The following is a 144,179-nucleotide window of genomic DNA, read 5'->3' as shown; positions in this document are numbered from 1 at the left end:
GATTGCTTCAAAGGCCTAGCAAATAGATTGAAGGTTGTCCTGTGCAAAATTACTATGGAGTGTTGTTGCCGACTAGCCCTAGCTCCACCTCTCTCTCTCACGCTGCACCTCTCCCTCTCTCTCTGAACTAGATCAACAGAAGAAGAAGGAGGAAGGAGAAGGAAGAATAAGGACATGGAAAGTTTCCAGGCGCACGAACACCTTTTCTCCTGAGCAGGAACTCAGCCCGGCCACCTCAACAAGTAGTAGTATTGGCAATAAGCCATATGTGTGTGCATGGCGCGTAGATGCACGTGTGTGTGCCACGTATGTGTGTCTAGGCTCAAGCCAGAGGCCCGTGTGTGACCACGTCCAGCTAAGCGGGAGTAGCGGGGAGCCAGTCAATCTGTTTGAGCTGGTCGTGTAGTGCTTGTAGTGTGGCGCGCGGCCGGATGAGCCAATCATGCAGATCGTGCATGCATGTAGGAGTCAGCAGGTAGTTAGCTAGTTAGTGGCCGGTGGGCGTGCGTGTGTGGTGGCCGGGGTTAGTGCTGTGCGTGCGTCTGTACTAGACCGGATATAAATCCCATGCCGCTGTACTGATCTGTAGCCGAGTGTAGCCATGTAGCCACCGTAAAAAAAAAAGCATTGGGGCGTTCGTGCGCCTGTGGCGGCGTTCGTGCGCCGGCCTGAAATTTGTTGTGTCTTGCGTCTTCTTCTATCTCTAGCCAAGAGTGAGAGAGGGTTACGGTTCCAACAATTGGTATCATGAGCTTGGTGTCTTGGGTGTGCTTGCCGTGCCGGAGGCGTGGCAGCGATGGCGGCGCTCGCCGGCGGCTGCACGACGGAGCTCCGGGCCGTGTGTCGGCCCAAGGAGGTGGGCGGCGCTGTGGCTGTCATGGCGCGTGGTGGAGGCGGCGGGCGGTGACGTCGTACGTGCGGCGACCGCGGAGGCCGCCGAGGCGCTGCGTGGTGGCGCGGCGGAGCAGCACGGCGTGGCGCCGTGGAGGCACTGCATGGCGAAATGGAGGTCGCGGCAGTGCAGGGCAATAAGGCATGACGGCGAACCGGGCGCGACCAGTTCGTGTTATGGGTGCGCACTGGACGAGTCGGGCACGTCGGGACCGCGGGCGCACGTATGAGCGTGCGGTCGACGTTGGGAGGAGGCGTATGTCGCCATTGTGCTCGAGTCCATGCTTGAGTTCGGCTACATCCTTCCGGCGTTTGTCGCTGGCCGCTGCCATGGCGGACGTGGAGGCGGTGCGCGGTGAGTGGCTGGTGCGGTCGGGCTCGTCGGGCGCGTCAGATGCGCGCCGGACGGGCGGGACGCACTGGTGTGGTCGGGCTCGTTGGGCGCGTCAAGTGCGCGCGGGATGTGCGGGACACACTGTGGCGGTCGGGCGGGCCGGGTGCGCGCGGGACATGCAGGGCGCCGAGGAACGTCAGGCGTGTGTCGCCGGCAGAGAAGGAGCTCGGCGTGTGTCGCTGGAGTGGTGATGGAGCACGGCGCGACCGGCGTCGTTGCGCCAGGTCAGGTCCGTGAGCTGGGTCACGCTCGTGACGACGACAACGATGGGAGCTACAACAACTCCGATGATGGTGAGATCATGGCTTAGGAGGTGAGTGTTAGCAATAAGCCATATGTGTGTGCATGGCCGTGTAGATGCACGTGTGTGTGCCACGTATGTGTGTCTAGGCTCAAGCCAGAGGCCGGTGTGTTACCATGTCCAGCTAAGCGGGAGTAGCGGGGAGCCAGTCAATCTGTTTGAGCTAGTCGTGTAGTGCTTGTAGTGTGGCGCGCGGCCAGACGAGCCAATCATGCAGATCGTGCATGCATGTAGAGTCAGCAGGTAGTTAGCTGGTTAGTGGCCGGTGGGCGTGCGTGTGTGGTGGCCGGGGTTAGTGCTTTGCGTGCCTCTGTACTAGACCGGATATAAATCCTCTGCCGCTGTACTGATCTGGAGCGGAGTGTAGCCATATAGCCACTGTAAAAAGAAAAGCATTGAGGTGTTCGTGCGCCTGCGGCGTCGTTCGTGCGCCGGCCCGAAATTTCTTGTGTCTTGTGTCTTTTTCTATCTCTAGCCGAGAGTGAGAGAGGGTTGCGGTTCCAACAATTGGTATCATGAGCTTGGTGTCTTGGGCGTGCTTGCCGTGCCGGAGGCGTGGCAGCGATGGCGGCGCTTGCCGGCGGCTGCACGACGGAGCTCCGGGCCGTCTGTCGGCCCAAGGGGGTGGGCGGCGCTGTGGCTGGCATGGCGCGTGGTGGAGGCGGCGGGCGGTGACGTCGTACGTGCGGCGACCGCGGAGGCCGCCAACGCGCTGCATGGTGGCGCGGCGGAGTAGCACGACATGGCGGCGTGGAGGCACTGCATGGCGGAATGGTGGTCGCGGCGGTGCAGTGCAATAAGCCGCAACGGCGAGCCGGGCGCGACCGGTGCGTGTTATGGGTGCGCACTGGACGCGTCGGGCGCGTCGGGACCGCGGGCGCACGTACGAGCGTGCGGTTGATGTTGGGAGGAGCCGTATGTCGCCGTTGTGCTCAAGTCCGTGCTCGAGTTCGGCTACATCCTTCCGGCATTTGTCGCTGGCGGCTGCCATGGCGGACGCGGAGGCGGCGCGTGGTGAGTGGCTGGTGCGGTCGGGCTCATCGGGCGCGTCAGATACGCGCGGGACGGGCGGGACGCACTGGTGTGGTCAGGCTCGTTGGGCGCGTCAGGTGCGCGCGGGACGTGCGGGACGCACTGGGGCGGTCGGGCGGGCCGGGTGCGCGCGGGACGTGCAGGGCGCCGAGGGACGTCAGGCGTGTGTCGCCGGCAGAGAAGGAGCTCGGCGTGTGTCGCCCGAGTGGTGATGGAGCACGGTGCGACCGGCGTCGTTGCGCCAGGTCAGGTCCGCGAGTTGGGTCACGCTCGTGACGACGACAACGATGGGAGCTGCAACAACTCCGATGATGGTGAGATCATGGCTTAGGAGGTGAGTGTTAGCAATAAGCCATATGTGTGTGCATGGTGCGTAGATGCACGTGTGTGTGCCACGGATGTGTGTCTAGGCTCAAGCCAGAGGCCGGTGTGTGACCACGTCTAGCTAAGCGGGAGTAGCGGGAAGCCAGTCAATCTGTTTGAGCTGGTCGTGTAGTGCTTGTAGTGTGGCGCGCAGCCGGACAAGCCAATCATGCAGATCGTGCATGCATGTAGGAGTCAGCAGGTAGTTAGCTGGTTAGTGGCCGGTGGGCGTGCGTGTGTGGTGGCCGGGGTTAGTGCTATGCGTGCGTCTGTACTAGACTGGATATAAATCTCCTGCCGCTGTACTGATCTGGAGCCGAGTGCAGCCATGTAGCCACTGTAAAAAGAAAAAGCATTGAGGTGTTCGTGCGCCTGTGACGTCGTTCGTGCGCCGGCCCGAAATTTCTTGTGTCTTGTGTCTTCTTCTATCTCTAGCCGAGAGTGAGAGAGGGTTGCGGTTCCAACAATTGGTATCATGAGCTTGGTGTCTTGGGTGTGCTTGCCGTGCCGGAGGCGTGGCAGCGATGGCGGCGCTCGCTGGCAGCTACACGACGGAGCTCCGGGCCGTGTGTCGGCCCAAGGAGGTGGGCGGCGCTATGGCTGTCATGGCGCGTGGTGGAGGCGGCGGGCGGTGACGTCGTACGTGCGGCGACCGCGGAGGCCGCCGAGGCGCTGCGTGGTGGCGCGGCGGAGCAGCACGCCGTGGCGGCGTGGAGGCACTGCATGGAGGCATGGAGGTCGCGGCGGTGCAGGGCAATAAGCCGCGACGGCGAGCCGGGCGCGACCGGTGCGTGTTATGGGTGCACACTGGACGCGTCGGGCGCGTCGGGACCGTGGGCGCACGTACAAGCGTGCAGTTGACGTTGGGAGGAGGCGTATGGCGCCGTTGTGCTCGTTTCCGTGCTCGAGTTCGGCTACATCCTTCCGGCGTTTGTCGCTGGCGGCTGCCATGACGGACACGGAGGCGGCGCGCGGTGAGTGGCTGGTGCGGTCGGACTCGTCGGGCGCGTCAGATGCGCGCGGGACGGGTGGGACGCACTGGTGTGGTCGGACTCGTTGGGCGCGTCAGGTGCGCGTGGGACGTGCGGGACGCACTAGGGCGGTCGGGCGGGCCGGGTGTGCGCGGGACGTGCAGGGCGTCGAGGGACGTAAGGCGTGTGTTGCCGGCAGAGAAGGAGCTCGGCGTGTGTCGCCGGAGTCGTGATGTAGCACGGTGCGACCGGCGTCGTTGCGGCAGGTCAGGTCCGCGGGCTGGGTCACGCTCGTGACGACGACAACGACAGGAGCTGCAACAACTCCGATGATGGTGAGATCATGGCTTAGGAGGTGACGGTTAGCAATAAGCCATATGTATGTGCATGGCGCGTAGATGCACGTGTGTGTGCGCCACGTATGTGTGTCTAGGCTCAAGCCAGAGGCCGGTGTGTGACCACGTCCAGCTAAGCGGGAGTAGCGGGGAGCCAGTCAATCTGTTTGAGTTGGTCGTGTAGTGCTTGTACTGTGGCGCGCGGCCGGACGAGCCAATCATGCAGATCGTGCATGCATGTAGGAGTCAGCAGGTAGTTAGCTGGTTAGTGGCCGGTGGGCGTGCGTGTGCGGTGGCCGGGGTTAGTGCTGTGCGTCTGTATTAGACTGGATATAAATCCCCTGCCGCTGTACTGATCTGAGGCCGAGTGTAGCCATATAGCCACTGTAAAAAAGAAAAGCATTGGGCCGTTCGTGCGCCTGCGACGGCGTTCGTGTGCCGGCCCGAAATTTTTTATGTCTTGTGTCTTCCTCTATCTCTAGCCGAGAGTGAAAAAGGGTTGCGATTCCAACATAGTACATGGGATTTATACCTGGGCTAAACCACATGCGCACCTACACACGCCTGCCCAGCTCGCGATCCGCTCCGCCCGGTCCGCATGCACGACACGCTCATGCGCACGATGCGGCAGGCGTCCAACGGCCACCCCAACAAGCTCCCGCTACTCTCGGCAACGACCTAACCTGCCTGGTGGACTCGAACATGAGCATGTCTCATGCGCCATCGCGACACACACATACCTACATGCACCCACGCCACCGAGCCGACCGCGTCCGACTCACCCGATGCGCACCCGTGCACGCCCCTGGTGCACTCGACGTGAACGCTGCCATCACGGGCATGGCTTGCTGCTAACATTCACGCCCCAAGCCATGCCCCTTGCACATGTCAGGCTCGTCGTCGACGTCGCGCCATGGCCGCTGCTACAGCCTCCACCGCGCAGCATAGCATGTCCCGCGCTCCCAAGCTCGTATACACGACGCGCACGCATGCAGTCGCAACGGCCTGAGTCCAGCGCCCCGACGCGGTCAGTCCTCCGCTGCCTTCGCCACGCCGTCGTCGTCGTAGCCGCACTCCCCTGGTCCCCGTGCTCCCGGCCCGCGCTCCCGCCGCGCACGTACGCGATCTGCGCAACCAGGTCCAGCGCCTCGACGCGGTCCACTCCGCGGTCCCGATTTGCCCGGCGCGTCCGGTGCGCACCCATAACACGCACCGGTCGCGCCCGACTCGCCGTTGCGCTTATTGCCCTGCACCGTCAACCGCAGCGCAGCGCCTCCACGGTCGTCGCGCCGAGCCGCCGCGGCCTCTGCGCCACCACGCAGGTCCTCCGCGACCTCCTCATCTCCACGACTGCCTTGCTAGCCTCGAGCACGACATCACACCGCACGACCGCGAACTCGCCGTGCGTCAAGGTCGCCACGCGCTCCCCGCGTGCCATGGCCTCCATGTCCGCCGCAGTCGCCGCGCGCGCCGCGGACGCCGCCGCGCGCCACGACTGCCGCTCGAACCTTGTGGCTCTGATACCAATTGTTGTTGCCAACTAGCCCTAGCTCCACCTCTCTCTCACGCTGCACCTCTCTCTCTCTCTCTCTGAACTAGATCAACAGAAGAAGAAGGAGGAAGGAGAAGGAAGAACAAGGACACGGCAAGTTTCCAGGCGCACGAACACCTTTTCTCCTGAGCATGAACTCAGCCCGGCCGCCTCAACAAGCAGTAGTACACGGGATTTATACCTGGGCTAGACCACATGCGCACGTACGCACGCCTGCCCAGCTCGTGATCCGCTCCGCCCGATCTACATGCACGACACGCTCATGCGCACGATGTGGCCGGTGTCCAACGGCCACCCCAACGAGCTCCCGCTACTCTCGGCAACGACCTAACCTGCACGGTGGACTCGAACATGAGCCTGGCTCACGCGCCATCCCGACACACACACACACACACACACCTACATGCACCCACGCCACCGAGCCGGCCGCGTCCGACTCGCCCGATGCGCACCCGTGCACGCCCCTGGTGCACCCGACACGAACGCTACCATCACGGGCATGGCTTGCTGCTAACATGGAGGAGCAAAGTATGTTTGTTCATGGAATAGTAAAATCCAATGTTCACAATTAAACTATACATGATGAAGGTCTATAAGAGGGTGGTTTCTCAGATAGGTTAATCTTGATGATTATGACGTGTGGCACCCCAGCCAGGTTATTATCAAATTGAATGGTGGGTGCTCTGTCATTTTTACACTATCAAGAGGGCTCTGGCAAGGAGACCCACAATCCCCCTATTTGTTTATTTTATGTGCTGCGGGTTTTTCGGTGCTGCTCATGAATGCTCAAAGATAAAGAGATCAATGGTGTATATTTTGGGAGCACTGCCCCCCATGTAGCACATCTTATTTTTGCAAATGATAGTGTAGTATTTCTTCATGCGTCAAATGGAAACTTTGTGACCTTAAATAGATCCTCTTTGACTACGAGTGGGCCTCATGACAAATGGTAAATCTTCAAAAATCATCGGCTTTCTTTGGAAAGGGAAGCAAATAGGAGGACAAAGTTGCTATAAATATTTTTGCACTGATCCGAATGCATTGAGCGAGCATTATTTAGGGCTCCCAACCGTGGTGGGCGGGTCAAACAAAGCAAATTTTAAACATGTTAGAGAAAGCTCAAGTGGCAAAGTGGTTTGATAGGAAGGGGTTGTTATCTCGAAGGCGGGAATTGAGGTGCTAGTAAAATCAGTGCTTCAAACAACACCTACTTACGCCATGAGTTGCTTTCAACTCCCAGAGAAAATGTGTCGAAACTTAATTATGTGATGACATGTAAAACCATTAGTACCCGTAGAAGGGTGGTGAACGCCTCTGGATGTACCAAAAGGGAGTTCGCACAAGGGTTTTACCCAGGTTCGGGCCCCCGGTGAGAGGTAATACCCTACGTCTTGTATCTTATTTTAATTCGTGGTGGAGCACCTTACGTACGGGGTTTACAGTGCAGATCAAGTATAAGGCTACCAAGCGTACTGTCTATGTGAGTATATGCGAATGACAACCCCTAGCCCTTCCTTATATAGGTGACGAGGTCTAGGGTTTACAAAGAATCCATCAGATCCCACATGGCTGCCATCTTAGCTTGCATGCCCAAACGCTCTCCCGGTCCTTATCCGGGCTCCTGAGCTGCCCTCCTGCATCGATCCTCCACTTGGCCTCTTGGGGCCTGAGGCAGGTCTGCTGCCGGGCTTCCCACTTAGAGGACACCCCTAGTGTATTTCACCTTCAGTAGCCCCTGAGCATGTCTGGAGTTGGAGTTATGCTTAGCTTCAGGAATGAGAACCCAGGAGGCCTCCTCTGTCTTGTTGGCTATTCAGACAAGGCACTTGTGACCTTGCGAGGCAGCCTTCTAATTCAACACAGGCTCACAGGTGGGCGTAACCTAGTAAGACCGGGCAGATGCATGACGATGATCCATTGGTTCAGGCCTATATACGTAGTGTTTTTTCACCCATTTGTTGCAGTTAATGAGTATGTGTTGTATATCTACAATTTTTTGTATAGACATGCTCGCATGTTGCAACGTTTTCATGAGGTTTCTCAAAAGAAAATGGAATTATTTTTAACGGACAGGTTTCAGGAGGAAATGAGTCAGTTCGCTCTCATGCCAGATGCCCCTCGTTTGTCTTCCTCTCACTTCACCATACCCATTCGCGTTATTTCCACCACATGCTGACCCACCTTTTGTTCCACTTTCTCTATGACAATGTGTTGGGCTAGCACCGCCACCCAACGATGCTGCGACTCTCCGACCATCACTGCTACAAGCCAGCGCTATATGTTAAAAGAGGAGCACTATGCTACATCGTCCAAAGCACATGACATTTCAAGGTAGTGAGGGTGTTCATCGGTGCTGCAGCCTGATAGCTGATGTTGCAAGACAGTGCTTGCTCATGGTGCTGCAAACTACAACCGTCTTCTCATCTGTACTACAAGTGCGGCCGGTGTTGCTGGGCAATGGTCGCACCATCGCCAGTTTTGTAGGGGCCGTCCCAACAATTCCTAAGTTGCATAGATCGCTGTAGTGAAACCACAGGTTCTCACGGCGTGTATTTTATCCGACGACCAGTGCCACAAGCCATGGCCCATGCAACAAAGGGGTGAGGATTGTGGTCGCATCAACTACCTTGGCTGTAAGACAATGTTGCAAGGACGACGCCTCGTTGGCGCACTGTGATAATGCTTGCAGGATACGCAGGGAACATCAGGAATGCTCCAGGGCACGGATGTCATGTGTCGTGATGGGCTGACGTAATAGTCTCTTGCGACGATGGTGGAGGGGTGGAGGATACACTGGTTTTGTGGAGGCTATGGAGGAAGACGGGTTCCTCTCTCTCTCTCTCTCTGTGTTACCGTGTAGTGTGAGTCAATGCTCCACGTGTCAGCTCCGATGGCTTGTGAGACGGCTAATTTCATTGACACATAAAACGTGGCAGAAAAATGTACGGAGATGTTTCTAGCCATTGCATATTTCTTATTACATTTCATACGTCTCCCATGCTGCAACAGAGTTCTGGAGCTCGCGTTTGTATATGCAGCTAGTGACAAAACAAATTAGGTGGAATTTGATTAAAATCAGGCGGGTAAGGTGGCCAGGATGCCCCGACTGACGCGTAGATTAAAATCAGGCGGGTAAGGTGGCCAGGATGCCCCGACTGACGCGTAGCACCGCCCGACCAACGTTAATGGAAAGAAAATATGTGCAGCTTCAGTCCAATATATCACTATACTAATGATGAAAAAAAAACTAGCATGGACAGAGATAACAAGCTTCAATCCAATATCAGTATACAGATCATACCAAAAATCCAGCATGGACAGAGCTAATGAGCTTCAGTCCAATATCATAATACTAATGTTGACAAAAAATCAGCCGTGATACTGACAGAAAACCAGGATGGAGTACTTACCAACCAAGCTTGAAGCCGCAATGCTCCCCCACATGGGCAGCACCCCCTGGACCGGCTTCATCTCGTTCCTGTCTATCTGCCAGATGAGACCGCTATGATTAAAATGTCCAAGGACATATACCAAGCACGTAATTCTTGCACATACACATCAAGTAATTCATTAAGCACTAGTACTAATTCACATGACTAGATTAAAGATTGTCAGTAACTTGAAATCATTAGGCACCGGTTAACTTCAAATCACTAGTAGCAGAGGGGGGAGTTTGTGCAGCTTACCATCTTGTCATCGGAGAAAGCATGAGCAAGCGGGGCCGCTGGCGCCCGGAGCGCAAGCACCTTCAAGGGGCCTTCCCGGGACACCCGGGATTCCAGCTCCTCTCTGGTGGCCGCTGGGGGTGGGCTTTTCTGCTTCTGCCGGCGTCTCCTGGACTTGCGCTTGCAAACCACCGGCGCAGGCAATTGTTGCGCAAGCACCTTCCCTTTCCCCTGGGCGACCGCGGCCGCAGGTGTGGGGGCGGATGCGGCTCTGCTCTGCTCCTCGTGGTTGGCTGCAGTATGGCGTTTACGCCTGAGCTAGACATTGTGGTGGATCGGTCGAGCAGACACGCAGTGTGGGTTAAGGCGAGCAGGATGAGAAGAATTTGAGTGAGCAGCACGCGAGGAGCAGAAGCATGTGTTGCCTTTGACGAACTGAAACGGAAGGGGCAAGGTGGGGGCTGCGTGTGGAACTACAAATTTATTTATTTAATACTACTTAGTATTTAATACTAGAATATCTTTGGTATATTTCTATTAAATATTCTCATATTTTTTGTATATCTTTGGCAGAATATTAAATATATATTTGGTATACTAGTATCTGATAGTAATATTCTTATATTTAGGAACAAAGATATACTACTATTAAATACTACTATCTCTGTTACTAAATATAAGAATAGAGGAGATAGTATTTAATAGCAATATTCTTATATTTTGGAACAGAGGAAATAGTATTTAATTGTTGGTGGTATACTATGAAATACTATATCTTTGGGATACTAGTATTTATTAGTAATATTCTTATATTTAATTAGGAACAAAGATATATCACTACTAAATAATATTATCTCTATTGCTAAATATTAGAACAGAGGTCACATTATTTTATAGTAATATTCTTATATTTTGGAACAGAGGTAATCGTATTTAATTGTAGAATATCTTCGGTATACTACTATTAAATATTCTTATATTTTATGTGTATCTTTGTTATACTATTAAACATATCTTTGGTTTACTAGTAGTTAATAGTAATATTCTTATATTTAGAAACAAAGATATACCTACTATTTGGTAGTGCATCTATTTGTCTGGGAGGGAGTACTATTACTAGTCATGATTTAGTTCCTTAGTCAATTTATGTAATACATGCAATTTTTTGATGAAAAATATATCATCTTATTATAGCCATGCATTAAGATATAGGTATGGAATAAAATAAGTACGTTGGTAATCAGCTTGCTCCTATTTTAAACTGATTTTCTTTAAACTCGATTTACTGATAAGGAAAGATACCTGTAAATAATCATTTTTTAGATAGAATGGTTGCCATTGTATTCAGAGTTCTTGGCAGTGCCAGAGTTCAAAACGGTCCTAGTACATGTTTTTCACAATTCATGCCGACAACCTTCATCAGCTAAGATATAGGCAATACAATTCATCTCTCTATGAACCCAAGTGATCTTGGACTCAATAGAAGTTTGGAGCATTCCCTTCACTTCTTCAACCACCGGACAATGACAATGGGGTGATCGGTACTTCCCTTCAGAGTCAAGCTTGCTCACCACCATCTTGCAGTCCGTCTCCAAGACGATTCTCTAGTGCAAGGACACAGCAACATGCTTGTAACTCTGCCACTCTATGTTTTGCTAGAGAGGGTAAAAGCGCATGAGCCTACAACAAACTCCCTTCGATGGCCTCTCAGGACCGCCTCTCCACCTCTGTCTTGATTATTAGCCCATACGCCACCAGCATTGCCTTAGATCTGCCCATGCTCTGGCAGATGCCATCGTTCCTGCCACTGAGCCTGGACTTGTATGTCCTACTGTTGGTGTGCCTGTTGCCACTGCTCCACATGAAAGATAGTTTTTTCGGCCACCGATCTGCTTATTTTAATAGTGTAACTCACATTGTTCTTCACAAGTCAGATATGATAGAAGCCTTGCACAATCCACTAGTACAGATAAGAATATCACTGACCCTGCATTGCTGACCTACCACTGCCCACGCATCAGTGAAAAGCATGATCACTGATGCGTCTTCCAAGGTGCATCAGTGATGAGGTATTTTGAGCTGTACTGCATGCTTATTAGAGACGGGTTTGAAATTGATCGGTCAGTGATAGTGTGTTCCGATGTCCAAAGTTAACGGATATTTGCCACTACGGCTGCCATATTTGACCCACCAAAGTTATTGTAGCAAAATAGTCGCTTTCATTTTCTCATCGGTAAGAGTTGTGTTGTACACGTTTTAGATCTTCTCCATGCCAATTCCCTCACTCTCACCAACGTTGGCGAGCCCCTCTCCTGTGAGATTGCACTATGCCCGGTCATGGATCATTTACAATGGCGCACTATCTGAAGTCCCCGCAGCCACCTAGTCCATCCATGACCGCTCACACGCCTTCCTGAGTGGCGCTCTCTTGTCAGGCATAGCACCGAATGTCATGGAGGCATAGCCTCCGTCTGGCATCTCTGGTTCTGTCAAATCCACCATGCCGTTGGACACCAGGTCTCCCACGCCGTCATGTGAGGTGGTATACCCGATACTCCTGCCTTGCTCTTAATTTAGTCGTGATGGTGATCATGGTTGTGAGCTTCGCTTCTTCTTACATTATAGAACATTTAGGCTTTTCTGTGTGACTAACCTTCGTGTGGATGTAATTTTGTAGGGTTAGTTCATGTATTTGGTTATAGAAATCTACAGGGGTTGATGTATTTCAACCAATTTTTTGTAGGGCTTGATGCATTTCAACTTATAGATTTTTTTGTAGTGTTAACAGATTTCTTTGTAGAAATCTGTTAAGAATTTAGAGTTCAGTGCAACTATTCTTATGGTGTAGCAATATACACTTCTTAGTAGGCAGATGATGAAACTTGTTACCTTTACACACAACTAAGGCACGCCGTGCTTTGACTACTATGTGTTGAAGAAATAACTTCCGTTGATTAACTTATTCTAATCAAAGGAGTAATGTCTTTGATGTGGAGAATAAGATTACTTACGTTATCTGAGGTTTATATGTTCTTGAACAAAGCAATTATGCCTTTTATGGATCACTATGTAAGTTGAAAACTATATAACAACTATTGTGTTCAAACAGATATCCATTTAGTTGCACTGCACACAGAAAATATTTGCCATTTTTGCCAGTAGTTGGAAGGGCGATACTCCGAGTGTTTTGTCCTTTGTAAACACACCACTGCTTAAGTCAAGTACAAGGTTAACTAATTTCTTATTTCTTAAAGTTTGCTTGAATTTGATCTGAAATACTAGATCGATGAATATCTTATGTGATTGTCATGCCAGTATTTGTTCTATGCAGAGTTTTATTTTGGTTGCACTATGCAAATGAAGATGGTGAGTGGTGCTACAAATTTACCTGTTGGTGCAAGCACCGACCGATTTCATCGGTACTTGCTACACTGGCCATTGGATTTGACATAGATTGGTGAGATAAATATTCTCATCATCTCCTTCCTATGGAGAGCTCGTTAGTTTGCTAAGAGGCACGACAGATAGACTACTCGAGATTATGAGTAGTTTAGGCATATTTAATTTTATATGCATGTCCTTTGTCAAGTTTGTTAAGTGGCTCAATGGGTAGTCTAATCTTTGTAATGTGGTGGAGGTATCTATGTTCCATATATATGTTGGTTTGTTAAGTGGCTCGATTGATAGACTACTCTTTCTAATGTGGTTGAAGTATCTAAGTCCTTTCTCTTTTCCTGAAGCCGCCAAACGACGCTGGCCCCGGCCGTACCCCGCGGTCCACCCATCATGGACTTCCCAGCTGGGTTGCGCGGCAGCACCCCGTCCAGGAAGATTGGATGGCGCGTAGAGCCTCCGAGAGGCCCTTGCGGCACCCCAGCCGGAAATGGAATGCACGGAGAGCTCTCTCGCTCGTGAAGTCCCCAGGGAGGCGGTACTCCAACATCCTTTGTCGAGGCAATATGTATGTTCCTTTCCTAGTTTGTTAAGTTGCTAGATGGATAGACAACTCTTTGTAATGTGGTAGAAGTATCTATGTTCCAGATATATGTTGGTTGTGAAGTGTGAAAATGTACATTTTATGTTCTATGGAAAGCAACTTCCCCAAATGAATGATGTATGCATGCGTATTCTGTTCATGTGTTTCCAAAATTTTCATTTGCGTGTGTTGTGTTAGGATAAACCATGCCACGGCGGGTGTGTTGGTGTGTTGCGTGCATCGCGAGTGTGTGTACGCTCGTGGCCGTCGCAGTTAGTTGCATGCGTAGGTAGTGGAGGAGCAGGTAGCTTGGAGGCCGGTTCGTGTGGATCGTGCGTACGTGCGCATGAGACCCGGCTGGAGTTTGTTGCTCTCGGCAGTGCGTTGGTTGGGTCTTTATAAGCACCATGTATCCAGTTTGTTCGGTTTGAGCCGAGTGGAATACAAGGAGAAACAACGGCGTTCGTCGCCGGCGGGGCATCCGTCGCCGCGGGCGTTTGTCGCTTGGCAAAATTGATCTCCTCGTGTTCTTGTCTAATCGTTCGTCGATTCTCGGTTCCAACATGTTGTTGGTACCAACATGAATATAGCCAAGCAATAAAATTAACGGAGCAAATTCAACCTGCGATGAACTATTATCACTAACGGACTAGTTGTCTGTAATGAAGAGTTATCACTGACAAGCCAGGATGGCCGTCTTTGGTGTCAAAGTCACAACTTACCCAGAGGCACTGATAGGCCACTAGCAGGTCAGTGATGATTCAATTTTGTTGGTTAGTACTATTTGGATATGTATTAGTGATCAACCTTTTTTTTCCGTTTTCCTATGCCTGACCCAACCAATCCCTCAACCATCCAGCCAAGTCACTGTGGGTGTCGATGCTCGACCGTGGCACCATAATACTAGCACCCATATCTGATTGTAGGCATCTCCAGAATACCTTGGAATAATGACACCTCCAGAAATGGTGCAATAGAGAGTCACCGTATCCACAAGCCACACACAGCACCCCTTCTTTGATAGTCCTATGGTGCAGCTGTTCCCCCACTGCCAATCCATTCTTAAGCATTATCCAGACATAAACCTTCATTTTAATAGGCACCTCGGCATCCCTAAAGAGCAAGCCATCTGATGTGGCTATGCACGGACGAAGAGGACCCTGCCCGACACACCTTCCACCAAGTTTGTGCCATGCAAAGATGATACACAGAGCAAACAGTAAACTGTCTATTCCTAGTGAAATTCGACGCTATATAATCTCTGGTCCACCAATGGCAATCTGCTAAATGGCATGAACATTTTTGGGAGTAAAAACAACAACCAATTTACGCTCGTCCCCCAGCTGGTCCCATGCGAATTTAGTAAGTCGTTGACATGGCTGATTTGTTGCGTGTGCCTAACAACTTGTGCTTTCAGGTACTCAACTGTTGTGATCCAATCATTGTGTGCAATATTAATACAAAAACCATTTCTAGTTCTCCAGATTAACCCCATACGTACAAGATCCTTTTCTGAAGAGGATGCTCCTCCAAGTGGAAAAAAAGCCATCCGAGCATCTCGACACCCAGAAATCTCCTTGACGGAAATATCTGGCCTTAAGCACTCTAGCTCATAGCGGCTGAGGCACCATAAGAATTCCCCATCCTTGTTTTTCTAGTAGCTAGGGCTTGATTGAATGCCCCAAAATCTCTGAAACCCATACCTCCCTCTCTTTTGCTCAGCACATTTTGTCCCAAGCCACCCAATGCACGTTCCCTTCCACCATTTGTACCTCCCCACCATGACTTCAAAGAAATAGAAGTCGGGTTCCGACACATATTCTTTGGTTACTGGAAGCAGCTCATAGTGTAGGTCGGTGCATCGCGCAAGACAATTGTAGCCAACACCTCCTTCACAGCTTTAGAAAGACTTTGAACTTTCCACCCGGTGTTATTTGCACTTTAGCTTTCTTGCACATGTCTGATTGTCCCCTCGTTCGATCTACCAACCATGGTGACGGCCCATCGTACATGCTACTGCACCTGTACAGTAAACACTTAACTGCAGACGAGCCAAACCCCATAACCGATTGAGGTACAAACACAAATAGTAGGCAGTTATTATTAAACCGTATGCTAAAATCGGGAGAATATTTGGTTAATAAATTTCTAGATTTTCTGTAACATATTTAATGTCAAGCGACAAATACCGCTGGCGTTTCTTTCCATCCATTCCCAGGCAGTGCAAGCAGGGCGGCCAGGAGCCTTTAGCTACTCCCTCCTTCCATCTATATAGGGCCTAATGCGTTTTGTGAGGCTAAATTTGACCAAATGTTAGATCAATAATATATGACATGCAACTTACACAAAGCATACCGTCAAATTCGTATGTGAAAGAAGCTTCCAGTGATATAATTTTCACTTTATACATCTCGTGTACTATTAATCTTGTCAATAGTCAAAGGCGGTCTTGAAAAACGCATTAGGCCCTATGCGTGGTGAAGTGTTTCGCTCGAGGTTCAAGTTGGTGAAGCAACTCCAGCGTGACCGTGCATGGCCGGGCATCGTCGTCCGAAGTCATGGCATGTGGACGTAGCAGGTAGTGGGCAGCGTCATTGGCGCACTCTGTACATCTATGTTGGAGAGCTTGATGTGGACACAACGATCCTACGATGATGGCGCTGAGGTTTGCTGCATCTTTACGATTCCCGGGGTCTTGTGTGACAGCTCCATCCATCATCATCGTGTTGTGCTTGCATCGTCAGATGAGTAGTCCGCCGGGTACATGTGCACCTCTGACGAGCCCGGCGGCCTACTCTTTAGCCTATACGTTTATGTGTTGCTCGCTCCTGGCCGCCCCCTTGGAGCACTCGCCCGTGCTATTTTGTCTCCAGGTGCTCACGTCAGATGCAATCGTCTCTGGTTGTTCTTACCTTGGTGTGTTTTGTGCCCTTTTTCTTAACCTCCCCTTGCTGCGTACTTGAATTGTGTGTTTTTTTGTGTATGCTTGTGTGCAGGTCGGGCTCCCATAAAGTGTTAAAAAAGAATCTTCGTAGACGAATACGTGTTGGGTTGTGTACATGCCTTATATCTGAAGTAACGTTATGTAGATCTATTTTTAAATCTCAACCATCTAGCTTTAGCATTAAGACAAAATCAACGGATATAAAGGGATGACCTATGGAGAACTATGAAATCTTCCGTCCTTTAATATTAGGTATAGAAGAGAATGACCAAAAGGTTTGGGAGCAATCATGAAAGGATATGTGGCACTTCCTTCACAAAGTGCCCCTCTGGACAGAAATGAAGAATAATTAGTGAGGAATTATTCTTGGGCTAGGATATGAAAGTTTGGGCATATTTGAGCAATATATGACCCAAAGAAATTATGAGAATTATTTGGGAATTTATGGATGGACAGAAATATGGGTTGCTTCACAACCTAGGGCAGACAGGATTATTCCTTTAATAGGAAAATGAATATTCCTGAGAAAAAGAAATTAGGGTTTGGTCAAGCAGTGGAGTGACATGATCTTGGAAAAGTTTTTAGGATGATGAGGCACTTGGGAGGGGGAATTAAGATGATTTCCCAGGTGACAAGGCCACAGAACCACTCCAGAAAGAAAAACAGAGCAAAAACCACTAAATCAACAAGAAAAAGAAAAGGGCCAAAAACCAGGCTGTTACAACTCTTACCCCCTTAAAGAAATCTCGTCCTCGAGATTTAGTTCCTCAGGGAACAAGTATGACTTTAGGACACCGTTTCCAACTCGGGTATCCTTTTTCCTTTATTTATTGTTCCCCCAAGAATTTCATATGATTTTCTTCCCTTGCTCGGGGTGGTTTGCTTTACCTTTTTCCCAAATTCTGACGGGTTTTTGGCTCACATACCAAATCCTTTTGCTGACGTTGATTCTTTCATATCTGCGGTGATATCCAATGGATCTGAGCATAAATTTCCTTTTGTCATGAAAACCTTAATACTTTTGTCATGGGGATGCTTCAAGTAAATGTAGGCCTTCTGGTTTCAATAAATGCTGAGAATTAATCAGGGCCATCTTCTGACGGGATCTGACTACTCATAGGTGGTACTGATTTTAATTTATTTCTTTGGCTCGAGAGTGAGATATGTACCAAAGAGTTGAGTGTCTTTTGTCAGGAGCAATATAACAGGGTATGGAGTTATAGCTGTGTCATACCTCAAATATTTACATCTTGAGACTAGCCTGACAGGGGATGACGGACAATTAATTGTTTTTCCTGACAGACTGACCATGTACTTGATTCCGTCGGTGAGTATACCGGGTCTGAGCTGATTGTTCGGCATTTGACTTTCTCATTTTGTCGGTATACCTATTTGTATTTTTCCACACTAACCATTCCAAGCGGGTCAGCGGGATATGAAATCCTTGTAAAACTGAGTAATCCTGTGAGGGTATGCCTTTGTGGCTCCATATGGAATTATGGCCTCCAACTGATTTGGGTATCCGGACCCTGATGGTTGTGCAAAAATCATCATACCTTTGCTATCAGTCTCACCCTTTAACAGTCATGATTTTCTTTGGCAGGATACCTTACTGAAATAATTTGGCCACACCTGTTCTTGATTCTTCATATGACCAGGGGCGTGATTAGTGCAATATTGTTGGCACTATCCCTTTGTGCCTGTTTTCTGACCTGGGTTCGCACATATATGACATATAATCGGGACTTGTAGTGGTACAGAGCTCGTTGTTGAGGCCAATCATACAAGAAAGTGACAAGGTTTTAAGGCATCTCCTTGTCAGTTGCGGGAATAATGACCTTGATGACCATTTTCAAGACTGTTGATTCGGTGATGTCATCCCCAGATCTTGTCAATTCTTATAATTACATAAGATGTGTATCTCTGCTTATCTTCATTTGCATGATCCATGAGTTTGGGGGATCCTTATTTTTCCTTAGGTATATCTGTTGGATCCTTGCCGTACCTCGTATGAGTGACTGATATGATTGGGGATGCATGCTAACCATATGTGTAAGAATCCTATGCAACCGAACACTTGATCCTTGAGGTAGACATATGTTTTGACTGATTTGTGTTTCTGACAAAATTATTGCAAATCCGATCCTTGAAATGTACTGACATCTATTGCCAACTCACCGCATAATCTCTGAGGACGGTGCAATATTATGGTATTGATGTGGACTGAGTGGCTTACGAGAGAAGCCATCCGAGTAGCTTGCTGAGGAGGACTCATTAGCTTCTGCTTGATGCTTTAGTCTGGGTAGCGTGCAGAAGAGGGCTCAATAGCTAACACGAGGAGCTTGATCTGGTTATTGTGATGGAGAAGCCTGAGTTCCGTACTTCAGAAGCTTCTCCTTGAGTTTGCTTGTTGAGAAAAAAATTCATTTCCGTCTATCAAAAGCTTTTACCGGGGTATCTTGCTGAGAAAGATGAGGTATCTTGGGCCGGAAACTGTTCACATATCATGCTGAGGAAATTTGAGGAGCCTTGCATCATAAATTTCTTCTGATAGCGTGTGAAAGAAGACTGAGTTTCTTACATCCAGATCTTCATACTAATATGCAGATTGAAATCTACACACACGCCCATAATATTCTATGGCTGATTATTTGCATGAGAAAATTTGTTTGGCCGTCTTTCTTGAGCATATCACATTCTAACTTTATTTCGGATGATAACATATTTCAAGCATCATGCATTGCTGAGCCAAAATTTTGTATGTGATCCATACCTTTGACTAAAAATATAACGTTGAGTTTGTACATGACTTGTCTTGCTGCTGACTTGATCATTACTGCTGTGAGGATTTTGTACTGATGTAGACTTGAGTTATCAGTACTATTGTGAGGAGTGCACAATAATACAAAAATTGATTATCACCCTCAAAATCAGATATTCCCCATTTCACTGCAGTCGGTTGAGAATTCCATTCTATTTAGCTGAGTTTCCAAATATTTGAACTCCTTGCTGATTCTTCGGATCCGGGGTCGGTTGATGAGCAACTCTTTATAGGGGAATAATGTAACACCGGGGCCCAAAAGAAAGAATCAAAAGAAAACTCAAGCACACAACAACAATCAATTCACACACAGTCAGTGTCACATATTACTGCTAGTCACACAATATGCATGCCTACTTAAGCACACAAATCTCGCGGGATCTCCGGTTCTACGATCTAGCATGCTGTGACGATGTGCACGAGGACGAATAAATGTGTGGAAAAATTGGTGTAAACAGCGCTACACCAAGTTTTAGCTTAGCCAGGTAGCAACCTGGACTAGCTCGGAGGCAAGGACGTACTTGGTAACCAGGTAGCAGGACACAAATGTCGTTGCCACATTATTATCAAGCAAACAGAAAATATCTGTACTCGTCCAAGAAATAAGGATAGCGGGGAAACTGAGTCTGCTGGCATTGCCCTTTCTTGATGACTAAGACCATTAAGGGTTGCCAACACGACAAGAAAAAAAAGGACGATCCGGGGTAGTAGCATGTCTATCAGCGAAACGATAGGCGGGGCTGAAAGAAAGATATCGGTGCGATACCTGAGCACCATTCTTGCAAACAGTGTCTGGATCACTCGGCATCACCCTGCTAGGACAGAAATGACGCCAAACACCGAAGAACAGGCAAGAAAAGAAAACTGAAGAAATGCAAAGGCTGAGCTGTAGTGGATCCGAATCGATGCCAGCTACACTCACCAGATAAACCGTTAGCAACAAATACTAAGGCTATATGCATGCTATGCAATAAACAAATGCAGCAACCAAATGCAATAAACAATCCAGACTCTAAACTACCGATTTCTACTGATTTCTACCACTCGCGCTGACTAGGGCGTCCTACAGCCAGACATGCTCTGATACCAAGCGCTATGGCACCACGGCTCAGAGAAACCGGAACGCCCCGTATTCCAGCCCAGAGATCGAGGAGAAGTCTCTGGAATACGGCACTGCTTGACATAGAACAAATCAGCTCTTATTACAAGAATAATAATACAAGTGTCTGATATTACAAAGAGGCACATCAGCACGGCGACACTACGCCTGCGATACTTCACTTGCTCTACGCTAGTAGTGGAACAACTCATAGCAGCGGAATACTTCTAGCAGCGGAACAACGATGAAGGTGGTGAACTCCACTCCGCAGGGACTCTGGCTGGGACACGATCTAGCTTGCATGCATGGCAACCTCGACAAACAGTCAAGCAATCATGGCATCACCTGCAATCTGGCATGACACGCCAGGTCGGTACATTGAATGTACTTGTAAGCTCACAACAACCATAAACATCAAGGTAAGACAATAACACAGCATTAGCAGGTTAATTAATTAACAACTACCATGGTGAAGCAACTACTAAGCATGGTATGAAACTAATACAACACTGATAAATCACCATCTCATATCTCCATAACCATATCTCTCTTGGCTAACCGGCCAAGCAATATACCATCTGGATCACCTCGTGATCAAAACCAAACGGTGATCTTTCCGGCGATCACAACCATGACCAACACTTGGTATCAAACGGTGATCTTTCCGGCGATCACAACATGACCAACACTTGGTCTCAAACGGTGATCTTTCCGGCGATCACTACCATGACCATCACTTGGTCTCCAACATCATCATCAACATCCTGCCAATCTGTACTGCTCAAAATATCAACATATAAATCACCTATAAGTCATTCTGTCATGTGAGTGTTGATCGAACGGTGTGACCTAGTACGAACCCATGCCCATGACCGAGGACGCTGCTATCGATAGTGTAAACAAACACACACTGCAGAGGTAGCGCACTTTACCCACACCACGGAACCCATGGCCTCACACTCCCATTCGGGTGGACCAACGGTGTTCCGACAAAACCGACCTACTGCCATGACACTCTCCCGTCCACTCCGACCAACACCCCTTTTTGGGCTACATCCTGGGTGGCCCCGTGCCTACCAAAGGCACCAACGGCCACCGTCGTGGCCAAGACATAAAACGGTCCCAAACAGGGACCACCCGGGTACAACAACAACAACGGGCACACAAGGCTTATGTCCGCCTACCTGATTAGGGTAGCGCGCGCCCATAACCTTCCCTCGTTGGAGGCACCGGCGAGAGGCATGACAATAGACCCAGTTAGGGCTTTCCCATAAAAGGAAAATGTGGCTACACTGGAAAAGCCCGGTTCAGTGGCACCTGACCAACTTAATGACGTAATTTATCCCCAAAATATAACAGTATTAACTGATACTCCAATATCATCTATCAACCTATAATCCAAGTCATGGCAATATCCAACAAATATTCCAAAGCTTAATATCGTCTTACCAAAGTACTCTGTGGACAGCATAACGCTACTATCATGATGAATCCAAGAACGATAAAACTACTACTGAAATATCCAGAACTAACTATCCAACTATGATCCACATGCAAGCATCATCTCCAACCTCATACTCCAAAACATAATATTATCTTACATCGTGATGAAAATAACACTAGCCACTAATAATCCAAAGGCAACATGATATCCAAAGTAATACTCCAAAATAATACCAGATACCATCATGAAAATAATCATAATAGCCACTCATAATCCAAAGGCACATGTCATCCACATAATTATCAAAACATAAGTCCTAGAACTCCAAGCAATATCATGGCAACTTCAAGATCAAACAATACTCCGAGGAATGCCATGAACAAACCATACATAGCTAATGCAATATTTTAAACAAGTTCAAATAAATAAACCATGTCACTGCATTGCAATCATGCAAATGGAGGGTGTGGCTTGCCTGGGGTGGAAGAAATCATCAGGAAAAAGTGCAAGGAGCTCGCGGAAAGAATCACCGGAAAACGTTCTCTCTCAGAGGGGCTGATTAAGGGCAGGGGTAAAATGTTCAGTTCTAGTATGTTGAAACATAATGAAAAATGATAACAACAGAACGAGCTCGACGAAACGAATAAGTGGGCTTTGGATTCACCTCATTTGGAGTTACAGTTGCGGAGTTATGAGGTGTTGAACACCAGGGACCAATCTATGAATAAAACTTCAACAAACAAGTCCATGGAGGCAAAAACTGAAAGCGCCTTCGGCAGAATATGTTTCCTGGAAAGTGAAAACGCATTTTAAGCTACAGAAGAGAAGAATACGCTTCCTGAAAGGGAAAGCGCAGTTTTGGCAGAAGCAAACTAAGAATACGCTTTCGGAAAAGTGAAATGTATTCTTCAGTTACGCTTTCACTTAAAACACGCGGGCTCGGGGCTGGGGTCACATACACGTGGGGTCGGGCGGGGTTCATGGGCAGGAGGAGGGGCACGGGCCTCGTCTTCTTCCTCCTCTCTCTGTCCCGATCGAGACAGAGGAGGAGCAAGGGAGGGGCGACGCCGGCAAGGGGCGCGGGCTGCTCCGGCCGTCTCCCGCCCGGCCGAGGCCATCGGCGGGTGCGGCGGTGCCTGGCGCACCGATCCAGAGAGGAGGCGACCACCGAGAAGGAGAGGAGGACGCGGGGGCGGAGGAGCGCCGAGGAGGACAGGGGCGGGTCGACTGTGGTGCTCTCCGGTGAAGCGGGCACTCCGGCGAGGGGGCAAGTGGGGCGGATGAGTGGAACGAGGGGGACTCGGTGCACGTGGTGGGAGGAGGAGAGGAGGCTCGGGTTGGTTGGAACCAAGCTGAGACCGAGACAGCTATGGAGGACAGAGGCGAACTCCCGCGTGATATGGAGACTACAGAGGGAAAATGAGACGGGGGAGGGATGAATGAGCTGCGGAGGGGTTTGGGGGTCCTTATATAGGCGCGGGGGAGAGCTCTATAGCTCACGAGCGAGCTCCCGACCAAGCTTTAATGGCGGGCAAAGGCTGGACATGGCACGGGCATGGCGTTTGCGACGCATTTAAGGCGAACGATGATGAAGCAGCGATGCAGGGTGAAACAGTCGGGCATGGGCGAGCTCCAGGACATGAATGGAGGTCGAGACAAGGAGGGAGGAGACGAGCACAGTGACCGGACCGAGCCAGAGCTTGCCCTGTGCGTGACGCCAGCGTGATCACCACGGGCACTGGCGCAAACGGCGCGTTCTGTCCGGGCCGACCATGTCCAGTAGATAGACCGTCATGTCCTCAGTGAAAATGAGGAAATAAATCGGTCCAGGGGCAAAGAAGAGATTTGCACTCAGCTCCAAAGTAAATCAGTAAGAAGATGTTTGTAACTTGTTGTAGTTAAACCAGCTTGGTAACGTGGTAAATAGTTTGTCTGATGATGATCACACACTAAGGTGATGTTGATCACCAAGAATCAGACTAAGAGGAGGAGTTTAGATGAAGGTTGCTGTAGAAAGTGTAAAACTGGCCAGAATTGGGGATTTGGATGATACACTCACATACTTAATTTTCATGAGCTAAAATTTGATAGAGAGGGGTTATATGATGATATGAAGCTGTTGTAAAAATTTCATGCCATTTGGAAATACCAAAGTGGCACTTGCTTCACAAAGCTTCATTCTGGACAAAAAGTTGGAGAAATTGCAAAGGGCAATTGGATTAACCAATTGAGCTAAAACTTGATGGAGGGAGTTGACATAGGTAGAAGCGTGTCCTGGTAAAGTTTCATCTCAATTGAAGCAATATAAAATATATTTTCTTCACAAACTGAAAATCTGACCAGAATCTAAGATTTGGATCTGGGCTCACATAGAGGATTGGATGGGTCTGAAATTTGGAGGAGGCTAATTATATGAGCACATGAAGGAGTGTGCAAAATTTCAACTCATTTGGATAACCCTAACTAGTACTTCCTTCACAATGCCTTCTGTCTGACAGAAAGTTTGAAAATTTGCTGAGGAAGATTGGCTTGGCAAATAAAGTTGAATTTTGGCATGAGGCAATTATTTGGACATAATAGAATGACCAAAAGGTTTGGGAGCAATCAGGAAAGGATATGTGGCACTTCCTTCATAAAGTGCCCCTCTGGACAGAAATGAAGAATGATTAGTGGGGAATTATTCTTGGGCTAGGACAGTAAAGTTTGGGAATATGTGAGCAATATATGACCCAAAGAAATTATGAGAATTATTTGGGAATTTTTAGATGGACAGAAATATGGGTTGCTTCACAACCTAGGGCGGACAGGATTATTCTTTTAATAGGAAAATGAATATTTCTGAGAAAAAGAAATTAGGGTTTGGTCAAGCAGTGGAGTGACATGATCTTAGAAAAGTTTTTAGGATTGTGAGCCACTTGGGAGGGGGAATTAAGATGATTTCTCAAGTGACAAGGCCACAGAACCACTTCAAAAAAAACAGAGCAAAAACCATTAAATCAAAAAGAAAAAGAAAAGGGCCAAAAACCAGACTGTTACAATAAAAAAATTGTGCCATTGTAAGACATCGCTACAGGAGACTTTTGTAATCGGTGTTTACTTATGTAATATTTCCTGGCACTATAGTTGTTGTTTTAATATGATATATACTCCCTCCGTCCGGTGAAGAGTGTACATCTAGAGATTTTAGAACAAATTATGGAGTCAAATAAAAAATGCATTGGAAAAGTGCAAGACACCATCTCTCTCATCTTTAATTAACCAACCTCCAATGAGCTAAGTGCATGTAGAAATTGAGAGGACCATGTGTAGATTATTATTGGTCTTGATTACTGTGTTATGAGAGAGAAGTATATTTTTCTACTTTAAAGTGCATTGGGAAAATAGAAGTACACTCTTTCATAGACAAATTTTCAAGCCAAATGTACACTCTTTACCGGACAGAGGGAATACATTGTTATTTTGGAATATGACTAATGTACAGTACATCTTCAGTAATCACCGGCGTTTCACGGCCGGCGGCTGTTTAAATTCTCTACTACTTAAAAAATACACAAGGTTCCTTTTCCTGCCGCAGGACCATGTTCTGCCGTCGGCTTCGTCGTCCCGCACGCTTCGTCGAACACATGGGCCAAGACCCAGCCCACATCTCTCACAACCCACATGCACATCGCTCTGTTGCTCCCAACCTTCAGCCGGAGCGCTAGGGTTAGCGCCGTCGTCAGCCACAGCCCGCCCCTCGCTCACCCGGCCGCCGCTCCACCTCCTCTGCCGGACCTCGCCGTTGTGGTCCGCCGTGCCATATGTACCCCTCCCTGGACCCTGCCAGTGCGCCACCGACCGCCCCCCTCATTCACGTCCATCAACCTCTCCGTTCCTGTGGCTGCGCTGGCCCCTGTCATCAACGGCGTCGTGGCCGGAGGCCACATGTACCCCACCTCGACATGTATTTCCTCTTGCTCTGTGATGGGGCTTGAGTAGGGGACGAGCAGGATTAACGAGGGCGAGACATCGACGCCGGCGACCGTGGGCGCGACCGGTTCCGGCAGCTGCCATTCCAATGGACCCACGCCAGGCTCCAGCAGCCAGTCAGCGAGCAGCCGAAGCATGCATCCAGAGGTTCGACTGTGTGTACGGGAGCTTTGCTGTATTCACTTGCATTTACATTCTTTTTTCATGCAACCGGGAAACGCATGGGTGTTCATCCTCTCTTGGATATGGTTTTTCTCATAATGCAGGCTATCAAGATAGGTCTCCTTTTAATTATCACAGACTTTAGAATTTTTTCTGTTCAATGTCATCACTGCTTTCTTGTCAGATTAATAAGCAACTAATAGAATATGTGCACAGTTCTACCAGTTTTGCACTCAGTTGGGGCCATATATGTGGATTTATGTGTTCTGTTACTATGCAACTTAACTCAATTAAGAATGTCGTCTCATGTGATTTATGCGTGAACTGCTTGGACTTTTTAATTAAAGAAACATCTCTTAAAATTTACTTGTCACATATCATTGGGTCTTTTGTATTGCCAAGAGTTGTTATTCTCTGGAATATCTGGAAAAGAAGAAATGCAAAAGTTTTTAGGCAGGATCTGCAACCTATCCACCTCATCGCCCGCTCAGCTGCAGACGACCTCATGCTTTGGTCCAACAGATGCTCCAACGAGCAGGCCGTGAACCTTCTGCGTGATTGGTGTACTATGTTGTTCCACTTATCTATGAGATTGTAACCCAACTATTCTTGTAATCTCATCCTCGCCCCCAACTCTCACCTTTGTAAATGTACTCTATTTTATAATGAAATGGTTCAGGCGGGCGTAAGCCCGCCGTAGCTCCGTCAAAAAAAAAAGAGTTGTTAACTGACAGTTCATAAATTGTATAATTTCTTGTTATCTTCCTGTGGATGGAGTCATTTTTTTGGGTAGTAATACAATCCAGCTTGACCATGCTGAGATAATTGTCATTTTGATTATGACAGCTTACGAGTTTAATATTTCAGCTTACAAGATTATGACAACTTAGAATATGTATCTATTGTAGTCGACGCCGCCTACCCTCCTCTTTGTTATGTCAACTTAGAGATCGGCATCCTCCAGCACCACGCCTGTGACCTTCCTGTCGTAGCAGCAGTGTCCACTGCTCGGCTGCAGCAGCAGCATCCACTGCCCGTCGCGCAGGCGGAGCCCCGATACCCGATAATGCGCTTCCATCACACTCCTTCCACCACTAGGAGGAAGAGCCAAGGGAGCCACAACCTCTTTGCTACTCACACATACATCAACACCAACATTAGCTACTGGACAGAGTGTCCTCGCCAAGGTGTAAATTCCCTTTCAAGTTGAGTGGCAACATAGCAACGGTAACTGGGAGCCTGGGAGTGGGAGATGCAAACTAAAGTGCCCCTGATCGGTAACCTGCAGGTCTTAATAATTTGTTTCATTCTTTGTACTATATGTATATCATATAATGAACTGTTGAATTCTGAGATACCAAAATAGGAGCTGATAATTGCTTACCATGTTGGTTCATTGTTCAGAGCTACAACACACTGTTGTTTCACTCTGGCTGAATATTCTTCTCTGCTTGAGGTTGGTCCTAAATGAATTTCATTGTGTGGATTGTCTACTGAATAACTCAGACACCGGGTGAAAGAGATAGTTCATTTTGTGTGGATGAGCTTCAGTTAATTATAGGCTATTTTGCAATCTGGTAATCTTTGTTTTATGGGCAGGACGTTTCAACACAGGTGCGAACATTCGGTTTGTACATGAGAAAGAAGGGGCTTTTACAAACATTCAGTTCTGAATTTGAATTTGACCACCCACCCATCTTGGCATAATCAGTTAATGGTTCTTTTTTCTATTGCTACATTTGATCTCATAACCAGGACTCAGTTGGCTCAACAAGGATGTTAACTATGATGATGTACTACTTTCTCCAGGTTACATAAATCTCCATGGGAGAATGGATTGGATTAAAAGGATTGAAAGTACTAAATTAATTTTAGGTGGTGTGGAGGAACTTCTTAATATATAACTTTGAGACATATTTCTGACTTGCGCCTATGATGGCCAACACTAGGGAGGAACTTCTTCTTTGATGAGGAATTCATCGGTGATTTATGATTCTTGCAAGCACATGATATCTTCACTGTGTCAGAGATTGTGGAGGGTGAACTCGACTATCATGATGTGGACTTGATTACATGCTTGTAAGATCAGGTGGATTTATTGTCCGGTGACCTCGGGATATCACTTGTTCGGTGACCTCGGGATATCACGATTTTTAACGCTCTTATTGTGTTGGAATCTATTGGCTCCCGGTGCAACGCATGGGCACATACCTAGTGCTTTTTAAAATTATCCATATCTTTTAAACCGTAACTTTGATTTGAACATGTTATATATGGAATTTGATTAGAAAAATATGTACAATATGAATATGAGATTATTTTTATCTGTTAAGTATTTTAAATATTATTTTGGAATATATTTGAGTCAAACCAAATAATTTTCTAAATTATCTGTATCTTTTAAATCGTAACTTCGATTTTAACATATTATATATGAAATTTTATTAGAAAAATGTGTGGAATCTAAATATGATGTTAATTTTACCTGTTAAATATTTTTAAAATATTGTTATGGAAGCAAACTTATAATTTATAGCGCAAGATTCGTTTTTTTCATACCGGCGGCGATCCAGATTGCAAATAAACACCCCACTATAACCATATACGGAAAAGAAAACTTCGATAACTACACATGCATACCTCTGAAAAATGTCGTAGGGGAAAATAACAGATTTCTCATCGCGAGAGTGAGAGAAAGCGAGCGAGAGAGAAAGAGAGGGGGAGAGAGGGGAGAGAGAGGCGCCTTAGGATTAACCATATTCAACACACATTTTTTGTTGTTTTGTGTGAACACTGAGGCCATCGCTGACGAGGGTGAGAAGGAGGATAAGTGGCAACACAAATATGATGCCTCGCAAAAACAAAGGAGATGGACCTATTGTGGTCTTGATTGATGGTTGTTGAGTTAAGTGCGTGTGTTATGTTTTCTCTCCCATTGCAATGCACGGGCTCTTTTGCTAGTGTGTATATATATATATATATATATATATATATATATATATATATATATATATATATATATATATATTAGAAGAAACACTCTATAAAAACATGTTGAACAAGAATTTTTAAAAATGTTGAACAAGTATTAAAAAAGTTGAACAAGTATTTGAAAAATATTGAATAAGTATTAAAAAAATTATTGAACGTGTATATGAAAATGTGGAACAAGTATTTGAGTAAGTATTAAAAAGTTGAACAAGTTTTTGAAAATATGTTGAATAAGTACTAAAACAATATTGAACGAGTATTCTAAAAATGTTGAACACATATTAAAAAAATGTTGAACAAGGCTTAAAAAATGTTGAACGAGTATTTGAAAAATGTTGAACAATTATTTGGAAAATATTGAATAAGTATTAAATGTTGAACGAGTATTTGAAAAATGAGTATTTGAAAAATATTGAATAAACGTTGGAACAATGTTGATCATGTATACAAGAAAATGTTGATCACTTATTAAAAAAAGTTTTTGACATATACAATAATGTAGAATGAAAATAAACATAAGAAAAACAAAAAACAGAGAAGAAAGAAGAGAAAACGAAACAAAAAATTGAGAAGAAAAAAGAAAATGAAAAACATGAAGACAAAATAAAATGGAAAAATAGAAAAAGAAACCAATGAAAGCAATGGGAAAACCGGCTTCATTTGCCTCAATTACAAAACTCACGTGCGAGACTTCGGCGTAGTGGATAGCAGCGCTAGCTCTTGATACGTCTTCAATGTATTTATATTTTTTTATTGTTTCATGCTATTTATATTATCTGTTTTGAATGTTTTATGTGCATTAATATGATATTTTATATTGTTTTTGGGACTAACCTATTAATCTAGAGCTCACTGCCAGTTTCTATTTTTTTCTTTATTTTAGAGTTTCGCAGAAAAGGAATATCAAACGGAGTCCGGACGAAATGAAACTTTCGCGATGATTTTTCTTGGACCAGACGACATCCAGAGAACTTGGAGTGCACGTCAGGAAAGCCACGAGGCGCCCACAAGGACGGAGGGCACGCCCCCCCACCCGGGAGCTATATGGGCCTTAGTGAAAAAGAGAAGAGGCAGCCTAAGATGAGCCGCACGCCCCTCCCCTCCCTTGGTCTGAATAGGACAAGGAGAGGGGGCCGGCCCCCCTTTCTCTTTTCCCCCCTCCGCGAATCCTATTCCAACTAGGATTGGGGGGGGGGGGGGGGAATCCTACTCCCGGAGGGAGTAGGACTCCTCCTGGCGCGCCTCTCCTAGGACGGCCGCACCCCCCCCCCCCCCTTGAGCCTTTATATACGGAGGCAGGGGCACCCCAAAGGAACACAAGTTGATCCACGTGATCTTATTCTTAGCCGTGTGCGGCGCCCCCTGCCACCATAGTCCTCGATAATATTGCAGCAGTGCTTAGGCGAAGCCCTGCGACAGTAGTACATCAAGATCATCACCACGCCGTCGTGCTGACGGAACTCTTCCCCGACACTTTGCTGGATCGGAGTCCGGGGATCGTCATCGAGCTGAACGTGTGCTAGAACTCGGAGGTGCCGTAGTTTCGGTGCTTGATCGGTCGGGGCGTGGAGACGTACGACTACATCAACCAAACGTTTCCGTTGTCGATCTACAAGGGTACGTAGATTACACTCTTCCCTCTCATTGCTATGCATCACCATGATCTTGCGTGTGCGTAGGAAATTTTTTGAAATTACTACATTCCCCAACAGACATACTACAACCCACAAAAAATAAAAAAATAAACATGTACTACGTGCACAACAACCTTTGGCTGGATACTCAAACGCACGCACGCATAGGAGACTTTGGCTGATTGCCACATGTACGTACCGTCAATGGTGATTTTACTTTATTGCTTCAATCCACGGTCTTACAAAATATACGTGTATATAGCAGCAGCTAGGACACGAAACCATGTATGTACAAACTTGGTGATTGAACGTGTACAAACGGGACACACACCACGTACGTCGTGGTTATTTCCAACCGTCCCCACCATTCCGCTTCGAGGAATTTTTGCAGCCGAAACCGGGGGTGAACTTGTCTTTTCACGTTCCATTTAACATCATTAGGTTAAAAAATAGATAAAAGTATTATATTGGAAACAAAATTTAAAGTTGGTATTAGATAAGGAAGAAACATTTTTTCAATGTTAAATAAGGAAACGAAATTTAAAACAGTGTTAAATAAGGAATTCTTTCAAGATTGTGAGCAGGTACGACATGGGCCATGCCGTCGGCGCCGCCGGTCCATCAACGACCACCGCGAAGAGGATGCCCCCGCCTTCGCATAGCACGTAGAAAAGACCGTCGTCGTCGTTGTGGACAACGGCGATGGCGTCCGGTTCAAGCTGGGAGGAGAGCGAGGTCCAGCGCTCGTCGCCTGGCCTGGCATAGGAGGCCTCCCCATGCGGCATGTGCGCCAGGACGACGACGCCGGCGGCAGAGATGGCGACGTGGTGGAACATCCAGTTGCGGACCGTTCGTGCCATGACGAGCTGCATGTCCGGGGCGGCGTCGCCAAACGCGTGGTCGACGTCGTACACGGCGGTGCCGTCGTCGTCAAAGAAGGTGCCCTTGACGCGTGCCAGGGTGGCGACGGCCGGGAGCGCGGCCTGCGCCCCGGTGAGAGGGTTGAGCAGGCAAGGGTTGGCCGTGGCCACGTCTGCGACGAACACCCACCCGTGCGCTGAGCCGCCGGTGACGAAGCCGTTGCCACCACCGCCGCACGGGAAGGTGGCACCGGTGGACGGCGAGTAGATCGCGGCAGCACCGTCGGCGTTGGCGTGCATTAGGCAGGGCGGTGGGTTGGGCTTCGCGGGGAGGCGGAGGCGGCGGAACTCAGCGTAGGCGGAGCGCCAGGAAGAGCAGACGGCCCCGGCACAGACAACGTCGGTGACCTCCATCAACGCCATGGCCTTGAGCAGCAGGTCCTCCGGCAGCCCGGACCAGCAGTCCCGGTCGTTGTCGCCATGAGAGTCTAGCTGTTCGGTCACCGCTGATGCTGGTGCCCGCTGTCGTTTTGGGAGCGAGAAGCAGTGTCGGCGCGCCCACCGTGCGACCTGGCCCGCCGCCGCTGCCACCAGCCGCCGCCCTTTGGACGGTCGTCTTGTCCTCCTGCCGAAGCACACGGAAATTGTTGCCGCCATTGCGTTGAGTTCTCGGGACTTGCGCCGCCATCGATCGATCGTATCATATAAACGGAATTTGAGGGCGATCCCAGCTCGAGTTCTTTCCGGGGATGGATTTGATCCGTCCGAGTTGTACACGAGCGATCCCAGCGGACTGCTTTTTAGCAGTGGGATTCACAGGCGACCGAATGTGTAGCAGAGTCCGTGCCCGGTACGATCGAGGGGGAACCTCCCGGCCGGAGATGCAGTTTAACATCTCGGCGTTCTCGCTCCTGGCTGCGGTGGCGGAGAAACGAACGGGTCGGTTCATGCGCTTGACAAGATAAGAGAGAACCCTTATCTCTTTGGCTATTTAATAACACTGTAGTCCCTTTTGTTACCTTGTTATTCACCAATTAGTTTCTTCGTTTACTGTTCAGTCCCTAAAGGATAGGCTGAACGAAACAAGCGAATAAGACCTTATTTTGGGACAGGTCGATTCGGTGCTCGGGCTTAGCTGAGCCCGAAATCCCCGTCGTTGAATGGTGCCTTGGGATGGTACAAATGGGCTCTGACGCGACAGAGCTGATCCGCTCGAAAAGATGAATACTGAAGCTATACAAAGCGCTACAATGGTCGCTGGTGGGCCATTTCCGTAGACAGCTGCGTGATTCCGTGACGGGGTGTTCGTGAGCCACGGCCCTGGACGTGCAAAATTTACCGAGCGAGGGTACAGGGTGTTAGCTCGACGGACGCTGTGCTGCATGCAGAATCTTGTCACCGTTCGCGATGGTTGCGCGCCAACGGAGGCATCGTACGCACGTCTTTGGCATAACAAAAAAAAACATGCCAGGGACGGAAGGCTGAATATTCCAGCTATCGTTGAAGTGTTTCATGGGATGAAGCATTAGCTCTGAGATGTACTCCCTTCGTTCTAAAATTCTTGTCTTAAATTTGCCTAAATACAGATGTATCTAATACTAAAATGTGACTTGATACATCCGTATTTAGACAAATTCAAGACAAGAATTTTGGAACGAAGGAATTCCAAAATCATTGCTTAAAATGGAAACCTGCATAAAAGAGGACTCCACTTAAAAATAGGCGCCCGTAATATGGGTTTTCTACCTTTTTGCTACTGGAACTTTTGTTCCCCGCCGTAGTTGTACCAATCAATACCGGAGGACCTGTTCAAAAACAAAAAATCCCGGAGGAGATTACTCTCTACTCCCTATGTTCCAAAATAGATGACTCAACTTTGTACTAAGTTAGTACAAAGTTGAGTCATCTATTTTGGAACGGAGTGAGTAGCTTTTATTTAGTCCACGTATTAGTTTTGGTTAAAGTCAAGCTTTGTAATGACAAAGTTTAAAAATAAAAATATTAACGTATACAATAACAAATCAACATGATTAGATTTATTATTGAATGTACTTTTACATCATATAGATTTGTTATGATAATTTTTTATATTGTTTTCTATAAATTTGGTCAAATTTTACTAACTTTGACTTCAGTCAACTCTAATATGTAGAGTAAATAAAAACGAAGGAAGTACCAATCAATCCCGCTTTGAAGTGATTAGGTGAGCTGCCGAGGAGAACGGACGTTTGGAGCTCGGCCTCCATGGAGGCTGGTTTGTTTGAAAAAAAAAAAATCATACCTTTTGGTTCAAAAAACTGAAAAAAAATGTAAAAGTATACAAGGATGTGATGTGTATGTGTGTAAAAATTCAGAATGAAATACCTTGAGATACGTGCAAAAAGAACAAATTCATGAACTTTTGGAATGAATAGAAAAGCCATAAATTTGTCTTTTTTTGCATAACCCTCATTTCAAAGTATTTCGACCTCAAAATTTACACATACGCGTGTTATGCCTTCTCGTATGTCTGTATTTTTTCAGTATTTTTTGAAATGTAAAACTATGAATTTTGTTGAATTTTAAATTTTTAAAAAACCAGCCTCCATGATGGCCGAGCTCCAAAAGCAATTTTCTGCTACGAAGAAGATGCGCACCAGAACTTGGCGGGAGGCATGAAAGCACTAATCCTTGGGGTTGCCACCTAGCTCTGGAGGAAATTGGTTGCACCTACCATTACCTAGCGGAAAATTATTTTCTAAATTTTTACTTAATGTGCTGCCCTTGCATGTTTGTGCAGGCGTGGTATTTTGATTGGATGGACTCCGGAAGATCACAGTGTGGTCTCACAAATCTTTACTCAGTCCTCACTGTGATGGCGTTCTTTGGGCCAACGTTGACGAGCTGTTGGCCGGGCGTCGAAGTTTAAGAAGGCACGGGAATATATCCGGACCGTGAGAAAACACCTGATCCGGCCACAGTGTGATGAGCCTGCCCCATTAATGAGTCGCTGGCCCACTCATTTCCCCCCTCTCAATACCAAGCATATACGGCTGGGAATACTACTTATGCCATAGATCTCCACGTGTCTGGACGGCGGGGATATCAGGAGCAGCTAAGACTGGGCTCAGATTCGAATTTTCGCTTATTTTGTTTCAATTTATCAAAACTATCACTGTAATTTGTAGTTTAGCCCTCAAGCATATTGTTATTAACACTCTAACGTTATGGTTATCATTATTTTCCTTTTAAACCTCCGGCTTTCATAGAAATGCTTAAACACACTTTCAATCCACGCCAATCCCAGTCACGGTCGTAAAACGCCCCACTTATGGTTAGTAAGAGCATCTACAGCCGGACCTCTCAAACCCCCCTCATACATTCGTGCGGGTCGCCCGGTCACTGTGCAGTCACGGTTTTTTGACCCCAGACGAGCCCCTCAAACGTCCGGGCTGACTGGCACCCCCCATATCCAGCCCAAATATGGGGCGAATATGGGGGCGCCCGAGCACGCCCGTTACGTCGGACCCGACAACCAGACCCCACCCGAAATTGCACCAAATCCACCCCGGAGACCAGCTGGATCCTTTGCTATCTCCTCTCTTCTTCCTCCTCCGCGTCATCCATCTCGCGCTCTGCCATCACGCCCGCTCTGCAACCGTTCCCACGCTCTCCGTCACCAGCTCCGGAAGAGCCCTCCCGTCCATGCCGCGGGGGACGTCGTCGCCGGCCCGGACGCCACCGTGGTATGTCCAGCAACTCTCCGGCTCCGTCTTGCGCTTGGTGTGTTCGACACATTGTTCGACCGGATTTTTTGTGATTTTGTTAGGTAAATGGTGGATTCTGATGCTTTGTGGGATGAGAAGTATGGACCCGACGGAGCTTGACCAAATGATTCAAGATGAGTTCTTCGATTCGTCGAATTCGGACGAAGAAGTGGACATGATCATGCTCATGAGCATGCAAGAGGAAATGGACCGGCAAGTGGAGCATATTCTCAACTTCAAGGGCTCAATCAAAGGGAGAAGAGTGATCAACTGGGACAGGGTGTCCGGAGCAAAGCTGCTGCACAATGACTACTTTGCTCCCAAACCTGCTTTTCCAGATGATCCATGGTTTCTTCGCCATTTTCGTATGGGGAAACCATTGTTTTTGCGCACTGTGGAGGGAGTTGAGGCACACGAAGACTACTTCAAGCTCAGAAGGGATTGCTTCGTCCAACTCTCTTTCTTGGCCAAGCAGAAGTGTATGGCTGCTCTGAGGATGCTTGCACTTGGTACTGCTGCAGACGTCGTTGGTGAGATGGTCAGGATGGGGGAGAGCACGTGCCTAAAGACTGCTTTCAAGTTTGCCCGCGCCATGGTGGAGGTGTTTGGACCTGAGTATCTCAGAGAACCAAATGCGCAGGATACAGAGAAGTTGTTGGCTATTGAGAGGCAAGGGGGTTTCCAGGAATGCTCAGATTAATTGATTGCATGCATTGGCAATAGAAGAACTGCCCCAAAGGTCTGCAGGGAATGTATCAAGGTCACACCAGAGAGACCACCATCATAATAGAAGCAGTGGCATCACATGACTTGTCGATTTGGAATGCTTTTTTTGGAATGCCCGGTTCTCACAACAACATCAACGTGCTTCAACGATCTCTGGTGTTCACGAGGCTTTGCAATGGGGAATCACCGCCATGCAACTACATCGTCAACGGCCGAGACTACGACATGGGGTACTATCTTGTCGATGATATCTATTCTCAGTGAGCGGCGTTTGTGAAGATCATATTCAAGCCGCGTGGCAATAAACAGACCCACTTTTCAACAATGCAAGAAGCGGCTAGGAAGGACGTGGAGATGGCATTTGGTGTGCTTCAGGCTCGTTGTGGAATTGTGCAGAGCACTGCAATGATGTGGAATCAGAAACTTTGTGGCAGCTGATGACATGTTGTGTTATTCTGCACAATACGATTGTCGAGGATGGGGGTGATGGTATAGCCCAAACCCATGATTTTAAAGCACCTGGAGAAGTTAAAATCCCGGAAGATCAAGATGCGGCTCAGCTTATGAACTTTCTGCGGATGCATCAGAATCTTCGAGATCAGCAGGTGCACACGCAGCTACTCAATGATTTTGTGGAGCACATGTGGATCCATAATGGCAACCAAGGAGGCAATGCTTGAGTTTGGCACTTCGAATAAATTTTATGTAAACGATATCTATACTTGATACCAACAATTGCTATTTACGTGCGACATTGTGTTGCATGATCGACGTGCATGTATTTACATGGATTTAAGAGTCCGACTTTAATATATGTGGATGCCCGAAAAAAAATATGAGCACCCGTCCGAATACGTCCGCGGGCGTTTGAAGGCCCGGATTTATCAAGTCCAGTTGCAGATGCTCTGACACCCCACTTTTTATTGAAAAATGCCAATGATGGCCGCGCGGCAGGCAAGCCGGGATCTCGGCCGTTGCATGACCACGAGGATGCACGCTTACAATGCTAATACGACTGTCTGTGAGGATTAGCAAGTGCTACAACGTCTTTTCTCTGAAAAGTGTATCACGACTGACTTGGCCTTTTGGGTTCTATCTGTTCTACAGGAAACAGCTTAGCGTCAAGTTTAGTGCTAATGGTTTGTGCGATAGAACAAACCGATTATTCTCGATTAATCACGCCGCAGCGCCACGTTCATACCTAATGACCGATTTTGTGCTAGCGATTGCAGTTTTATGCAAGATGCCCCCGATGTAACAGCTTTTCACTGCGCACCGTGGTTCACTTTCGCCCGCCCTGTCACGTCTGAAAATTGACTACGCCCTCACATCACATCAACTCACCCTTGTTGTCATCTCCCACCTCATTGGTGCATGCCACGGAGTCGTTCCAAGCGCGCGAACAGATCAGGGAATGCAGCACGGTTAGACTGTCGTTGTGTTTAAAAAACCATACCACTAAATTTGAACTCGTGTTCTCATCACCAAACAAAACGTGCCACGTTAAGATGGTTGTTGTGTGGAACGTTGATGTTTCATTTGCCAAGAAAATGTGTGTTGACAATCTGACATGCTATAGTGTCGTCATTGTCACACCAACATATTCATGGCAGGCTGCATCGTTAGAGGCCAAACAATGATTTAAACCGCGTCAGTTTGGACGTAAAGTGAAACAGCGCCAGGTCCATGCTCATTGCACATTAGATTTTTTTTTTTTTGAGAGGTCATTGTACGTTAGATTTTTTCTTTTTGAGGGTTTAGCTAAATTTTATTCATCAAAAGCCACAGAGTGTGAGATACAATTTGGATCATGAGGTTGACCATACCAAACATGGCGCCCCTGATCGAGACCAAGAGAGAATTTAGCTAAACTATGTGCTTCTCTATGGAGAGCATGACCTTCATGAATGAAATTACAGGTAAAAGAGGACGAATTAAGTTCTATTTATTTGATGATAGCTCCGTAGACTCCTGCTGCTCCTTTATTGATGTCACCCACGGCTTGCTTAGAGTCTGAAGAGATAACAAACTGTTGTATCTGTAAATCAGCTGCTAGAGCTAGTGCTTCTCTGCATGCGATGACTTCTAGGGTCGATGGATCAGTGACTTCATTGATTACTAGGGCTGAGCTACCCATGTAATTGCATTCCCTATCCTGGCAGACCGCCACTGCTGATCCCTTCCATCCAGACCTTACTCCCGCATCTACATGGATTTTACAATAGCCATTAGGTGGAGCTTTCGGTCGCTGTGTGTTCCTTCCAGCCTGTGTCCGCTGGTTAGATGCGGGGCTTGCCATCTCCTGAACCATTGCCAGGTCCTGGATGAACCGGTTCACAAAGGAATGAATAGCATGTGGGCTTTGAAACACACCCTCGTGGATTGCTTTTCTTCTTGCCGCCCAAATTGCCCATAGCGTAACCGCCATCAGTACGAAACGCTCATGAGGGAGTGATTGCATGTGAGCAAAGAGCCACTGTTTCGCACTAGGTTCCATCGTCGACGCTATCGCCTGTCCCAACTCCTCATCCACTAGTGCCCACGTACACCAGGACATTGTACAATCCAGAAGCGAGTGGCGCCAAGAATCTGGAACTCCGCAGATGCTACATGAACTAGAATCAGCCATATGCCTGTGCGTCCTGACATCGTTTGTCGGGATTGAGTGTTGTGATAACCACCATAAGAACATCCGGACTTTGCCTGGGATAGCAGTCTTCCATAGGGTCTTCCAGTCACTTTCCTCCTTGGTCGAATCAGATGGGCCTGGGACTTGCTCAAGCCACGCATCCCTTCTTCTCCTAATTGCAACTATCATGTTATAGGCCGATCGCACCGTGAAATTACCCTTCTTCTCGAAAAACTAGCTCCAAAAGTCCGGAATATTTCTGGTGCATAAGGGAATTCCCATGATTACCTTGACATCCATTGGCATAAAAACTTCGGTTACTCTCTGTCTATTCCACCTTGCTGAAGTTGCGTCAATTAGTTCAGATACTAGAATTGGTGGATTTTGCACCCTGGAACCAAGTGGTCGCAGCATCTCGCCTCTTGGTAACCACTGATCTTCCCAGATTCTTGTTTCTTGTCCATTGCCAATCCTCTTAATCAGTCCAAGTTTTAGGGTGTCCCTCCCTTCTATCATAGCCCGCCAGATTTGGCTGGGGTGACTCCACAGTACTGCCTCAAATATTGAGGTTCCAGGGTAGTATATGCTCTTAAGGATTCTAGCACTTAGTGATTCTGGGTTTTGCAAGAGACGCCATGCCTGTCTAGCAAGCATAGCCATATTAAAAATCTCAAAGTCCTTAAAACCCAAGCCACCCATACCTTTAGGCTGGGTCATCATTTTCCATGACACCCAATGAGGTTTGCGTCATCCCTCCTTGGATCCCTACCAGAACTTTCTGATCAGCATATTGAGATGTTCACATAGCCCCCTTGGAAGCTTGAAACAGGACATGGAATAGACTGGAACCGCTTGGGCAACCGCTTTCACAAGTACCTCTTTCCCTGCAGAAGAAAGTGAATTTTCAATCCATCCCTGAATCTTACCCCATAGCCTATCCTTAAGATATCTGAAGGCTCCATTTTTTGAACTTCCTATGTCTGAAGGCATGCCCAAATACTTCTCATTGAGAGTTTCATTAGGCACATTGAGGATCACTTTGATATCTTGTCTAGTGCTGTCTGGAACCCCTTTACTGAAAAATATGGAGGATTTAGAGTAATTTATCGTCTGGCCCGTAGCCTGATAGTACATATCCAAAACTAGGTTCACCTCAGTCGCTCCCGCACTCGTAGCCTTGAAAAACAGCAGGCTGTCATCAGCAAATAGAAGATGGTTCACCGGTGGCGCCGAGGGTGCCACTTGTAGACCATGCAGATTGGATGACTCACTTCTGAATTTTAAAAGGCACGAAAGGCCCTCTGCTGCCAACAAGAACAAGTATGGGGAGATCGGGTCCCCTTGTCTGATGCCCCTAGAGGGGTTGAATTCCTCTCATCTTCTTCCATTAAACATCACTGAAAATTTTACCATAGACACAAGGCTCATAACTATGTTCACCCATCTCTCGGTGAACCCCAGTTTCAGCATTATAGCTTGCAAATATGGCCATTCAACTCTGTCATAGGCCTTCATCATATCGAGCTTTAGGGCACCTGACTGATGCTTTTTTGCCTTGTTCCGTTTCATAAAATGAAGGCACCCGTATGCTGTTATGATGTTGTCTGTAATCAGCCTACCCGGGACAAAGGCCAATTGTTCTTCTGATATTATTTCAGGTAAGACTAACTTCAGACGATTGGAGATAACCTTAGAAGCAATTTTGTACAAGACGTTGCAGAGACTAATAGGGCGAAATTGAGACAGCTGGGTGGGATTCTTCACCTTGGGAATTAAGACCGGGATTGTCTCGTTTATGCATTCAGCTGACTCTATTCCTTCTACGATTTTTAGAACCACTTGGGTCACTTCATCACCACATATCTCCCAGTGACGTTGGAAAAAATGCGCTGGAGAGCCATCCGGTCCTGGTGATTTTGCTGGAAACATCTGGAATAGTGCCGTTTTGACTTCTACTTGGTTGTATGGGGCGTTGAGCATTGCATTCATTTCCTGGGTAACTTTGCATGGGACTGTGTCGAGCACCTGTTGCATGTTCTGCACCCCTTCAGATGTGTAGAGATTTTTGTAAAAACAGTTCGTCAAGGCCTCCATCTCCTCCTTATCTTCTGTCAGTTGCCCGTCTGCCCGCTGCAGGGATTTTATTTGGTTCTTCCTCCTCCGGCGGCTGGCCCTAAGATGGAAGAAGTAAGTATTCTTGTCCCCATGAACTAGCCAATCCAGCTGCGCCCTTTGCCACCACAACATTTCTTCTCGGTGAAATAACTCGACCAACATGTCGGCTATCTTTGTCTCTGCATGCGTCGGTCCCATCCTGCCTTGGGATTCGCACATCACCTGTAGCTGCTTTTTTAACTGGGAGATCTCTTGCCTTACATTCCCAAACTGGTTGCGTTCCCAAGAACCCAAATCATTGGAAAGTATCTGCAGCTTTGCATGCAACGAATCCACCGAGTTGCCCTGACTTTTTGTCCAACTAGCACCCACCACGCCAGGTAAAGAAGGATCTCTTTCCCAGCAAGTTTCATATCTAAACATCTATGGGGCCCGCCTGCATGCATGGTCTTCCGTTATTCGAAGCAATATCGATATGTGGTCGGAACCTGCTGCATGTTTGTGCTCCACCGCGGCATGCGGGAAGGCCAAGAGCCACTTAGGGGTAGCCACACACCTGTCAAGTCTTACTCTGGTATATGAGCCTCCAGAAACCTTTTTTTCAAAAGTCCAGTTGATCCCACTGTAACCCAGATCAGTTAGGCCGCATGTGTCAAGCGTATCCCGGAATGCTTCCATTTGTGCTTGGCTTCTTTGTCCCACACCGTCATGTTCGTGGGCATGAATTACTTCATTGAAATCCCCCATAGCCATCCATGGCAGATTGCTAACATTCACTATACCCGAAGAGTATTCCATGTCTCGTTCACCTTGGCCTCCCCGTACACAAACATAGCCCTGAATTTTATCTCAGCAAGATTCTCAACTATAACATCAACATGATACTGCGAGAAACCGATAACCTCAACTTTTATTTCATCTTTCCAAAAAATACCTATTCCTCCACTCCTACCCGAGCTATTTATTGCATAACTCTTATCAAACCCTAGAGTACCTGCTAAAATCTCCACTCGGGAGCCCTCTATTTGAGTTTCCACGATACATAATATAGAGGGGGCAAATTGCCTCATAAGGTTATGAAGCTCATTAACCATCGCGGGTTTGCCAGCCCCGCGACAGTTCCATGTTAAGATACTCATTGCGCTAAGCGTGACCCCCCTTGGAGGCCCGCCAAACGCGCATCTGGGTTGTTTGTTGAGGTAGAATTCTTTGGAACTAGCTTGTCACTTGTGCTGGTTTTGGATCTCTTGGGGTCTTGCTTGGACGGACTTGGAGGTACAGTTGCCGGTGGGAGAGCCAATGTATTCTTCCCCATAGCTGGTAGAGCCGGAGCCATGTTGTTTGCTCGTGCAGGGGCTGTCTGTTCGACAACTCTCTTTTTGTTGGCCTCGGCATCTTCCATTGCAGTATCATTCAGAGGGTCATCAAGGCTATCAGCATTGCAAGTTTGCCCTCCTGCACGGCCAGCCCCACGGCCTGACCTCCCTCTTCCTCTGTTTCCTCCCTGTCCTCTGCCTCTCCTGGTCCTCGGCCCGGACCCCTGAACCATGACGCTCTCAGGTCCTTGAAAACATGTGCTTTCAGTGGGTGGATACCATCCCCACACTCCTTGAACAAGTGACCTAGGTTACCGCATACCGAGCACCAATCCGGAAGCCGCTCAAACTTTACCCTAAAAATCACTCTTTGCATAACATCTTGCTTCTTGATCACAAGGGATATAGCGTTCTTCAAAGGTTTGGTGACGTCAATCTTCACTCGAACCCGAGCAAAGTTTCCTTCAAAATCCTGCGATCTTGGTTCAGCGTATATGAATTCGCCCACTGTAGAGGAGAGAGCTTTGATTTTTAGGAAGAAACCATCTGGCAGATCGTGGATCTACATCCATATATCAATCTTGTTCAACTCGATTGTCGATGGTTTTGTGTAGCCATCGTCGGGCGCCAGCACGACCGCTTTTCCCTTAAACGTCCACGGACCTTCCTCCATCACGTGTTCCCAATCCCCAAGGCACGAGAACTGGAGCGTATATAGATTCTCCTCTAATGGCCTTATCTTCACTTCTTCTGCAAATTCCACTAATTCACCTGACATTATTTCACCAAGACCTATAATACGAGCAATCCCATCAGAAATCGATACAATCCACGTCATAATCCATATTGGATTCCCAAATTTATTAAAGAAAAAAGGAGCAAACCTCTATTGCTCTCGCGTAAAGACTTTTTTTTACGCGACAGGAGAAAGTGACTACGAATTCCCCTTTTTCCATGCTTTTCTTTTATCGTAATTTCACTTGGGTACGCCAAGATAGTCAGGTTATACTCTATATCAGAGCAAATTTCCTTTTTTTATTCAAGATATTTAATTTAATACTTTGAAAAATTAAAGCATGATTCCCCATAGAGATATGTACATAAAGGGGATCTTTGGATAATAATGCTGTTCGGACCTAAAGTGAGATACAGAGGAATAAGCTATTCTTTTTTTGAAATTTCGTTGACCAAGAGAAGTTGAAGCTGCATAGATTATTTGGATCGCTCCTATTATTACTAACCAGGGCGAAAATAGATAATGAGCATGAGGTAATAGGAATTGGTATTTATCCAGATTTTGTTCTCTCCCTATCCGTTGACAGGGTAGAGGCTCTCTTATCCAATTATTATCCTAAATAGGTTTGCTTTTTTTTACTCGTCCCTTTGCCAGATCCCAAGCAACCCTCATGTTCTTGTAGAACCAATACTGACTATAGGGTTTCTCTGTATAAACCCTAGCTATGGCCATCCACCGGGTCGCCTCCTCCAGGAATTCCTCATCCTCTACCACCACATCCTGAAGATCGCCTTCCCTCAAACCTAGCTCTTCCATCATTGCCTCCAGATCAGACACAGCCATGCCGGATCCAGATGCATTATCATCCATCGTTCTCTTGCCCGAGAAGTTCTGTTCCGTGGGCGGTACTGTCCCCATCAGGCCTCCACCTCGCCGCACGGGGGCCCCGGAGCCCCTGAGAACACCGGCGTGGAGGGAGGAGCTCCGGAGCGGGGTAGAGCAGTCTCCACGGTGGGGCTGAAAACGGCGCCGCCGAGAGGAGAGAACCCTAACTCGAGGGGAGAGGAAACACCATATTGCACGTTAGATGTGTTTCTGTTCCGGTGTCCATGGTTTGTATTTTTTCCTGGCCCGGTTGTCCTAGGGGTTGGTTGTTACTACTTCAGGAGAAAAAATTTAAGATGTGTGGTTCACTGGACCTTCCCCCCGACCCATTTACCTAGCCCATATGCCAGAGCCCGCGGGATAAGAGTCCTCCTCTTTGACGCCCAAAGCGCCACTTAATGAACCAACGCTTATGCTCCTCCGCCTCATGGCCGACCCAACAAGAGTGTGCGCTCACTCAAGGATGCGCGGGTTTTCCCGGTTATCTGGTCGCTTGGTGAGTGCTCAGTTCGCAGTTGACCGATCACGCTTGACCAGCCGACCGTCGACTTCTTGAGAAAATGAAAAAATTCAAAAAAAATCATGACATTGAAAAACATCACGGGTTAAAAAAAGTTTGTGGATTTCAAATAAGATCACAAACTCGAAAAAATTCACGAGCTCACTGAAAAGTTCACAGATTTAATAAAAATCACGGGATTCAAAAATAGTTCACAAACTTTTAAAAAAAATCATGAGTTCAAAAATTTCACGCATTTTAGAAAAGTTCATGCATACTAAACACTTCACAAATTTGACAAAAGTTGACACATTTTGAAAACTTCACGGGTTTCATGGCTTTGAACAATAATCTCAATTTTGAAGAAAAAAACTCACAAATTTGGGAAACAAAACTATTGACGTATTTGAAAAAAATGAAGTATTTGAGGGGGAAAAGCTCATAAATTTTAGTAAAAACTTTCACAAAAAAATCATGAATTTGCGAAAAGTTCACAAATTTTAAGAATGTTTCCAAATCTGAAGAAAAAACATGCATTTAAAAAATAAATAAAGAAATAATATGTGAAAATAAAAATCAAAAAAGAAAAACCCATCCAAAAAAACAGCGGTCAGAAGCTTCTCAAAAGCAGTGGCCGCTTCCGAAAAAACGAAACACGTCACTTACATATGTGCGCTCGAAGAACAAAAAAAAGTAAAATGGGCCGCCCAAGTGGACGAGAGAATGTGCGCTGGTTTGTGAGATATACTGGGGCGCGCCTATGTCTGGCTTCTTGAGAGACGGAACCAAGCCCTTGTTGAAGGTGACCGCGAAATTTGGCCGGCCCAAAACGCGAAGCCGCAGCCTCATTTTTATCTTTTTCTTTTCTCATTTTTTCATTTTTTACTTTTATTTATATTTCCAAATATTATAAATATACATTAAAAGCACATAAAACCTATGATATATCTTAATTAAGCATTTAAAAGATGTTAAGTGTATATAAAAAAAGGTTTCTCGTGTGAAAGAAAAACATAAACAATGTGTATGAAAAAAGATGATCATATATTTACAAAATGTTAATCCAGCAAAAAATGTTAACTAAATATTTAAAGAAAATTAATCAAGCATTTTAACTATAATGACCAAATGTTTCTCATGTATACGAAAATTGTATACAAAATACAATGTGTATAAAAAATGTTGATCATGTAATTATAAAATGTTAATCAAGCATTTAAAAAATGTTAAACTGGACTATAAAAATGTTTTATCATGTATACAAAAACTATATACAGAAAATATACAATGTGTATGAAAAATATGATCATGTATTTTAAAAATGTGAAACGTGTATTAAAAACTGTTCCTCATGTATACGAAAATATGCAATATATATTGAATAAAAGTGGAAATAAAATATAATATATTTTAGAAATATTAATTCTATATTTAAGAAATATTAAACATGTATATAAGAATGTTCCAGATGTATATGTAAAATGTACATATTGTGTGAAAAAATATATATTTCCCATTAATAAATTGTTCACCGTCTATTTGAAAAATATTACCATGTAAAAAAGGATTCAAAACATGTATCTAAGAAGAAGAAAATGGACATCATAGATTGTGAAAACAATGAAAATTAAGAAAGATACCAAAAAAGGAAGTAAACCGAAGAAAATATACACGTAAGAAAGAAAATAAAAAAACACCTACAAAGAACCAAAAGAATGGCGGAAAAATAGAGACCCTCCAAAGGGCAAATCCCAAACCCATCACGGGTAAAACAAATTGTCCACCCTCCCTAGCTTGGTCTCATCCCACACGTCACTCTGTGTGGTTCCGCACGAACCAAATACAAACTACACATATGAAATCTGAGTTATTCTAATTCATAAAAGAAGAAGGAAACAAACATTGCACCCTATCTATGACATGACAACCCTCCAATGGTCAAATTCCAGACCCATCAGAGGGTAAAACAAACTGCCTACTGTCCCCTTGTCTCATCCCACACTTCACGTCGCGCGGCTCCGCCCGCACCAAATACAAACTACACCTATGAAATCTCAGTTATTATAATTATTAAATAAAAAAAGAAGGAAACAAACATGGCACCTTATCTATCTATGACATGACAACCTTAGAACGGACCCCAGGCCCATTATAGAGTAAAATAATCCGCCCATCGTCCCTTGGCGTCCTGCCATACGCAACTGATGGTGTCCTGAATTAGGGAGTACTCACCACACCGGCCTATCATTCATGGGCCAGACCGAGGATCACCGACAACCGAAGAACGGGTTGCATCAGCTATGGCCTCAACATACTCAAGATGAAATCCTTGGAAGACTTGGCGTATACTTCAAGGCATACTCAAATATTCAGCATGTTTATCTCTAGATGCAACTGACTATGTATAACCCTAGGTACCCCTCGGTCCCCATATAAGCTGATAGTTTTGTCTGTATAGCCAAGGTTAGATTCATTCATACGATCTTGAGGTAGATCATCCTATAGTTTGTACCACATCCACGACCAATATAATACAAACAAGACGTAGGGTTTACCTCTTCGAGGTGCCCCAAGCCTGGGTAAATATTGTGTCTCTCTACATCATGTTACCATCAAGCTAAGATCACCAGCTCGGAACCTCCTGCATGAGATTTGTCGGATTTACCTCCGACAATCACGCTGCGCCGCAGGGTTCCGCGCGCACCGAGTACAAACTACACGTATGAAATCCCAAGTATTCTAGTAATTAAATAAAAAGAAAGGAAACAAACATGGCACCTGTCTATCTACTATGCGGCAACCCTCCAACGATCAAATCCCAGACCCATCACCAAGGCAAAACAAACAACAAACCGTCCTTCGGTCTCATCCCACATGCCACTCCGTGCCACGCCACGCGTTTCTGCCCGCGCACCGAATACAAACTACGCCTACGAAACTGTCCACCGTCCCTTAGTCTTATCCCACATGCCACGCCCTCTCGCACCATGCAACACGGTTGCCCGCGCGCAAAACAATACAAATTATAGCTACAAAATCCAAGTAATTCCAATAATTAAATACTCCCTTCGTCCGAAAATACTTGTCATCAAAATGGATAGATACATCCCTTTTCATCCATTTTGATGACAAATATTTTCGGACGGAAGGAGTAAAAGAAAAGGAAAATAAGCATGACACCCTATCTATCTACGAGCGTGACAACCCTCCGACGGTCGAATCCCATACCAATCACCAAGGCAAAACAAACCATCTGCCGTCCCTTGGTCTCATCCCACGCGCCACGCCGCCCATTTCCGCCCGCGCACCGATTACAAACTACACCTACGAAATTCTCAGTAATTCCAATCATTAAATAAAAGAATAAGCAAACAAACATGGCACCCTATCTATGACATCTACGACGTGGCAACCCTCCAACGGTCAAATCACAGACCCATCACAGGGTAAAACAAACCGCCCATCGTCTCATGATCTCATCCAACACGCCACACCGGGGCCGCCCCGCGCCTCGCAATTCAGCACATGCACCGAATACAAATTACACCCACGAAATCCTAGTAATTTTAGTAACTAAATAAAAGAATAAGGTAACAAACATGGCACCCTGTCTATGTACGATGTGGCGACTAAGGGAGTCCTGGATTAGGGGGTATCCGGACGGCCGGACTGTCAGACTATGAAGATACAAGATTGAAGACTTCGTCCCGTGTCCGTATGGGACTCTCCTTGGCGTGGAAGGCAAGCTTGGCAATTCGGATATGTAGATCTCCTTCCTTGTAACCGACTCTGTGTAACCCTAGCCCCCTCCGATGTCTATATAAACCGGAGGGTTTAGTCCGTAGAGAGGACACACAATCATACCATAGGCTAGCTTCTAGGGTTTAGCCTCTTTGATCTCGTGGTAGACCAACTCTTGTACTACTCATATTATCAAGAACAATCAAGCAGGACGTAGGGTATTACCTCCATCAAGAGGGCCCGAACCTGGGTAAACATTGTGTCCCCCGCCTCCTGTTACCATCCGCCTAGATGCACAATTCGGGACCCCCTACCCGAGATCCTCCAGTTTTGACACCGACATTGGTGCTTTCATTGAGAGTTCCACTGTGCCGTCACCGTAAGGAAGGATGCCTTGTCTCGTTGTTAAAAACAACATTACTGCCGGGGGAGCCCTCGCTGTCGGCCAAACTGCACCGACGATGACTTCTCGGGTCATCGAAAACAGCCTCCACGTCGGCTCGGAATTTGCCGAGCAGATGGATCCAATGGAGCTCTCATCCCTAAATGAGCTCTTGGATCGCATCGCCGCCTTGGGAGTCACTATGGACTATGATCGGATTAGGCTTAAACCCGATCAAAGGGAGATTAACTCTCCACCGGTCACCCATCATATTGCGGTGGTGGAGGAACAATGCGGCGATTCTTCCTCTATCTTGAGGACTAACTATGTCCGGATTCCTGAGCTCTCCGAGCCGGATACCCGTTTACGGGAGGACATCACCCAAGCCCTGAACCTAGAGTCAGGCGGCGGGCCAGACTTATCGGGCAACATCCCGGAACCCGAACTTCCAAGATTGGAAACTCCTCGGCCCCTGGGTCTCAGATCAGGTAAGGGTTTGGACTCAAATCCACCCACCCACCCAAACATAAACGATCTTTCCCACATCAGACAAGCGCCCCAGGAAACAGTACATCATTATTGGGCCAGATTCCTCCTTGTGATGAACAAGGTTAAGGACTGTCGCGAGGAAGACGCAGTCTCATTTTTCCGCAATAATTGCATGGACAAGGGAATCCTTAACGCCATAAGTCGCCGTGACATATCACTCTTCGCTGACTTGGCGTCCATAGTACGAAAGTACTGTGCGATGGAAAGCGCCTGGAAAACCGAAACAAAATTTTGAGATAATCCGGCTCCAAATATACACCCAGTCCGAAGTAAAAGGGTGCACTATCATAAGACACCCGAGTTAATTACAAAGAAGCAAAAACCCTCTACAGGGCGTGGAACCGTATTGGAGGGATGGCTCAACGGACCCTACAAAATTCATAGTACAGTGGATGTCATACCAACACATAGCCTTAGAGCATGTTGGGTACTCCGGCAGGTGGCCAAAAGTGGTGAGGATCTTCTCATCCCAGATGCCACAGAGCACCATCCCGGGGATAACAATACAGTATTAACAGTCTTTGAATCTTCGCATCAAATAAAAGGCGCAAGCGAACACTCCGCAGCCTTGCCGAAATCTGCCACGTGGCAGCAATAAATCCATGGAGTGACACGGCTATTACCTTCAATGCCAGTGACGAACCTAAATTCTGAACAGCCCGAGCACCAGCTGCACTGGTCCTCAGTCCAATTGTGGACGGCTTTCGACTCACCAAAGTACTCATGGACGGCGGCAGTGGATTAAACCTCATCTATGAGGAAACTCTTCAAAAAATGGAAATAGACTGGAACCGCATTGAGCAAAGCAGCACAACCTTCAGAGGAATCATCCCCAGTTGGGAAGCATGCTGTGCTGGAAAAATCACACTAGATGTGGTATTCGGCACGCTGGAGAACTATAGGTCCGAAGAAATTACATTCCAAGTGGCCCCGTTCAGTAGCGGATACCACGCCCTTTTAGGGTGGGAGGCGTTCACGATCTTCCAAGCCATACCCCATTACGGGTACATGAAGCTCAAAATGCCTGGGCCCAACGAAATCATCACTCTCGCTAGTGATCCGGACACAGCACTCCGCGCCGAAAATAAAACAGTCGCATTGGCCCTCGAGGCGTTATCCAAAGCCCTTTCGGCCGAGGAATTAACTGCGCTACGCTCCACAGTGGACAGGGACGACGTGATACTTGACAAGAGATCCAAGTCCACCTCCTTTAAACCAGCGGATGAAATAGTCAAATTCCAAGTCCACCCAACGGACCCTACAAAAACAGCCTCCATCGGGGCACAGTTAAACCCCGCCGTGGACGCCGCACTACGAGAGTTCCTGCGCAAGAATTGGGACATATTCGCTTGGCACCCCTCAGACATGCCAAGAATCCCACGCAGGCTGGCCGAGCACAGCCTTAATGTTCTAAAGGGATTCAAACCGGTCAAGCAGACTCTTCGGCGTTTCTCTGAACCTAAGAGACAAGCTATGGGAGAGGAACTGGCCAAGTTATTGGAGGCCGGATTCATTAGAGAAATAAAACACCCGGACTGGCTAGCAAACCCGGTGATGGTACCAAAGAAGGACAAATCCTGGCGCCTATGTGTCGATTTCAAGGACCTCAACAAGGCTTGCCCAAAGGATCCCTTCCCCCTCCCCCGCATCGATCAAATTATCGATGCTACCGCAGGACACGATTCATTGTGTTTCCTCAACGCATACTCCGGCTACCACCAAATCAAGATGGCGGAGTCCGACCAAGCCGCAACGGCATTTATCACACCATACGGCCCCTTCTGTTTCAACACAATGCCTTTTGGGCTCAAAAACGCCGGCGCAACATATCAGCGCATGATTCAGACATGTCTGGAGAAACAGATCGGCAAAACAGTAGAGGCATACATAGATGATGTGGTCGTCAAAACCAAACATGTCGACTCTCTAATAGACGACTTGAGGCTCACATTCAACAACCTTCGAACATACCACATCAAGCTCAATCCGGAAAAATGCGTTTTTGGTGTACCAACCGGAAAGCTCCTGGGTTTCATTGTCTCCAGTAGAGGAATTGAAGCAAATCCGGCCAAAATCCGAGCTCTGTCACAGTTGGCTATCCCAACGGACCTCAAACAAATCCAGAAATTAACCAGATGTGTGGCGGATCTAAGCCGTTTTATCTCCCGCTTAGGAGAAAAGGCATTACCCCTTTATCGCCTCCTTCGGCGCACAGAACACTTCGAGTGGACGGACGCTGTCACAGCCGGATTGGAAGAAATAAAAGCCATACTGGCAACCAACCCAATCCTAGCCGCGCCAAACATCGGTGAACCAATGATTTTGTACATTGCGGCAACTCATCAGGTTGTAAGCGCAGTGCTCGTCGTCGAACGAGAAACGGACGGACATAAATTCCCCCTTCAAAAGCCGGTATATTATGTATCCACTGTCCTCACTCCATGCAAATCACGGTACCCACATTATCAAAAGATAGCCTATGCAGTATTCATGGCATCCTGGAAGCTGCGACACTACATTCAAGAGTGTTCAATTACAGTAGCCTCGGAAGTGCCACTTAATGATATTATAATCAACCGCGACGCCACGGGCCGGATTGCCAAATGGGCCATTGAGCTCCTCCCGTTCGACATAATATACAAACCCCGGCGAGCCATTAAATCGCAAGTATTGGCCGACTTTGTCGCCGAATGGACGGAAGCCGAACTCCCTAAAGAGTACGGCGCATACTCCAATTGGATCATGCACTTCGACGGCTCCAAAATGTTGGCTGCTCTGGGGGCTGGCGTTGTCCTAACGTCCCCAACCGGAGATACAGTTCAATACGTACTACAGATACTGTATACAGGCTCCAACAACGGAGCTGAATACGAAGCCCTGTTACATGATCTTCGGATGGCAGTTTCCATGGGCATTCAACGCCTGGAGGTGTGTGGGGATTCGAACCTCGCAATATCACAAATAAATGGAGATTTCGATGCCAAGGATCCGAAGATGGCGGCCTATCGCAACGCCGTCCTAAAGATGTCAGCTCGGTTCGAGGGGCTCGAATTTCACCATGTGGCTCGGGAAAACAATCAGGCGGCGGATATCCTCGCCCGCATCAGTGCAAAACGCGATGCGGTCCCCCCCCAACATCTTTTTGGAGAGGTTGTTTAAGCCATCCGTGGTATGGGAAGGGGACACCGGTAACAATAGTCCGGACCCGGCCAAAATGCCCGATACCAAACACTCTGACATAATCGGAGGCTCTGCCAGCGAAATAACACCTTCAGCCCACGTAATAATGGCCATCATCGCCCCGTGGACAGAACCATTCCTGGCCTACCTAACTAGGCAGGAACTTCCCGAGGATCAAAATGAGGCACGCTGCATAGTGCGGCGATCTAAAGCCTACAGGGTCCACGAGGGAGAGCTGTATAAAAAAAGCACTACCGGAGTCCTTCAAAGGTGCATCTCCGAAGAGGAAGGGCGGAAGCTTTTGGCAGAAATTCACACCGGACTCGGCGGCCACTACGCCGCAACCCGGGCCCTTATAAGCAAGACCTTCTGTACAGGTTTTTATCGGCCGACGGCCCGGGTAGATGCACAGGACTGAAGGAAATATGCCCTAGAGGCAATAATAAATGTTATTATTTTATTTCCTTATATCATGATAAATGTTTATTATTCATCCTAGAATTGTATTATCCGGAAACATAATACTTGTGTGAATATATAGACAAACCAAACGTCACTAGTATGCCTCTACTTGACTAGCTCGTTAATCGAAGATGGTTATGTTTCCTAACCATAGACATGTGTTGTCATTTGATTAATGGGATCACATCATTAGGAGAATGATGTGATTGACATGACCCATTCCATTAGCTTAGCACCCGATCGTTTAGTAAGTTGCTATTGCTTTTTTCATGACTTATACATGTTCCTATGACTATGAGATTATGTAACTCCCGTTTATCGGAGGAACACTTTGTGTGCTACCAAACGTCACAACGTAACTGGGTGATTATAAAGGAGCTCTACAGGTGTCTCCAAAGGTGAATGTTGGGTTGGCGTATTTCGAGATTAGGATTTGTCACTCCGATTGTCGGAGAGGTATCTCTGGGCCCTCTCGGTAATGCACATCACATAAGCCTTGCAAGCATTACAACTAATGAGTTAGTTGCAAGATGATGTATTACGAAACGAGTAAAGAGACTTGCCGGTAACGAGATTGAACTAGGTATTGAGATACCGACGATCGAATCTCGGGTAAGTAACATACCGATGACAAAGGGAACAACGTATGTTGTTATGCGGTCTGACTGATAAGGAGCCAATATGAGCATCCAGGTTCCGCTATTGGTTATTGACCGGAGACGTGTCTCGATCATGTCTACATTGTTCTCGAACCCGTAGGGTCCGCATGCTTAAGGTTTCGATGACAGTTATATTATGAGTTTATGAGTTCTGATGTACCGAAGTCAGTTCGGAGTCCCGGATGTGATCACGGACATGACGAGGAGTCTCGAAATGGTCGAGACATAAAGATTGATATATTGGACGGCTATATTCGGGCACCGGAAGTGTTCCGGGTGATTTCGGAGAAAACCGGAGAGCCGGAGGGTTACCGGAACCCCCCCGGGAGAAGTAATGGGCCATATGGGCCTTAGTGGAGAGAGAGAGAGGGCAGCCAAAGGTGGGCGCGCGCCTCCTCCCCCTGGTCCGAATTAGACTAGGAGAGGGGGGCGCCGCCCCCCTTTCCTTCTCCCTCCCCACTTCTTTCCCCCTCCTAGTAGGAGTCCTACTCCTACTAGGAGGAGGACTCCTCCTGGCGCGCCAATAGGGGCCGGCGGGCCTCCTCCCCTTGATCCTTTATATACGGGGCAGGGGGCACCCCTAGACACACAAGTTGATCCACGTGATCATATTCTTAGCCGTGTACGGTGCCCCCTTCCACCATAATCCTCGATAATATTATAGCGATGCTTAGGCGAAGCCCTGCGACGGTAGTACATCAAGATCGTCACCAAGCCGTCGTGCTGACGGAACTCTTCCCCGACACTTTGCTGGATCGGAGTCCGGGGATCGTCATCGAGCTAAACGTGTGCTAGAACTCGGAGGTGTCGTAGTTTCGGTGCTTAATCGGTCGGGCCGTGAAGACATACGACTACATCAACCGCGTTGTGCTAACGCTTCCGCTGTCGGTCTAGAAGGGTACGTAGATCACACTCTCCCCTCTCATTGCTATGCATCACCATGATCTTGCGTGTGCGTAGGAAATTTTTTGAAATTACTACGTTCCCCAACAGTGGTATCAGAGCCTAGGTTTTATGTGTTGATGTTATTTGCACGAGTAGAACACAAGTGAGTTGTGGGCGATATAAGTCATACTGCTTACCAGCATGTCATACTTTGGTTCGGCGGTATTGTTGGACGAAGCGGCCCGGACCGACATTACACGTACGCTTACGCGAGACCGGTTCTCCCGACGTGCGTTGCACAAAGGTGGCTAGCGGGTGACAGTTTCTTCAACTTTAGTTGAACCAAGTGTGGCTACGCCCGGTCCTTGCGAAGGTTAAAACAGCACCAACTTGACAAACTATCGTTGTGGTTTTGATGCGTAGGTAAGATTGGTTCTTGCTTAAGCCCGTAGCAGCCACGTAAAACTTGCAACAACAAAGTAGAGGACGTCTAACTTGTTTTTGCAGGGCATGATGTGATGTGATATGGTCAAGACATGATGCTAAATTTTATTGTATGAGATGCTCATGTTTTGTAACCGAGTTATCGGCAACTGGCAGGAGCCATATGGTTGTCGCTTTATTGTATGCAATACAACTACGCTGTAGTGCTTCACTTTATCACTAAACGGTAGCGATAGTCGTGGAAGCATAAGATTGGCGAGACGACAACGATACTACGATGGTGATCAAGGTGTCGCGCCAATGACGATGGTGATCACGATGGTGCTTCGAAGATGGAGATCACAAGCACAAGATGATGATGGCCATATCATATCACTTATATTGATTGCATGTGATGTTTATCTTTTATGCATCTTATCTTGCTTTGATTGACGGTAGCATTTTAAGATGATCTCTCACTAATTATCAAGAAGTGTTCTCCCTGAGTATGCACCGTTGCGAAAGTTCTTCGTGCTGAGACACCACGTGATGATCGGGTGTGATAGGCTCTACGTTCAAATACAACAGGTGCAAAACAGTTGCACACGCGGAATACTCAGGTTATACTTGACGAGCCAAGCATATACAGATATGGCCTCGGAACACGGAGACCGAAAGGTCGAGCGTGAATCATATAGTAGATATGATCAACATAGCGATGTTCACCAATGAAACTACTCCATCTCACGTGATGATCGGACATGGTTTAGTTGATTTGGATCACGTAATCACTTAGAAGATTAGAGGGATGTCTATCTAAGTGGGAGTTCTTTAGTAATATGATTAATTGAACCTAAAATTATCATGAACTTAGTACCTGATAGTATCTTGCTTGTTTATGTTTGATTGTAGATAGATGGCCTGTGTTGTTGTTCCGTTGAATTTTAATGCGTTCCTTGAGAAAGCAAAGTTGAAAGATGATGGTAGCAATTACACGGACTGGGTCCGTAACTTGAGGATTATCCTCATTGCTGCACAGAAGAATTACGTCCTGGAAGCACCGCTGGGTGCCAGGCCTGCTGCTGGAGCAACACCAGATGTTATGAACGTCTGGCAGAGCAAAGCTGGTGACTACTCGATAGTTCAATGTGCCATGCTTTACGGCTTAGAATCGGGACTTCAACAACGTTTTGAACGTCATGGAGCATATGAGATGTTACAGGAGTTGAAGTTAATATTTCAAGCAAATGCCCGGATTGAGAGATATGAAGTCTCCAATAAGTTCTATAGCTGCAAGATGGAGGAGAACAGTTCTGTCAGTGAACATATACTCAAAATGTCTGGGTATAATAATCACTTGATTCAATTGGGAGTTAATTTTCCAGATGATTGCGTCATTGACAGAATTCTCCAATCACTACCACCAAGCTACAAGAGCTTCGTGATGAACTATAATATGCAAGGGATGAATAAGACTATTCCAGAGCTCTTCGCAATGCTGAAAGCTGCGGAGGTAGAAATCAAGAAGGAGCATCAAGTGTTGATGGTCAACAAGACCACTAGTTTCAAGAAAAGGGCAAAGGGAAGAAGAAGGGGAACTTCAAAAAGAACAGCAAACAAGTTGCTACTCAGGAGAAGAAACCCAAACCTGGACCTAAGCCTGAAACAGAGTGCTTCTACTGCAAGCAGACTGGTCACTGGAAGCGGAACTGCCCCAAGTATTTGGCGGATAAGAAGGATGGCAAGGTGAACAAAGGTATATGTGATATACATGTTATTGATGTGTACCTTACTAATGCTCGCAGTAGCACCTGGGTATTTGATACTGGTTCTGTTGCTAATATTTGCAACTCGAAACAGGGACTACGGATTAAGCGAAGATTGGCTAAGGACGAGGTGACGATGCGCGTGGGAAATGGTTCCAAAGTCGATGTGATCGCAGTCGGCACGCTACCTCTACATCTACCTTCGGGATTAGTATTAGACCTAAATAATTGTTATTTGGTGCCAGCGTTAAGCATGAACATTATATCTGGATCTTGTTTGATGCGAGACGGTTATTCATTTAAATCTGAGAATAATGGTTGTTCTATTTATATGAGTAATATCTTTTATGATCATGCACCCTTAAAGAGTGGTCTATTCTTATTAAATCTCGATAGTAGTGACACACATATTCATAGTGTTGAAACCAAAAGATGCAGAGTTGATAATGATAGTGCAACTTATTTGTGGCACTGCCGTTTGGGTCATATCGGTGTAAAGCGCATGAAGAAACTCCATAATGATGGGCTTTTGGAACCACTTGATTATGAATCACTTGGTACTTGCGAACCGTGCCTCATGGGCAAGATGACTAAAACACCGTTCTCCGGTACTATGGAGAGAGCAACAGATTTGTTGGAAATCATACATACAGATGTATGTGGTCCGATGAATGTTGAGGCTCGTGGCGGATATCGTTATTTTCTCACCTTCACAGATGACTTAAGCAGATATGGGTATATCTACTTAATGAAACACAAGTCTGAAACGTTTGAAAAGTTCAAAGAATTTCAGAGTGAAGTTGAAAATCATCGTAACAAGAAAATAAAATTCCTACGATCTGATCGTGGAGGAGAATATTTGAGTTACGAGTTTGGTGTACATTTGAAACAATGTGGAATAGTTTCACAACTCACGCCACCCGGAACACCACAGCGTAATGGTGTGTCCGAACGTCGTAATCGTACTTTACTAGATATGGTGCGATCTATGATGTCTCTTACTGATTTACCGCTATCGTTTTGGGGATACGCTCTAGAGACGGTCGCATTCACGTTAAATAGGGCACCATCAAAATCCGTTGAGACGATGCCTTATGAACTGTGGTTTGGCAAGAAACCAAAGTTGTCGTTTCTGAAAGTTTGGGGCTGCGATGCTTATGTGAAAAAGCTTCAACCTGATAAGCTCGAACCCAAATCGGAGAAATGTGTCTTCATAGGATATCCAAAGGAAACTATTGGATACACCTTCTATCACAGATCCGAAGGCAAGACTTTTGTTGCTAAATTCGGAAACTTTCTGGAGAAGGAGTTTCTCTCGAAAGAAGTGAGTGGGAGGAAAGTAGAACTTGACGAGGTAACTGTACCTGATCCCTTATTGGAAAGTAGTACATCACAGAAACCTGTTTCTGTGACACCTACACCAATTAGTGAGGAAGCTAATGATAATGATCATGAAACTTCAGAACAAGATACTACTGAACCTCGTAGATCAACCAGAGTAAGATCCGCGCCAGAGTGGTATGGTAATCCTGTTCTGGAAGTCATGCTACTAGATCATGATGAACCTACGAACTATGAAGAAGCGATGGTGAGCCCAGATTCCGCAAAATGGCTTGAAGCCATGAAATCTGAGATGGGATCCATGTATGAGAACAAAGTATGGACTTTGGTTGACTTGCCCAATGATCGGCAAGCAATTGAGAATAAATGGATCTTCAAGAAGAAGACTGACGCTGACGGTAATATTACTGTCTACAAAGCTCGACTTGTCGCAAAAGGTTTTCGGCAAGTTCAAGGGATTGACTACGATGAGACCTTCTCACCCGTAGCGATGCTTAAGTCTGTCCGAATCATGTTAGCAATTGCCGCATTTTATGATTATGAAATTTGGCAAATGGATGTCAAAACTGCATTCCTGAATGGTTTTCTGCAAGAAGAGTTGTATATGATGCAGCCGGAAGGTTTTGTCGATCCAAAGGGAGCTAACAAAGTGTGCAAGCTCCAGCGATCCATTTATGGACTGGTGCAAGCCTCTCGGAGTTGGAATAAACACTTTGATAGTGTGATCAAAGCATTTGGTTTTATACAGACTTTTGGAGAAGCCTGTATTTACAAGAAAGTGAGTGGGAGCTCTGTAGCATTTCTGATATTATATGTAGATGACATATTACTAATCGGAAATGATATATAATTTCTGGATAGCATAAAAGGATACTTGAATAAAAGTTTTTCAATGAAAGACCTCGGTGAAGCTGCCTACATATTGGGCATCAAGATCTATAGAGACAGATCGAGACGCTTAATTGGACTTTCACAAAGCACATGCCTTGACAAAGTTTTGAAAAAGTTCAAAATGGATCAAGCAAAGAAAGGATTCTTGCCTGTGTTACAAGGTGTGAAATTGAGTAAGACTCAAAGTCCGACCAATGCAGAAGATAGAGAGAAAATGAAGGATGTTCCCTATGCTTCAGCCATAGGCTCTATCATGTATGCAATGCTGTGTACCAGACCTGATGTGTGTCTTGCTATAAGTCTAGCAGGGAGGTACCAAAGTAATCCAGGAGTGGATCACTGGACAACGGTCAAGAACATCCTGAAATACCTGAAAAGGACTAAGGATATGTTTCTCATATATGGAGGTGACAAAGAGCTCATCGTAAATGGTTACGTTGATGCAAGCTTTGACACTGATCTGGACGATTCTAAATCGCAAACCGGATACGTGTTTATATTAAACGGCGGAGCTGTTAGTTGGTGCAGCTCTAAACAAAGCATTGTGGCGGGATCTACATGTGAAGCGGAGTACATAGCTGCTTCAGAAGCAGCAAACGAAGGAGTCTGGATGAAGGAGTTCATATCCGATCTAGGTGTCATGCCTAGTGCATCGGGTCCAATGAAAATCTTTTGTGACAATACTGGTGCAATTGCCTTGGCAAAGGAATCCAGATTTCACAAGAGAACCAAGCACATCAAGAGACGCTTCAATTTCATCCGGGATCTAGTCCAGGTGGGAGACATAGAGATTTGCAAGATACATACGGATCTGAATGTAGCAGACCCGTTGACTAAGCCTCTTCCACGAGCAAAACATGATCAGCACCAAAGCTCCATGGGTGTTATAATCATTACTGTGTAATCTAGATTATTGACTCTAGTGCAAGTGGGAGACTGAAGGAAATATGCCCTAGAGGCAATAATAAATGTTATTATTTTATTTCCTTATATCATGATAAATGTTTATTATTCATGCTAGAATTGTATTATCCGGAAACATAATACTTGTGTGAATATATAGACAAACCAAACGTCACTAGTATGCCTCTACTTGACTAGCTCGTTAATCGAACATGGTTATGTTTCCTAACCATAGACATGTGTTGTCATTTGATTAATGGGATCACATCATTAGGAGAATGATGTGATTGACATGACCCATTCCATTAGCTTAGCGCCCGATTGTTTAGTAAGTTGCTATTGCTTTCTTCATGACTTATACATGTTCCTATGACTGTGAGATTATGCAACTCCCGTTTACCGGAGGAACACTTTGTGTGCTACCAAACGTCACAACGTAACTGGGTGATTATAAAGGAGCTCTACAGGTGTCTCCAAAGGTGAATGTTGGGTTGGCGTATTTCGAGATTAGGATTTGTCACTCCGATTGTCGAAGAGGTATCTCTGGGCCCTCTCGGTAATGCACATCACATAAGCCTTGCAAGCATTACAACTAATGAGTTAGTTGCAAGATGATGTATTATGAAACGAGTAAAGAGACTTGCCGGTAACGAGATTGAACTAGGTATTGAGATACCGATGATCGAATCTCGGGTAAGTAACATACCGATGACAAAGGGAACAACGTATGTTGTTATGCGGTCTGACCGATAAAAGATCTTTGTAGAATATGTAGGAGCCAATATGAGCATCCAGGTTCCGCTATTGGTTATTGACCGGAGACGTGTCTCGGTCATGTCTACATTGTTCTCGAACCCGTAGGGTCCGCACGCTTAAGGTTTCGATGACAGTTATATTATGAGTTTATGAGTTTTGATGTACTGAAGTTAGTTCGGAGTCCCGGATGTGATCACGGACATGACGAGGAGTCTCGAAATGGTCGAGACATAAAGATTGGTATATTGGACGGCTATATTCGGACACCGGAAGTGTTCCCGGTGATTTCGGAGAAAGCCGGAGAGCCGGAGGGTTACCGGAACCCCCCGGGAGAAGTAATGGGCCATATGGGCCTTAGTGGAGAGAGAGGGGCAGCCAAAGGTGGGCCGCGCGCCTCCTCCCCCTGGTCCGAATTGGACTAGGAGAGGGGGGCGGCGCCCTCCTTTCCTTCTCCCTCCTCACTTCTTTTCCCCTCCTAGTAGGACTCCTCCTGGCGCGCCAATAGGGGCCGGCCAGCCTCCTCCCCTTGATCCTTTATATACGGGGCCAGGGGGCACCCCTAGACACACAAGTTGATCCACGTGATCATCATATTCTTAGCCGTGTGCGGTGCCCCCTTCCACCATAATCCTCGATAATATTATAGCGGTGCTTAGGCGAAGCCCTGCGACGGTAGTACATCAAGATCGTCACCAAGCCGTCGTGCTGACGGAACTCTTCCCCGACACTTTGCTAGATCGGAGTCCGGGGATCGTCATCGAGCTGAACGTGTGCTAGAACTCGGAGGTGCCGTAGTTTCGGTGCTTGATCGGTCGGGCCGTGAAGACGTACGACTACATCAATCGCGTTGTGCTAATGCTTCCGCTGTCGGTCTACAAGGGTACGTAGATCACACTCTCCCCTCTCGTTGCTATGCATCACCATGATCTTGCGTGTGCGTAGGAAATTTTTTGAAATTACTACGTTCCCCAACAAGGACTTGGTCCAACGCTGCGTCGGTTGCCAGCTTTTTGCAAACCAAAACCACATGCCACCCACCGCCCTCCAAACAATCCCCATTACCTGGCCCTTCGCGGTCTGGGGGCTTGACATGGTTGGACCCCTTAAAGGGGGAACCCATAAGAAAAAATACTTACTGGTCATGGTGGATAAATTCACCAAATGGATAGAAGCCAAACCTGTTAAAACGGTCGAATCCGGACCGGTGATAGACTTCATATCTGGGGTTGTACACCGTTATGGCGTCCCCCACAGCATCATCACTGACAACGGCACGAACTTCACGGCCGATGAGGTAAAACTCTGGTGCAGCAACATGGGAACTAAGCTCAATTATGCCTCTGTCTATCACCCACAAACTAACGGCCAAGTTGAGCGAGAAAATGGTCTTATCATGAGCGGCATCAAACCCAGATTAGTGCGGTCCTTAAAGGAGTCTAACACGCACTGGGTAGAGGAGCTCGACTCCGTACTCTGGGGGCTGCGGACCACGCCGAATCGTACTACCGGATACACACCCTTCTTTATGCTGTACAACGCAGAGGCGGTTCTGCCCTGCGACATAATTCATGACTCACCTCGAGTGCGCATGTACGAAGAAAGAGAAGCCAAGCTCGATCGGTAGGACAGTCTGGACACCCTGGAGGAGGAGCGCGACGTGGCAAAAGCCTGTTCCACATTCTATCAGCAACAGGCTCGCAGATACCAAAGCAGAGAAGTGTGGGCCAAAACTTATAACGTTGGCGAGCTAGTTCTACGCCTGCCGGAGAAGAAAAAGACCAAGCTCGAGCCCAAATGGGAAGATCCCTTCATTATTGACCAAGTTCTGACTAGTGGAGCATACCGTCTGCGGGATGCATCGAATTATTGACTTGAGCCGAACCCATGGAACGCAGCCAGGCTCCGAAGATTCTACGCCTAGTGCCGGACTCTATGTTCGTCTCCTTCCTCTGTCCATTTTTTGCATATACATTATCTGTCTTTTTTCTCTTTCATTCTTTTATTCTTTCTCAAGGCCTTCAAGGGCCAACTTGTGCCTTGCTTGCACAATATTGACGCGCTAACCGCGCTCATTATATCTGGGGGCTTCTTACACAGAAGCTTAATTATTTATCTGGGCTTCATGCCCCGCACATGTGTTATTCTTCTGCATGTACCTTTTCTTCGCCATTATATGCATCGATATGACTTAAGTTTTGGCCAAGCTGGGTTGCCTGGCTCTTGTATTTATGCCCTACGTTCCCGTTAATTCGGCTAGGGCATAAGGGGAGCACCTCTGCGATTGTTACTGCCGGGTCAGCCGGATGTGTACCTCAGACTGGGTGAAGCCGAAAGCTAGCGTTCTTAAGGGAATATTCGGTCGGTGAACAAAAGATGATTTTTATTTATTTTCCATATGTGCCCCAGATGTTTTTGCCTGCGTCTCCTCTCGTAGTCCGGACATGCACTTTAGGGCATGCGTACCCAGGGAAAGGAACCCTTAACGGAACTATTCTCCCTGGAAGATGTTTCTTACTACCCATGTAATATAACATAACTAGTTGGATACTTGTCTGTTCAAGCACTAATGACCCCTACGCCTGGTTTCCACGCATACCCCGGTTCTTATATAACTGAGCGGGTATTCGGATACACTCCGGACTATCGGGTCCCGAGGTTGAAGCGGAAATGTCCGCCATGACAAATGATTTACAATCCGGCTAGAAGGCATTATACATGTCACTTTAATTACATAGTCATGTAGACTGACTAAATTCCTCTTCTATACCATCCAACAGGTTGTCTAGCCTACAATCCTGTTGGGAATACTTTGCGGCTAATTCTACTTGCCCATACACTAAGCTAACGGGGATCACTTTCCCATCAGGCCCCACAAGTCCGACCTCGGGCATGTGGTTTGGGTCAGCCTTGGTATACCGCGTCTTCACCATGGCCCAGACTTCTCTGGCACCTTGACGGCAGGCCGATATCTTCCATAATCAGAAGCGCCGCCGTGCTCCCTTGAGCTTCTCCGCAAGCTCTCCAATGCCTGCTGGCAGGGATATGGATGGCCACAAGGCCTGGGCAATACCTTGCATCACCTGCCGAACTTGTTCGTGCAGTTGTGAGAGCTCGGGTAGAAGATCACCCGCAGACCCGGGCATCTCCTCCGCGGGACGACCCGTCAGCATACCTGCAGACATAACTCTGTTAGCCGGCTTCTCCGCCGCACTATTTTAAGGGTTCGTTCAAGCACTTACTGAAAATGCCACGTCGAAGCCGCTTATTCTCCTTCACGGAGTCCGCAAGCTGGGCTCGAACATCTTTCAGTTCTACGCTCAGCTTGGTATTGGCGTCTTGGAGATTGTTTTTCTCCCGCATGACCTTAGTCAGCACGCGTTCGCCAGCCTTTAGCTGTCGTACGACATGCTGGTCCTCCGGATTCTCTCCGGAGTCATCTGCAATATCTATTGTTAGATCTGCAGCCATGCCGCACACTATATGGTACCTATCATTCTTTGAAACAAATTTTACCAGCTGGGGACTTTTCAGGTTCCTTCAATGTGGCAATGGCGGCCCGAAGTTGGGTCTTGCATTCCTCCAGCTCCTGTGACAGTCAAGTATTCTTCTCTGTAAGAACCTGCACAATAAATGATCCTTAAATCAGTTGAGCCAACTGTTTCAAGTCTCAGGGGCTACTGATATATATATACTCATCAAATTTTCTTACTCGTACATCCTTTACATACTGGTCCGTGGCTCTGGCTAGACCATTTTAAGCTACATTGATGTACGCATCTCCCGAGTTGAATGCATCAAATGCCTCTCGGGAGAAACAAGCGTCACGAAGTACGACTCGGCGACGCCTGTGATTCATGGCGCTCTCCACTTCGGAATTTGTAGCGGTTATCTTATCCGCATCCTCTGTAGAAGGAGCATCCGGCGTGTACCTCGTGTTAGCTTCTGCCTCTGTGTCCGGCCGTGGAGCCCGACTGGTGGAGGCGTGATCGGCGACCTCTCCGGATATTGTCCGGCGAGCGTTCTTCCTTCTAGGAAACACAGGTGTTATTTTGTTTTTAAAGATGACAACCACAGAGTGAGGTGTTGCATCATACCTCTGCGCCGGCGTCTCCGTCCGAACCGTCTTCCTTTTTAGCCTGTCCGGCTTTGAAACCCCTTGTTGGCGAGTCGCCGCGGGCTCGGCATGGCGTCTCGAGGGCCTTCCCTATAAAAACACCGTTTGTATACGGTAGGTGAAGTGCATAAAAGGAAATCCTTTTCAAAGGTTGGGACTCCGGTCTCATTTACCTGCGAGGCTGGGAGTAGCCCAGGGTAGTCAGCTATAATGGCCACCATGGCGTCATCACAGCTTAGCTGATAGAAAATCCTATCAATCAGCTCCACGAATATGTCCGGATCCTGTTTCGGGCCGGGGTCGAGGACCCGCTCAGGATCCTCCGGTTGTGGAGGTGGGCTATTGATCTCCCCTACCTCCTTACGCAGTTCCTGCGATGAAACGGCAAGGTAAATATTTATCAAGAAAACAAGGGTAGGATGGAAGTAAAAAGAGCGGAAGCTCACCCAGCTTCGAGGGTTGTTCATGGAGAATCCATCCCGTGGCTTGATGCGGAGAAACTCCTCTTCTTCCCCTTATACAGATCGGATAGAATTTTTGCTAGAACAGCAACTGAGTCTGATCCCTTGCGCCCGCAACGAGTGGCATCATCTTCCCCGTTGAAGTGCCACATGGGGTGGCCTTGATATTGAAGTGGTTGCACCCCCCGCATAATGCATATTGCCATAACCTCGGTTATGGTCAGTCCTGATTTGGCCAGCAACTTTATCCGGCCCATCAGATAAAATACGTCTCTATCATCTTCCTCCTGTGGGCTCCATGGGCGCCAGCTTAGGCGTTTCTTCAAAGGGGCGTTGTCGAACTCAGGAAGACCAATCCAGATAGGATCCGGGAGAGGAACATCCTCCATATAAAACCACTCTGAAGGCCAGTCCTTGGACGTCTTCTTCGAGGTACCGAATAGGTATCCGGTCCCGGTGATGCGCCATACTTCGGCTCCGCCCACTTGATATATTGATCCCCTCTGTGTACGGGGCACAAGGCAGAACAACTTCTTCCACAGCGCGAAATGAGCTTCGCAACCCAAAAATAGCTCGCAAAGGGCTACGTAACCAGCAATGTGCAGTATGGAGGCAGGGGTGAGGTTGTGCAACTGGAGGCCGTAGAACTCCAGGAGCCCTCGGAGAAATGGATGGATTGGAAATCCGAGTCCCATTAACAAATAAGGGACAAGGCATACCGCTCTCCCTTAGAGGGGTTGGGAAAGCTCTCCGCTTGCTCCCCGCCATTATAGGTGGCGAGCCCGGCTCGAACCGGGACCATATACGCTGGAGGGAGGAATCCCTGGGTCTGTAGCTTCACTAATTGGCTGTGCGGGACGGAACACTTCTCCCAGTCTCTAGGCTTTGGGCTGCGGGAGCGAGAGGAGGAGTTGCGCCGGCCGGCCATGTTGGGATGGATTTTTTCGGGCGCGCTTCGATGAATGCTCGCTGAGGGAGGATGTTGTGGTTTGGATCTGAGGATCCTCGTCTCTTTGATAGACAGTTCATTCACATAGATGGGGTGGTAAATGTAAAAACACCCTGGCTCCTCACATTCGCTTGACACGTGGAAGATGGCCATTATTGGACGCAGAAGCCAAGAAGCGCAACATTTATGAGAAGTCGGACACTATTTAACATGTACTCAGAGTTTGAAGAAGAACCTGCCTTGCAATGCGAAGACAATCTGCGCGCCGGACTCGTCGTCATTGAAGCCTGGTTCAGGGGCTACTGAGGGAGTCCTGGATTAGGGGGTATCCGGACGGCCGGACTATATCCTTTGGCCGGACTGTCGGACTATGAAGATACAAGATTGAAGACTTCGTCCCGTGTCCGGATGGGACTCTCCTTGGCGTGGAAGGCAAGCTTGGCAATTCGGATATGTAGATCTCCTTCCTTGTAACCGACTCTATGTAACCCTAGCCCCCTCTGGTGTCTATATAAACCGGAGGGTTTAGTCCGTAGAGAGGACACACAATCATTGAAGGAAATATGCCCTAGAGGCAATAATAAAGTTATTATTTATTTCCTTATATCATGATAAATGTTTATTATTCATGCTAGAATTGTATTAACCGGAAACATAATACATGTGTGAATACATAGACAAACAGAGTGTCACTAGTATGCCTCTACTTGACTAGCTCGTTAATCAAAGATGGTTATGTTTCCTAACCATGGACAAAGAGTTGTTATTTGATTAACGGGATCACATCATTAGGTGAATGATCTGATTGACATGACCCATTCCATTAGCTTAGCACCCGATCGTTTAGTATGTTGCTATTGCTTTCTTCATGACTTATACATGTTCCTATGACTATGAGATTATGCAACTCCCGTTTGCCGGAGGAACACTTTGTGTGCTACCAAACATCACAACGTAACTGGGTGATTATAAAGGTGCTCTACAGGTGTCTCCAAAGGTACATGTTGGGTTGGCGTATTTCGAGATTAGGATTTGTCACTCCGATTGTCGGAGAGGTATCTCTGGGCCCTCTCGGTAATGCACATCACATAAAGCCTTGCAAGCATTGCAACTAATGAGTTAGTTGTGAGATGATGTATTACGGAACGATTAAAGAGACTTGCCGGTAACGAGATTGAACTAGGTATTGAGATACCGACGATCGAATCTCGGGCAAGTAACATACCGATGACAAAGGGAACAAAGTATGTTGTTATGCGGTCTGACCGATAAAGATCTTCGTAGAATATGTAGGAGCCAATATGAGCATCCAGGTTCCGCTATTGGTTATTGACGGGAGACATGTCTCGGTCATGTCTACATTGTTCTCGAACCGTAGGGTCCGCACGCTTAAGGTTTCGATGACAGTTATATTATGAGTTTATGAGTTTTGATGTACCGAAGGAGTTCGGAGTCCCGGATGAGATCGGGGACATGACGAGGAGTCTCGAAATGGTCGAGGCGTAAAGATCGATATATTGGACGACTATATTCGGACATCGGAAAGGTTCCGAGTGATTCGGGTATTTTTCGAAGTACCGGAGAGTTACGGGAATTCGCCGGGGAGTATATGGGCCTTATTGGGCCATACGGGAATAGAGGAGAGAGGCCAAAAGGAAGGAGGCCTGCGCCCCCCCTCTGGTCCGAATTGGACAAGGGGCGCAGCCCCCTTTTCCTTTTTCCTCTCCCCCTCTTTCCCCTTCTCCTACTCCAACAAGGAAGGAAGGAGTCCTACTCCCAGTGGGAGTAGGACTCCCCTTGGCGCGCCCTCCTTGGCCGGCCGCCCCCTCCCCTTGGCTCCTTTATATACGGGGACAAGGGGGCACCCTAGGACACACAAGTTGATCTTCGTGATCGTTCCTTAGCCGTGTGCGATGCCCCCCTCCACCATATTCCACCTCGGTCATATTGTAGCGGTGCTTAGGCGAAGCCCTGCGATGGTAGAACATCAAGATCGTCACCACGCCGTCGTGCTGACGGAACTCCTCCCCGACGCTTTGCTGGATCGGAACCCGGGGATCGTCATCGAGCTGAACGTGTGCCAAGAACTCGGAGGTGCCGGAGTAACGGTGCTTGGATCGGTCGGATCGTGAAGACGTACGACTACATCAACCGCGTTGTCACAACGCTTCCACTGTCGGTCTACAAGGGTACGTAGATCACACTCTCCCCTCTCGTTGCTATGCATCACCATGATCTTGCGTGTGCGTAGGAAATTTTTTGAAATTACTACGTTCCCCAACAGTGGCATCCGAGCCTAGGTTTTATATGTTGATGTTATATGCACGAGTAGAACACAAGTGAGTTGTGGGCGATATAAGTCATACTGCTTACCAGCATGTCATACTTTGGTTCGGCGGTATTGTTGGACGAAGCGGCCCGGACCGACATTACGCGTACGCTTACGCGAGACCGGTTCTTCCGACGTGCTTTGCACATAGGTGGCTTGCGGGTGACAGTTTCTCCAACTTTAGTTGAACCGAGTGTGACTACGCCCGGTCCTTGCGAAGGTTAAAACAGCACCAACTTGACAAACTATCATTGTGGTTTTGATGCGTAGGTAAGATTGGTTCTTGCTTAAGCCCGTAGCAGCCACGTAAAACTTGCAACAACAAAGTAGAGGACGTCTAACTTGTTTTTGCAGGGCATGTTGTGATGTGATATGGTCAAAACATGATACTAAATTTTATTGTATGAGATGATCATGTTTTGTAACCGAGTTATCGGCAACTGGCAGGAGCCATATGGTTGTCGCTTTATTGTATGCAATGCAATCGCGCTGTAATGCTTTACTTTATCACTAAGCGGTAGCGATAGTCGTGGAAGCATAAGATTGGCGAGATGACAACGATGCTATGATGGAGATCAAGGTGTCGTGCCGGTGACGATGGTGATCATGACGGTGCTTCAAAGATGGAGATCACAAGCACAAGATGATGATGGCCATATCATATCACTTATATTGATTGCATGTGATGTTTATCTTTTATGCATCTTATCTTGCTTTGATTGACGGTAGCATTTTAAGATGATCTCTCACTAATTATCAAGAAGTGTTCTCCCTGAGTATGCACCGTTGCGAAAGTTCTTCGTGCTGAGACACCACGTGATGATCGGGTGTGATAGGCTCTACGTTCAAATACAACGGGTGCAAAACAGTTGCACACGCGGAATACTCAGGTTATACTTGACGAGCCAAGCATATACAGATATGGTCTCGAAACGAGGAGACCGAAAGATCGAGCGTGAATTATATAGTAGATATGATCAACATAGTGATGTTCACCATTGAAACTACTCCATCTCACGTGATGATCGGACATGGTTTAGTTGATTTGGATCATGTGATCACTTAGAGGATTAGAGGGATGTCTATCTAAGTGGGAGTTCTTAAGTAATATGATTAATTGAACTTAAATTTATCATGAACTTAGTCCTAGTAGTATTTTGCAAATTATGTTGTAGATCAATAGCTCGCGTTGTTGCTTCCCTGTGTTTATTTTTGATATGTTCCTAGAGAAAATTGTGTTGAAAGATGTTAGTAGCAATGATGCGGATTGGATCCGTGATCTGAGGTTTATCCTCATTGCTGCACAGAAGAATTATGTCCTTGATGCACCGCTAGGTGACGGACCTATTGCAGGAGCAGATGCAGACGTTATGAACGTTTGGCTAGCTCAATATGATGACTACTTGATAGTTTAGTGCACCATGCTTAATGGCTTAGAATCGGGACTTCAAAGACGTTTTGAACGTCATGGAGCATATGAGATGTTCCAGGAGTTGAAGTTAATATTTCAAGCAAATACCCAAGTTGATAGATATGAAGTCTCCAACAAGTTCTATAGCTAAAAGATGGAGGAGAATCGCTCAACTAGTGAGCATGTGCCCAGATTGTCTGAGTACTACAATCGCTTGAATCAAGTGGGAGTTAATCTTCCAGATAAGATAGTGATTGACAGAATTCTCTAGTCACCATCACCAAGTTAGTAGAACTTCGTGATGAACTATGATATGCAAGGGATAACGGAAACGATTCCCAAGCTCTTTGTAATGCGGAAATTGACGAAGGTAGAAATCGAGAAAAACATCAAGTGTTGATGGTAGACAAGACCACTAGTTTTAAGAAAAGGGCAGAGGGAAGAAGGGGAACTTCAAGAAGAACAGCAAGCAAGTTGCTGCTCAAGTGAAGAAGCCCAAGTCTGGTCCTAAGCCTGAGACTAAGTGCTTCTACTGCAAAGGGACTGGTCACTGGAAGCGGAACTACCCCAAGTGATTGGCGGATAAGAAGGATGACAAAGTGAACATAAGTATATTTGATATACATGTTATTGATGTGTACTTTACTAGTGTTTATAGCAACCCTCAGTATTTGATACTAGTTCAGTTGCTAAGATTAGTAACTCGAAACGGGAGTTGCAGAATAAACAGAGACTAGTTAAGGGTGAAGTGACGATGTGTGTTGGAAGTGGTTCCAAGATTGATATGATCATCATCGCACACTCCCTATACTTTCGGGATTAATGTTGAACCTGAATAAGTGTTATTTGGTGTTTGCGTTAAGCATGAATATGATTTGATCATGTTTATTGTAATACGGTTATTCATTTAAGTAAGAGAATAAATTGTTGTTCTGTTTACATGAATAAAACCTTATATGGTTACACACCCAATGAAAATAGTTCGTTGGATCTCGATCGTAGTGATACACATAATCATAATATTGAAACCAAAAGATGCAAAGTTAATAATGATAGTGCAACTTATTTGTAGCACTGCCGTTTAGGTCATATTGGTGTAAAGCGCATGAAGAAACTCCATGTTGATGGGATTTTGGAATCACTTGATTATGAATCACTTGATGCTTGCGAACCATGCCTCATGGGTAAGATGACTAAGACTCCGTTCTCCGGAGCAAGCAACTGACTTATTGGAAATAATACATACTGATGTATGCGGTCCGATGAGTGTTAAGGCTCACGACAAGTATCGTTATTTTCTGAACTTCACAGATGATTTGAGAAGATATGGGTATATCTACTTGATGAAACATAAGTCTGAAACATTTGAAAAGTTCAAAGAATTTCAGAGTGAAGTGGAAAATCATCGTGACAAGAAAATAAAGTTTCTACGATCTGATCGCGGAGACAAATATTTGAGTTACGAGTTTGGTCTTCAATTAAAACAATGTGGAATAGTTTCACAAACTCATGCCACATGGAACACCACAGCATAATGGTGTGTCCGAACGTCATAACCGTACTTTATTGGATATAGTGCAATCTATGATGTCCCTTACCGATCTACCACTATTGTTTTGGGGTTATGCATTAGAGACAGTTGCATTCACGTTAAAAGGGCACCATCTAAATCTGTTGAGATGACACCGTATGAACTGTGGTTTGGCAAGAAACCAAAGTTGTCGTTTCTTAAAGTTTGGGGTTGCAATGCTTATGTGAAAAAGTTTCATCCTGATAAGCTCAAACCCAAATCGGAAAGGTGTGTCTTCATAGGATACCCAAAAAGTTACTGTTGGGTACACCTTCTATCACAGATCCAAAGGCAAGACATTCGTTGCTAAGAATGGATCATTTCTAGAGAAGGAGGTTCTCTCGAAAGAAGTGAGTGGGAGGAAAGTAGAACTTGATAAGGTAATTGTACCTTCTCCCTTATTGGAAAGTAGTTCATCACAGAAATCTGTTCCTGTGACTACTACACCAATTAGTGAGGAAGCTAATGATGATGATCATGTAACTTCAGATCAAGTTACTACCGAATCTCGTAGGTAAACCAGAGTGAGATCTGCACCAGAGTGGTACGGTAATCCTGTTCTGGAGGTCATGCTACTTGACCATGACGAACCTACGAACTATGAAGAAGCGATGGTGAGCCCAGATTCCGCAAAATGGCTTGAGGCCATGAAATCTGAGATGGGATCCATGTATGAGAACAAAGTATGGACTTTGGTTGACTTGCCGGATGATCGGCAAGCAATTGAGAATAAATGAATCTTCAAGAGGAAGACGGACGCTGATGGTAGTGTTACTATCTACAAAGCTAGAATTATTGCAAAAGGTTTTCGACAAGTTCAAGGTGTTGACTACGATGAGAGTTTCTCACTCGTATCTATGCTTAAGTCTGTCCGAATCATGTTAGCAATTGCCGCATTTTATGAAATCTGGCAAATGGATAAACAAAACTGCATTCTTTAATAGATTTATTAAAGAAGAGTTGTATATGATACAACCAGAAGGTTTTGTCAATCCTAAAGGTGCTAACAAAATATGCAAGCTCCAGCAATCCATCTATGGACTGGTGCAAGCATCTCGGAGTTGGAATATACGCTTTGATAAGTTGATCAAAGCATATAGTTTTATACAGACTTGCGATGAAGCCTGTATTTACAAGAAAGTGAGTGGGAGCACTACAACATTTCTGATAAGTATATGTGAATGACATATCGTTGATCGGAAATAATGTAGAATTATTCTGCAAAGCATAAAGGAGTGTTTGAAAGGAATTTTCCAAAGAAAGACCTCGGTGAAGCTGCTGACATATTGAACATCAAGATCTATAGAGATAGATCAAGATGCTTGATAAGTTTTTTTTCAATGAGTACATACCTTAACAAGATTTTGAAGTAGTTCAAAATAGAACAGTCAAAGAAAGAGTTCTTGTCTGTGTTACAAGGTGTGAAATTGAGTAATACTCAAAACCCGACCACGACAGAAGATAGAAAGAGAATGAAAGTCATTCCCTATGCCTCAGCTATAGGTTCTATAAAGTATGCCATGCTATGTACCAGATCTATTGTATACCCTACACTGATTTTGGCAAGGTAGTACAATAGTGATCTAGGAGTAGATCACTGGACAGCGGTCAAAATTATCCTTAGTGGAATAAGGATATGTTTCTCGATTATGGAGGTGACAAAAAGGTTCATCGTAAAGGGTTACGTCAATGCAAGTTTTGACACTAATCCAGATGACTCTAAGTCTCAATCTGGATACATATTTGAAAGTGGGAGCAATTAGCTAGAGTAGCTCTGTGCAGAGCATTGTTGACATAGAAATTTGCAAAATACATATGGATCTGAATGTGGTAGACCCGTTGACTAAACTTCTCTCACAAGCAAAACATGATCACACCTTAGTACTCTTTGGGTGTTAATCGCATAGTGATGTGAACTAGATTACTGAATCTAGTAAACCCTTTGGGTGTTGGTCACATGAAGATGTGAACTAATCACATAAAGATGTGAACTATTAGTGTTAAATCATATGGTGATGTGAACTAGATTAATGACTCTAGTGCAAGTGGGAGACTGAAGGAAATATGCCCTAGAGGCAATAATAAAGTTATTATTTATTTCCTTATATCATGATAAATGTTTATTATTCATGCTAGAATTGTATTAACCGGAAACATAATACATGTGTGAATACATAGACAAACAGAGTGTCACTAGTATGCCTCTACTTGACTAGCTCGTTAATCAAAGATTGTTATGTTTCCTAACCATGGACAAAGAATTGTTATTTGATTAACGGGATCACATCATTAGGTGAATGATCTGATTGACATGACCCATTTCATTAGCTTAGCACCCGATCGTTTAGTATGTTGCTATTGCTTTCTTCATGACTTATACATGTTCCTATGACTATGAGATTATGCAACTCCCGTTTGCCGGAGGAACACTTTGTGTGCTACCAAACGTCACAACGTAACTGGGTGATTATAAAGGTGCTCTACAGGTGTCTCCAAAGGTACATGTTGGGTTGGCGTATTTCGAGATTAGGATTTGTCACTCCGATTGTCGAAGAGGTATCTCTGGGCCCTCTCGGTAATGCACATCACATAAAGCCTTGCAAGCATTGCAACTAATGAGTTAGTTGTGAGATGATGTATTACGGAATGAGTAAAGAGACTTGCCGGTAACGAGATTGAACTAGGTATTGAGATACCGACGATCGAATCTCGGGCAAGCAACATACCGATGACAAAGGCAACAACGTATGTTGTTATGCGGTCTGACCGATAAAGATCTTCGTAGAATATGTAGGAGCCAATATGAGCATCCAGGTTCCGCTATTGGTTATTGACCGGAGACATGTCTCGGTCATGTCTACATTGTTCTCGAACCGTAGGGTCCGCATGCTTAAGGTTTCGATGACAGTTATATTATGAGTTTATGAGTTTTGATGTACCGAAGGAGTTCGGAGTCCCGGATGAGATCGAGGACATGACGAGGAGTCTCGAAATGGTCGAGACATAAAGATCGATATATTGGACGACTATATTCGGACATCGGAAAGGTTCCGAGTGATTCGGGTATTTTTCGGAGTAACGGAGAGTTACGGGAATTCGCCGGGGAGTATATGGGCTTTATTGGGCCATACGGGAATAGAGGAGAGAGGCCAAAAGGAAGGAGGCCTGCGCCCCCCCTCTGGTCCGAATTGGACAAGGGGCGCAGCCCCCTTTTCCTTTTTCCTCTCCCCCTCTTTCCCCTTCTCCTACTCCAACAAGGAAGGAAGGAGTCCTACTCCCAGTGGGAGTAGGACTCCCCTTGGCGCGCCCTCCTTGGCCGGCCGCCCCCTCCCCTTGGCTCCTTTATATACGGGGGCAAGGGGGCACCCTAGGACACACAAGTTGATCTTCGTGATCGTTCCTTAGCCGTGCGCGGTGCCCCCCTCCACCATATTCCACCTCGGTCATATTGTAGCGGTGCTTAGGCTTCGCCCTGCGACGGTAGAACATCAAGATCGTCACCACGCCGTCGTGCTGACGGAACTCCTCCCCGACGCTTTGCTGGATCGGAGCCTGGGGATCGTCATCGAGCTGAACGTGTGCCAAGAACTCGTAGGTGCCGGAGTAACGGTGCTTGGATTGGTCGGATCGTGAAGACGTACGGCTACATCAACCGCGCTGTCACAACGCTTCCGTTGTCGGTCTACAAGGGTACGTAGATCACACTCTCCCCTCTCGTTGCTATGCATCACCATGATCTTGCGTGTGCGTAGGAATTTTTTTGAAATTACTATGTTCCCCAACAATCATACCATAAGCTAGCTTCTAGGGTTTAGCCTCTTCGATCTCGTGGTAGATCAACTCTTGTACTACTCATATTATCAAGAACAATCAAGAAGGACGTAGGGTATTACCTCCATCAAGAGGACCCGAACCTGGGTAAACATCGTGTCCCCCGCCTCCTGTTACCATCCGCCTAGGCGCACAGTTCGGGACCCCCTACCCGAGATCCGCCGGTTTTGACACCAACAGCAACCCTCCAAAGCTCACAGACCCATCACAGGGTAAAACAAACCGCCCACCGTCTCATGGTATCATCCAACACGCCATGCCCGACCGCGCTGGGCCCCACGGTTCAGCGCGTGCATCAAATACAAACTACGCCTGCGAAATCCCAGTAATTACAGTAATTAAATAAAACAATAAGGTAACAAACATAGCACCCAATCTATCTACGACGTGCCAACCCTCCAAAGTTCAAATCACAGACCCATCATAGGGTAAAGGAAACCCACCAAGGTCTCATGGTCTCATCCAACACGCCGCGTCGGGCCGCCCCGCGCCCCGCAGTTCAGCGCACGCACCGAATGCAAACTGCACCTATGAAATCCAGTAATTTCTATAATTAAATGAAAGAATAAGAAGATGAGTGCGGCGTTTTTGCTCCAGGTTCAGTTGCACCCGCGCTGACGAAAAAAATCAAAAAAAATACTAGAAAAATTCCAAAAAAAAATTGGGTGGTAGATAATTTGATGCGTGAAGTTCGCTGCAAATTTCAACTCATTTGGACATGTGAGCAGCTCTCTACAAAAAAGATAAAATCAGGGTTTGTAAAAAAATTTACTGTTCACACACTGTTTTGACCCGATTTGTCTTTTTTGCCGAGACCTGCTCAGATATCCAAATGAGTTGAAATTTGGAGCGGACCTCACACATCAAATTATCTATCACAAAAAATTGGATTTTTTTAATTTTTCTAGTATTTGTTTTTAAATTTTCCTAACCGGGAGCAGATGAGCCTATGCACCGATTTGGATTTTCGTAAGGAGACAAACATTACACCCTATCTATCTACGGCGTGGCAACCCTCCAAAGGTCAAATCACAGACCCATCACAAGGTAAAAGAAAATTGCACATGGTTCAGTGCGCCACATCGGGTCGTGCCGCGCCCGATGGTTCAGTGCGCACACTGAATACAAACTACACCTATGAAATCCAAGTAATTTTAATAATTAAACAAAAAGAATAAGGAAACAAACATGGCACCCTATCTATCCACGGCGTGGCAACCCTCCAACAGTCAAATCATAGACTCATCACAGGGTAAAACAAACCACACGGTCTCATGTTCTCATCCAACACGCCACGTCGGGCCGTGCCCCCCCCCCCCCCCCCCCTAGGCGCACCGAATACAAAGTACATCTATGAAATCCCAGTAATTCAAATAATTATATAAAAGAATAAGGAAACAAAAATGGCACCCTATCTATCTACTGCACTACGTGGCAACCCTTCAACGGTCAAATCCGAGACCCACCCGAGAGTACAACAAACCGCCCGCCGTCCCTTGGTCTCATCCCACACGCCACGAAACCCCACGCCGCGCCGCCCCGCGCACCGAATACAAACTACACATACGAAATCCCAGTAATTCCAATAATTAAATAAAAAAATGAAACAAACATGGCACCCTGTCTATCTACTACGGTACATGTCAACCCTCCGACGGTCGAATGCCAGACGCATCACGGGGCAAACGAAAACCACCCAACGTCCTTTGGTCCCATCCCACATGCCACGCCGCCCCACCACACGCCGCACCGCGCTGCGCATTTCCGTCCGCGCACCAAATACAAACCACGCCTGCGAAAAATCCCAGTGGCTCGAGTAAAAGGAGAAAGAAACAAACATGGGCACCTAAATCTATCTCCATCTATCTTAAAGCTGACGCCACATTCACAAGAAGGGAAGATAATAAAGCCCGTTTTGAAAGCACATGGAACCCCCTAGCCGTTAAGGCCAGCCCACACGTTTCCCCGGCCGTCGGATCAGCATCCGACGGCCCGGATCCCACGACCGTTGGGGTTCGAACGCGGCTCCGGCTCAGGCAGGCCCCCTATTTTATCTCGCCCCTGCCTCCCCCCGATCCCAATCCCCATCCGCCCGTCTCTCTCCTACGCTCTCCCCGCTCCGCTCCTCCCCTGCACCAGCCGCAGCGGCGAGCTACTCCCTCCCTCGACCTAGAGCCTGGGAGAGAGAGGCGGCGGCAGCTCCCCCTTCTCCCCCTCCCCTCCCTCGCCGTCGCCGAGCAACGAGGTCCGTCACGGTCGTTTCTTGGATGGATGGATGCGTTCTTGAACGGGGTTGAGGGGTCGTTTCTTGTTCTTGAGGGGATGGGGTTCTTTGGTGGGTTTCTTGAGGGTTTCTTGCCGGATTTGGTGCTGCCCCCCTCGGATCTCCGGCCTGGATGGATGAATTCGGGGGGAGGCGCTAGCTCAGAGCGCGCGATTGCGTCGGGGCGGCTCGCGGCGTAGGTTCTTTGGCGTTCTTGGGGCGGATCTTTGGAGGTCCCGGTTGTTCTTGCGTCGAATTGGAGCAACAGATTCTTGGCAGCGCGGTCTGTGCTGGTAGAGTTCCAGCTGCTCAAACTTCCCTTTTTTGGTTCGGCGCGTGCGGGGTTTCTTCCTGGATCTCCCGTGCCAGAGCAGAGGGTCCTGAAGCGTGGCTAGTCTAGTAGGGCGTTCTTGCTCGTTTGGGTTTCGGATTCGCGAGGTTTCCCATCGCTTTCTTGGCCAAATCCAGAGTTCTTGGCTCGTCCCACGCGCCCGATGAGAAATCGGCAGCGATTCGAACCAAAAGATCCCGCTTTTTCAAAGTTCTTCTGCGGATGCGTTTCCCCTGTTTCTGAATTTGGATTGCCCTCTTGCTGCAGGTTTCCTCTTCCGTCAGCAATGGAGAACATGAGATCCGAGAACCACCGCGGCGCGGCCATGGAGGGCGTCAAGCTCGCGTCGGAGGCGGCGGCGAACACCAACCGCAGGGCCCTGAGGGACATCAAGAACATTCTCGGCGCCCCTCACCAGCCCCAAGCCGTCAGCAAGAGGGGCTTGCAAGAGTGAGCAATCCACCGATCCCACCGATCCATGGCAGAATTTCGAACTCCAGTTTGATTCAGAGCTGGATCTCTAATCGCTCCGAGTTTGTTTCCATGTTTCAGAAAACCCGCCGCCGCCGGTGCCAAGAGCCAGCCTGGCGCCGTCGGCCACCGGCCGGTGACCAGGAAATTCGCCGCCATCCTGCAGCAAACGCAGCCTGCAAACGCCCCGCTGGTATGGGCAATTAAAATCCTTGCTGTTTTGATACTGTCTTGGGTGTGCATTGCTGTTCTTATCTCTGTACTTTCCAATTGTGCAAATTTTACGACTTGTTGGGTGAATTTAGATGCTGGGGAGTGGATCCTGAATGCACTCTGTGTTTGCTATCAGTTAGATATTCAGATTTGCGCACACAAATGTGCAATTGCGTATGGTTTGAATTACTACACCTGAATCTGCAGATTTGCACACAGTAAAAAACTTCAGAGATTTGAGCATGCCAAATCTTGTACTATATGGCATATCATTAATGTAGGTTTAATATAGTTCTAGCAGATTTAGGCAAGTAGTAGTATATCTTATCTAACTGAACTGGGTGCTCTCTTTTATATATGGAATGATATCAATGTAGGTTCAATTGGCTGTAGATTTTCCATCTTTTGCACTCAGATTTTGGTCAGATTATTTTACTTGCCTTGTTTGAACCAAGAATCTGAGCAAAATAGGTAACTGTCAACTCAAGGATTTGAATTTATTTTGGCAGGCACCAATTGGCAGTGAGAGGCAGAAGAGGAACGCTGACACTGCATTCAATGCTCCTTCAGACATGGAGTGCAGCAAGGCTTCAGATGATGACCTTGATGAGATGGTAAGCAGAATAACACAACTAGCATTGCACGATCAGCACGAGCTATCTACCATTTTGGTGTTTTCATCGCTCATCGTCCATGCTTTGTTGTTACTCCAGATGACCAATGAGCTCAAGGAGATCGACATGGAGGACACCGAAGAGGAGGAAATGCCTGACATCGACAGCTGTGACGTCGGCAACTCCCTTGCGGTTGTCGAATATGTGGATGAAATTTACAGCTTCTACAGAAGGACCGAGGTAACTTATCTGCTTGGAACCCTGCTTGGAACCCCGGTCAAGTTATCTACAGAGTTGTGTACCTGACCTGTTATGGTAGTAATAGTCTCATTGCCAAATTCTTTGTGCTGTAGGAGCTGAGCTGTGTGTCCCCCACCTACATGGCACACCAATCTGACATCAATGAGAAAATGCGCGGCATTCTGATTGACTGGCTGATTGAGGTAAGGATTCCGTTCGATGCTCGATGGATTCGGCAAAGTAGTCTTATCTTAGCATGCTCTGGAATGGAAAGTTCTTAGAAACCCCAATGTTTCATTGTCCAATGCAGGTCCATTACAAGCTTGAGCTACTGGGGGAGACCCTTTTCCTTACTGTAAACATCATCGACAGATACCTGGCCAGGGAGAACGTCGCCAGGAAGAAGCTCCAGCTGGTGGGCGTGACAGCCATGCTGCTGGCATGCAAGTATGAGGAGGTCAGTGTGCCAGTCGTGGAGGATCTGATCCTCATCTGCGATCGCGCCTACTCCCGGGAAGACATTCTTGACATGGTAACGATCCTGCTATACGTTGTATACCTTTTGTCGATTCGATTGGTACGAGTTCTTGTTTTGTCTTCAGAGAATTGACACTAGGATGTGATAATTCTGCAGGAGAGGATGATTGTTGACAGGCTTGAATTCAACATGTCAGTCCCTACTCCATATTGCTTCATGAGAAGATTCCTCAAGGCAGCAGGGTCTGACAAGAAGGTAAGATCACAGCTCACCTTGGATCATTGCTCTGTTTTGTATGTGTGCATTGCTTGTCTGACACAAATGGTGCCGTCTTGTGAATCAGCTGGAGCTGCTCTCCTTCTTCCTAATCGAGCTCAGCCTGGTCGACTACAAGATGCTCAAGTTCCAGCCGTCGATGCTGGCGGCGGCGGCCATCTTCACCGCGCAATGCACGCTCAACGGGTGCATGTCCTGGAACAAGTGCTGTGAGCTGCACACAAAATACTCTGAAGAACAGCTCATGTATGGAAACACAGTGTCTTTCATTCAGACCAACTAGCTTTCAGTGAGTGAGTGATGCCTTTGTACTCACAGTTGTTTGGCTCACTGGTTTGCAGGGACTGCAGCACAATGATGGTGGAGCTGCACCAGGGGGCGCCGCGCGGGAAGCTCACCGGGGTGCACCGCAAGTACAGCACCTTCAAGTACGGGTGCGCCGCCAAGTCGGAGCCCGCCGCCTTCCTGCTCGACGCGAGGAAGGCCTGACCGACCGACAACTTACATCACCGTGTCTGTGACAATTGCTAAAAAGATGGCGAGCTAAAGAAGAGGAAGAGGTGGTGGTGTACATTGAGGTGCTCTGTTCTGATGAGATTTACACCAAGGAAGAAGGGAGACCAACGTTCGCTGTTGGCCGTGTCGCGTGCGTTTTTACTGCTACTGCTCTCTCGGTATAACTTAACATCGATCCGGTCCGAGTTGAGTTGAGTTTGTGTGTGTGTGTTCCAATTACATGTGTTGGAATGTGTTTGTGTATTTAATTCTTGGATTTGTTGTGCGATGATGACACCTACCTGCAAAACAACTTGCAAATAAACATTAATTGAATTTCCTGTTCAGTATATGTCCTGTTGAGCATCTTTGATTATTGATCTTGTCCTGGTAGCAAGTATTCTTGGGCCCCAGAATTTGAAATTTGACTTGATGTGAAGATGGATGTAGAGTAGGAGGAACCTGAAACATGTGGCTGAGTTGTACTGAAAATTTAAATGAAAGGGGGAGGGAAGATCTGAAGTGAAGATGGATGTGTGAACTTGTTTGACTTGTGGGAAAACTTGTACGTAAGCAGTACTATTTGATGCCAAATTTGAACTCCCTGTTCAGCATCTTTGAATTTCCTGGTAGCAAAGTCTGCAAATAATGGTCCCAGAATTCAAATTTGGGTTTGAATTCAAATTTAGCATGGGGAGCTTGTCTCAGAATTTTGAACTTTGACTAGCAGTAAGTAGGAGGAATCTGGGCATGTTTGCAGTGTACTTGCCCTTGCTTTGACTTTGGGAAAACTTGTACTGGTAGTAGTAACTAGCAAGGCATTGTAATTCGTGTAGTACCTGCCAAGCCTGTAGATATGATTCTACTATTGCAAGATCTGGAATGCCAAGGAAAATTAACAGGGTTCGCCCCCTCACAATGTGCCCTGGCAGCAAAATCTCTACCGGTTACCGTTGGAATTCGAATTCAAATTCAAATTCAAATTCGGCATGGATGGCTTGTCCGGGCAGGTTGGCAGTGCTAGCTAGTAGTACAAAGTGGTCCTAGATTTGTGAACGTTTTTTTTTCTCCCTTGTGGATGGACTTATTGGTGGTGTCACTTTGACTTGCAGTGACCTTGTAGTAGCAGGAACCTGAGACATGTGGGCATGTTTGCAGTGGGCATGTTTGCAGCGTTCTCCGTTGATTCCCTTCCCTTGCATGCCTGCCTTACAAAATTTGAATGGAAGGGGTGTGATCCGAAGAAGCCAACATGCAGATGTGAACGGTGGTGAACGTGCAGATGTGTGGGTGGTAGCAGATGGTGGTTTGTGAACTTGCCAGAGATTCGAATTTCCTTGCAAAGATCTGGAAAAGAAAAGGTGGATTAACTGGATTAGTAATTCGATTGAAGTGTCACTCCTCAGCCTGACCAACCAACCCACCAACCCCGGCTAAATTTCTGTTTTGACCCATTTTTGAAACCTATTCGAGATATGACCCTAGTTTGAATTTTTTTCGAGATCTGACCCTTTTGCTACCGCCAGGAACCATGGCGGTAGGGTATAACAGCATTTTAGGGTTGGCGTTGAGTCTCTTTCCGACCCATCTTTCACACAGTCATCGGTTACAGGCTACGATTGATTCAGCTCAGAGCATCTACAAACCGGTCTTTACATTGCCCCCCTATATGTCAGCGCTCAGTCACCCCTCGTTTCTCCGTGTGCGCAGCCATCACCCTCATATCCAAATCCTTGCGCACTACACTATGAGCAATAAGAAAAGAAAAGAACCACACTCTCTTACTTGCGCACTTGGAGCTATTTGATGAAAGTCAACGCGCCGATAACCAAAAAGCGTAAGTTGGGACCAAAGACTGCGTTTTTCTGGGTTATGCCACGCATAGCGTTGGCTATATGTTTCTAGTGGTGAAATCGGATGTACACAATGTGAAGGTCGGTACGATCATGAAATCTAAAGACAATACATTCTTTGAGGATATTTTTTCCCCATTAGAGATGTGCAAAGCACTTTTAGACTGGAATCTCATGAGACTCTTTGACCTGCCATTCCGATGGAATATTATGAACACAAAAGTGATGAAAGTTCAACGGATGATGGCGAGGAAGCTCCTGTTATGAGCAAGAGACAGAGGACTGCAATGTCTTTTGGTGATGATTTCCTCGTGTACCTTGTGGATGATGACACTCTCAGTTCCATTTCAAAAGTTTATGCATTTCCGGATGCTGACTACTAGAAGGATGCGGTCCATAGATAGATGGATTTCATATTGGCTAACGGGACATGGGAGATCACCGATCATCCTTATGGTTGCCAACCATTGGGATGTAAGTGAGTGTTCAAAAGAAAGCTTATGCTTGATGGTACTGTTGAGAAGTACAAGGCTAGGCTTGTGGCCAAGGGTTATACCCAAATGGGAGAAGAAGATTTCTTTGATACTTACTCATTTGTGGCTACACTAACAGCCATTCAAGTGTTAATCTCGCCTCACATGGTCTTCTTGTTCATCAGATGGACGTTAAGACGGCTTTCCTTAATGAGGAGTTAGACGAGGAAATTTACGTGCAACAGCCAGATGGCTTTGTAGTAAATGGTCGGGAAAGAAAGGTGTGCAAGCTATTGAAATCTTTGTATGGCCTAAAACAAGTGCCTAAGCAATGGAACGAGAAGTTCAATAACACTTTGACATCTGCTAGCTTTGTTGTTAATGAAGCTGACAAATGTGTATACTGTCGCTATGGTGGGGGCAAATGAGTTATACTTTATCTGTATGTCGATGACATACTGATATTTGAGACCCACCTCAAAGTCATTAAGGAGGTCAATGCTTTTTTCTATCTCATAACTTTGAGATGAAAGACTTGGGTGTGGCTGATGTTATCTTAAACATCAAGCTACTGAGAGATAATGAGGACGGAATTACACTTTTGCAATCCCACTATATTGAGAAGATTTTGAGTCGATTTAGATATTCGGACTGCAAACCTTCTGCAACACCGTATGATCCTAGCGTGTGGATTCGAAAATTAGAAGGCACAACTGTAGATCAATTGAGATATTCCCAAGTGATTGGTTCAGTTATGTATCTAGCTTGTGCTACTCGTCCTGACATCCCATTTGATGTTTGTGAACTGATCCGCCTTTTAAATGAAAAAAGAACGTTAAACAACCATAGAAGGAACGGAAAAAAACCATGTGGTGTGATGCGGATGCTTGTCAGGTCAGGTCGCCTGTCCATAACCTGCGCGTCTCTGTCTGATGAGAGAAAATACGGGAGGATTGGAGCACCTAACCTTCTCCTCTCCTCTCCTCTTGTCTCATCTATCCTGACCTGACCTAACCCTCTCATCGTCGTCGTCGACCCCTCCCTCAACGGCGGGCCGGCTGCGGACCGCAGATCCCCCGCAATCCTTCCGTCAGAGGTACGCGCCCCTTCCCCCTTCTCCCTCGCCCTCCCATCCCCCGCCCCGCCCCGTCCATGGAGCCCGATTCGACCGTCGCCGCCCGCCCCGGATTCGCGGGGCATTGCCCGATCCACCCGCGTTCCTCCGACGCCAATTCGGCCGGGCGCCGCTTCGTTTTCCACGATTACGAGCTCATTTATTTTCCTCCCTTCCGATCTAGCGGAGCGCTTGCCGCCTCGTGTGGACGCCGTTTAAAATTCTGCTTGCCTGCAGGGGCTCAAGGAATCCCGCCGAATATTATTAGGCGGGCGGAGGAATATAAGGGACAAAAACAGGGCAGCCCACTCTGCTTTTTCGGTCTCACCCAAACGGACCTCAGTATCAGTCTGCATCACTGGGATTGTTTGTTTCATTTCCAAGATCAAATTCCTGATATTATGATGCTCTATGAACCGCAACCTGGAACGGTGAATCCCGGTCGCGAGTGTGCGGGCGAAAGCGCAAGAGAGGAGGCCGCATCAGCTTGAGTACAGACAAGCGGCGGGACAGACAGGGCCGATGGCAATGGCAATTGAATTGGCCGACAAATTGCTCCTGGTGCTCCGGAGCTACTCACTGCCTGTCTGGGCCACCATCATCTCGGGGCTCTTCGTCGTCGTCTCGGTCTCGCTGTCCATCTACTTGCTCTTGAACCACCTCTCGGCCTACAAGAACCCAGAGGTCTGTTCTGTTGGTCGCTATGATCAGTCGGTGTTGAATTTCTTATTTTCCATACAGCAGGGTGAATTGTCGCTGGAGCTGTATTTGTTTTTGGACTCACCGCTGCTGCATTTCTTCTTTTCCAGGAGCAGAAGTTCCTCGTCGGTGTCGTTCTGATGGTGCCGATATATGCAATCGAGTCGGTAAGGTGCTATGCCATGTCTTGTTCAAGTGTGCGGCCACAGTGTTGTTGGCTGGTTGAGGTCGATCCAGCCGTTAACTCTTGTTTCTTATTCCACTGTTGCAGTATATATCATTGGTGAATCCAACAATTGGTGTAGATATTGAGATTCTGCGAGACGGATACGAGGCATTTGCCATGTACTGTTTCGGGCGGTATCTAGTTGCGTGCTTAGGTACGCGACTGTCTAGCATTGCAACGCTATCATCCATGTCTCTGCCCTTCCTTATAATGTAATCTTGTTCATGCTAGGTGGAGAGGATAGGACGATTGAATTTCTGAAGAAGGAGGGCAGTTCAGGTTCTGATGCACCACTTTTAGGCAATGCATCCGAAGAACGACATGTGAACCACCCTTTTCCGATGAATTACATGTTGAACCCATGGCCCGTTGGCGAATGGTTCTACTTGGTAGTTAAGTTTGGGCTTGTCCAATATGTAAGCCACTCTTTAGCTCCCCCATTCCATTTGATTTTGCAGCATCTGATGGAAAATCAAAATAATATGTCCTCCTTTTTCTTGGATAGATGATAATAAAGACAATATGTGCTCTTCTTGCGGTGATTCTTGAATCCTTTGGGGTGTACTGCGAAGGAGAGTTTAAATGGAGCTGTGGGTAAGATACATACTGATGAAGCAACCTCATGTTTTTTTCACTCAACAATCCTTGCATGAACTCGTCTCATTAACCTATACTGCTCTGCTCTTTGCAAATGATGTTTTAGATTGCGACGCTCAGTAAATGACTTATAATGAACTCGTCTCATTCAGCTATACTGCTATTGTACTACTACCTCTGCTCTTTTCAAATGATGTTTTAGACTGCGATGCTCAGTAAATGACTTAATATACACACAAGTGTTTGGATATGCCACGTGTAAAACATATTGCTTGATTTTTTTTCATTAAAACAAACTTTAGTCTCATTTTATTTTAAATAGTAAAAATGACATTAATAATCTGAAATAACCGTCATCAAAGCCGTTTACTGGAGACATTTTTAGTGTCCAAAATGACAGGTAAAAGAAAACCGAGGTCGTACCATTTTGTTGACAAGTCTTTATTCTAGTGACATTCATGGTCTGTGTTGATATTCATGAGAAGGTTGTATGGTATATCAAACCATGTATCCTAGATTTAGTTGTCCTGCAGCTGTCATTCAGTTACAACTTGGAACATTATGTTACCATATATTTGTCGAATTTAATACAAATTTCAATGAATGGCTTGATTTTTTGGCATCAACTTTTGCTGGTTAGCACTTATAAATGAATCTTACAAGCTGCATGGGAAATATGGAGCACATTTATGCTATCTTTGGTTTACCAACATAACTAACAGTAAGTTTACCTGTTTTTCCTCGCCTCTGCTTTCATATGTACTGCTAGTATCATGGAACCTACTCATGCGTCTAATGATGTTTAGTTAAAAAACATTTTCTTGCTACTGATGAACTAGTTCTGTGGGCATGTGGTAGGATCGGAAAACCTGTTCGTGCATCTGATGATCCAGTAGCTTCAGACTTTAAATGCATTCTCTTCCTACTTACGAATTGCTATCTTATTTACCAGGTACTCTTACACTGCCATGGCTCTCAATTTCAGTCAGTCATGGGCCTTATACTGTCTCGTTCAATTTTACGCCGTCATAAAGGACGAGCTAGCCCATATAAAGCCCCTAGCGAAGTTTCTGACATTCAAGTCTATTGTGTTCTTAACATGGTGGCAAGGTGTGGCAATAGCGTTGCTCTCCAGCTGGGGCTTGTTGAGAGGCCCTATAGCTCAAGAGTTGCAGTTCAAGTCCAGCATTCAGGACTTTATCATCTGCATAGAGGTGGTGACATGTTCCTGATTATACCATTTCAGTTCCTTGCGTGATGCTGACAAATCCTTGTTTAAGCATGCTTGCATTCTCAATTTTGCAATAATCCTAACGAAGTAATATTTATATTTAGATCAATAGGCCTCAGCCCTGTCCCATTTTCCATTGAAAATGAAACAAAGTAACCGAAGTTATTTTTTATCATTGAATACAGATGGGTTTTGCTGCTGTTATTCACCTGTACGTCTTCCCTGCCAAGCCATACGAGCTAATGGGCGATCGTTACATCGGAGATGTTTCAGTTCTGGGAGACTATGCTTCAGTTGACTGCCCTCTAGATCCAGACGAAGTTAAAGATAGCGAGCGCCCAACCAAGATTAGGCTTCCCCAGCCAGATGATCACGTCAGATGCTCCACTGCCATAAAAGAAAGCGTCCGTGATGTTGTACTTGGAGGAGGCGAATATGTAAGGAAAATATGTTATTTGTTCTGTTACCCCCTTCAGCCCAAGTTTCATTTTGACCAACTGTAGCTAAACCTGAAACACCTTATCTGACTGAACCTTGCAGATTGTGAATGACTTGAAGTTCACCGTGAACCACGCGGTGGAGCCGATCAACGAGAAGATCCACCAGATATCCCAGAACATGAAGAAGCACGATAAAGACAAGAGAACGAACGACGACAGCTGCATCGACTCGCCGCGATCCTTGCACAGGGTGATCAGTGGGATCGATGACCCGCTACTGAACGGGAGCCTCAGCGACAACAGCGGCCCCAAGAGAGCGCGGAGGCAGCAGCGCAGGAGGTCGGGCGTGGGGACCAGCGGCGAGACCAGCGACCATGGGCTGGGCGGGTACGAGATCCGGGGACACAGGTGGATCACAAAGGAGTGAGGAGGATCAGGATCGAACCCCGGTCTGCACTGCAGCATTGAATTCCTTTCGAACTGAAGCGCTGGCTGCTCTGGATCTTCAGGACTGCTAAGCCTGAAAGGCAGTAATCAGATCACCTAAATTCTTGATGAATCCGGGAGGCAGTGCTTGCAGAAGAAAGATATGTGTCAATCACCCCATGACACGGCGAATCGAGCTAGCGATTTTTTGGCTGACTATTTCAGCTGCTGATGACATCGAATCTCACATATTGAACAGTATAGCAGGATTACTACAGCAAAGAGAAGGATGGCCATGACAGGTTTCATACATCATCATTCATAAACCTTTTGGATGAATATCTTCTTCTGTAATGTACAGACTAAGATATAAAAGGATTAATAGATGTTTCGTCGATGAGGCGTCAGGTCTTGCTCAGTTGTCATCATTGTCACACTGTTATTATGGCATGACCCGTTGGAGCAGATAGTGAAGTGTTTACTACCATTGCCTCAAGAATATTTCCGAGTCGGTTTTTTGAGCCGTCCGATCTGAATCGAACGGCGATGTGCTTTCTCCTACCTCCAGCCTTCTTCTCCCTCCTCTTATCCACCCGTTGGCCCAACTGCCTGTTGTATGTCACCTGCTGCTGCTGGCGGTGCTCCAGCGTGCGCCTTGCCGCCCTGTCCTGCTGCCATCCTTGGCCATCCATCTAAACCCCCAACTCTGGACATCTTCCATATCTTTGGGTAGCTCCGGGCCCTCCCTCCAGGTGCGCCTCCTCTTCTCTCTCTTGAATCGAATGAACCGAATTCAAATTTCAGGCAACTTGCATACAACAAAGGTTTTTTTTTTGCCATCCGGAGGTGTGGGTGTAAGAACTATGAAGCGGAGACAAGATGGACATGGCTTGCTGTCTGTTCATCTGCGTTGTTTGTAAGCTTTAGACGGATGATGACACGAGCAGCCACAATCTAAAAGTGCCCAACAGAAACTGCATCACCATGAGATGGACCAAGGGAAAACAAACAGTTGGTGCAAAAGCCACTCTTTTCATTGGATTTTTTGCTAAGTTGAGTGTTTATTAAAAGCAAACCTTGTTTGGCTAGCAAGGACATCAGCCACGTAGAACTCCGACACCTTTGGCCCACCCAAAACCCCACCATAAATAAACATCTTCGCAGTAATAATCTGTCACATGACACACCCGGCCCTCCTGAGACTCGAGTGAAAAGATTGAAGATCATCTCACAAGTAAACGAACGAGAGCGTTAAATGTTTTTGGCTGTGGTGCAGCCTAGCCTTACATCAAAGGAACAAGCAAAAAAAATTATGCGCTTGCTTTTTTCTAGCTTTTTCAGAACTAGTGTCAAACCAAAAACAGTATATTCGGCTGGAAACACACGAGTGCGACTTTTTTCGGTCCCGAGCTCCAATAAGCTCTCTATTTCAAATAATAATTGAGAGTATATTTGTAAGTTAAGAAATCCAAAAAATCTAAATTGTATACATTGGAATGCACTATGACAGAGTAGGGCGTTTTGGTGACCGGCCTCCATCGAGCCCTTTATTTTTGAAAAAAAATCAAACTTTCCGGTTTCAAATAAAGCTGTAGAAAAATACGCGCAAGTATACAAGGGTGAAATTGTTTGTAAAAATACACGATGAAATATCTTGAAATGCAACTTGTACAAAAAAGTAAATAAATTTATGTACTTTGAGGTTGAATAGTATCATGTGTTGAAAAGCCCCAGATTTGTTTTGTTTTTGCACAACCCGCATTTCAGCGTATTTCATTCTGAAAATTTACACACATGTACATTATGCCTCTATGCACATCTGTATTTTTTTTCAGAATTTTATAAAATGTAAAAATACGAATTTTTGAATTTTGCAATTGGAGCCCTCCATGGAGATCGGCCTCCGAAAACAATTTTCGACTATGATGCTGCAACATTGTATGAAAAATAAGGATTTATTCGAACTACAAATGCAAACAGCGGCAATATTCTTTTTTGAAATCGGCGGAACCACTGCATTTGTATTACGAGGAAGTTAGAGATATGTGTGACCGGGCTCCATTCGTCCTGCGAGGAAGGGGGCGAGGTGGGAGAGGCTCACGGCAAGGAGGAGGGACTCCTTGGCGGAGAGGCGCTCCGTCTCGCAGGCGTAGCTGGCAGCGGGCTCCCACGTCTGCGCGTACACGTAGTTCCGCCGGGGACAAACGGGCGGCGGCCCGGATGAGCAGCGTGGTGGCCAGCGACGGATGGGGCGGCGGTTCGGATGAGCAACGCGGCGGCCGGGGACGGACGGGGCGGTGGCCTGGAACGAGCTTGAAAGCTCCGATGGCAGTTGGACTCCGGCCAACTGCTTTCTCGCGATGCAGGGCCCTGTAGAAGCGGAGGCGAAACCTGTGTTTTTGCAGATCAGGAGGACTTTTTTTACTGTGCCCCTTAAAAAATTGCATGTTGGAGTCGTTCAGGGGGTTTGTTCAGATGGGATTTTCCGCGCTGACCCGTATTTTGGCGATTATTTTTCGGGTCGGAGCTTTTTGCGGGGTCTGCTAGAGTTACTCTAACCTATGGCCGACAATACATATACATCATGTCCATATAGGTAGAGGGTGCTAGGGTGGATTTCTTTATTGTCCGAACCTATGATCGACAATACTCAAGAGGAGTTATGTAGACTTAACTCATATATAGTGCTTTCAGTTCCGCGGCAGCTAGACAATGATGTCGCCGTCAGCATGGACAAGTTCTACACCCACCTTGTTCTCGCTTCGGTGACGCTTCTTTGTATCGTTGCGAGGCTTATGGAAGATGATGTGTGCCCATATTTGGTTCTTTTGGGTCTAGTGTTGTCTTCAGCAAGTCTGTCTTGGTCGCACTGTCCTGCAAAGATGGACAATGTGATTTTGCGTATTGGTGCTTTGTGTCTGGCGTTTGCTTATGCAAGTTTATCTCACCCATGTTGTCCTATGGAGCCGACGACATGGTTGTTGTGCGTCTTGGTACTCCAATGGATCCAGTTTTGATCGATGATGGTTGGCCAGCCTTGGCCCCATCACATAGCGTGTGAGATTTGTGTTTCTCAGGTCTGGCTGGCTGGACCTAGGGCGTTCCATAGCCCTTCTCCGCCGTTTTTTTCTGCAGGGTGGCGGTTTTTTTACGTAGATCATAATGGTCTACATCGACGACTTTCCTACTGCTATCTCTACAAGCTACCGCGTTTCAACAAGTTCACTTCGCTTAGATGGAGATCCAATGGTGGCAATGAACTTTCCTCATGATGCTTCGTCGTTGGATGCAAGGGTAAGAAGAGTTCGGCACCCCCATGACACGGGGGTGCTTCTCGATTTCTATAATGCCGATTCTTTTGAAAAGGCCTGTGTTACTTAATATATGGCATTTAGCCTTTCCGCTGAAGAAAACAAAAGTATGATGGACTAAGTTATATATTTCTTAACTGAATTATGGTCTTCAGTAGAAAGATAAAATAAAAATTAATACGTTCTTCCCTCGCCCTTTCTAGTGATTCAAGGCAAAATCACTTCTTTTTTTTGCGGGGAAAAGGCAAAATCACTTTTTGTGGGCGGCGTAGCATAATAATATAATAACAAAGTAACTAAAACAGGATATTTTCTATTTTAATCGTAAGGACACCATTTTCCCTTATTAATGCTATATAAAAGTCATCAAAACATGACAAACTGTTTTTTTTAGCAAAAAGTTGCAGACTGATGAGACACGCGAGGGCCCAAACCTTTTCACTGGCTTTACCGCTGGCCCGTTACGCACGGGCGCTCCCCGACCGTCCACGTGGCACCCGGCCCACCGGGCCCCACAGATCCGCCTCGTCTTCCTCGTGCCTCCCCTCGTCAGTTGCTACCACTCTGTACTCCACTCTCCCGTTCCGTCTCCGGCGCCACGCTCCTCCTCCGGCCGCTTGAAAGCGCGCAGTGCCACGAGCCCGGCGGACATTCTCCGCCGACGCTGACAGCTCCGCGGCGCCCCGCCGTGCCGTGGAAGACGATGCTCTGCCTCGCCTCCTCCTCCGCCTCGCCCTCTGTCCCGCCGCGCCCCTCCTATCCCGCTGCTGTCCGGCCCGGTCCGGGGATCTCGGTGAGCCACCGAGATCTGTTCTGTTTCATTCTTTTAACGTTCTCTGTTCTGCTTGCCCATGGCGAAGTTCTTGACGGCTCTGATGCGACGATGCTGACCGGTCGCCTGCAGGGTGGCGGCGGCGCCGGCGGCAATGTGCGGCTGAGCGTGCTGCCCGTGCCGTCTTCGCTTCGCTGGTCGTGGCCACTGAAGGTAAACTTCTTCTCTGCCTGTCCAGATTCGCTGGAATTCTTGTGCAAAATATAATACTAGTACTAATAATAAACCTGAATTCGTCCATCAAACACCCTTTTGGGTCTCAAATGTTTCAAGAAGTGGATGTGATTTTAATCAAATTTCTTTACATATATGTGGTCCATACATAGTATAATCTCTGCTGCGATATTTCAACCGTACTACTTGCTATTCAACAGAAATGTGCATAATCTTTGATGAATGTATCAACCAATTAATTGCTGCATTTGTGGTAAATATAATTAACTGATATAAGCACAAGATTATGTGTTGTATCTCTGCAGCTTGTTCAGTTCTAATCTGCTGCCATCTCTAACTGTCATTCATATATGCAAGGCCAATAGCAAGATTTCTGTTCCCGAGACTGCGCGGGAACACAAAACTGTGGCAACAGAAGATGGTGTCAGCCACCTTCCCATATACGATCTGGACCCGAAGCTGGCCGAATTCAAGAACCACTTCAATTATAGGATGAGAAGGTATCATTACCAGAAACATTTGATTGAGAAACATGAGGGTAGCCTTGAAGAATTCTCTAGAGGTGAGCTCTTGTTCATGCATTCGAAATGCTTGTATTTAATTTGTGACGCCCACGGCACAAAAGCGCATACTTAGCTCTGTGTCTCTGGCCTTCATATGTGCACATACTTAGGCTATTTGAAGTTTGGGATCAACGCAGAACCTGGTGCAACGGTATACCGGGAATGGGCCCCTGCAGCAATGTAAGTGTGTGATTTGCCATGCAGCTACTTGTTACTCCTACTTGTTAATGCCATGCAGCTACTTGTTAATAGTCCTGGGTTAACTCGTGCATATCATTAAAATGCTGATGAAACTGTCCTGGGATGTTAAGTTGGTGCACTACAGAGAAAATATGAAAAAAGTTTTCCCTTTCCTGATCATGGTCATAGTTGACTAGTCCTTATTTCTTGACAATACTTACTTCTCACTATCTTTAGTAGATTCATATGTATTTACTTGCAAGTCTTTACTTTATGGTGAAGGGAAGCACAACTTGTTGGTGACTTCAACAACTGGAATGGTTTTGAGCACATGATGACGAAGGATAATTTTGGAGTTTGGTCAATCAAGATTCCTCATGTCGAGGGGAGACCTGCCATCCCTCACAATTCCAAGGTTAAATTTCGATTTAGGCATGATGGAGTATGGGTTGAACGGATCCCCGCATGGATTCGTTATGCAATTGTTAATACCTCTAAATTTGGAGCTCCATACGATGGTGTTCATTGGGATCCACCAACTAGTGAAAGGTCTAATTTCAGTAGTTTGAGAGCTGGAAATTAAGTAAAACCCAAATAAGATAAAATAAAATAATGCGGTGACATGATATTTTTATCTTTGTTTTGCAGGTATGTGTTTAAGCATCCTCGACCTCGAAAGCCTGATACACCACGTATCTATGAGGCGCATGTGGGGATGAGTGGTGAAAAGCCTGAAGTATACAGAGAATTTGCAGACAATGTGTTACCACGTATAAGGGCGAAAAACTATAACACGGTCCAGCTAATGGCAATCATGGAACATTCCTACTATGCTTCTTTTGGGTATCATGTGACGAATTTCTTCGCGGTTAGCAGCAAATCAGGCACTCCAGAGGACCTCAAATATCTTGTTGACAAGGCACATAGTTTAGGATTGCGTGTTCTAATGGATGTTGTCCACGGCCATGCAAGCAAAAATGTGACAGATGGTCTAAATGGCTATGATGTTGGTCAAAGCGCACAAGAGTCATATTTCTACACAGGAGACAGGGGCTATCATAAACTGTGGGATAGCCGGCTGTTCAACTATACCAATTGGGAGGTCTTAAGATTTCTTCTTTCCAATCTGAGATATTGGATGGACGAATTCATGTTTGATGGCTTCAGATTTGATGGGGTTACATCCATGCTATACAATCACCATGGAATCAATACGTCATTCACTGGAAATTACAAGGAGTATTTTGGTTTGGATACCAATGTAGATGCAATCATTTACATGATGCTGGCTAACCATTTAATACACAAAGTCCTGCCAGAAGCAACTATTATTGCTGAAGATGTTTCAGGCATGCCAGTTCTTTGTCGGCCAGTTGACGAAGGTGGAGTAGGGTTTGACTATCGCCAGGCTATGGCTATTCCAGAGAGATGGGCCGACTACTTGAAAAACAAAGATGTCCATGAATTCTCAATGAGTGGAATATCACAGACTTTGAATAACAGGAACAAAGATCAGGTATGTTCTTTCTCATTTGTTGTTGTGCATGGGTGCATGTTTTCTCGGGTGGGGTAGCTATTCTATGGACTTATGGTTCAAAGGTGGGGGACTTTCTTTGCATGGTTGGAAATTTTAATAAATGTAAACACTTGGGTGGATGACTTTTAGTACCTTCTTTGCATAGGCTATCACAATTCTATTCAGACAAATGATTATAGTAACCACTAGCCAACTACTATTATGGACCATAGCATGTCCAAGGATCCAGTGTTGTATATCATTGACTTTGTGTTGGTATGTTGAAACAACAACTTTAATCTTCACGCAAATATTCAGTCTATTGTTGGCCATAAGACTATGACGTTTCTCTGGATGGGCATGGAAACATATGTTGGTATCTCGAACTTGGAACCTGCTTCAATCACCTATAATTGGTCGTAAAAAATCCACAACTTTGGAAGCTTTTGGATGGCTCCAACCATCCAGGGTTCCCCACAAACTTTAGAGTGACATAAGCTTCAGGAAGAACTCAAGGGAAATTCAAAAGGGGCCAAGTGGAATCACAAATCTACTGTTCCTTTTTCTCTCACTCAAATCAAAGATTGATGGGTTGTAGAGGGAGGATAGAAGCTCAAAGTGCTCAACAATGATAGAAAGCTCATGTATGGTCGCCTCCTTCAGTTGGGGAAGAATGGCAACCTTTCGTATGGTCCTCGATTTTTGAACTTTACTCGGCAATTCAGATCAGCTTGCAGCCTCCCGTGCATCCCAGATATCTTGGGTCCTTCTGGGAAATACTCTCTTTAGCCCCCCCCCCCCCCCCCTCCCCACACACACGCACACACAAGCAGGTCGGGATGTTTTGGGGTCCTTTTGCTGGCAAGAATGACAATTCCTCAATTCCTAGGGTATCTTTTTGGAGTGTGTAGGATTTTTTAGGTCATCAATCTCCACTCTTGTTCCTCTGGTAGACTCCTGTCAATAGTACGGCTTCCCTATGACTCAAAGATATGAAAAAAAAATCTATGATTAAATTTAAAGATGTAGTCTTTTTTTTCCTTGAGTGGTCTCTAATAAATGACTCATCCACTCTAGAATATCATTAGTACCCCAATAGCCCGTCATTATCACCGAATCCTACTTTTGGGCTAAAGATGTCATTTTAGTTGGCAATTGGAACAAGCAAACAAATACAGTATATTTTTGGACTTGTCACCTCAAAGAAGCAAAACTATCTTTCTTGGAAAAAAGACACCCAAAAGGCATCTTAGATCTGATAATTATCAACAAAAACAAAAAAACAGTACAATGGAATGACAATTAGACACAGAATGACAAGTAGAAATAAATACCTTAAAAATCATACTAGCCTCCTTCAGATTGTACACCATCTTTCGGAGATTAAAAATTGCACTCAACCGACAATAAAGGAAAGGGACGCCTAAAAATACCCTCGCCATACTAGGCTTTAAAGACCGCAATAGCCACTCTCTGCTTGAGAAAAGATCTAAAACACGCTGAAGAAGCATCGGTTGGTGCATCACCCCACTTAGTACAAGAGTTGGAGAAACCAAATCATGCCGTAGAAGAACACGTAAGAAGATGTCGAAGTCGCTCCACAAATAGCCAACCATTTGCTCTCCTTGATAGGCACATCAATTGTAAAAATCCGAAGACAGTCAACAAATTTGGTGACGCAAACTCTTACAGGCCCTTCATCGGTGCCTGGTCGAACATCGTTGATGTAGAGAGATGCCGAAGAGACCTTATTCCAACATGCCATCATTGCCATCACTTCGTTAATGCAGCCAGGTATACAAAACTGAGGGGAAAAGAAAAATGAGACAAATGGGTCCCCACTCTTGCGGTCGACGAGGCCAATGGACGGGGAAGAAGAGCAGGACCGAGGCGATGGCATGGAGGAAACCTTTGACCAAAAAATGAGGCACGCAACACCAGGACTTCCCAGGGCGTCACCCATTCTAGTACTACTCTCGTTCAAGCATGCTTAACTTTGTTATTCTGATGGGATTCGTTGCTTTACTGTTGGTATAAACCTTGAAGAAGCAAAACAATCTTAGACTGAAGCATGACTATTATCTTGTAAATCTGTGTCCCTCTTGTATTATTTGTATATAAACTCTTTATCATGTTAGAACAAGTTTGCATCATGTCCATAGGCCAATGATGATGTTTAAAACCTTGGCATAATGAATGTTTGATGATGCTGGCATAATGAAGTTTTGCGGATATATGAAAATCTTAAAACTCAAGCAACAAAGAATATCCATCCATTTGATGTCCAGCAAGGTATAATGTGTGGTCTAGGTTGGTAAGTGTTGCTACGTTTTAGACGTACAAGCACGTAAAGTCTAGGCAATCCTTTCTAAAAAGAGTCTATCTTATCCCTATTGGTCTAGATGCATCGTGCCATTTTAAATTATGTTCGGCTATTGCAAATTCAAGTATAGAAACATAACTTTCCATGTCTAATTGTAGGATGCAAAATATTTAATGTTTAATTTGCCATACAGAAGTTAGTCTGTTTTTCATGATTCACCGTTGTAACTTATTTCAACCCTACTCATGTCTAGTAACTAAAACTTAATAGGATGCAATTGAAACTACGATTGCACAACAGACGACCCCAAGATCAACTTTGGATGTTGCTTCCGAGATACCCCCCCACATAAGTTCCACAAGCACGTTCGAACATAATTCCCAATTAGAGGCAAGCCCATTGAAGTTGCCAATTATTCAAGCTCTTGAGGCTCTACTACTGGCTGAAAGACAGGGTGCAGCTGCACTCCGAGATGCAACTGACATCATGAGGAGGCAAATAGAGCAATCAGATGCACTCCTCACCAAAACCAAACAAGAGATGGATGAAGTTAGAAAGAAGCAAGCGAAGACCGACCAAATTCTTAGGCTTCTAATATCCGGAGCTCAGGGCAATCCCACATCATAATCTTAGTTGAAAGTTGATTCTCTTTGTGAGCTTGTCATGTGAGGATGTGTATGCATGAACTCTTAGATGTATGTCAAACGTATGTGAGTGTAATACGGTGTGAACTAGAAATTATTCATTCTCCAAATTATGTAATAATCAATTCAAATTGTGTGATAATTTATTGCATATGCTTGATTAAGATGCGTTGTCAATTACAAGGTTGCCTAGAAATGATCTGTGCAAGGATGGGCAGCTAATGGTCCGAAGCAAATCCAGGTCGCCAATTGGCTGTATGTTATGACACACGAATTTCATCACAAAGTATATTAATACCACAACAATTTGGGCTGGCCCCATTGACCTAAATATGTCTTAAATGGGTTCTATGATTACGACAATTTAAAGTTTGACATAGAGCGATGCCACCTAAGCGGGCCGGCTCGGGCTGGCACAGATGCAGACCCCGTATAATGGACCCGTAAAAAAGCATATTCGTGGAATATGCTTTTTTACGGGTCGGCTTCTGCGGGTTCTGATCTGACGCAGCTCCTCCCGGCCCGCAAAACTTAGATTTGCAACTTAAATTGATCTAGCATAATGCTTTTTTTTTTGCTTTTGCAACAACATTAGATACAAAAGATATCACCAAATCTTGGCTAGAATAGCAAAACCAAAGAAAACAAGAACCACAAGTATGCATTTCAGAAGATATCCAACTTCCATAACTGCTCCCACTAGTTGAAGCAATATCTTCTCCATGCACTCATTGTTGATCTGCGAATTCTTGATCTTGCTTTCTTCATTCTTCATCTTTGGTTTCAAAGAAGTAGACGTTGCTTCCCCTCTAGTTGCACATGCAGCCGCATCATTGCCTTGGATTGTACCAAGAAGTGCACTAACATCTATTAAATTTCTTTCTATCAACAAATCAATGTATTGGCCTTCCCCAAACCAAAATGAGCATCCTTCGTCCTACACAAAAGAAGCTCACAGTGAGCTACCGCAATCGAACTAAAGAATGAGTTATGAAACGAGCTACCGCAAGTGCATGTACCCCGTCGTTTTCGCATTTGAAGAACACCCATCCGGGGTGCTTCGGCGTGCTCGAAGTGAGCCGCAGCACTTTCCGCGTGCAGTCGTCGCACTCTATGAGCGGCATCGGCAAGCCACAAAGACGCTACGCGAGCATCGAGCCCGGTGGACGGCCGGACGAGTCCATGCCCGCAAACCTTCGGCAACGGCGGGCGGATGAACTCGCACCTGCATGCGGCGATGCGCCCTTGCCTGGGCTACGGGAGAGGCTCCTCGACCACTCCATAGCTTGGGGCAGCAATCAGCGGCCGAAAAAAGCCAAATCCGGCGGCCTGCGATGAACTGCCGCAGATCTGCAAATCGGGCGGCCCGCCGACGCAGGGGGGAAGGGGGGAGGCCTTGTGCGCGTGGCGGCCTTCCGGCGTGCTCCTGCCGGCTGCGGTCGCCGGAATCTTGGGCGGCGGCCGGCGGCGGTGCGAGAGGGGAGAGGAGAGGTGGTTGGTGGGAGAAAGCGCGGGATGAAATGTCCCCCCACCAACCGCTTCCGCTTATATACAGGGCACCACAGCCGCGAGGGGGAAACCCGCGTTTTCCCGGGTTGGGCTCGGGATTTTGCCGCGCCCCTTAAAAAATTTTGCGGGCCGGAGCGGGATGCGGGGTTTGATCGGGCGGGTTTTTCCGTCCGGCCCGCATTTTGACGGTTATTTTATGGGTCGGGGCGGGATGTGGGGTCTGCTAGAGTTGCTCTTAGACATTTGTCATAAAAGGGCGCCATTTGTCATAAAAGGGCGCCGAATGATTACATTGTTATCCACGTGGAGTCAACTGGCGTGCTAGCAATCAGGGTCTGACGCCGAGCTATTCTATGATGGAAATAGTGACGGTTTCCTAGTATATTCATGGCAGGAACTTTCTGTCATAGAATTCACAGAACCCTCTTCATCATGGAAAATGTCACGCGCGCCTATGATGAGAAAAAAGATGTTTCGTCTAAAAAAACCATCTATGACGCGACATTGCCATTGTGGAGGTGGCAATTAATTCGATGCTGTAAGCATAATATGGAGCGTGCACCTTCTCTCTATGGGGAATTCCCAATAGACGCGAGACTAGAAGACCCAATTTGCCGTATGTATCTAAAAGAAGACCCAATTGGTGTATGTATCTCACTGTTCCGTGAAACTTTCGCGTTCCTTTTCCTTTTCGGATACTGGTGTGTCCCTCATGGCGAGTGGTGATAATGTTTTTCTCAATGGGGTATTGTAATACTAACAAAAAGAAAACTACCCCCTCTCATGTTGCTCCACGTGCAACGGGGAAGGAACCCTAGCCGCCGTCTAACCCCTCCCCCTCCCCTCGGTCATCTCCTCTCTTCCTCCTAGGACTCCGCCAAAGGGCACGGCCTGGCTAAACCCGACGGGCGTCCCCGACGGCAGGGCGTCCTCGTCTCTTCACAAGGTGGGATCGATGTGGGCTGATGCTGCCAATGCAACACATGTGTAGGGGTGCGACGGTGTGCCAGGGCGGTGATGACGCAAGGGGGTGACGGCGGCTACGGCATTCTTCCGCTCTTCTATCGTGGAGGGCCCCATGGATTCAATGGGAAGTGACTGCTTCCCTTCTTGATGACCGACGAGTGGCGCCAACGCGTTTTGGCATGGGTGAGAAGTTTGGCACATGATGTTGGGGTACCCGGTCAACTCTCAGGCGGACTCCGTGGTGGCGATGGTGGCTACACTTCTTGGTCATGTGGACCACAAGGGGTTTGGCGGCAGATGGCCCTGGCTTGCTTTTTATATTATATACTACATAATAGTGGGACAAAAGTCTAGTTTCTTTCTCTCGCTAACTGACACGAAACCTGTACTTATTTTTGTGCTGTTCTAGACAAGTGAGGGCCCAAGCTTGCCCAGAAACGGCACGGGCTCTCCCCGACCGTCCACTGGCACTCCGGCCCCGTCGTCCTCGTGCCTCCAGCTCGTTGCTTCCACTCCACTCTTCTGCCGGAAGCGGCCAAGCAGAGAGAAAAGCTCCTCCTCCGGCCGTTATAAGGCACGCCGGGTCACGAGCTCCATGGAAAATGGGACTTTCGTCCGCCACCGAGGCTGACAGCTCCACCGCCCTCGGTTGCGCCGTTGACGACGATGATGTGCCTCAGCTCCTCTCTCCTGCCGCGCCCGTCTCCCGCTGCTGACCGGCCGCCTCCCGGGATCATCGCGGTGAGCCGAGACTTGTTATGTTTTACTAATTGTTTCTGCGTTCTCCGGCGTGGCCCCGGCGAGGTCCTGATGCGGTGGGTCTCCTCTCGAGCAGGGTGGCGGCGGCGGTGGCAAGCGACTGAGCGTGGTGCCGTCCGTCCCGTTTCTGCTTCACTGGTCGTGGCCACGGAAGGTAGACATCATTTCTTTCCCTGTGTCGCTGTGTTATCGCTGTGCAGGACACCGTTTTGGGTCCGGGTTCAGCGACTGGATGAAGACTCCCTTAAATTTCTTTACATATCTGCGGTTCATATTTTATCCCTGCAGTATTTCAAGTTTTCTGCCGTATTACTTGTAATGATTGTGCCCAAATATGCATATATACGTGTACCGTGTCAATACATAGGCACATGATCATGTGCAATACCAAAAAATGTTGCTCTGTGCCATAGTCCACCCGTGCTTACACTCCGGATCACACATTCTCTGACATTTCTTTTGGAGATATATGTGTCGCTTTTATTGTTAAGTGATGATTGATGTGACTAATTAACTCTAACTACTCTTTGTTTTTTTTGCAGGTGAAGCACTCTATGTATTTAAACATAGTATCCAATGTCGTCCCCGTTTCTTTTCGTGTGTCTGGATTTTTGTTAGTGTGTCTCGATGTGTCATCATAAATATGACTTAAAAATTGCAAAGATCAAATCTTCATGAATAAAAGAACAAATATTGTGACCTGTGTTGAGAAACAAGTTTAGCATTCAAAATCTTTTTTTAGAAAAAAACAATTGCATGGAAATTGACATCAACACATACACCAAACATGAACATGTCAAAAAGAACATAGTTTTATCAGTTTTCTATGTTTCCTCTATTGTTAATCCCGGAAGTCCTATACTAGACACACATGATCATTTGTTGCATATACATTGCTTGTTTAGTCAAATATGCACTCGCTCTAATTAACTGTACTTCATTTATGGAAGGCCAAGAGCAAGTCTTCTGTTTCTGTGACTGCACGAGGAAACAAAATCACGGCAACAACTGGATATGGTTCTGACCACCTTCCCATGTACGATCTGGAACCAAAGTTGGCTGAATTCAAAGACCACTTCAACTATACGATGAAAAGGTACCTTGAACAGAAACTTCTGATTGAGAAACATGAGGGAGGCCTAGAGGAATTCTCTAAAGGTGAGCTTTGTTCATGCATTCAAAATGCTCACATCACGAAATGACTTGTTTATACCAGTACAAACATTATCTACTTTTGTGTTTCTGGCCTTCGATGTGTTGTAGGCTATTTGAAGTTTGGGATCAACACAGAGCATGATGCATCCGTGTATAGGGAATGGGCTCCTGCAGCAGAGTAAGTTCAACACATAGCACATTGGCAACTATTATTATTCAATGGTACTGGGTTAAGTATGCAATACCGATGAAGTTGTCTAAGAACTATTTTCCATATTTGTTGCTAGTGAGATGGCTTGCCTTGTCTGGTACTAGCTAGTAATTAAAGAATAGACAAATGTTCCAAGTTTCTCACTCACGTCATAATCCACTCTTTTGTGGCCATAGTTGGCTGTCACTCATTTCGTTTATGCAAATACTTACTTTCACTATCTTTAGTAAATCCGCGCATTTACTTGCAACTGTTTACTTTATGGGTGTAGAGAAGCACAACTTGTTGGTGACTTCAACAACTGGAATGGTTCTGGGCACAAGATGACAAAGGATAATTTTGGCGTTTGGTCAATCAGGATTTCCAATGTCAATGGGAAACCTGCCATCCCTCATAATTCCAAGGTTAAATTTCGATTTAGGCACGATGGAGTATGGGTTGAACGGATTCCAGCATGGATTCGTTATGCAACTGTTACTGCCTCTAAATCTGGAGTTCCATACGATGGTGTTCACTGGGATCCACCAACTACCGAAAGGTCTACTTTTAGTAGCTTGAGAGCAAGGATTCTAAATAATGCCCAATTAAAATAAAATACAAAAAAAATAATGCAGTGTTATGATAGTTTTATTGTTCATTTTGCAGGTATGTATTCAACCATCCTCGACCTCCAAAGCCTGATGTTCCACGTATCTATGAGGCTCATGTGGGGGTGAGTGGTCGAAAGCTTGAAGTAGGCACATACAGGGAATTTGCAGACAACGTGTTACCGCGCTTAAGGGAAACTAACTACAACACAGTTCAGTTGATGGGAATCATGGAACATTCTGACGCTGCTTCTTTTGGGTATTACGTGACGAATTTCTTCGCAGTTAGCAGCAGATCAGGCACACCAGAGGACCTCAAGTATCTTATTGACAAGGCACATAGTCTTGGATTGTGTGTTCTGATGGATGTTGTCCACAGCCATGCGAGCAATAATGTGATAGACGGTCTCAATGGCTATGATGTTGGACAAAGTGCACACGAATCCTATTTCTACACAGGAGACAAGGGCTATAATGAGATGTGGAATGGCCGCATGTTCAACTATGCCAATTGGGAGGTCCTAAGATTCCTTCTTTCCAATTTGAGATATTGGATGGACGAATTCATGTTTGATGGCTTCCGATTTGTTGGGGTTACATCGATGCTATATAATCACAATGGTATCAATATGTCATTCACTGGAAATTACAAAGAGTATTTTGGTTTGGATACCAATGTAGATGCAGTTGTTTATATGATGCTCGTGAACCATTTAATGCACAAACTCTACCCAGAAGCAATTGTTGTGGCAGTAGATGTTTCAGGCATGCCAGTTCTTTGTTGGCCAGTTGATGAAGGTGGATTAGGGTTTGACTATCGCCAGGCTATGACTATTCCCGATAGATGGATTGACTGCTTGGAGAACAAAGGTGATCAACAATGGTCAATGAGTAGTGTAATATCACAAACATTGACTAACAAGCGATATCCGGAAAAGTTCATTGCATATGCTGAGAGGCAAAATCATGTATGTTTCTCCCCTTTTTTGTTGTGCATGAGTGTGTTCTCTTTGAGGGCTGAGGGCGGGGTGGTCGTTCTAATGGCGGGTACTTTCTTTGCATGGTTGGCAAATTTATTAAATAAATAATTGGGGATTTGGGGGGGGGGGGGGGTGGCACTTTTAGTTACTTTACAAGTTCCATATAACTGGGGGGTGGGGTAACCTTCTTATTAAAAAAATAGCATAGGCAATCACATTTCCATGTGCACAACTAGTTAAAGGACCACTAACCAGCTATTACGGACCATGTAAGCATGTCCAAAGATTCCCATTTGTGTACAGCCGATTTCGTGTTTGTTTATTCAAACAACAGTTTCAAAAAAAACAGCTGAGCAGTTTTTTTTCACATAAACTTTCAGCCTACTATTGGCGTCAAGACTATGGCCTTTCTCTTAATGGAATGGGAAATGTATTCCGGCATGTCGGACATGGATCATGATTCGCCTACAATTGATCGTGGCATTGCACTTCAAAAGGTCCGATTTTTCTTAAGTATTCTTGAAATTAATTGTTCTATCTAGTTCTAAGCGACCTGCAAAAAAAATCTAGTTCTAAGTACTGTATTCTTTCTACCTTTACTTAGTGCTCTGGCTAGCCCTTGAAGATAACGTGTCCTAGTCCCTTTAGGTATATACTTATTGTGTTACAATATTTCAGATGATTCACTTCATCACGATGGCCTTTGGAGGTGATAGCTACTTAAAATATATGGCTAATGAGGTAATATCTAGTGATGTGTAAAACTTGTTTTCGATTTATCTGTTTCATGATTCCTTTTACAAAATTGCTTTGTGGGTACTAACATTTTCCGCAAATGATGCAAACAAAATAGAGATATTTTCAAGTCCTTATTATCCTCAGTTAGAAAGTCGTCATTCTGATGGTAATGTTTCACAAATAAGGAAAGCTTCTTGCTAAAAATTAGCAGTATATATCAAATTGGCGCTATCCATGACATTTATATTTCAGTTTGGCCACCTATAATGGACTGAGTTGGGCTCAAATGTCCCTCCTAACACAGAGAATCGATTGCTCAACGCAGAAAATCAGTTGGGCTCAAATGTCCTGTCGAAATTACCAAGACAGTGATACAAATCTTCTCTCTTTTTTTGACGGTGGAACAATGGTCAAATCTTGGATGTGTTAACCTACTATTTTTCTTGATTCTTACACATTACTAATCTGTAGTATTTTTGATACTTAAATAGGCATTGCATTTCCAAAATTTATTTGAAGGCTGCTTATTTTGTTGACATGGAGTTATTTTTCTCTATGCATGATAAATAATCTACCCTTTCACTAAAACTTTCATATTATGGTTAGCAATACAACATTTTATTTGATTTTTCACCTAATATATAAATTTGAACAGTACATTAATGCATTTGATCAAGCAACGAACACATTCGACGAGAAATGTTCCTTCCTATCATCATCAAAGCAGACTGCCAGCGACATGAATGAGGAAGAAAAGGTATTTAACTATACAATCTTCAGTGAAGGCACTTGTTTGAATCATTTGTTTCACTCTTATACTCTTTAAAATAGAACCTCTAACTTGCTTGTGCATTTAATGTGACTAAGAAAGGTGAAACCGTATCCATTTCATATGAATACTTGTTGTGTCAAAATGGCCTATGCATTTAATCCAAGTTTCACGGTTATTATATTTGAACGTGGAGATTTGGTATCCATCTTCGGTTTCATCATAGTAAAACTTATGCAGCGCAATTCAAGACAATGATTATGCACTGCGCATTGATCTTTTTCTCCTTTTTTGTTAAAGTTTTACTCTCTTTCCTTTTGTGTTTCCCACTTTTCGGGTTTTGGGCCATCGTACCTCTGGATTACTAGGATATGTTTTTAACATGTCAATTCTTAATCTCCGATGATCTGGTTCCTTTGTACCTAGATGTGTAGTTCTTGTGCATAGAACTCGTGTGATAATATCTGCTTATGTCAAAGGGACATATCTTTATGCCATCATATGGTCTTGCACGGTCTACTGACATTGATAAATAAACAACACATACAGTTCCGCCTTTACACTAGCCTCTCTCTCAGGAAGTGTTCAAACCTAATCGTTTTCACAAAGTCATTATCCATATATATTGCTGCAACTAGTCTTGTCGACTGTCCTGCGCTACGCGTAGTCTGGATGACCTCGGCGCTGGTTGTAGCAAGGCGCCATTGCCCTCCTCAACAGCAGCCCTACCTCCTCAGGAGGCAGAGCGCACCTACCTTGCCTCCTTCCTTTATTTGGATTGTCTTTATGTAGCTAAAATAACAAAGCCATGCTATAAAAGAATCAGTAGATGTTTAAACGATGAGGTACCATTTTTGTTGCTTGTTTGTGCCATGAGAATGCATCCACACTTTGCAAGCTGTAAAGTGGCATGGCATGGGCAATCTTCTGCCCGTTTTGTTTCATCTCCAGTTGTTTAGAAGCTTTAGACGGAAGACGACACGAGCAGCTAGTTCTTTCTCTCCACCATCACGAGTCACCAAAAGCTTTGAACAGATGGCAACCACTTTGCACTACAAACAGCATCACCCACATGAACAAAAAAACAGTTGTAGGAAAAAGTACACTTTAGTGTTCTTTTTTGCTGCACAAGCTAGTGGATCCCAATAAACAACTCTTAAGTGACAAATTGTTAGATACGCACGGGCTCTCCTGGACCGTCAATGTGGCACAACACCCCCATCCCGATCATCTCTCCTCTTGTGAGTTTTCTCTCGAATAAATCCCCTCTTTTACCCTGGGACATCAGTCGGCTATGGTGTTGTGTTGCAAATAACCAAGCCACCAACATATTAGCCTTTTCTGTTCTTGAGTGCAATCACATGTAGTAGATGACTGCATTTTTTGGTGTTTTTTAGTTTCTTCGTATTATGCCGGAATGCACGAGCACGAAATTTTAGCAGCCAAGCTCCAGTAAGCTCTTTAATTTTAGAAATATTCAAAAAAAATTATAAGTTAAAAGATCCAAAGTATTTGTACTAGAATGCACTGCAAGCCACCTGCTAGATATTATGATTTTTTTCGAAAGCCGCCTGCACAAACACGACAAATATGGTGATTCAAAATAGCAAGCAATGAAGATGATATTTAAATTTAAAATTTTGGGTCACCATGCTTTGTTTCTTCCTCTAAGCTCGGTGATAATGCTTCTCCCGTTCCGCTAAATTTTGCTCATCCATCCATAGTGTTCTCATATCTACATGATAGTTATTAATTATGACACATGTACATATTTATTTTTTGTGTTTCTTTTCAAAATAAAGAAAGCACTCGAGCTCCGCTGCCAAAACAATTGTCTAGAGAACCCACACAACAACATTATCTCTCGACGATGTTTTCATCAGGCCGTCATTTTATTTGGTTGTCTTATTCCCAAATAAAGAAGGAAACAATCACTAATGTTTTCATATTCTTCATTTTTCTTCTTCTCCTTCGACTTGTTTTTTTGCTATCTTTCGCAAGGCTTAGGTTGGCCAACTTGCAGACTAGTATATCGTGTCCTATTCATCGTAACTTCTCTCTACCATTTGTTGGTTGCCTTAAATTAACTACTACAAGAAAGGTCCATGATTAGGCTGGTCTAGATGCGATGTATGCCTGTAGAAAAATAAAACACCCATCACGATAAAATCATAAAATGGCAGGGTGAATCGAAAGCTTGGAAGTAAGTTATGCTCATCGGAGTCCTTGGTATCTAGATGTTCAATCTCATTGTGGTGCATGTACTTCACATATATTGAGTTGCAAATGTTTGTCTCTGTTTACAAGTATGACTCCCTAGTAAATGTTTAGTACTTCCTTAACTAGTAAACATTATACAATAAACAAATAAAGTGCTCCAAACATGTGAGATATAGTAAACATGCAAGATCAGTAAACACGTGGTGCAATAAGCACATGATATAGTCGAGACACGTGATGCAATTGAGATGATACATTTGACACATGCAGACTTGGGTGACTGCATCTTTGTCATTCTCAAATGCAACTTTTTCCTTGTCAAGACTAATTTGTGCTTCTTAACTACATATTTGTCATAGTCAATTGCACCAATATCAACGCCATCATTTCTTCATTTTACGAGATAATGTGCACTCCTATAACATATTTTAATGCTATATTTCCAATAGATTTCAAAATATTTTTTCTCCTGATTAGTTTTTTGACGGTCTAACTTGTCAATTTCCTAAAGAAGATAAATTAAATATATACTATGATCTACTTGATTTCAGAAGAAAAAAATGATCGAGATGATTGTTTTAGGTTAATCTAATAGTTATGAAACCCTTGAGGTCGGTGGTGGATCTAGGAGTTCAACATTGGGTGTTCAAAATATTTTTTGCTCCCTAATAGAGAATCCAATTGGTTAATTGTAATAGAAATATGAAATATAAATTGTCATGTAGATTGTTCTTCACAAATGTCAATGATGAGAGAATCTTTTTCTCAACACTCGCTATTGCTATTGGTAATATTAGGACCATTTTGAACAGCTTGACCAATGTAAACACCTCATCTCTATGTATATCCGTAATAAGTGACACTCTAGCTGGCTGGATGGCTTTTTCTTTTGAGGCAAAGCTGGCTTCTGGCTACGTGAGCCTCATGTGTGCATGCATGGACAGTAAAGTAGCTGATTTGCTGCCTTTTGCGGGCTAGTGGGCTGCTACTAAACTGGGTTTATTAGGCCTTTAGGCTGATATTTCTGTCATATATGTATGTACACCTATATATGTTATTTTTTTGCAAAGAATAGGGTGTACATATGTACACCCATGCTCCATGATAGATCTGCCCCTGCTTGAGGTCAGCAACATCAGAACCTTAGCGGAACTAGGTAGGGATATAAGAAATTAGAGAATAAATCGAGACTTACAAATGGTTGATGTTTATTTTGTATACATAATCTTTATGGTTTAATGTGCTTCTCCAAATAACATAACAGTTAAATCCTCAAGTTCTATTAAAATCAAATATAAAAAATCACAATATGAAAATTTCCCGCAAAAAGACATAATTACGGCATAACTATCATCCATTTGCTTAGGGGTTGACTCTACTCAAGTATCATACTTCTTCAAAACCAAAAGATTATTCAAAAGCTACTAAATTCATGAATTTTCAATTATTTACCCTTTAGAACGGAAATTACATTGAGAGAATATATCATTCACAATGGGCTCTTGCCTATTTATAATAATTTTCTTTACTTCGTTATAAGTCACCACCATTATATCTATGCTAGCTTTTTAACCAATACATTTTTCATATAATTGGAACAATCATTGAACTATATATATAACAAAGGTTACCACATAATAGCATTAAGAATGTTTTAAGCTCGGAATTTTATGGATATAAAACTCAAATTCTATAATTATAAATATAGAAATATTAATGTAGAACTCTATTTTATTATGAAATTGTGCTATTTTTTTAAAATTTTATGCTAGATCATTCCGTGAACTTGAATCCAACCTATTAATAAAATAAGCCATGAAAGAATGGCAAATTCACATATGAAATAGCTTGTGTCACATAGATTTAGTACAATAGGTTGTATGTGTGTCTGCGTGTGTGAGCGCCTTTGGTAATGTCTATAAATATCTTGTTAGATGTTTCTACAGTACACAGGTCTAACTAGTAATACAATACATGCTAATAGAACAAAATCCTAGTTTCAGATGTATGAGTTGTCCACAACGGGTATGTCTTTAGATTCCGGCATGTAGCCTTTCTTACTTGGCATTGTTTGTGTGTTCATTTGAATGGATAATTCTTGTCTTTTCACATGGTTTAATTTCCATATGGCGAGTGTAGCATGTCTAGTTTGTGAAAGTAAACTCAAAACACCACTTGACCACTAACCAATAGAAACTAACCTAACTTACCATTATTCATGTATTTGACAAGATGTTTCGAAAACTCATCGAATGTAATAGCTACATTGCTTGGTAGGGGCAATGTAACCATGTACAATTGATTAGGCCTCATATATAGGTGAGAGGTCTCTAGGTGAATACCCTTGTTGCCCTAACATGTGAGCGTCCATACTCAAATGAGCTACCAAACCAGTGAATTGCATGAATAAATAGAGATAATTTGCACATGTTGTTTGGTTCTATATTATTATTCGCTAAAAAAGGAAATATGATTCTTCAAGATAAAGATAATACTTAAGGATACAATTCGACTAAAGTCACCTATCCCAAATGAACGGCCTGATTCCAAAATAAAATCACAAGATTTGTTGTCATCATGGCGACAACAAATTATTAGGGGTAGATCCTATGGTAGTACTCATGATGTAAATTTATCGAGAGGAAGAGAATGTACGCGAAATTATGTGAAGGATATCATATACCAGACAGAGTTGACACATCGACAATTTTTAAATACGCCCGGTCATGCCTTCTTTGAGTATAAAGTACTCCTATGTTAGAAGAGCCGAAAGGAGAAGCTGATGGGGAACGTAGCAGAAATTCAAAATTTTCCTACGTGTCACCAAGATCTATCTATGGAGAAACCATCAACGAGGGGAAGGAGAGTGCATCTACATACCCTTGTAGATCGCTAAGCGAAAGCGTTCAAGAGAACGGGGTTGAAGGAGTCGTACTCGTCGTGATCCAAATCACCGGAGATCCTAGTGCCGAACGGACGGCACCTCCGCGTTCAACACACGTACAGCCCAGTGACGTCTCCCATGCCTTGATCCAGCAAGGAGAGAGGGAGAGGTTGAGGAAGACTCCATCCAGCAGCAGCACAACGGCGTGGTGGTGGTGGAGGAGCGTGGTGATCCAGCAGGGCTTCGCCAAGCACCGCGATATATGAGGATAAAGAGAGGGAGGGCTGCACCAACAGGGAGAGATCAAATCGCGTTATGGGCAGCCCCTAGGCCTCACTATTTATAGGAGGAGGGGAGGAGGGTGCGCCCCCTCTAGGGTTCCCACCCCTAGGGGGGGGGGCAGCCCTAGATGGGAAAGGGGGGGCGGCCAAGAGGGGGAGAGGGGGGCACCCCCTAGGGTGGGCCTTAGGCCCATCTGAGCCTAGGGTTTCCCCCTTCTCCTCCTAGCTGCGCCCTGGGCCTTGTGGGAGGCGCACCAGCCCACTCAGGGGCTGGTCCCTTACCACTCTTGGCCCATGCAAGCCTCCGGGGCTGGTGGCCCCACTTGGTGGACCTCCGGGACCCTCCCGGTGGTCCCGGTACGTTACCGAAAAAACCCGAAACTTTTTCGGTGACCAAAACAGGACTTCCCATATATAAATCTTTACCTCCGGACCATTCCGGAACTCCTCATGACGTCCGGGATCTCATCCGGGACTCCAAACAACATTCGGTAACCACATACAAACTTCCTTTATAACCCTAGCGTCATCGAACCTTAAGTGTGTAGACCCTACGGGTTCGGGAACCATGCAGACATGACCGAGACGTTCTCCGGTCAATAACCAACAGCGGGATCTGGATACCCATGTTGGTTCCCACATGTTCCACGATGATCTCATCGGATGAACCACGATGTCGAGGATTCGATCAATCCCGTATACAATTCCCTTTGTCTATCGGTATTGTACTTGCCTGAGATTCGATCGTCGGTATCCTGATACCTTGTTCAATCTCGTTACCGGCAAGTCTCTTTTACTCGTTCCGTAACACATCATCCCGTGATCAACTCCTTGATCACATTGTGCACATTATGATGATGTCCTACCGAGTGGGCCCAGAGATACCTCTCCGTCACACGGAGTGACAAATCCCAGTCTCGATTCGTGCCAACCCAACAGACACTTTCGGCGATACCTGTAGTGTACCTTTATAGCCACCCAGTTACGTTGTGACGTTTGGCACACCCAAAGTATTCCTACGGTATCCGGGAGTTGCACAATCTCATGGTCTAAGGAAATGATACTTGACATTAGAAAAGCTTTAGCATACGAACTACACGATCTTTGTGCTAGGCTTAGGATTGGGTCTTGTCCATCACATCATTCTCCTAATGATGTGATCCCGTTATCAATGACATCCAATGTCCATGGTCAGGAAACCGTAACCATCAATTGATCAACGAGCTAGTCAACTAGAGGCTTACTAGGGACATGGTGTTGTCTATGTATCCACACATGTATCTGAGTTTCCTATCAATACAATTCTAGCATGGATAATAAACGATTATCATGAACAAGGAAATATAATAATAACTAATTTATTATTGCCTCTAGGGCATATTTCCAACAGAAGCGCCTTAGCTAGCAAGTAGGTATGATTAAGGAAATGCCTCCTTGAGACTTCCCTTCTCCTGAAGAGTGAAGTGATTCAACTAATGGCTAGACCCACTTAACAAATGTCGCTTCGAACCTTCGCTTCCCATGTCCTCAGCACCTACCCTTCTAGGTCTCTCAAATTCGAGTCCTTTCTCTAAGCCTTTCATTGGATTCCCTGGATGTCTATTTTCTTGCATTTTATTCAAGTGAGAGTGAATGCTTAAATACCAATTTGTGGTGGTGGTGGTGGTGGGGGGGGGCATAAAGGTTGTTGGTATTCAACATAGTACATGTTAGAGTAGGGAGGAGAGGGAGGGTGGTGCATGATACATGGTGGACTAGCCCAAATATTTACCCCTCCCCACCACCTAACAAGTTTATTTCTATTAGTTCTTCATCCTATGATTTTTTCCTCTTACCTTATTTCTTCTTGGACTTATTAACCATGATTCGTTGCTTGGACTTTAGTTTACTTGACTTGACTTTGACAATTTGCCTCATATATGCCATATAGGACTATGTGGGGCTGATAGGAAGATATATTCTCACAACATTAACTTAAAAATGATTTTTTTACTGCAATCGTAAAGAATTACTTCCATTTAAGCTAAAAGTTAATCAAACATAGATTTACAAACAAAAGATGTCATCATGCATGACCATGCACTCTCTCATGTTTATTCTATAAACCATGTATCTCTGTGTTGCAAAATATTGTGTCTATCCTTCTTGTCTTTTGTAATGACTCGGGGAAGGTAATTCCACACAAGGTTAAGCTAAGGCTAGTAAGAGCAACTCTAGAAAAGTTGCTATATCGGCCCAATCGCCATAATGCACACATGGCACTTTTGGCCCGAAATGGCACTTTAGCATAGTCGACATATGCTCCACAAATAAGCTTTTATATAGCCTCCCAATATGGAGGCTATGGATGCCTCGTTTGGCGCTCACTCCATATCCAACCACAAGCGCATAAGGGAAGTCTTAGCTTCTTCCTCCTTGCGCCGCTGACGGGATATTACACAGAGCGCCACATGTACATGCTCTACAGCGATCAGATAATCACCAGAGAGTGGGGCGACACGACGGCTAAGCACCCTCCCATTAGTGGCGCACCCACTCCCCTCAGAATCATGAGGAAGTAGTTCAGATGGCCGTCACATGGCATCACCCCCGACTACAAAAGCTCGATGGCATCATTGAAACCCTAGCTGTCGTCTCCTCCTTCCTCATTGTCTCCTCCTAGTCATGTCCTCCCCTCTTCGCCACAATGCCATCACATCCAATTGTAGTGCACCGGCGGTGCGCCCTCCCCCCAATGGCAGTAGGCGATCCCTCCTCCCACAATGGCGTGTGTGGCGCTTCCTTCTCTCGTGGCTGACTTATCGGCTCCCATGGCGGCGTGCAGCGTTGATATGGCGCCTCAGGCGCCATCATACCCGTCAACAAGGTCGTCCCCATCGACACCGCTGGCCTGTCTCCCCACTAGTCGGAGGTCGACGACCCGATCGACGTCCTGATGCGGCTCTCCACCCTCGAAGCTCGCAACCAGGAGCGCATTAGTCGGGAGTTCTGCCCTGCAACCATCGACGAGAAGGAGTCGCGGGAGCTTGCCTCCACCTCTTCCTCAACAATCTCTCGGAGGAGGGGGGCTAGAGGACGTCGGAGGCAATAGTACAACAAATAGTAGAACATAGGAATGTCGAATAGCGACATCCCAAAAATGTCACTCAACGACATTTGAAGTCGCAAAAAATGTAATACAACAGCTTTTGGCCAGCAATATAAGGTTATCATGTTTGATGATGGTTCGAGCTGGTTTGGTTCAACTAAATGTACCTTAAACTTAACATACAAATTTGAAGCAAATGAAAAAAGGAACAAATAAAACTACAAATATGGAGGTGCATATAGAGACTACGTGGTTGTGCACAATCGCCACAGCTATGGTGACCGGAAATATGATGACTCTACTAGAGTTGCTCTAAGGCCGCTTTTTGCGTCTTCCACTTGTCGTGCAGGGTTGTCCCATGTAGTTTTTTTTAACATAGTACATACGCAAGCACTCATATACACACGCATACACTCACATCTATGAATGCACATACGCACACCGTATCCCTATGAGCACTAAAGGCGAGCACCGGGACTTGGACCCTGGTGGGCTAGGGATACCACAGTCCTTCTAACCATCCAACCATTGGTTGATTTGCGGGAGCGATGGTAGTTGGACTATTAGTTTTCTCTCTCTCTCTCTCTCTCTTGGTTGTTCCAGATTTATATATCCTTTTTTCATTCCCCCTTTTTTTTTTCTTGTTTTCTTCGAATTTCATCCTTTCCTAGTACTAATATGGAAATGCACACACAAACATAGAAAGTGTAAACACTAATGTGAGAAGTATGTTTACACAAATAATTTAATCGAAACATACCAATATGGGATATAGTTCTGAATATATAGATACGACCAATGCAACCACTTCAAATTTGAACGCCCGCTCTTATTTTTTTTTGAGGAAGGTATATGATAAAACTCCGATCTAGCCCAACCACATGCTATAATCTTGCACCATATGAAACCACGTCTGCTATTTTGGCGGTTGCCTCAAAACAAAAGTAATGTTAGCCGGTTTCCAACTCAAAGAAAGAGAGTCAGGTAGCGTGAAGCTCCGAGGCTGAGATGGGGACGAGCATGGCGCCCCTAGAGAGACCTCGCCGTAGACGGGGACATTGCGGTTGACACGAGAGAAGTGAGGGGGTTGCGAGATGCGTGAGACAACACGTTGGCAAAGTAGGGAGAGGGTAGAAGAACTAAGGGAGAAAGAAGAGCAGTAGCCGGCGAAACATTGTACACCATTTTTTTTCCAGTGACCTAGCGAATAGGCAGGCCCTACAAAATCTCGTTTGGTTTTCCCACGCCGACAAGCTCCAACCAGCCATACCATACCATAGGCGTCTCACATGTCCTTCTAGTCTTCGCAAAAAGTAATTATTTTTGCCGGACAATGCAAGGAGTGATATTTTTATATAGTTTTCCTTCCTTTTTTTTGCGAATACTATAGTTTTCCTTCTTTAGAAAAAGCAGTCCTTCCATAGTTTCTTTTGTGAAAGCAATGTCTTTTTAGCGATTGGGATGTTCCTTTTTAGAGCAAAAAAAAACATCTTACACTTTTTGGCAAAACCGACGACGAAGGCTGGAAAAAAGAAGTGACGAAGGCTGAAAGTGGCGAGACACGTGAGGGCCCATGGCTTCCGTCCGGCCCAGCGGCGCACGACCGTCCACGTGCACCCCGGCCCGCCCGGGCCCACAGATCCGCTTCTCCCTCGCCCCCGTTTCCCCCTCCCTCCCTCTCGTTGCTTCCACTCCACTGTTCTCCTCCCCTGTCCAAAGCGGCCACGGACCGGAAAAAATCACGCCTTTCCGTTGCGTCTCCGGCGCCACACTCCTCCTCCCCCTCCCTCCGGCCGCTATAAAGCGCGCCGGGCCACGGGCCCCGCGGACAATGGGACCCCCGTCCGCCGCCATCGACGAAGATGCTCTGCCTCATCGCCTCCTCCTCGCCCTCGCCCTCGCCCTCTCTCCCGCCGCGCCCCTCCCGTCCCGCTGCTGACCGGCCCGGACCGGGGATCTCGGTGAGTCACTCGGGATCTTCATTTCTTTTCTTTTCTTTCGTTTCCGGCCTCCGTTCTGCCAGCCGGAGGTTCCCTGATGCGATGCCGCGCGCGCGCAGGGCGGCGGCAATGTGCGGCTGAGCGCGGTGCCCGCGCCGTCTTCGCTTCGCTGGTCGTGGCCGCGGAAGGTGAGCCCTCTCCCCTGTCTACCCAGATTTGCGACCCTGATCCCCTGTTGTCGCCGGGCAAACTGAATCTGATCCACGCTGGTTATTGGAAATACTGTAGTATATATACTACTAATAAACCTGAGGCTGGGATTCGTCCACCTGACGCCGTCCACTGAGGAACAAGTGGATGCGATTTCGATTGAATTTCTCTGCCTTTACGCGATCCGTACGCACAATATCCCCTCCTGCGGTATCTCAACCGTATTACTTTCTGCACAACCCAAATGCGTATAATCTTTGCTGAATCTATCAACCAATAATCTGTGATGAATATATCAACCAAATTAGTTGCTGCATTGTGACAAATATATTTAATTGATATAGGCAAATGTTCATGTGCTGTATCTCCATTACTTCTTTAGTTGTTGTAAATCTGCCGCTCGCTCTAACTGTCGTTCATTTTTGGAAGGCCAAGAGCAAGTTCTCTGTTCCCGTGTCTGCGCCAAGAGACTACACCATGGCAACAGCTGAAGATGGCTTCGGCGACCTTCCGATATACAATCTGGATCCCAAGTTCGCCGGCTTCAAGGACCACTTCAGTTACAGGATGAAAAAGTATCTTGAACAGAAACATTCGATCGAGAAATACGAGGGGGGCCTTGAAGAGTTCTCTAAAGGTCAGCTTTCGTTCATGCGTTCGAAACAATACTACTCGTTTCGTGGCGTCCGCAGCACAAAAGGGCATAATGTAACTCTGTTTTGTAGGCTACTTGAAGTTTGGGATCAACACAGAAAATGACGCAACTGTGTACCGGGAATGGGCCCCTGCAGCAAAGTAAGTTCTAATGATGTCACACAGCTGATTGTAATGGTCATTGGTTAACCTATGAAGTGCTGATGAAACTGTCTTAAGAGTTTGAGTATTTTCCATTTTTGTTTCCAGTGAAGATATCTTGTCTTTTCTGGTTGTGGCTAGTAAAGAGTAGATAGCTGTTTCAAGTTTTCATTCACGGCATGACCTCTGCTGTTAAGTTAAGCATGACAGGTAGATCATGATGTGCTAGAAAGAAAATATGAAATATGTTTTTCCCTTTTCTGATTGTGGTCATAGTTTGTTGGTATTCATTTCTTTTATGGCAATACTTGCTTCTAACTATCTTTAGCTGATTCAGGCATTTACTTGCAAGTCTTTGCTTTATGGATGTAGGGATGCACAACTTATTGGTGACTTCAACAACTGGAATGGCTCTGGGCACAGGATGACAAAGGATAATTTTGGTGTTTGGTCAATCAGGATTTCCCATGTCAATGGGAAACCTGCCATCCCCCATAATTCCAAGGTTAAATTTCGATTTCACCGTGGAGATGGACTATGGGTCGATCGGGTTCCTGCATGGATTCGTTATGCAACTTTTGATGCCTCTAAATTTGGAGCTCCATATGACGGTGTTCACTGGGATCCACCAACTGGTGAAAGGTCTACTTTTACTGGCTTGAGAGCAAGAAATCTAAGTAAAACCCACACAATTAACTTAAATTAATGTGGAGACATGATACTTTCATTGCTCGTTTTGCAGGTATGTGTTTAAGCATCCTCGGCCTCGAAAGCCTGACGCTCCACGTATTTACGAGGCTCATGTGGGGATGAGTGGTGAAAAGCCTGAAGTAAGCACATACAGAGAATTTGCAGACAATGTGTTACCGCGCATAAAGGCAAACAACTACAACACAGTTCAGCTGATGGCAATCATGGAACATTCATATTATGCTTCTTTTGGATACCATGTGACGAATTTCTTCGCAGTTAGCAGCAGATCAGGAACACCAGAGGACCTCAAATATCTTGTTGACAAGGCACATAGCTTAGGGTTGCGTGTTCTGATGGATGTTGTCCATAGCCATGCGAGCAGTAATATGACAGATGGTCTAAATGGCTATGATGTTGGACAAAACACACAGGAGTCCTATTTCCATACAGGAGAAAGGGGTTATCATAAACTGTGGGATAGTCGCCTGTTCAACTATGCCAATTGGGAGGTCTTACGGTATCTTCTTTCTAATCTGAGATATTGGATGGACGAATTCATGTTTGACGGCTTCCGATTTGATGGAGTAACATCCATGCTATATAATCACCATGGTATCAATATGTCATTCGCTGGAAATTACAAGGAATATTTTGGTTTGGATACCGATGTAGATGCAGTTGTTTACATGATGCTTGCGAACCATTTAATGCACAAAATCTTGCCAGAAGCAACTGTTGTTGCAGAAGATGTTTCAGGCATGCCAGTGCTTTGTCGGTCAGTTGATGAAGGTGGAGTAGGGTTTGACTATCGCCTTGCTATGGCTATTCCTGATAGATGGATTGACTACTTGAAGAACAAAGATGACCTTGAATGGTCAATGAGTGCAATAGCACATACTCTGACCAACAGGAGATATACGGAAAAGTGCATTGCATATGCTGAGAGCCACGATCAGGTATGTTTTCCCTCCTTTGTCGCTGTGCATGAGTATGTGTTCTTTTTTTATGGGGCTCTGGACTAAGAACATACAGTTCAAAGGTGAGACACTTTCTTTGCCTGGTAGACAAATTTGAGAATAAACACTTCGCTTGATGACTTTTAGTTACTTCACAAGTTCGAATTAGGTTAGTTATATTCTGATAACTAGTGATAGTACCCACTAACCAGCTATTATGAACTATGTAAGAATGTCCGAAGATCTGCAGTTATATATTGTTGACTTTGTGTTCGTCTATTGAAACAACTAAGCAGTTATTTTTCACGCAAATTTTCAGTCTATTGTTGGCGACAAGACCATGGCATTTCTCTTGATGGACAAGGAAATGTATACTGGCATGTCAGACTTGCAGCCTGCTTCACCTACAATTGATCGTGGAATTGCACTTCAAAAGGTTTGATTCGTTTTAAGTATTCCTGAATTTGATGTTCTAGTTCCAGGCGAGTATTGTAATGTTGGTTGTTACTCAGAGTTCTGCTTAGCCTTTGAAGACAATGTATTCCAGTCCCTTTTGGTACATTGGGCTTATTTTGTTACAAATATTTCAGATGATTCACTTCATCACCATGGCCCTTGGAGGTGATGGCTACTTGAATTTTATGGGTAATGAGGTAATATCTGGTTATCTGTCAAAACTTATTTCTGATCAATATGTTTCAGGATTCCTTAAAAAAAATCCTTTGGGCACGGTGAAAAGTTTAAACGTCTGTTTTCTAAGATAGCCAAGTACTCCCCAGCTATTTCCATGTTATCACATATGATTTAGCTGTGCCGGTAGTTAATCTTTATTCTAATCATTGTTGTTTTTTAGCGTGGCAGTCTATTGTTGGATCCTCTTATTCCAGTTACATATATGCCGACATCACACACTTATGAATATTCCCTGTTTAAAAGATTTTATTTTATACCGATGTTTCTCCGTAAATGATGCAAACATGATAGAGATGTTGGCATGTCTTTCTTAACCTACTCATGTTTTATATCTGTTTTCTAACTCGTACTGATGGTGCAATTTCCTTTTAGTTTGGCCACCCAGAATGGATTGACTTTCCAAGAGAAGGCAACAACTGGAGTTATGATAAATGCAGACGCCAGTGGAGCCTCTCAGACATTGATCACCTACGATACAAGGTAATGCCTATGTACATTCTTACAGTTTCTGGTCTGGTAGCTCTCTTGGGATCTTGACCTCACTTAGTTCCTTCATCTCTGACTGTAGCTTATTTACACTGTGTTCCAACTTCTGTGTTGGGATAAATTCTCCCTTCTAACATTTCATATTAAGCCTTTCAAACTAAACTAAATTGCTGATCTACTAGTTGTTGGTCAGTACGATGACCAAATCTTGCCTGTGTTAACCTACTAATTTTATTGATTCTTACACATTATTGATATGCAGTACATACATTATCCATATAGAAATTGACGTTGCATCCCAAATTTTATTTGAAGGCTGTGTTCTTTTGTTAACAGGAAGTTATTTTTCTCTGCATATGATAAATAATAATAGCCTTTCACGAATTTTCTCATATTCTATCCAGCTTTTCTGCATTCAAGCATTTTTTATTTCTCGCCTAACATATATAATTTGAGCAGTACATGAACGCATTTGATCAAGCAATGAATGCGCTCGACGACAAGTTTTCCTTCCTATCGTCATCAAAGCAGATTGTCAGCGACATGAATGAGGAAAAGAAGGTAGTTAACTATACAATGTTTAGTCAGGGCAGTTGTTGCATCATTTGATTCACTCCTACTCTTAAGAATAGCAACTCTGACTTGTGCGTTTTATGTTACCAAACAAGTTGAAACCGTATCTTTTTGATATGAACAATTGTTGTCTCAAAATGGCCTATGGACTCAATCCAACTTCCTTTCCAGATTATTGTATTTGAACGTGGAGATCTGGTCTTCGTCTTCAATTTTCATCCCAGTAAAACTTATGATGGGTAACTGATCTCTTGTGCAAGCTTTGCCTTTCAATATTTCTTCTGCTTATAATGTATAATGTGCTTAATCGTTTCCACTTTAAAAATACGCAGTTACAAAGTCGGATGTGATTTGCCTGGGAAGTACAAGGTAGCTCTGGACTCCGATGCTCTGATGTTTGGTGGACATGGAAGAGTAAGCAATGTTAATATTGTTCAAGATCTGTTTTGCACACCTATATTCTTCTATAGAAGGGGCCATCAAGGTTGCATCAGATAATCTTATTTGCAGTGTTGATCTGTGCTGCATCGCAGGTGGCCCATGACAACGATCACTTCACGTCACCTGAAGGAGTACCAGGAGTACCTGAAACAAACTTCAACAACCGCCCTAATTCATTCAAAGTCCTGTCTCCACCCCGCACTTGTGTGGTAATGCTAATTACTGAGAGGGTTTAGTAATAAATAATTAACAGCAACAAAAAACCGCAGCACAACCTCACAAAATGCTCTCTTGCCAGGCTTACTATCGCGTCGAGGAAAAAGCGGAAAAGCCTAAGGATGAAGGAGCTGCTTCTTGGGGCAAAGCTGCTCCTGGGTACATCGATGTTGAAGCCACTCGTGTCAAAGACGCAGCAGATGGTGATGCGACTTCTGGTTCCAAAAAGGCGTCTACAGGAGGTGACTCCAGCAAGAAGGGAATTAACTTTGTCTTCGGGTCACCTGACAAAGATAACAAATAAGCACCATATCAACGCTTGATCAGAACCGTGTACCGACGTCCTTGTAATATTCCTGCTATTGCTAGTAGTAGCAATACTGTCAAACTGTGCAGACTTGAGATTCTGGCTTGGACTTTGCTGAGGTTACCTACTATATAGAAAGATAAATAAGAGGTGATGGTGCGGGTCGAGTCCGGCTATATGTGCCAAATATGCGCCATCCCGAGTCCTCTGTCATAAAGGAAGTTTCGGGCTTTCAGCCCAGAATAAAAACAGTTGTCTGTTTGCAATTTCTTTTTGCCTTACATAGTTACATGATAATTGATGCATATTGCTATAAGCCTGGATTGTATCTTCTTTTGCTAATAACTGCAGGGCCAAGAAAGCCTAGATTGTACATATCTTTTTGTGCTAATAACTGCAGTGCTGGGGAAGCTTCAGTCCTTGTTTCCTTTCCTGAGACAAGGCGTCATGGTGGCACACAAAGGTAAGCCATCTTATCATGTCCCAAAATTCTCCGGTTGAAAGAAACCCATCACTAACTTGTTCCAGGTGTTGGATCCTCCACAACCAAAAGGCGACCATTGTCGTCATCATCGCTCACGGCACTGACCATCGAGGCCACGGTGGGCATGAGAAGTGCGCATCGCCCAAGACTTGGACCGTTTCAAAGTACCGCAAGCTGCCATGGCCATCTTCTTCCTCTGCTCCTTTTGCGCCCGTGGTGCCAGGTGAGTGGCTGCACTGCGTTTTTGGCATGAACAGAGGCGACACAGGCATGGACTTGACCGGCCGAGATGAGATCGACAGCGGCCTGGGCCGGATGGCAGGAGAAACGGTCTAGATTCTACGCGACGTGGATTGGATGGACGGATGGGTGCTTGCTGGTGTGCATGCTGCTGCATGGCGTCCCTTTCTTGATTTTCAGCAGCAGGCAGTCCAGTCTCCAGTCTATGGCTGTGGGTTGTGACAGTGAAACACACACACTAGTCCCTACATGTTTTATTCTGCAGCACAAAAAATAATGTGCATTTCAGCAGCCTAATCGCTTCACTTTTTGTAGGAGAGAATTTCTTTTCGAGCCGTTTTCTGGGAGGGTTCCAAGGTTGCTTCCTGCGAAGAGGCACAAGACGACGTTGAAGTCGAAGGCAACTTCCTTTACCCTTTTTTTCCTCTATATGGTGTCAACCAACATGGAGCACTACATTTGGCCAGGGATAGTTGCCCAAAGCCAAATGCAAATGCGATGCACCTAAAAAGGTGGAACCACTTTCATCAAAACCATTATTATTACGGTATAATTTATGTTATTTTATTTTGTTTTAGTATTAGTCTTTGTGTAATGATTTTCCACCTTGAATTTCCTGCTCGTCAACACAGGGGAAAAAGAGGAGGAAAGAAGTTCAAGGCTTTGGAACAATTCAACACGGTTTTCTGCGTTCAGCGACACCGACGGCCGGAGGGACGGACGGAAAAGGATATTTGGAGATATGTGGTGCGGTGTGTCACCCCCTTTTGGAATTTGCTGTGGAAAGTCACGGCCGCTCGCCGCTAGTGGACATGCACGCACCAACGACCTGCTGAAAATCTTGGTGAGCTTTTTTGTGCCTACTCCAGCACTCCATTGCTGAGGCTGTGAACCATGACGATCTACGTACCTTTTTACCGTTTCAAAATGCGTCAGTGTCAGTGGAGCTTACCTACGACCGAGGCAATGCTTCACCTTCACTGCTCACTTTGCCTGCTGGACCAATCATCTGGATTTGAACGCATGGATGGATCTCTGCTTGGAACAGCGGGGAAATGCTGGCGCGAAATCCCGGCATTTTCAGCCGGGACGAAATGTTTTTCATGGGCTTGATATTAGCACCGGCCTGGCTCGAGTTCAGGATAAACTGGTCAAAGATTTGTGTTCGGCAATTTGTTTTCTTTTTTCCTTAACCGCATCCATATTTATTTTGTAAAGTATGTGTGGCTGCGAAAGGGTTGACCGTGGGGGTCAAGAGTGGCTTCTTTATTTTAAAGTATGTGTGCTTTGCAGTTGCAGGTCAGAGATTATTCTGCTCTTCATGCCTCCTGAGAGCGACCTTGGCCCAATCGGGTTTGCTATGCTAATCTTCTAATTATCCAATCACAAACTCGCCTAAAAAAATGCGTTTCCTGATTAGCTGTACTAAGGGTGGAACTGAATAAAGAAGACGCCACTAACGAGCTGACGTTCCCTCACAAAACCCTTCTCAATGGACGTTTATTAGGAATTGCCATGTTATATAAGAAAAATATTTGTCATGGTGGAAAGAGAAAACTGCATGCTAGCAGAAAGAATTCTCAGGAATTTGCCATGCTGCAGCAGAGTAAATTAATTTGTGGTGGAATGTGCCTACCTGGGTTGAAAGTCCTAGAAACATCAGCTGAAAAAGAATACGAACTAAGCCCTTTTCAAATCAGACGGTATAGGATATGGCAAGATCTAACGTTTGTCCTTCTTTCTTCTCCCTTTAGCTTTCTCCGTCTTTCAATCGTTTCTTCTCCTACAAAATTGATTTATCTAAATTGTAAATTCAGTCAAATTACATATACCAGTTGTGCTTTTAAATAGTTTTCCTGAGATTAGCACTGGCCTAGTTCAAGATAAAACAGGTCAAAGATTTGTGTTCAACAGCTTATTTATCTTTGCTTAGCCGCATCCTTTTCATAAAGAAGTATGGCTGCGAAAGGATTGACCTAGGGTCAAGAGTGGCTTCTCAGGATATACTACTCCTATATAAATAGTACTCCCTCCGTAAACTAATATAAGAGTGTTTAGATTACTACTTTAGTGATCTAAACGCTCTTATATTAGTTTACAGAGGGAGTACTTTACAAGTGGCCCCTCATGCCTCTTGAGAGCGACGTTAGCCCAATCGGATTAGCTGCGCTAATCTTCTAATTATCCAATCACACACTCACCTGATTTTTATTTGGAATGGTGACTATACGAAGGGTGTGTCTAGGGCACATCTAGATGAGTTATAGTTATTACACATCTAAATGAGTGAATCAAGTATAAAAGAGAAAAAAAAGAGAAAAAAATATATTCACACGAATCTCAATATAAGATCAATAACATATGACTTAGATGTGCTTTAGCAAAACTGTCTATTATTTAATTACAAACATAGCAGGCAAATTTAAGTATTCTGCAACGCTTGATTGATTTCTAGATTCTTCCACGACCTTGAGCTGTCAAGGCGGCTCCTGCAAAACTCTGTTAAATGATGCTGCTCCGTACACATACCTATTTTCCATAATTAATCACAAACTTATGATGGTTGCTGTCAGGGGGGCTGCGAAACTTGTTTCATTATTACAGTACAAAAATAAGTCACAAACACACAGAAACACAGGTTGTCTAGCCGGAGGAAAATAGACAAAAAGAACTGGTTAAAAGAACAGGACTACCCCCTTCTTTTTTGGCATAATGCCATAATGCACCTGAAAGGCTAGCATAGAGGGCATCAACAGGGGAGCACTACGCAAAACACAACCTATACCTTCTACTTAGTTTCCTTTCTATTTATCCTTTTAATCATCACCATTAAGCAAACTGAGATTCCTAGGTTCCTTTTGGTGGAATGTGCATACCTGGGTTTAGGTCCTGGACTTGACACGAGTGGTCGCATTTTTCTAAATTTATTCCAGGCTTTTTGACGACATTTGTGGCGGGCCTGCTAGCTCAGTCTCTAGGTGCTCACATGAGAGAGTGTACATGCGTGTGTTTATTGGGTGACTGTGCGTGCGTGTATGTGGATTTATACGTTTGTGGTGTGTTTCTCAAAATGAAAATCCTCACCATCAAGGGTGAATGTGAATAAAATAAGAATATTGGAGGATTACATTCTTTAGATCTATTTCTATACATAGACCTTGTTTGATTTGTACTAGGATAAAAAAACAAATTCAATTCCTATGATCTACTTTGCATGGAATGAAAATTGACATTGAGCCCAATCTTTGCTATATTTCTATGACAACTTGCCATGCATTAGCCTTTTTTGTGGTCAGTTTTTCTTATGAAGCTAAAATGTTGCGCAATGTTCGAAAATAAAAATACCGCAAATTTCTGATTCAAAGTCAAAATTTACTCTGCTGATTACTCTCTAGTGGTTGACCAATCATGATTCTCCCACTAACTTGGATTGGCCAAGGGGAAACTTCATGATGTAGTACAACTTAGTGGATTTTAACAGGGAACCACTACACACGAACATAACTTCCTACCAATTTCCTTTCTTAATTAATCCCTTTTGTAAAGCCTTATACATCATCAACTTGAGATGCGATCACACAGGAAGTACTAGAAGGTACATCCACAACAGTGTAGATGCAGACCATTGATTCATAGCTTTTCACCACTAAACAAATCACTATTACCCAAGTTGGCAGTTAACTAATCACATACAGAGAGATCACACTCACACCTTGTAGCTATCCGAAATTTAATCCCCAGTCAATTAATCAACACAAATTACTTACCAATTAAGAATTCCAAGTCCACACACACACTCACACTCACTCACTGTCTGCAGTTTGGCCAGTAAAAGTCGTGCGAAGACTTGGAATTTGGACAGATGGAGACCCCGTTTCCCTCTTGAGCTTCGCCGCCGGCCTATATATGCGGCAAGCATCCTCTGCTCTCCCAACATATTCATCCAACAACCAACACCACTGCTTACCAGTCTGGAATCTACTCAAGCTAGCTAGCTGATCTGATCGAGATGGAGCGGCGAGGAGCAGCGGCGGCGCCGTCGCTGGAGCTGCCGGGGTTCCGCTTCCACCCCACGGAGGAGGAGCTGCTGGAGTTCTACCTCAAGCACCACGTCACCCGAAACAACAAGCAGCAGCAGCTCAGGGCGCCGTTCGACATCATCCCCACGGTGCACCTGTACCGGCACGACCCCTGGGACCTCCCGGGCCTGGCCGCCATCGCCAGCGAGCGCGAGTGGTACTTCTTCGTGCCCCGCGACGGCGCCCGGAAGCACGCGTCCGGCGTTGCCGGGGGCGGGCGCCCGAGCCGCACCACGGAGCGCGGGTTCTGGAAGGCCACGGGGTCCGACCGCGCCGTGCGCTGCGCCGCCGATCCCAAGCGCCTCGTCGGGCTCAAGAAGACGCTCGTCTACTACCAGGGCCGCGCGCCCCGGGGCACCAAGACAGACTGGGTCATGAACGAGTACCGCCTGCCCGACCTCGCCGGAGCCGGCGCCGGCGAGCAGCAGGACGTGGTGCTCTGCAAGGTGTACCGCAAGGCCGTGTCGCTCAAGGAGCTGGAGCAGCGGGTCGCCATGGAGGAGCTCGCGCGCGCGCGCTCCTCCCCGCCCACCACCACGGCCTCCCACTCCCTCTCCCACTGCAGCGCCGGCTCGCCCGACGTCTCCTCCGCGTCGGAGGTCGCAAACGAGGCCGTCAACGCCGTCGTGCAGCACCATGGCCACCACGGGGTGAAGAAGGAGGAGGCCGTGGCGGTGGCGAGGCCGCCGGCGATGCGGCTGCCGCAGCTGGAGACGGCCAAGGGCGGCGCTGGGCTGGAGTGGATGCAGGACCCGTTCCTGACGCAGCTGAGGAGCCCCTGGATGGAGGGCCTCTGCTTGTCTCCCTACTACGCCAGCGTCCTCAACTTCTAGCTACAACCAAAAATTATTACTCGTACTACTAATCACTAGTCCATTAATCCATGGAGCCATCTCAAAATTCAGAGGTAAAATACATCAGCCAGCAGATTATGTAGCGGTCACTGAATCTGGCAACAGAAATGGAGTCTACTGGTTGGCATATGAAACTCAATAGTATATGACACAACTAGACAAAAGGAATGGTGAAATTTTACCATGTATAGCACAGATAGAGGAGCCAAATTTTCACTACTCTATTAATTACTAGTTCAATGGAGTTTGTCCAGAATTCATAGATTCGATGGATGCACGATCGGTGCAAGGTGTGTTTACATATCCGATCAAGTACATGACTACATGCATAATGGATTGGGCATTCACACCAAATTCTATAACCCGAGCTTTTTCTGACGGGGTTTATTGGTGGGCGCATGAAACTCACTGTGATATGTGAGTCGGAGAAAGAGGAAATTGATGAGTTAGAAAAACATGTAACTCGTTTTATTTTCAATACAACGGGTTGATCAGTATTTATGTTTGGCCCTCTTTGGTTTTGTACTTTTTAACGGTAAATGGTTATCTTTTTTGAAAAATGAAATGATGATCTTGAGCTGCCTCCCTTTTCAATACAACGAGGGATGGCTGTCTCTAGTTGCCTAAGAGCATCTCCAACAGCCAAAATTAGTTTGCCGCGCGCCGTTCGTCTGGTTTTGCGCGGCCACCAGTGCTGGCTCCAACAGCCGCGCTAAAATGCAGCGCGCACGCGTCGCTTCAGCAGCGCGTAAAAAATGCAGCGCGCGACTCGCCGGGGCATTGCATATATGGCATTTTGAACACAAAATAAATTTGAAACATTCAAAATGCAATGAACATGACATATAAAATTTCACACAAACAAGTTGATGAATAAAAGTTCATACCCACAAGTTTAAAATCATGCCCACAAGTTCATCCAACCAAGTTCAAAATGCAAATCAAGTTCAAGACACAAATGAAAGACACATCAATCCTCGTCCTCATCTTCAGAAGACGATTCTTCTGCCTCCGAAGATGAATCTTTCTCCCTCTCCTCATCGCGCACCGCATCACGTGAAGCTCCGACGGTGTTGACAAGATCTTCAACGGTATCTTCATGGGAATGTGTGTGAGGAGGCACATCGAAAGACATTCCGCCCATGACGGCCGGAGGTGCACCCATGCCTCCCATGAGAGAAGCAAAACTCATGCCTCCCATGGCGGCCATAGCATGGGGGGAGGGGGGGGGGGTGCTCCAAAGCCACCCATGCCTCCCATGGCACCTAAACCGCCCACGGTACCTCCGAAGCTACCCATGCCACCCATGGCGCCAAGGCCACCGCCACCTATTGCACGAATCATGGCTCATTTTTGGATTAAGACTTCTTCACGGGCAAGATTGACATACTCCTTTTGCGCCTCATTGAGGTTAGATGTGTCCAAGAAGAACAAGTGCTTCTCCCATTCCAACAATCTTGTTCGCTCCTCATTTCTCACCTTCCTCTCCTCGGCTGCCACCTTCCTCTCCTCGGCCGCCAACCTCCTCTCCTCGGCCGCGGCATCTTGGTTCCTTACCATTTTCCTCACCTCCTTGGCTTATTTTCTTGCCTTTACAATAGCTTCCATAGCATTTTTGAGCTCATCATCTCCTTTCCTCTTTTTCTTTTCTGTTTTGTCTTTCTTGCATCCATCCGGTCATTTTGGCTTCGGGTATGAAACTGAGTTGGGTGTGGGGCTTCTCTTGCCGTCATCACTTGATGCATCATCCTCCTCCTCATCATCCAACTCAATTGTTCGCTTGCGTTTGTTGCTCAAATGCAAATCATCCAAATCTTTACGCTTCTTCCATTTCTCATCATCCTTCAACACGTTATAGCAACGAGGCAAGGTAAAGACCCTTCCTTTGTTGATCTTCCCCTTCTTGGTTTTCCTCTCCTCTTTTTTGAACAAGTTTTGTGCAATGTTGTACTACATGAAAACAAAACAGGTTAGCACTTCGAACACCAACAACAAGTATGATGAACATGTATGGAATGCCACTTACTCTATCGTCCTCATTTGTGCCACTTGGGTTCAACTTGTCAACCACCTTTTGACAGGCCGCCCACCTTTGACAATCCAAGTTGATTGTCGACCATCGGGACCGAAGTGATCTCTCGGAGCGGTCAATTCCACTCACGTTGTGAACATCAAAGTGTTTTTTCATCCGCCCCCAATAAAGCATCTCTACTTTGATCACCTCCAACGGATGGATCCCTCGACACTTGCAACCAAGTATTGCATAGTAAGATGTCATCGGCGTTGGTGTAATTGCCCGCTCTTCCTTTCAGCACGTCGACAATGCCCTCATCCTCCTCGTCCACCTCGAACTCATGGTCTTCGAAATGTATGTCATTGGTTTGAGACCAATGCGAATTGTTGGAGCCAACACCCATAGTTGACATGTATGCATCATCATTGAGACTACAAAGTTTTTTGAACAATACAAATAAGCTATCTATATGAATGCATTGAAAAAATAACAAGAAAAGAAAAGTTGGAAAAAAAAATTCTACCTTGGGGGCATTTCGTCGAACATGTTGTGCGCGTCGGCCGCCGGCTCAACGAGTGAGCTCGCCGGCGCTTCGATAGCCGCCGCGCCCGTCGCACGCCCTGCAAGCTTCTTCCTCCTTGCCTTCGAGGTGCCGGAGCCGTCCGCCGCCTTGTTCTTCTTCGCCGATGTCTTGCCCTTCTTTGGCCGCGCCGCATTGGGGAGCTTCGAGGAGAGGGCGGCAGTTCGGGCCGGCGCCGGCGCGCCGCCACCCGCCGCCAAGGTCATCCGCGACGGCATGAAGAGGCCGCGCGCGAGGCCGATGGTCGGAGGAGCTTCGGCGGAGGCGAGGCCAACGCCACCCGCGCTAGGGTTTGCGGCGGCGGCGGCAGCGGTGGAGGGGTCGCGGCTATAGGATGGGGTGAGCGGGGTGCTGGCGCGTGCGTCCATGGGTGCAGTTCGCCGGCGCGGGCGCGCGCGGGGCGTAGGAGGCGGAGAGGAGAGAGTGCGGCGCGAGCACTCGAGTGTGCCGCGCGCGGAAGCGGGTGCCCCAAATACACCACGCGAGATAGCGAATCCGACCGCGCGCCCAACTCCTTATACCACACGCGCGGTTATTGCGCGTCCGCTGGAGCCACCCGCCGGGTTGCGCGCGTGCTAAGATGGTCAAATTTACGGTGCGGCGTTTGTTTAGCGCGGCTGTTAGAGATGCTCTAATTGGCTTGAACTTATACTTGCCTGGGTCACGATTGGCAACAAGTACATTATCTTCTTGGGCTATAAATTTTACTAAATCTAGGGGTTAAGATTCGTATGCGTGATCGGGCTAAAGTTTATGGGGATACATCGTCGCTCAACCTGTCGATTTAACACAAAAAAGCTATATCTCACTTACTGCGATGTACAACGAGTGACCGCCCCCGTCGTTCCACCCACGGACCAGGCCTATTAACGCAGTTTTTTTCTGCTTTATTTCTTTGTGCAGTTTTTTTGTTTCTTTTCTTGTTTTGTTTTCAGTTTTCCTTTCTGTGTTTTTACCTTTTTATTTATTCTTTGACTTTTTTACTTTTCATTTGTCTGGTTTTCTAATTTAGGTTTATCTTTTATTCCCTTCTTTCCATTTATCTCTTTTGTTTTGTCTTTTTTACTAAACACTATTTTGGCTTCCATTTCCTTTTCTGAATACTGTTTACGATAAATAATTATTTAGGAAAGGATACAATATTTATTTAATATAAGAATACTTTTGAATAACGTGATGCACACTTGTTTTCATATGGGGTGGGCATTGTTCTAAGTACATGATGGACATTTTTCGAATATGTGGTAAATAATTTTAAAACAAGTGATGACCATTTACAAAATACATGTTGAAACGTTTTTCAATATGTGGTGAATTTTTATTAAATACACGAAGCACTTTTTTCGAACACGTTGGAACAGTTTTATACAGGAGAAACGTTTATCCAAATATATATTGAATAGTTTTTGGATACACGATGACCATTTTCAAATACAGAAAGTAAATGTTTTGGATATGTGGTGCACATTTTTTAAATGCATGATGTACATTATTTTACATTAGAAACATTTTGAAATATACAGTTAACATTTTCCAAATAAATGGTGAATACTATTAAAATACACAAGAATATTTTTTAAATACATTGTGACAAAAAATTATATGTGATGAACAATTTTGAGATATGCAAAGATATACATTTTAGAATATGAGGTGAATATTTTGGAATACATGATGTATATCTTGTGAAATATGCGATCAATATATTTTCTAATATGCGATGAACTATGTTGAAATACACCATAATATGCGACGAACTACTTTTAAATATAGATACTAAAAGTAGTTTCCCAAAAATATCAGTGGAGAATTTCTAAAGGTAGAGGAACAAAGAAAAACAAAAAATATGAAGTGAACATCACAACATGGGCCCGTGTTCCTTCACGCATGCAGGGCTCATGTCGCGCATGGGCGGACATTCTGAACACTTGTTTTCAGATAAAGTTGGGCATTCTCCGGGATGAGCTGGGTTCAGACCGGGCTGTACAATGCCCGACCCAAATTTCGCACGCATGGGCCTCGCTCGGCCTAGTTCGTAGCCCAGGAAAATGGCTGTTTTCTCATTTAAAATTAATAAAACAGCTAATTTTGGTGCTATATAAACTATATTATGCCTATATTTGTTAATATACCTCAAAAAACATGTTTCATTGGGCTTTTCCTGGGCTTTGGGCAGGGCCATGGGCGATAAAGTGAGGCCCAATCCTGGCCGGATGTCGGGCTCCGGGACAAACTTACAATTTTTCTTTTTCTTTCCCCTGTATTGTGTATTGCATATTTTTTTTTGTTTCTTCTTTTGGTTTGATTATATCTTTTCCGTTTTTTCTGGTTTTCCAGTTTAGTTTTATGTTTTATTCTCGTCTTTCCATTTATCTGTTTTCTTTTTTCTTTTTCCCTTTGTACTATTTTTTGGATCCATTTCCTTTTCTGAATATTATTTAGGATACATAATTATTTAAAAGATATTAAAAGATTTTTGAATAGAAGAATACCTTTGAATGACGTGATGGACATTTGTCCATATTGGGTGGACGTCTTTCTAAGTACGTGATGAACATTTTTGAATATGTAGTGAATAATAAATATGCGATGACCATTTATAAAATACACGATGAAATATTTAATAAATACATCAAGAAACTTTTTGCAATATACGGTGAAATTTAATTAAATACGTGGTGAATATTTTTTTGAACACACGGTGAACAATTCTTAAAAACACAACAATTTTTTTTAAATACGCAATGAGGACTTCTTCTAATATGTTGTGAATAGTTTTTTGAATACGTGACAACGATTTTTGGAATATAGGAAGAACATGCTTTGAATATGTGGTTCACATTTAAAAAAAATACTTCATGTACATTTTATAAATACATGGAAAACATTATTGAAATATGCAACAAGCATTTTCCAAATAAATGGTGAATATTTTTAAAATATGCAAGAAACATTTATCAAATGTCTGTTTACCGCGTAATACAAAAGAGGATTATGGCGTACTAAAAGTTGTCACAATGTGTTTAAAAAAAGTCCGTTAATGGTTGTTTTGAAAAGTGTTCATGCATTAAAGAAAAGGTTTAGATGATTTGAAGAAAGTATTCACACATTCTTTGTTAATTTAGAGAGTATTCTTGAAAAAAGGAAAATAAACAGAAGAAGATGAAGAATTAAAAACGGTAGAGAAAGAGAACAAAACGTGCTGCGCTGCACGTTTACACATGCACGTACGAAGCAGGCGCAGAAAAATAATAATATGAGAATCACTATTTTCGGCTTGGCCCAATTGGGGTGCCCGGTTGCATTGCTTGGGCCGATCATATCTGATATGTGTTGGGCAGATAGAGTGGCTTCAAAAATTGGTAATTGGTTTCGGGCTTAAGATTTGACTAAATTGGAGTAGTTTTCATATATATTGGTCATCTTTGGTTTTGTATTATTTTAATGATAAATTTTTATATTTTTGTTGTATGTTGCGATGTCCAGCCCGGTGATGTCTCGACGAGCACGAAGCACATCGATATCTAGTTCAGTGTCGTACTCGAGTAGGACACTAGTATACTTCTTGGCACTCTCTCAATCCTATGAGGAATACCGGAATAGGGATCACGGTGAGCACTAGAATGCACAGGAACATGCCACGATGGAATCAAATAGGATCTGATGAAGAAAAACAAAAGAATCTGTGGGTGAAATAGAAGAGAATTGTACTAACCATTGCAAATTAAGATGTGAATTGTTTTTTTTAGGGCAAGCAAATAGCTTTATTACGAAACGTACTGGGCACGATCGCCCGTTACAAACTCAACAACAATGGCTGGAATTACATCATCAGCAACTAGAACATCTCCCACTTGAAGAGCCAGGCCTAACTTGGCCATATGGTGCGCTGGCATGTTGGCCTCGCGCTTACAATGGGCAAATACACATGAAGAGAACCATAACCGGGACTGCACCTTGATGTCTTAAATCGCCTGTGCTTGTCGCGAACAATCTGGAGCACGTCTGTTTAGGGCCTGTTCAAGCAGCAGGGCGTCCATTTCAATAGTCAGCCGCACGACCCCCAGTTCGGCCGCAAGATCTAGCGCTTGCTCCACTGCTCTCAGCTCAGTGCTGAATGCATCCGCAGCACGATCAAGTCGCCCAACCCGTGCTGCCACCACCTCACCTGTATTATCCCGTACCACCACTCCCCAGCCCCCATGCATGCCATCCTCAGCAAAAGCTCCATCAACATTGAAATTTAGCATGTCCTGTGGTGGAGGGGTCCAGCGAGGCGCGCTTGCCGGCGGGGTAGGCGTTTTACAAAAACACCCCTGTGTAACGCACTCGATGCGGCTATAGCTCCCACGTGTCGAGGCACGACTTAGAGACATAACCGCATTGAAAGCAATGTCGCAAGTCAGGCAATCATTACAACATCCCATGTAATACATAATAAAAGGGGGAGATAACATAGTTGGCTTACACTCGCCACGTCACATCAGAGTACATAAATAACATCCATCAAACAAACACTCATGGCCCGACTACGGCGCCAAAATGGAAAAGAACCCAACATGCGACAAGGCCCTGAATCGAACCCCAACTAGGCACCACTACTGATCATCGGGAAAGGAAACATAATAACGCTGAGAGTCCTCGTCGAACACCCACTTGAGCTCGTACTCGTCACCTGGAGCGGAATCACCTGGACCTGCATCTGGAATTATAGTATCTGTGAGCCACAGGGACTCAGCAATCTCGCACCCTCGCGGTCAAAACTATTTAAGCTTATAGGAAGGATAAGGCAAGTATGTGGAGCTGCAGCAAGCGACTAGCATATGTGGTGGCTAACTTATCCGCAAAAGAGAGCGAGAAGAGGAGGCAAGGCACGAGCGAGAAACTAGAGGAACAACCCGCGCAAGCATAACTCCAACTCCGTGTCCACTTCCCGGACTCCGCCGAGAAGAGGCCATCACGGTAACACACACAGTTGGTTCATTTTAAATTAATTAAGGTTCAGTTATCTACAACCGGACATTAACAAATTCCCATCTGCCCATAACCGCGGGCACGGCTTTCGAAAGTTCAATCCCTGCAGGGGGTCCCAACTTAGCCCATGACAAGCTCTCACGGTCAACGAAGGAATAGACCTCCACCCGAGTCACACCGATCAGACTCGGTAACCCGGTACAACAAGACAATTCGACAGGTTAAAACAAGACCAGCAACACCGCCCGAATGTGCCGACAAATCCCGATAGGAGCTGCACATATCTCTTTCTCAGGGCACACTCAGATGAGACATCCTACGAGTAAAACCAACCCTCAAGTTGCCCCGAGGTGGCCCCGCAGTCTACTCGGTCGGACCAACACTCAGAGGGAGCACTGGCCCGTGGGGGGGCTAAAAATAAGATGACCCTTGGGTCTGCAGAACCCAAAGGAAAGAAAAGGGTAGGTGGCAAATGGTAAAACCAAGGTTGGGCATTGCTGGAAAAGCTTTAATCGAGGCGAAATATCAAGGGGTTCCCATTATAACCCAACCGCGTAAGGAACGCAACATCCGGGAACATAACACCGATATGACGGAAACTAGGGCGGCAAGAGTGGAACAAAACACTAGGCGAGAGGCCGAGCCTTCCACCCTTTACCAAGTATATAGATGCATTAAGATAACATAGTAATATAGTGATATCCCAACAAGTAAATAAATGTTCCAACAAGGAACGGCTCCAATCTTCACCTGCAACTAACAACGCTATAAGAAGGGCTGAGCAAAGCGGTAACATAGCCAATCAACGGTTTGCTAGGACAATGGTAGGTTAGAGGTTCAATCATGCAATTGGGAGGCTGACAAGCAAGTGGTAGGCATCGTAGCAGTGGCAAAGCAAAAGGGCGAGCAAACTAGCATAGCAAAGATAGTAGTGATTTCGAGGGTATGATCATCTTGCCTGCACAGTCGTCAGAGTTGACTGGATCCTCACAAGCAAACTCAACGGGCTCCTCGGTAGCAAACTCGTCTCCCGGCTCTACCCAACAAGACAAACAAGCAACAAGGATACAATCAACCACGTGCAAGACTAAGCAATATGATGAAATGATGATATGCTATGCGGGATGCGATGCGGGATGCAAAATGCAAGATATGACAGGAAATGCATGAACCTGGCCTCAACTTGGAATTCCAAGGGTGCCACTGGATAGAGGGGCTGAAATCGCTTGAAAACGATATAAAGATCATTGGAATCGGAGTTACGGTTTGGAAATGGCGAGCGTTTTACGAAACGAACCGATCTACGATATACAGCAAGTAGGCTCCTAAATGCAACGAAATGAACATGCTACAGCCACCAAACATGAAAACAAAATACATGGCAGTGATGTACACAAGATGGTTAACAAAACACTAGCACTGAGCCATAGGCAAATTCATCCATTAAGAGGTTCAAACAAGCATGGCAAAAATGAATATGCAAAACAGATTCCAGACTTAGTGAAATTAACACTAGCCTGAAATTTCAGATCACGAAGCCCTCTTCGGAGCAGCAAAACAACATGATAGATGACCTGAACATGACAAGTAAGAACATGGCATGGAGCTACTCAACAAGCTTAACAAAACACCCAAAGTGACCTGGGGCCAAAAGGGTTCACAAAATACTCTACCGAGCTCACGAACATAGCTCGAACACAATCAGTTTTCAGACTTAGTGAAAACTGAGACATGCTGAAATATAACCCACGAAGGCATGTAAACGAGCTCGATGCACTCACTACGGTGCAAGTCATGGCAAGGAAAGCATATAACCAGCAAGAAGGCACAATATGCTAGCTACACATGGCAAGAACAAAGGCATAGCATGCATGGATCACTAACGGTAGCATCGGCAAAATCGCAAACAAGTTGACGATCTGCCCAGGTTAACAACGAAGCAAAAGTTGAGCTCGATTGAGTCAACCTAGAGCACTCCATATAGGCAAACAAAGACATGGATGGATAGAGAATAACATAAATATCAAAACTCCCTTACTGATCTTCCTCAAAAGAGGCACGGATCACTAGGAAACAAGCTGGACATATAGCATCATGAACTAAAATATCCCAGACTTAGTGAAAATCACTAAGTCCCTGGAATCAGCAATCTCAGGTACCTCCCTTCGCAAGCTTGCACAAGACAACACACACATCCTAAAAATGCATGGGTGGCACCTCTGGAAATAAGACAAAATGCTTAACAATTCATCCCAAAGGGGCACAGGCATATCATGCACGAATTAAACATGGCAAAAATGACAAAAGTGCATGATGAACTAACGGATCTACAATTTTACTCACGAAGCCTCCTTCTAACAGCATTTTGGTCAACAAGATGACCTCAAATGCAAATGATGCAATGGAATGAAATGATGTACATGTCGAGACGAAGATTTTGATATATCATACGCCCAAAACGGAGCTACGGTTGCGGAGATATAAGCAGTCAAAGTTGCATAAAATAATTAGACGGGGGAGGGGAAAGTCAACCCCTAGGGTTTCAAAATTCCAGATCTGAGATCCAGATCGAGGCACGGGAACCGAGGCAGCCGGGGTACTGTAGCTCGCCGGAGTCGGAGCTCGCCGGAGACGCGGGCCGCCGGTCGGGGAGGAGGTTGCCGGGGGCGGCGCCGGCGTGGAGGCGGGCGGCGCGGCGCGGCGCCGGGGACTGCGAGGCGGCGGCGGCCGGCTCGGACGGGGAGGCGTGCGCCGGCGGCGGAGTTGCGGCGCGGCGGCGGTGGCTGATCCGGCCGCCGGAGCCGGAAGGGGCGGCGGCGCTGGAGGCGGGGAGGCGCGGGGCGCCTGGGCCCGGGAGGCGGCGCGCGGGGGCCGGGCGCGGGCCAAGCGGGCCGGCGGCGATGCGGTCCCGCCCTGGGGACAGGTGGCGGGCGCTGGGTGGCTGGCGGCGGCGGGCAGACGTTGTCCGGTCGGATCCGGACACGTCCGTCGGTGGGGGGGGGGGGGGGTTGATCTGTTTTTTTTTCGAGGAGGACGGGGAGGAATCTGAGATTAGGAATGGGGGGGTGTATATATAGGCATAAGTGGAGCTAGGAGAGTCCAAATGAGGTGCGGTTTTCGCCCACGCGATCGTGATCGAACGCTCTAGGACATGGAGCAGAGTTTGGTGGGTTTTGGGACAAATTTGGGGGGTGTTGGGCTGCAACACACACGAGGCCTTTTCGGTCCCTCGGTTAACCGTTGGAGTATCAAACGAAGTCCAAATGATACGAAACTTGACAGGCGGTCTACCGGTAGTAAACCAAGGCCGCATGGCAAGTCTCGGTCCAATCCGGAAATGTTTAATCCCCACACACGAAAGAACGCTAGAAAAGGCCACCGGAGGAGAACGAAGCGCCGGAATGCAAAACGGACAACGGGGAAAATGCTCGAATGCATGAGATGAACATGTATGCAAATGCAATGCACGTGATGACATGATAAGAGATGCACGAAAAAGAAAAACAACACACGGAGACAAAGACCCGAACCCGAGAAATAAATATAACTTAATGCCGGAAACGGCAAGAGTTGGATACAAATATGGAAAGTATATCTGGGGCGTTACAACACTCCACCACTACGAAAAGATCTCGTCCCGAGATCTAGGACTGAAAGAACTCCGGGTACTCAGAACGGAGGTGATCCTCGCGTTCCCATGTAGCTTCACGGTCGGAATGGTGAGACCACTTGACTTTGAGAAATTTGATTGACTTGTTGCGAGTCTTGCGTTCAGTCTCTTCAAGAATAGCAACTGGGTGCTCACGATAAGAGAGATCTTCTTGGAGCTCAATGTCCTCGAAGTTGACGGTGCGTTCAGGCGTCTTGAAGCACTTTCGGAGTTGGGAGACATGGAACACATCATGAACATTGGCAAAGTTTGAAGGAAGCTCGAGCTGATAGGCGAGGTCGCCTCTCTTGCTAGCAATCTTGAAAGGTCCCACGTATCTAGGGGCAAGCTTCCCTTTGATACCGAAGCGACGAGTACCTTTCATAGGAGAGACACGGAGGTAAACATGATCTCCGATCTCGAAAGCCAAATCACGGTGCTTACTATCATAGTAGCTCTTCTGGCGGGATTGGGCTGCTTTGAGGTTATCGCGAATGAACTTGCACATTTCTTCTGCCTCTGTGACCAGGTCATTACCCAGCGGCTGACGCTCACCGGTTTCAGACCAGTTGAGAGGGGTACGGCACTTCCTGCCATATAGAATTTCAAAGGGGGCCTTGCCCGAACTTGCTTGAAAACTGTTGTTGTATGAGAATTCAGCATAAGGAAGACAGTCCTCCCACTTCATGCCGAAAGAAATCACACAAGCCCTGAGCATGTCTTCGAGAATCTGGTTGACACGCTCGACTTGACCGCTTGTTTGAGGATGGAAAGCAGTGCTGAAGCGGATGTTGGTGCCCATGGCCTTCTGAAAAGAATCCCAAAACTTGGAGGTAAAGATGCTGCCACGGTCTGAAGATATCACTTGAGGAATACCGTGCAGAGAGACAATGCGAGAGGTATAGAGTTCCGCCAATTGAGCTGCAGTGATCGACTCTTTGATAGGCAGAAAGTGAGCCACTTTGATGAGCTTGTCGATGACAACAAATATAGCATCATTGCCACGCTTGGACTTTGGAAACCCAGTCACGAAGTCCATTTCGATGTGGTCAAACTTCCATTCTGGAATGGCAAGAGGTTGGAGGAGACCAGCTGGCCTTTGGTGTTCTGCCTTCACTCTTCTGCAGACATCACATTCATTCACGAATTGAGCGATCTCGCGCTTCATTCGAGTCCACCAATAAGCTTGCTTGAGATCCTGATACATCTTCGTACTACCAGGGTGGATGGAGAGGAGAGAGTTGTGAGCCTCGTTCATGATCACTTTACGAAGTTCACCTTTGGGCACAACAATTCGATCCTCGAAGAAGAGAGTGTCTTTGTCATCAAGGCGGTAGCACTTGTACTTGGACTGACTCTTTGCAATACCAATCTTCACCTTTTTCACCATAGCATCAAGAAGCTGGGCTTGGCGAATCTGGTCTTCCAAGGTAGGAGAAACTTGAAGGTTGGCGAGGAAACCTTGAGGAACAACTTGAAGATTCAGCTTGCGGAAAGCTTCACAAAGCTCGGGTTGATAGGGCTTGAGAATCAGACTGTTGCAATATGCTTTTCTGCTCAAAGCGTCAGCAATCACATTAGCCTTGCCTGGAGTATACTCAATACTCGGATTGTACTCTTGAATCATTTCGACCCATCGAGTCTGCCTTAGGTTGAGATTAGGCTGGGTGAAGATGTACTTGAGACTCTTGTGATCAGTGAAAATGTCCACTTTCCTTCCCAATAGAAGATGTCTCCAAGTCAAAAGAGCATGCACAACTGCCGCCAACTCGAGATCATGAGTGGGGTAGTTCTTCTCATTAGGCTTCAACTGGCGAGAGGTATAAGCAACAACTTTCTTCTCTTGCATCAAAACTGCACCGAGACCTTGGAGAGAGGCATCACAAAAGACCTCGTACGGCTTGGTTTCATCAGGCGGAGTCAAAACTGGAGCAGTGATCAATCTCTCTTTCAAAGTGTTGAAAGCAATATCACACTCCGGAGACCAAACGTACTTGACGTGCTTCTGAAGAAGATTTGAGAGTGGCTTCGCGATCTTAGAAAAGTTTTCAACGAATCTTCTGCAATAGCTTGCGAGACCGAGGAAACTGCGGAGTTGCTTCACGTTCTGAGGAGGTTCCCAATTCACAATTGCGGATACCTTCTCGGGATTCACGGAAATGCCCTTGGCAGAGATGATATGGCCAAGATAAAGAACCTCATCGAGCCAAAATTCACACTTGGAGAACTTGGCGTAGAACTGATGTTCCCTGAGCTTGTCAAGAACCAAACGCAAGTGCTTGGCATGATCTTCCTTGTTCTTCGAGAAAACCAGAATGTCATCGAGATAGACCAAAACGAAGTCATTGGTGTAGGCGTTGAAGATGATATTCATCATGCGAGAGAACGTCGGAGGAGCGTTGGCGAGGCCAAAAGACATGACGGTGTATTCATATGAACCAAAGCTTGTTCTGAATGCTGTCTTGGGAATATCTTCTTTACGAATGCGAATCTGGTGATAACCCATACGGAGATCAAGCTTGGAGAATACTTGGGCACCCTTGAGTTGTTCGAACAGCTCATTGATGTTGGGAAGTGGGTATTTGTTCTTGATGGTCTTCTTGTTCACTGGACGGTAATCAACACAAAGTCGACTCGATCCATCCTTCTTCTTCACAAAAAGAACACCACAACCCCACGGAGAAGTACTAGGCCGGATGAGACCCAATCTTTCTTGCTCATCGAGTTGTTTCTTCAACTCCTTCAACTCTTCGGGGCCGAGCTTGTAGGGACGTTTGCACACAGGTTCCGTACCGGGCTCAAGTTCAATAACAAATTCAACCGGCCGGTTTGGAGGCATCCCTGGGAGTTCTTCTGGAAAAACGTCTTGATACTCACAAACAACCGGAATCTGCGAAATAGCATCCAATTCACCCTTCTCATTGAGAGAAAACAACCGGATGGTATTATCCCGAGCGGCAAAGACAATTACTTCCTCAGACGAATGAGTCAATTGAATCTGCCTGGCTGCACAATCAAGCTGAGCCTTGTGATTAGAAAGCCAATCCATTCCGAGAATAAGATCAATATCCGAGTTACCAAGAACCACCGGAGAAGAGAGAAACTTGTAATCGCCCAACGTGATAGAGACATCGGGAGCAACCAAACTAGAAGTCAAAAGCTTGCCGGGAGAAACAACTTGCATGACTTTGGGCATAATCTCGGTATCAACATTGTGCTTCGATGCAAAAGGACATGCCAAAAAGGAATGCGATGCACCAGTGTCAAATAGAACTTTTGCAGGAATATCATTAACAGGAAGGTTACCCATGATCACATCTGACGAGTCCTCTACCTGAGCTGCATTCATCAAATTGACCTTGGCATGCTTGGGGTTATGCTTGACCCCAGCTGTACTTGCCGATCTCACAGGAGGAGGAGGAAGACGCCTCTGGTTGAAACACTTGTTGGCATAGTGACCCTTCTGTTGGCACTTGTTGCACGTGACCTCTGAAAGCGGACGGTGATACGGAGTACTCGATCTTGGAGCTTGAGACGAAGTCTTGTTCTGAAAGCCTGGGTTGGGTGGGTGGGAAGAACCACTACCACCTTTGCTCTTCTGCTGATACGGCTGACGGAACGGAGGAGGAGGAAGCCAAAACTTCTGCTGCTTGGCCACTTGAGTAGAGGAAGAAGGAGTAACATCTCTGACGCGCTTCCTGGAAGCATCACACCTCAACTGAGCAGCCTCTTGCTTCAGTGCCATGTTGTAGAACTCATCGTATCTCAAAGGCTCAAAGAGAACAAGAGCGAGCTGAATTTCTTCACGAAGACCACCCCTGAACTGATAGATCATGCTCTTCTCATCAGGAACATCCTGCTTGGCAAAACGGGCGAGCTTCTAGAACAACTTGTTGTAGTCATAGACAGACAAAGAGCCTTGCTTCAGATTGCGGAATTCCTGACGCTTACTTTCAACCACACTTTGAGGAATGTGATGAGCGCGGAAATCTTGACGGAAATCATCCCAAGTGATAACACGTCCACCTCTGGAATCCTTGTACTGCTGGAACCACTCTGCAGCCTGATCTTTGAGTTGGAAGGAAGCGAACTTGACAAAGTCCTCAGGCCTGACGTTACTGCACTCGAAATGCTTACACAGATCCACAAGCCAATCGTCAGCATCGGTTGCCTCAACACAATTGCTGAAAGTCTTTGGCCCATTAGCAAGGAACTGGTTGAGTGTAGCAAAGTGACTCTGATTGCTGCCTTGATTCCCTTGACTGCCTTGATTGCGCTCTTGGATAATTTGCATGATCAACTGAGTATTTGCATTGGTTGCGGCCATCACAGCTTGCCATGCCTCTGGAGGAGGTGGAGGCGGTGGCGGATCTTGATTCTGGTTCTGACTGGTGCTCTTAGCGGGAGCCATCCTGAAGAGGTTGACCACCGTTTAGCACATAGACAGATAAATATTGAAGCTGAATCCAACGGAATGAAAATTGCAACATACAGTCTTCACATCCGAACAAAATGAACGAATGCATTTCTCTTGAAGTGGTCACATATTCCTAAATTGCGAAGCCATGAAGAATCAGGTAGAAGGAGTACAACAACGAGGGATGGAATCAACATATGACGTCGAAGCAAAACGAATGCCACAACTCGAAATAAAACCAAGGGTTGGCTTGTGGAATAAGCCGGAACAAATACATGATAGAAATTTCGTCCGAAGTTTTCGTGGTGGGACCTACACGGGCTCGATCGTACAGCACCATCATGTACAAGGCAGTGCACATGACATACGAAGCGTCCCCGAGTCAGCATAGCCAAGGACTCTTTAAGACACAACGAGACCACTGTAAAACCGACCGTGAATAGGCGATCCACTAGACGTCGAACCCCAATTTCATATCATACATCTGTCGGAAAGATATCCTAAGGCTACTTGAATTCCCACCTATGAAATTCCCGAAATTTTCCCGGTTATGCAATCAGGTGTTGGGGATACAGGGGAGCATAATATCTCACTCAAGCTAGCAATCCTACATCCAGCTGTATCCATCCTTCAACACATAACCAAGAAACCTTCGGAAACCCATCTATCTCAACCTTCGAAAAGCATCCGTTATACAAGTTATGGCGATACTCCCGAACTCCCGCCCCAGTACTGGGTGGCGTCGAGGTTATCTCACCAATGAACTGCATAAAGGAGATTTTCGATGTCGCGCACAAATCTCAAGTATACCAGAATTGCAACGATAAAATTGTGACGACAACACCTCGGAGCTCAACTCCCCGGGACACTGCCACAACCCCTAAAGACAGGAGGCACCAAGAACAATGTTCTCGTCACAAAACCATCGGAACAAAACCAAGATACTCGCGTGATCCTAAAATTTTTTTTAGTGAAATTTGAGAAGAGAAGAGTTAAAACTCTACGTCAGGATGCCTTACCAGAGCGATGAGGAGACTGGGAAGTAAAAAGAATTCCTAAGCTCTCCGATATATAATTCCTAAGGACTCAAAACATTTTTCTAGACACAACTCGGCTTCTAAAAACGATCAAGCAATGGGGGCTCCTAAGGTCGGGGAAGGCTCTGATTACCAACTTGTAACGCCCTCGATGCGGCTATAGCTCCCACGTGTCGAGGCACGACTTAGAGACATAACCGCATTGAAAGCAATGTCGCAAGTCAGGCAATCATTACAACATCCCATGTAATACATAATAAAAGGGGGAGATAACATAGTTGGCTTACACTCGCCACGTCACATCAGAGTACATAAATAACATCCATCAAACAAACACTCATGGCCCGACTACGGCGCCAAAATGGAAAAGAACCCGACATGCGACAAGGCCCTGAATCGAACCCCAACTAGGCACCACTACTGATCATCGGGAAAGGAAACATAATAACGCTGAGAGTCCTCGTCGAACTCCCACTTGAGCTCGTACTCGTCACCTGGAGCGGAATCACCTGGACCTGCATCTGGAATTATAGTATCTGTGAGCCACAGGGACTCAGCAATCTCGCACCCTCGCGGTCAAAACTATTTAAGCTTATAGGAAGGATAAGGCAAGTATGTGGAGCTGCAGCAAGCGACTAGCATATGTGGTGGCTAACTTATCCGCAAAAGAGAGCGAGAAGAGGAGGCAAGGCACGAGCGAGAAACTAGAGGAACAACCCGCGCAAGCATAACTCCAACTCCGTGTCCACTTCCCGGACTCCGCCGAGAAGAGGCCATCACGGTAACACACACAGTTGGTTCATTTTAAATTAATTAAGGTTCAGTTATCTACAACCGGACATTAACAAATTCCCATCTGCCCATAACCGCGGGCACGGCTTTCGAAAGTTCAATCCCTGCAGGGGGTCCCAACTTAGCCCATGACAAGCTCTCACGGTCAACGAAGGAATAGACCTCCACCCGAGTCACACCGATCAGACTCGGTAACCCGGTACAACAAGACAATTCGACAGGTTAAAACAAGACCAGCAACACCGCCCGAATGTGCCGACAAATCCCGATAGGAGCTGCACATATCTCTTTCTCAGGGCACACTCAGATGAGACATCCTACGAGTAAAACCAACCCTCAAGTTGCCCCGAGGTGGCCCCGCAGTCTACTCGGTCGGACCAACACTCAGAGGGAGCACTGGCCCGTGGGGGGGCTAAAAATAAGATGACCCTTGGGTCTGCAGAACCCAAAGGAAAGAAAAGGGTAGGTGGCAAATGGTAAAACCAAGGTTGGGCATTGCTGGAAAAGCTTTAATCGAGGCGAAATATCAAGGGGTTCCCATTATAACCCAACCGCGTAAGGAACGCAACATCCGGGAACATAACACCGATATGACGGAAACTAGGGCGGCAAGAGTGGAACAAAACACTAGGCGAGAGGCCGAGCCTTCCACCCTTTACCAAGTATATAGATGCATTAAGATAACATAGTAATATAGTGATATCCCAACAAGTAAATAAATGTTCCAACAAGGAACGGCTCCAATCTTCACCTGCAACTAACAACGCTATAAGAAGGGCTGAGCAAAGCGGTAACATAGCCAATCAACGGTTTGCTAGGACAATGGTAGGTTAGAGGTTCAATCATGCAATTGGGAGGCTGACAAGCAAGTGGTAGGCATCGTAGCAGTGGCAAGCAAAAGAGCGAGCAAACTAGCATAGCAAAGATAGTAGTGATTTTGAGGGTATGATCATCTTGCCT

General features: G+C 45.8%; 6 protein-coding genes and 3 long non-coding RNA genes across 17 annotated transcripts; 6 read left to right on the top strand and 3 right to left on the bottom strand.

Moving 5' to 3' along the window:
- Positions 1-9,102: 9,102 nt before the first annotated feature.
- LOC147962443 (uncharacterized) lies at positions 9,103-9,952 on the bottom strand. The gene is made up of 2 exons (XR_015612188.1): positions 9,526-9,952; positions 9,103-9,325 (listed from the first exon to the last, which is right to left on the bottom strand). It is a non-coding gene; the product is annotated as an uncharacterized LOC147962443 (long non-coding RNA).
- Positions 9,953-31,051: 21,099 nt separating this feature from the next.
- On the bottom strand, positions 31,052-32,061 carry LOC147962442 (uncharacterized). The gene has a single exon (XM_087534197.1). The coding sequence runs from the start codon at positions 32,059-32,061 to the stop codon at positions 31,096-31,098; it is 966 nt and encodes a 321-aa protein (XP_087390323.1). The 3' UTR covers positions 31,052-31,095.
- A 44,662-nt stretch (positions 32,062-76,723) lies between these two features.
- LOC125524413 (cyclin-B2-2) lies at positions 76,724-80,390 on the top strand. The gene is made up of 10 exons (XM_048689465.2): positions 76,724-76,904; positions 77,521-77,703; positions 77,806-77,917; positions 78,447-78,551; positions 78,651-78,791; positions 78,905-78,994; positions 79,102-79,323; positions 79,426-79,524; positions 79,613-79,791; positions 79,887-80,390. Exons 2-10 carry the CDS (start codon positions 77,540-77,542, stop codon positions 80,032-80,034), a joined length of 1,260 nt encoding a protein of 419 aa, XP_048545422.1. The 5' UTR covers positions 76,724-76,904; positions 77,521-77,539; the 3' UTR covers positions 80,035-80,390.
- Positions 80,391-83,300: 2,910 nt separating this feature from the next.
- On the top strand, positions 83,301-87,511 carry LAZ1 (organic solute transporter ostalpha protein (DUF300)). The gene is made up of 9 exons (XM_048685036.2): positions 83,301-83,462; positions 83,718-84,164; positions 84,290-84,346; positions 84,451-84,559; positions 84,637-84,821; positions 84,911-84,999; positions 85,955-86,216; positions 86,419-86,670; positions 86,774-87,511. Exons 2-9 carry the CDS (start codon positions 84,003-84,005, stop codon positions 87,098-87,100), a joined length of 1,443 nt encoding a protein of 480 aa, XP_048540993.1. The 5' UTR covers positions 83,301-83,462; positions 83,718-84,002; the 3' UTR covers positions 87,101-87,511.
- A 3,434-nt stretch (positions 87,512-90,945) lies between these two features.
- LOC125525763 (1,4-alpha-glucan-branching enzyme, chloroplastic/amyloplastic-like) lies at positions 90,946-96,784 on the top strand. 7 transcript variants are annotated; one of them, XM_048690772.2, is made up of 7 exons: positions 90,948-91,203; positions 91,315-91,395; positions 91,774-91,978; positions 92,090-92,159; positions 92,442-92,708; positions 92,808-93,675; positions 96,269-96,784. In XM_048690772.2, exons 1-7 carry the CDS (start codon positions 91,114-91,116, stop codon positions 96,623-96,625), a joined length of 1,938 nt encoding a protein of 645 aa, XP_048546729.2. In that variant the 5' UTR covers positions 90,948-91,113; the 3' UTR covers positions 96,626-96,784. The 7 variants fall into 7 exon arrangements, with proteins under 7 accessions (XP_087394285.1, XP_087394289.1, XP_087394287.1 ...); XM_087538159.1 differs by having other exon boundaries at positions 90,946-91,395; positions 96,299-96,784; XM_087538163.1 differs by having other exon boundaries at positions 90,946-91,395; positions 96,252-96,388.
- Positions 96,785-97,191: 407 nt separating this feature from the next.
- On the bottom strand, positions 97,192-98,145 carry LOC147962441 (uncharacterized). Its single transcript, XR_015611980.1, has 2 exons — positions 97,662-98,145; positions 97,192-97,579 (listed from the first exon to the last, which is right to left on the bottom strand). It is a non-coding gene; the product is annotated as an uncharacterized LOC147962441 (long non-coding RNA).
- Positions 98,146-99,708: 1,563 nt separating this feature from the next.
- Positions 99,709-120,365, top strand: LOC125530593 (1,4-alpha-glucan-branching enzyme, chloroplastic/amyloplastic). Of its 3 annotated transcripts, XM_087538157.1 has the most exons (21): positions 99,709-99,858; positions 99,953-100,030; positions 100,827-101,034; positions 101,140-101,209; positions 101,514-101,780; positions 101,888-102,797; positions 103,190-103,306; positions 103,488-103,550; positions 104,203-104,304; positions 115,369-115,576; positions 115,665-115,734; positions 116,107-116,376; positions 116,477-117,383; positions 117,703-117,819; positions 117,974-118,036; positions 118,449-118,556; positions 119,022-119,123; positions 119,307-119,374; positions 119,468-119,549; positions 119,669-119,785; positions 119,875-120,365. In XM_087538157.1, exons 1-21 carry the CDS (start codon positions 99,784-99,786, stop codon positions 120,094-120,096), a joined length of 4,224 nt encoding a protein of 1,407 aa, XP_087394283.1. In that variant the 5' UTR covers positions 99,709-99,783; the 3' UTR covers positions 120,097-120,365. The 3 variants fall into 3 exon arrangements, with proteins under 3 accessions (XP_087394283.1, XP_048550937.1, XP_048550938.1); XM_048694980.2 differs by lacking the exons at positions 99,709-99,858; positions 99,953-100,030; positions 100,827-101,034; ... (4 more) ...; positions 103,488-103,550; positions 104,203-104,304 and adding exons at positions 114,474-114,750; positions 114,849-114,917; XM_048694981.2 differs by lacking the exons at positions 99,709-99,858; positions 99,953-100,030; positions 100,827-101,034; ... (4 more) ...; positions 103,488-103,550; positions 104,203-104,304 and adding an exon at positions 114,474-114,750.
- Positions 120,366-120,570: 205 nt separating this feature from the next.
- On the top strand, positions 120,571-122,040 carry LOC125530595 (uncharacterized). The gene is made up of 3 exons (XR_007292964.2): positions 120,571-121,335; positions 121,456-121,667; positions 121,760-122,040. It is a non-coding gene; the product is annotated as an uncharacterized LOC125530595 (long non-coding RNA).
- A 2,701-nt stretch (positions 122,041-124,741) lies between these two features.
- LOC125530596 (NAC domain-containing protein 22) lies at positions 124,742-126,016 on the top strand. Its single transcript, XM_048694982.2, has one exon. It carries the CDS (start codon positions 124,833-124,835, stop codon positions 125,733-125,735), a length of 903 nt encoding a protein of 300 aa, XP_048550939.2. The 5' UTR covers positions 124,742-124,832; the 3' UTR covers positions 125,736-126,016.
- Positions 126,017-144,179: the final 18,163 nt, after the last annotated feature.

Source organism: Triticum urartu, chromosome 7A (genome assembly GCF_056163025.1).
Source record: "Triticum urartu cultivar PI428250 chromosome 7A, HENAU_Tu73, whole genome shotgun sequence".
NCBI lineage: Eukaryota > Viridiplantae > Streptophyta > Magnoliopsida > Poales > Poaceae > Triticum > Triticum urartu.
This window is presented reverse-complemented; position numbering and strand designations above follow the sequence as displayed.

Bases quoted from the DNA above. Each gene is read 5' to 3' on its own strand.
- LOC147962442 (XM_087534197.1), bottom strand. From the start codon at position 32,061: ATGGCGGCAACAATTTCCGTGTGCTTCGGCAGGAGGACAAGACGACCG.
- LOC125524413 (XM_048689465.2), top strand. From the start codon at position 77,540: ATGGAGAACATGAGATCCGAGAACCACCGCGGCGCGGCCATGGAGGGC. The intron at 77,918-78,446 runs GTATGGGCAATT...TTATTTTGGCAG, and splicing joins AGCCTGCAAACGCCCCGCTG to GCACCAATTGGCAGTGAGAG. The intron at 79,792-79,886 runs GTATGGAAACAC...ACTGGTTTGCAG, and splicing joins TACTCTGAAGAACAGCTCAT to GGACTGCAGCACAATGATGG.
- LOC125525763 (XM_048690771.2), top strand. From the start codon at position 91,114: ATGCTCTGCCTCGCCTCCTCCTCCGCCTCGCCCTCTGTCCCGCCGCGC. The intron at 92,160-92,441 runs GTAAGTGTGTGA...TTTATGGTGAAG, and splicing joins GAATGGGCCCCTGCAGCAAT to GGAAGCACAACTTGTTGGTG. The intron at 93,676-96,268 runs GTATGTTCTTTC...AAAACTTAATAG, and splicing joins ATAACAGGAACAAAGATCAG to GATGCAATTGAAACTACGAT.
- LAZ1 (XM_048685036.2), top strand. From the start codon at position 84,003: ATGGCAATGGCAATTGAATTGGCCGACAAATTGCTCCTGGTGCTCCGG. The intron at 84,347-84,450 runs GTAAGGTGCTAT...CCACTGTTGCAG, and splicing joins CGATATATGCAATCGAGTCG to TATATATCATTGGTGAATCC. The intron at 86,217-86,418 runs GTGGTGACATGT...CATTGAATACAG, and splicing joins ACTTTATCATCTGCATAGAG to ATGGGTTTTGCTGCTGTTAT.
- LOC125530593 (XM_087538157.1), top strand. From the start codon at position 99,784: ATGATGTGCCTCAGCTCCTCTCTCCTGCCGCGCCCGTCTCCCGCTGCT. The intron at 100,031-100,826 runs GTAGACATCATT...CATTTATGGAAG, and splicing joins ACTGGTCGTGGCCACGGAAG to GCCAAGAGCAAGTCTTCTGT. The intron at 119,375-119,467 runs GTAACTGATCTC...AAAAATACGCAG, and splicing joins CCCAGTAAAACTTATGATGG to TTACAAAGTCGGATGTGATT.
- LOC125530596 (XM_048694982.2), top strand. From the start codon at position 124,833: ATGGAGCGGCGAGGAGCAGCGGCGGCGCCGTCGCTGGAGCTGCCGGGG.